This window comes from Mobula hypostoma, chromosome 10 (genome assembly GCF_963921235.1).
Source record: "Mobula hypostoma chromosome 10, sMobHyp1.1, whole genome shotgun sequence".
Lineage (NCBI taxonomy): Eukaryota > Metazoa > Chordata > Chondrichthyes > Myliobatiformes > Myliobatidae > Mobula > Mobula hypostoma.
Window position 1 is genome coordinate 94,519,609 of NC_086106.1, and position 121,896 is coordinate 94,641,504.

The 121,896-nt window shown below is 40.2% G+C and overlaps 3 protein-coding genes across 7 annotated transcripts; 2 read left to right on the forward strand and 1 right to left on the reverse strand.

The window, feature by feature from the left end:
* Nucleotides 1-28,487: 28,487 nt before the first annotated feature.
* On the forward strand, nt 28,488-63,572 carry LOC134353042 (cationic amino acid transporter 3-like). 3 transcript variants are annotated; one of them, XM_063060868.1, is made up of 12 exons: nt 28,488-28,586; nt 48,048-48,430; nt 49,991-50,149; nt 50,745-50,910; nt 52,505-52,629; nt 53,941-54,163; nt 54,887-55,026; nt 55,462-55,564; nt 55,920-56,113; nt 57,353-57,519; nt 58,878-58,986; nt 60,366-63,572. In XM_063060868.1, exons 2-12 carry the CDS (start codon nt 48,061-48,063, stop codon nt 60,524-60,526), a joined length of 1,917 nt encoding a protein of 638 aa, XP_062916938.1. In that variant the 5' UTR covers nt 28,488-28,586; nt 48,048-48,060; the 3' UTR covers nt 60,527-63,572. The 3 variants fall into 3 exon arrangements, with proteins under 3 accessions (XP_062916938.1, XP_062916939.1, XP_062916940.1); XM_063060869.1 differs by lacking the exon at nt 28,488-28,586 and adding an exon at nt 34,493-34,597; XM_063060870.1 differs by lacking the exon at nt 28,488-28,586 and adding an exon at nt 41,430-41,509.
* Nucleotides 63,573-64,992: 1,420 nt separating this feature from the next.
* snrnp35 (small nuclear ribonucleoprotein 35 (U11/U12)) lies at nt 64,993-68,609 on the reverse strand. Of its 2 annotated transcripts, none has more exons than XM_063061403.1 (2): nt 68,527-68,609; nt 64,993-67,156 (listed from the first exon to the last, which is right to left on the reverse strand). In XM_063061403.1, exons 1-2 carry the CDS (start codon nt 68,598-68,600, stop codon nt 66,391-66,393), a joined length of 840 nt encoding a protein of 279 aa, XP_062917473.1. In that variant the 5' UTR covers nt 68,601-68,609; the 3' UTR covers nt 64,993-66,390. The 2 variants fall into 2 exon arrangements, with proteins under 2 accessions (XP_062917473.1, XP_062917474.1); XM_063061404.1 differs by lacking the exon at nt 68,527-68,609 and adding an exon at nt 67,792-68,410.
* A 13,473-nt stretch (nt 68,610-82,082) lies between these two features.
* On the forward strand, nt 82,083-116,352 carry LOC134353044 (ubiquitin-like protein 3). Of its 2 annotated transcripts, none has more exons than XM_063060872.1 (5): nt 82,083-82,188; nt 101,417-101,525; nt 108,006-108,092; nt 110,216-110,293; nt 111,835-116,352. In XM_063060872.1, exons 1-5 carry the CDS (start codon nt 82,171-82,173, stop codon nt 111,885-111,887), a joined length of 345 nt encoding a protein of 114 aa, XP_062916942.1. In that variant the 5' UTR covers nt 82,083-82,170; the 3' UTR covers nt 111,888-116,352. The 2 variants fall into 2 exon arrangements, with proteins under 2 accessions (XP_062916942.1, XP_062916941.1); XM_063060871.1 differs by having other exon boundaries at nt 82,104-82,763; nt 111,835-116,351.
* The last annotated feature ends 5,544 nt before the right edge of the window (nt 116,353-121,896 follow it).

Here is a 121,896-nt window from a genome sequence, read left to right on the forward strand (position 1 = left end):
ATAGGATTGACTTCAGCACGAAACTATTGTGCTGTGCCAATGGCTTTTGGGACTGTCTGGTGAGGAAAACCATTGGAATTAAACTAGAGAAAAATAATTTTAACCAAGACCAAGGTCTCGCTTTAACTGGAATTCGATTCTAAACAAGGTGGACAGTGGAAACCTGATGAAGATGACAGAGTTTGTCATCGAAACTTTAGTTAAAATTGATACCTGTGCCTGGCTGGAAGCCCAAGAAGAGTCCATTTGTAATTCACTATTGTCTGTGGATCAAGAATGGGACCTTCTAGTACCTGGACAGTACCTTTATTGCCATCAACAGATAGCTGCTTTAAACTGATTATGTTTCAAGCCTACTTTCCTGATATATTTAACCTCTTGCTTCAGCTTTCTGAGGTACCCACCTTCTTCAAGCAGGCTTCAATTATACCGGTGCCTAAGAAGAATGGGATAGCCTGCCTCAATGACACTGTCCAGTAGATAGATAGATAGATAGATAGATAGAGAGATAGATAGATAGATAGATAGATAGATATACTTTATTGATCCCGAGGGAAATTGGGTTCTTAGTGCTTAGATCCACTGTGATGAAATGCTGTTGAAACATATAAACTCCTGCCTGAGAAGCGACTTGAATCTACTCCAATTTGCCTACCGTCACAGCACAGGAACAGCCAGGTGCCCCAATATCTTTATTAAATGTTGATTCTAAAGTTTTTTCTAAGTTATTAGCAAATAGACTAGAAAAAGTACTTCCTTCTATTATTTCGGAAGACCAAACGGGTTTTATTAAAGGTCGTTACTCTTTTTATAATATTCGTACATTGTTAAATATTGTTTATACTCCCTCACAAAATGTTCCTGAGTGTGTTATTTCTTTAGACGCCGAGAAAGCTTTTGATAGAGTAGAATGGCCTTATTTATTTAAGGTGCTTGAAATGTTTAATTTTAGCTTGAAATTTATATCCTGGATTAAATTGTTATATCATTCCCCTGTGGCCTCGGTCCGTACTAACTCTTTAAATTCACCTTTTTTTCCTCTCTTTCGAGGTACTCGACAAGGCTGTCCTCTTAGTCCCCTATTATTTGATATTGCATTAAAACCTCTTGCAATTGCCATTCGAGAATCTTCAAATATTACTGGGATAACTCGGGGATTAAAGTCCCATAAATTATCACTCTATGCTGATGATTTACTTTTATATATTTCTAATCCTGAGAAATCCATTCCTGCTGTTTTAGAGTTATTAGCACAATTTGGTTTTTTTTCAGGTTATAAATTAAATCTTAGTAAGAGTGAACTCTTTCCGATTAATAAACATCTTCCCTTATATTATAAATTTCCATTTAAATTGATTGATAATTATTTTTCTTATCTTGGGATTAAAATTACTTGTAAATATAAAGATTTATTTAAGATTAACTTTTTACCATTAATAGACCATATTACTCAACTTTCATCTAAATGGTTTCCCTTATATTTAACTTTGATTGGTCGTATTAATGCAGTTAAGATGTTTTTTTTGCCAAAATTTTTATATGTGTTTCAGGCATTACCAATTTTTGTTCCAAAATCTTTCTTTGATAAAGTTGACTCTAAAATTTCTTCATTTATTTGGCAGGATAAGAATCCGAGACTGGGTAAAATACATTTACAGAAAGCTAAGAGAGATGGAGGTTTAGCATTACCTAACTTTAGATTCTATTATTGGGCTATTAATATTCGACATATGAAATTTTGGTTACTTGATCAGGATATACTATCTATTCCTAAATGGGTAGCATTGGAACTACAATCTGTTCAGGGTTATACACTTGGCTCTATTTTAGGCTCCTCTCTCCCTTTTGATTCGAAACGCCTTAAGCAGGTCTCTAACCCGATAGTTAAATATGCTTTGCGCATTTGGTTTCAATTCAGAAAATTTTTTGATCTTAATCAATTCGGGTTAGCGATTCCTATTTTAGGTAACATATTTTTTCCTCCCTCTTTTACGGATCGCGCTTTTCAAACTTGGAAGACTAAGGGTATTTTACGGTTTTTGGATTTATTTTTAGATGGTTCCCTTATGTCTTTTGAACAATTATCTAATAAATATAATTTATCAAGAATACATTTTTTTAGATATTTACAAGTTAGAAATTTCCTAAGTACTATACTTTCTTCCTTTCCAATGCTTCCTCCTACATATATTTTAGATTCGATAATTAACCTCAATCCATGTCAGAAAGGTGCATCGGCTACGATTTATAATATTATTATGAAACTTAGGAAAGCTCCATTTGATAAGATTAGGGTAGATTGGGAACAGGAATTGGGGCTTACCATTTCTGTGGATGATTGGGGGCAGATTTTACAATTAGTTAATACTTCCTCTATTTGTGCTAAACATTCCCTAATTCAATTTAAAGTGGTTCATAGAGCACATATGTCCAAAGATAAGTTAGCGCGTTTTTACTCGCATATTAATCCTTTTTGTGATAGATGTTCGGGGCAGATAGCCTCTTTAACTCATATGTTTTGGTCTTGTCCTACTTTGGAAATTTTTTGGAGAGATATTTTTAATATTATTTCTAAGGTATTAAATATAGATATCTCTCCTCACCCTATTACTGCTATCTTTGGACTATCTAAAATTTCTAGTAATCTTTCCCCTTCAGCCCGTAGAATGATCGCATTTCTTACTTCAATGGCGAAAAGATGTATTTTACAACATTGGAAAGAGCTTAATGCTCCAACTACCTTTTTTTGGTTCTCTCAGACGATTTTATGTTTGAATCTGGAGAAAATTAGAAGTAACCTTTATGATTCTTCATTTAAATTTGAACAGATTTGGGGACCTTTTATTCGATATTTTCATTTAATGTAATATATACCCTTCTTGTTTTTTTTCACTGTTTTTAATGGAGGTCGGGATTGAGGACGTGATTTTAAGTTTAACTCTGTTTGGTTTCAAGTTAGCCCATTGCTTTGCTTTGCTTTTAGTTAGTTGCACGGTGGGTTTTTTTGGGGGTTTTTTTTTCTTTTTTTCCATTGATATATATAAAATTTAGTATACTATTATGTTATCTTGGTTTCTTATGTTTAAATTACATTGTTTGTAGTATTTTTTTTGGTATTGATACCTTTTGGAATTTTATTATATTTTAACATTGTATTAATGTTTATATGGCTTACCTTTTTGTATACTTATTCAATAAAAAGATTTAAAAAGAAAGGAACAGCCAGGTGCCATTTCATTGGCTCCTCGCTCAGTCCTGGAACATCTGGACAATGAAGGTGCATACATCAGGATGCTCTTCAGTGACTATGGCTCCGCATTCAACACTATCATCCCCTCAAAACAAATCAAAAAGCTCCAAGACCTAGACCTCAATGCCTCCTTATGCAGACTCCAGTCAGTTTGGATGGGCAACAACATCTCCTCCACAATCACCATCGGTGCAAGTGCACTGCAAGACTGTGTGCGTAGCCCCCTGCTCTGCTCACTTCATGCCTACAGCTGTGAGGTGAAGCACAGCTCTAATGCCATATTTAAGTTTGCTGATGACACCACAGTCGCCGGCTGAATCATAGGTGGTAACAAATCAGCATATAGGAGGGAGGTTGAAAATCTGGCTTAATGGTACCACAATGACAATGTTTCAGTCAATGTCAGCAAAACCAAAGAGCCTATCATTGACTACAGGAGTGAAAACTAGAGCCAATCATCATCAGGGGATCAGAGGTGGAGAGAGTCAGCAACTTTACGTCCTTCAGAGTTCTCATTTAAGAGGATCTGCCCTGTGTCCTGCATATACAGTAAGTGCCATCATAAAGAAAACACAGCAGCACATCTACTTTCTTAGAAGTTTGCAAAGATTCAGCATGTCATCTAAAGCCCTGACAGACTTGTATAGATACGTGGTGGAGGATATACTGAACGGTTGCATCATGGCCCAATATGGAAACACCAATGCCCTTGAACAGAAAAGCCTACAAAAAGTAGTGGATACAGCCCGGTCCATCACAGGTAAAACTCTCCCCATCACTGAGCATATCTACAAGCAGTGTTGTCGCAGGAAAGCAGCATCCATCATTGAGGACCTCCACCATCCAGGCCATGCTCTTTTCACGCTGCTACCATCAGGAAGGAGATACAGAGGCCTCAGAATCCACACCACCAGGCTCAGGAACAGTTACTACCCTCAACCATCATGCTCTTGAACTAGAGGACTTTACTTCACTCACCCCAACACTGAACTAACTTACAAAGTCCTTGAAAGTAAGTCCATAACTTATGGACTTACCTTCAAGGACTCCTCTTCTCGTGTTCTCAATATTTATTGCTTATTTATTTATTTATTTATATTTTGTTTGTTTTTATTTCTTCTTGTACTCGCACAGTTTGTTATCTTTTGCACCTTGACTGTTGTGTTGACTGCACATTTTGTGTGTGGTTTCTCATTGACTCTATTGTGTTCTTTGTATTTACTGTGAATGCTTTCAAAAAACGTGAATCTCAGGATAATATCTGGTGACACATATGCACTTCAATTTACTTCGAACTGAGAGAATTCAGTTGACTTTTCAGATCCTTAAGTAAAACTGGCAGCAGTAGTTGATTACGTAATGTTTATTCAACAAATTCTCAGAATTGTATATGACCATGAATTTTTCAGCATTATGAATGTGCTAGGAGAACAAGGAACCAAACAAAATAAGAATTCCAAGAAGTCAAATACTTCAAGATATGAGCATAGCTCTTGAGAATTCGCAATGTCAAGGGACATCAAATAGTACTCCGTTTGCATCTTTTTCTCCTGTCTCTCTACATTTTTTCAGGAATTGGTAAGTTACTGTTTTTTAAGAAAGGAGCCTTCTTTCAGTATGACTCACTGTATAAAAATTAAACAAGACTAAATAAAGAAGTGGATTAAATGGCAAATAAAAGGAAGCCAAATTTGGATATTAAATCTCACTTAAAAGAGAAGATTGGCGTTGACTCAGAGGAAAATAATAAAGGTCCAATCTGATTTCATGCACTGTAGAACTGAATATAGAGCTCATTGAAACATTCTCTAGTGTTTTGCTGACACTATTAACTCAGAAACATTTGCCATTTGTGATCCTGAAATCTCCAGCCTTGCCTAACTGCGACATCCAAGAAACATAATGTTCTAATTTTAAATGTTACAAGTTCCAGTGAAAAGCCAAAAGACTAGAGTTAGCCTTTGATTAAATTTTTATTGTGCTGGATGCAAATATATATATAATTTTAAATGGCAGAAATTTAGTGCAAATAATCTCAAAAGATGTAATTTGTTAAAAATAAGATACTTCGAAAACATAGTTACTTTACAATTTCCAGGAATACTGATACACAAATGGTGTATCACATTGGATCCAAAATGAATTTCATGCTTTATAATAAGTTTTATATAGAATACTGTCATTTTCCCTATCAGTTACCATTTCATCATTGATCACCTTTTACTTGTAAAGCCACTCAGGTGATCTGTTTTCCCATTATTGGAAAGTATTGATCCTCGGGATTCAACGACGAGAGACCTTTCCTCCACTGCCTCTGCACATGAAACTGTAAGAGCTCTTTTCCACTCATCTCTGTTGGAAAATCTGCCGGCAGTAGCTGTAAACAAGATCTAGTTTACCGGCAGTATCATTTGAGCAGATGATGAAATTCAACTGGTGACACTATCTGAGAAGGAGATCAGGCTCAGTTGCATTCTTCGCACAGTACTGATTATTTATTCTCTTAAGTAAACAATAGTTACCTGGAGGATTGCTGTACAGTGTTACCACCAGGTGATTTCTGCTATTCTTACGACATTCACTTCCTGGATTTACAAACCATGGCTCTGAATTTGAAGGCCGCAAATTAATCCCTGTATTTAATTTTATCAACATGAACTATTGAATGTGCAGCCTTATAAAACAATCTACCAAAATGATAACCCCACTCTTGTCAGACAAGTATATACGTGCAGCTAGATACTTGTCCTTATGATCAATTTTATCAGGGTTAATATAGGCATCACTGAACTAAGGAGGAAAACGAGTCCTGAAGAAGGGTTCTTAAGGAGAAAATGTATGGGCAGAGGGTGGGGCAAGAAAGCAAATATGCATGTACATTTTTATTTCTCTGTAATTTTAAAACATGTTGTACTTTCAGGAATGTAAACTAACTCTAACAAGGAAAATTCAGCACCACCTTAAACAAATAAAGCTGTGAAGTGTTAATGATGCAACTAAAGCTCAAATTTGTGAAAATGTAAACACAAGGTGTTAATAGGGTGTGGAGAACCAGTCATTCTGTATTAGTTCCCCTATCCAGAATCCTCCCTATGCCAAAATTAATTATTAACTAAATCGATCAAATCCACTCTGTCTGAGAGTTTTGATCTTTTTCTATTTAAGGTTTTTTTTCTTTTTGTGTGTTTAAATTTATATCTCTTTAACTTACACTCAGATTAAAAGCAGTTTGCTTTCCATGTAATTCACTGTTTTATACTACCTTCTAAGGTCACCTCTCAGACATCCTCTTTCTATTTGGGAGTTAGAAATTGAATCAATGCTGGGTAGAGTGGAGCGTGGTTTGCTGTGTTGTAGTCTGTTTAGGGACTGGAAGAGTGTGCTGAGAGTCTGAATGGGGGATAATTAAAATTTCAATCCCAGTCTGAGGTGTTCAGAAATCCAATTTAGGCTGGCAGGGATATGGCGGGTTTGAATGCAAAAGCATCTCTCTAAATGTGTACTTTCACTACTATATACCACTTTAGGCTGGGAGACCAGATCTGCATACAATATTACAGGTGTGGTTTCACCAGGGTTCAACTGGTCTTTAAACTCATGGCACCTCTGTATCCTGTGCTGTGCCTCAACCCACAGGAGGTGTTTCTCCCACATAGCCTTTAAACCCATTGATTTATACAGTGCAGGAAAGAGATGCTCCGTGAGTTTAGGGTTATAGTATATACAGAATGATAGCAATGACTGAAATGTTCCTGCACAGCACCACCACCCCCAACCAACCCCGCCAAATCCACCAATGTCAAAGCCTGAAGGTTGATCAGAAGTTCAGAAGCTGAAGCCTGAAGGCCGGAGCCTGGGTCTGCAAATTTCTACGAGTCCACCGGGGAAGTCAGGGTCCAGTGTTCATGAATCCATGAGTCTGCTGGAAGCTGGAGAAGGCAGCCTGTCTTGCGGTTAGTGGACTGTGCCTAGGGAGGGATAGATGGGCCTTATTTTGCTGCTGGTGCTTGTTGTATTCTGTTTTGTTGTGTTCTGTATTGTTCTGCCAGGCATTGTGGGTCTGCTATGTCGGTCTGGAATGTGGTGACGCTTAAAGGCTTCCCCCAGCCCATCCACGGCTGCGTTGGTTGTTAATGCAAATGACACATTTCATTGTGTGTTTCAATGTATATGTGATAATAAATAAATCTAAATCTAAATCAGCTTTCCTGCAGAACAGTGGGATACCATATTCTGCCTACATAAGGAAGGACTGGAGAAGCAGTTGAAAATTCTCCTAAGGTTTCTGGCAGAGGTTAGGAGCTTTTGGGCTAACTCCTGGGCTCTGGGCATTGTGGTTGCTGGGACACCCAGGGCAGTGTTCAATCAGTAATCAGGAGGGACTCTGAAAAGGCAAGCAGCTTAATTCTGGGAGACAATGAGCAGCTAGCAAAGGCAATGGTGAAAGTAGTGGGGCAGAGGGATGATAGAAAGCAGGAAAATTGAAAGGAAGGGGAATGCTCAGGATTGGTGCAGGGGTAGGAGCCAAGGAAATGGGTGTGGGCAATATCGTGTGTGTGTCCACATACATATTACACTTGAATTGCAACAGAGCTTTATCTCTGACTGTCATGTACCTTCTTGCCAAAGGACCAGGACCTCAAGTCCGTGAGTTAGCTGCTATGCATATCAAAAGTACTCCTGAAATACATGACTGGAAGTGCCCTGTCTAATTCCCAAATTGATACATTAAAAGAATTCACAAAACTTCAGAAATGGAAGGACTATTTATGAAATGAACATGCAGTATAATTGCAGTAAGTGATAGTTTATATTTGAATCCTCTTACAATAAAAGGCAACACACTAATTCATAAATTGTACTTACACATTGAAGTGTTTTATGTAAACTATCCACCTTGCTCTGCATGCCAGTACCTTTCAATACGTGCAGTATGCGTCCCAAGGAGAACCTGTCTTCAACCTGAAATGTTAAACCTGTTTCTTTTACCAAAAATACCACCGGACCTGCTGAGTGCTTCCAGCATTCTGTTTTTTATTTAATCAAGATAAACTTCATTCATAATTTTAAAAATTTACAAGAGGAAATGCCTCTTTGTTCGTTACATTCATAGTCAGTGCTTCCAATGCTATTCTTTAACATTAATTACATCAAGAGCACTGTTCCCACTCACTTGACCTTCTGGGGTGGTCTACTACTACAATAATTGAGGGGCTTCTTCCCGCTGCGGTAAGGCAAGGGTTAAAGACAACATCCAGGTAAGGATGAATGAGGGAGGTGGCGTATAGTCAAATCAAGACAAGGGAGACCTTTGAAGTGAGATGGCTGCAGCCAACCATGCCATTGCAGACAAATAGGTGAGAATGATAGTGGTGGTGTGCAATCGACCTAGAAGGACATAGCTTCCCTTTACACAGTAGGGAGTGCGAAAGACAGACAAGATTGGAATAATGGAAGGATGTGAAGTTAACTCAATAGCTAAGTAATAATTGCTTTACTTACTCCAAAATATCATCTGATGTCAGCCTGAAGTTTTGATTTTGTTTTTGAAGGTCTTGATATCTCTCCTTCCACCATACATATTAGAGTTCTATAACTTAATGAAAATGGGACCTTCACAAAAACATTTTGGGAAACTCAGACATGGACTTTGGAAAATGAACATGGATACTCAATAAATAAAATCTAACACAGAATCAGTAAGAACAATTGTTAGGAAATTCTTTGCAGCTTCCTACCTCGTACATTTGATGTTAACATCAAATCAACAAAAAGAACAAATTACATATAAAACAGAATTGGAAAAAGGATGATGTTGTAATTTTGTCTCATATTTTTTCATTGATCTCTCGTGACTCTGGTGATTCATGTTGAAACAAAGCTGCTGATGGATTCCTGCAACATGAGATATGTCTTTGACCCTGACAGAGGATCAGTGACGCCTTTGTCCTAAATCAATGCTAAATAAGAACTAAGGCAACTCCCAGTTAGAGAAGTGAAAAGGAACAGATGAATAATGCCTGCAGAAGCAATAGCTTGCAAGCTGATTTTCATTCAGCTTTCTGGTATGAGATCAGTCCAGAGCTGCTGGAAGTGTACAGCAGAGCAGGCCTGTAACTACCTGGCAGGGAATTACTGACTCAGAATCAAATCTAATATCACTGATTTATATGACATGTAATGTGTTGTTCAGCAGCAGCAGCAACAGTACAGTGCAAACATAAAGTTACTATAAATGACAAAGGTAAATAAACAGTGCAAAAAAAGGAGGATTTACAAGGTGGGGTTCATGGATTCATGGACCAATCACAGATGTGACAGCTTTGTGCTACTCCAAAAAAGGCAGCTAACAAAGACTTGTGGCAAAAATTCTCACACACACAGGGTGGAAGAGTTCTTCAAAGTGTTGTTGGGAAGGAGTCCTGAATGGACATTAGTAGTTTAGTCAAAATTAATGGGTGTGAAATACAAAGCCGAGACCAAGTTCCCAGATGTCCTGTTTGTGCGATGCTTCAAATTTCTAGTGCAGTGTAGGAAAGGTCAAAACCACCCATAACATTGCTGTCTGGTGCTTGGATCTACCATTAGTCTGCAGAATGACAATTGAACTGGCCTCAGGAATTAATGCGAATAACAGCTAAACTATGTTTTGTCAACTGGTTTCTAACCAATCCTTTGTTCTGATTACCTGAAGGATTTTAAATGATGTTTTAGACGAGCTGGAACATGTACCAAGAGCTAAAGGGAAAATGTAGTATGACGAAACATAAACTGGGCTGATGCTTGTTCTTGGTGTTGTTGTATGTTGCACAGGTGTGTCCCACATCTTCCTCCTCTGCTGCTGAAGTCTCTGAGCCACTTTATAATTTCATCTACATATTGAAAATGGATCATGTCCATAGAGATGTGATGCACAGATCTCCAAAGAGGAAGAAATGTACCCATTGTGTTGTGCATTTAATATTTCAGTAATATTTAAGTAATATTGTAAATATATTGTGTGATTCAGCATTGTTTGTTAATTATAGAATTCATTATGGGTTATATGTACAAAGTACATGAATGGCATACGTCATTACTTTGTATCTGTACTCAGCATAATGACAATAAAGTTGAATCTAATCTAATCTAATTACATCACCATGCCATATGTGCGCACCTTGCTTAAAGGAAGAACAAAACTATGATATGAATTCCCAGCTCCGTGTTTTTCCCCACAATTAATTTGATCTTTTAGAGTTACAAAACATAACAGTGGCAATGAGGAAGTTTTAAACAAGCCCAAGATGACTACCACAAGATGTTCGTGTTAAAGAAAAGCACAGCGAGACATTCAAGATAAAAGAATATGGCAGCTCCTGCTCTTGGAAGGGAAGAGACAATGGAGTTTTGAAAAAGGCAAAAACGGGTGAATGCATGGGTTCATAAACAGTGAGTTCCAGGGATAATAATAAATTTAAAAAAGAGCAGAAATGGCTGGCTATATTGGAAAGTTACATGCATTCAATTGCACTAGAGATAATTAGAATATGTATACTAAGTACAATCTATTGGAGTTTTTCGAGGAGGTTACCAGGAAAGTGGATGAAGGGAAGGCAGTGGATATTGTCTACATGGACTTCAGTAAGGCCTTTGATAAGGTACCGCATGGGAGGTTAGTTAGGAAAATTCAGTCGCTGGGTATACATGGAGAGGTAGTAAATTGGATTAGACATTGGCTCAATGGAAGAAGCCAAAGAGTGGTAGTAGAGAATAGCTTCTCCGAGTGGAGGCCTGTGACTAGTGGTGTGCCACAGGGATCAGTGCTGGGTCCATTGTTATTTGTCATCTATATCAATGATCTGGATGATAATGTGGTAAATTGGATCAGCAAATTTGCTGATGATACAAAGATTGGAGGTTTAGTAGACGGTGAGGAAGGTTTTCATAGCCTGCAGAGGGACTTGGACCAGCTGGAAAAATGGGCTGAAAAATGGCAGATGGAGTTTAATACAGACAAGTGTGAGGTATTGCACGTTGGAAGGACAAACCCAGGTAGAACATACAGAGTTAATGGTAAGGCACTGAGGAGTGCAGTAGAATAGAGGGATCTGGGAATACAGGTACAAAATTCCCTAAAAGTGGCCTCACAGGTAGATAGGGTCGTAAAGAGAGCTTTTGGTACATTGGCCAAAGTATTAAGTATAAGAGCTGGAATGTTATAATGAGGTTGTATAAGGCATTGGTGAGGCCGAACCTGGAGTATTGTGTTCAGTTTTGGTCACCAAATTACAGGAAGGATATAAATAAGGTTGAAAGAGTGCAGAGAAGGTTTACAAGGATGTTGCCAGGACTTGAGAAACTCAGTTACAGAGAAAGGTTGAATAGGTTAGGACTTTATTCCGTGGAGCGTAGAAGAATGAGGGGAGATTTGATAGAGGTATATAAAATTATGATGGGTATAGATAGAGTGAATGCAAGCAGGCTTTTTCCACTGAGGCAAGGGGAGAAAAAAACCAGAGGACATGGGTTAAGGGTGAGGGGGGAAAAGTTTAAAGGGAACATTAGGGGGGGCTTCTTCACACAGAGAGTGGTGGGAGTATGGAATGAGCTGCCAGAAGAGGTGGTAAATGCGGGTTCCTTTTTAACATTTAAGAATAAATTGGATAGATACATGGATGGGAGGTGTATGGAGGGATGTGGTCCGTGTGCAGGTCAGTGAGACTAGGCAGAAAATGGTTTGGCACAGCCAAGAAGGGCCAAGAGGCCTGTTTCTGTGCTGTAGTTTTTCTATGGTTTCTAAGGGAATTAAGCAGTATTTTAAAGCAGGCGGAATAGCAAATGCGAATTAAGTTTTGTTGAGTGCATTGGGTGGAAAAGCATACAGTTTGCTTAGAAGTTTGACTGCTCCAACCAAACCAGCTGAAAATCAGCTTAGCTGATGTTGCGGAAGTAATACAGGACCATTTAGAATCGAGATCATTGTTGATTGCAGAATGCTTTGGATTTCATAAATGGAATCAAAAAGAAGGGGAATCCATTTTAGTGTATGTGGCTGAATTGAAGAGATTGTCAGTTCATTAATGAGCTTAATGATGCACTGAGAGATCATTTAGTTTGTGCAATCTTACAAAAAAGCATCCAAAAATGGGTCCTAACTGAAGCATTTAAAAGAGTGGTTGAAATAGCTGTATTAATGGAAACAGCAGACAGAGTCGCAACTATATTGCAGTCAGAAATGAAAGCGAGCATGAACAAAGCTGCATTATCTAAACAGAAACCAGCCTGGCTGAACAAGTTGTGTAGTCATTGTGGCAGGGCTCAAATCCATCAGACCAACGGAGGGTTAAAGCCCAAAACTTGCAGAAAATGCAACAAAGTAGGAGGCATACAAAGGGCATGTGGGGTAGACATAAATAAATGGATTGCACAGGAAAGATAAAGATAAAAAGTCAAGTTGCAGTCTCAAAAAGAGCACTAATCTGCATGCTGTTGATTAGAAGTCTGATAATGATGAGTAACAGGATTAAGTAGACTTGAGATTTACAATGAGAAAACTAACGATAGACAAGCAATATGGCTTACAACAGAATTCAATGGCAGATTAATAAAAATAAAATTGGACACTGGCACAGCTGTTTTTCAGTCATTCCACAATATGCGTTTGAGCAGCATCTCAAAAATATTGAACTGATGCTTGCAAATACCCAACTAAGAACTTATACTTAAAAAAGATAACTCCTGTGAGAATGACATACATAACAGTGAAATACAACCACCAACAAGCCACATTGGGCTTGTATGTGGTAGAAGCAGGGGACAGCATTGTGCGAGCATGAGTAGCTAAGACAGCTACAATTTGATTGGAGATCCAGCCACAATTTGCATGCCACATCCCCTGCAAGAGTCAACTGAAAGCAAATTAAGAAGAGTACAGGATGATGCCACAGCATGTTCAAGGATGACATTGGAAAACACAAACATAACAAAGGTAAAATGGTGTTAAATGAAAATGCCACACTCAAGTTTTACAAAGCCCATCAGGGTTCCTTAGACCATCTGTGATAAAGTAGCCAGTGAGATAGATCACATGGAGGCTTAAGGGATTCTTTCAAGGTGAGTGGAGCCCACGGACAACACCAGTGGACTCAGTAGCCAAGAAGAAGCTGTGGTGATTTTAAAGTCACCATTAACACAGTATTGAAAGAAGATCAATACACTCTGCCCTAGATAGAAAATATCTTTGCAAATCTTTTTGGAGGAAAACACTTCAGTAATGTGGACTAGTTGCAGATGGAGTTGGAAGAAGAGTCTAAAGTGTTTCCCACCATATACACTCACAAAGGAGTTTATCCCTCTAATAGGTTCATTTATGGAGGAGCATCTGCACCTGCACTCTGGCAGATAGTGATGGACTAGGTGCTGCAAGGCTTCCCAGGCACTCGTTGCTATCTGGGTGGCAATGTTGTTACCGATAAGGATGACAAGGAGTATCTCCAAAATCTCTGAGAAAATTCAAGTTGTGGTGGATGCCCCAAGGCCAAAGGGTGTGTCGCAGTTGGAGTCCTATTGAGGATTTGTCAATTACTATAACAGGTTCCTGCCAAATCTGGCCACTGTGCTGCACCCCTTGAACTCATTACTACAGAGTCACAAGAAATGGCAATGGGCAAAGCAATGTGAGGTGGCTTTCCAAAAGGTAAAGGAAATAGTAATATTAGATACTGTACTCACACATTATGATACTGTACTCACACATTATGATCCACATCATCCGGTGAAGCTTGCCTGTGATGCCTTGCTTTATGGTGTAGGTGCAGTCATGTCACACGTTATGAGTGATGGAAGTGAATATCCTGTAGCCCCCCCCCCCCCTTTGTATCGCGTTTCCTTACCGCTGCAGAGAATAATTATACATGGATTGACAGAGAAGCTTCGAGTCTGGTTTGGGATGTAAAATATTTCAACAGTACTTGTATGGGAGAGAGTTTACCCCATTGCTGCTCATCAACCACTGGCATCCATTTTCAATCCACAAAAAGGTGTCCCACTAACAGCAACAGCGCAAATGCTCTGCTTCTTGGAGGGCACAATTACATGATCAAATTCAATCATGCAAATGCTGATGAATTGTCCCATTTACCTTTGGAAAACAAAATACCCGAAAAATTTACAAAAGATGTATTCCCCCTAATGCAAATTGAAAGACTCCCTATTATGCCAGAGATGATCCAAAGGAAAATTAGAAGGACCCCACACTGTCTCAGGTCTACATGGCAATGCAAAGTGGCTGGAACGTGCAGCAGAAATTCAAGTTTCCTATTTTTACCAGCACCAGTATGAACTTGCCCTTGACAAAGGTTGTGTTATGTGGGGATTATGAGTTGTTGTACCGTCCAAGCTGAGAGCTAAAGTCTCGGTGGAGCTACATGCCAGTCATCTAGGTATGGTCAAAATGAAAGTGTTGGCCTGAAGCGTTGTCTGGTGGCCTGGGATGGGATTGATCAGCAGATTAAGCAGCTCCCCATGCACATTTCAGGATGCCAACAAGTCCAGTAGAGGGATGTCCAGAACTGTCAGGACCACTTCCGGCACTCCCAGAGTCAAATTCTGAAACCACCATCAGGAGACCCCAGAACCTGAGAGTGTTCCACAGCCACAAGTCTCACCTGCCAAACAGAGTAACCTCACTTGTCAGGAAAGACTTTAACCCACCAGTGTAAGAAGTCCTCCAGTGATTTAATGTTCACACCTGAATGGGACAATTTAAAATTTATTACGCTGTTATGCTGTGGATATCTATATAGTAGGTGTATTATATAGTATATCTATATATATATATATATGTGTGTGTGTGTGTGTGTGTGTGTATACAAGTTGAAGTGCATTCTATATTGAGTTGTTTATATCTAAGCAGAGCGGAGTGGTGTGTAGTCAATATTTCAGTAATATTTGAGTAATAATGTAAATATATTTATTGAGCAGTCTTTGCTGTTTGCATAATTAATTACAGGTTATATGTATGAAGTATGTGAATGGCTCTCCACTTCCAATCATTCATGCACAGCTCGAGTGTCAGCTTCACTGCCTCGAAGCAGCTGCAGTGCGATGAGAGCATCATCCATTTACTGCTAGGAAGAGCCGGACTTTATTAGTGGTCTTTATCGAGGCTCAGCCAAACAGCTGAAGGACAAACTGAAGTCAGTTTCAACAGCTGCGAAGTTTCTATGGTGAAAAATAACATGTTTGGTCTGTCCCAACATTACACAATGAGTAACTGAATCCTATACAAAATCCTTGGACTTCATGCTCAGGGACCATATGTAAAAATGAAAACTGGAGCTGTGATATAATGTAAATCTTGTAAGAAAGTGGAACAATATGTCTGCAACTGAGATTGGCATTATATAAATATATTGTATATTTCATTTAAAATAAAATGAAACCTTATAAGTCAATGGAGCTTTGAAGAATGGGAAGTCATCTCTCTGAAGCCCAGCCATTTGAGAGGAAATGACAATGACGTATTGGAAAGCTATTTCCCCAATCAGTACAGAATAGAACAAGGGAGGACATCACCTGCATAAAGGGCTGATGTGAAATCTTTGGAATACATTGTCCTTTGAACTGTTCAACACATTTTGGATAAAATGGATAGAATTTGGCTCTTTGAGGCAACATAGGATCAAGTGGGGAAAAGAACAAGGCTGATACGGAATGACAGGGCACACCTGAGGGACATAGTGGCCTATTCCTGCTCCTATTGCTTCAGTGTTCCAGTTATAAAAATGAAAGGTGTTATGTAGATACGAACATCAACATGTCAGGTTGAGTGCTAAGTAGTTTCTTTACCTCAATTGCTATAATACTGATACAGTGCCTATAAAAAATATTCACCCCCTCCTTGGATGCTTCCATGTTATATTGTTTTACAACATTGAATCACAGTGGATTTAATTTTGCTTTCTTAACACTGATCAACAGAAAAGACTCCTTTGTGTCAAAGTGAAAACAAATTAGTCCAAATTTATCACAATTATTAAACACAATTTCCCCCATTATTCTTTACAAACTTCTCAAGCTCTGTCAGATTGCATGGGGACCAAGAGTAAAAAGCCCTTTTCAAGTCCAGCCACAGATTCTCATTTGGATTCTGACTTGGTCACTTCAGGACATTAACTTTGTTGTTTTTAAGCCATTCCTGTGTAGTTTTGGCTTTATACTGGAGATCATTGCCTTGCTGGAAAACAAATCTTCTTCCAAGTCGCAGTTCTCCTGCAGACTGCATCAGGTTTTCCTCCAGGATTTCCCTCTATTTTGCTGCATTCATTTTGCCCTCCACCTTCACAAGCCTTCCAGAGTCTGCTGCAGTAAAACATCCCAACAGCATGATGCAGCCACCACCATGCTTCACGGGAGGAATGGTTTGTTTTTGATGAGGTGCGGTGTTTGGTTTATGTCAAACATAGCGTTTAATCCGATGGCCAAAAAGCTCAATTTTGGTTTCACTAGGCCAGAGAACCTTTTTCCAGCAGACTTCAGAGTCTACCACATGCCTATTGGCAAACTCTAGCTGAGATTTCATGTGAGTTTTTTTCAACAGTGGCTTTCTCATTGCCACTGTCCTCTAAAGTTGCAACTGGTGAAGCACCCGAGCAACACCTGTTGTATGCACAGTCTCTCCCATCTCAGCCACTGAAGCTTGTAACTCCTCCAGAGTTGTCATGGGTCTCTTGGTGGCCTCCCTCACTAGTCCCCTCCTTGCATGGTCATTCAGTTTTTGAGTATGGCCTGCTCTAGGCAGATTTTCAGCTGTGCCATATTCTTTCCATTTCTAGATTATTGACTTAACTGTACTCCAAGGGATATTCAGTAACTTGGAAATTTTCGTGTATCCATCTCCTCACTTGTGTTTTTCAATAACCATTTCATGGAGTTGCTTGGATTGTTCCTTTGTCTTCATGGTGTAGTTTTTGCCAGGGCACTGACTCACCAGCAGCTGGATCTTCCAGACACAAGTGTATTTTTACTACAATCAATTGAAACACCTTGACTGTACACAAATCTCCAAAAACAGATCTCCATTTATGTGACATCCAAAGCCAATTGACTGTACCGATGATGATTTGGAGTGCCATATTAAAGGGGCGGGGGGGGGGGGGTTGAATACTTATCCAATCAATTATTTTGTGTTTTATATTTGTAGTTAATTTAGATCACTTTGTAGAGTTCTGATTTCACTTTGGCATGAAAGAGTCTTTTTCTGTTGATCAGTGTCAAAAAAAAAGCCAAATTAAATCCACTGTGATTCAATGTTGTAAAATAATAAAACATGAAAACTTCTGGGGGGGGGGTGGATACTTTTTATATACACTGTATGTTAGAACAAGTTCGGAAATTTAAAATTGAGTTACACAGCTGCCAATAAATCCAGATACTAGCACAAAGATTTGCAAGACATACACATCCAGAGCACCCTTATTTATTTCTACAATCTGTTTTATTAAGCCTGCAGTAATGCATTATATTGTTAACAGACCAATTTCTACCAGATACTAGAATATTAAAATCATTTCTTCCTAACATACAGTGAGTAATCACCATGAACAATGATAATTTCCTCTGCCTGTTACATAGATACTTACTCTTTCCATTCATTGCAAATGTCTGGAACACAAAGCAATCATTTGGAGAAACTTTGCAGCTTGAACACCATCTGTGGGAAGAAAGGAACTGGTAACTCTGGATTTCAGCATCTGTCGTCTCTTGTGCCTCTATATTAAGTTCATGTGCAGTTCCTGTACATTTTGTTAACTATTCTGCTGAATGTTTGAGTGATTTGGAATAACAAAAAGGAACTACAAGCAATACCTGTAATCATACAATGCTTTTCCATGCTCAGGATGTTTCAGTGTCCTATAGCAATTAAGCATTTTTAAGTGTTGTCAATGCTGTAAAGCAGTTAATATGCAGATTGCTCTATCAAAAGTCCATTTCACTGTTGTCAATTGTTTCTGATGATCAAAGGCATTTGAAAAAACAAATATAAAAATGTAAATTATTGCAAAAAAGATTCCTTGTAAATTGTTTTCAACCACATTAAAACAGTTAAAACACAAAATACAACACGATAAAGAAAAACAACACACATAAAAGTTGCTGGTGAACGCAGCAGGCCAGGCAGCATCTCTAGGAAGAGGTACAGTCGATGTTTCGGGCCGAGACCCTTCATCAGGCTAGCCCTTCTTTCAGTTAGTCCTGACGAAGGGTCTCGGCCCGAAATGTCGACTGTACCTCTTCCTATAGATGCCACCTGGCCTGCTGTATTCACCAGCAACTTTTAAGTGTGTTGCTTGAAATTCCAGCATTTGCAGATTTCCTTGTGTTTACGATAAAGAAAAATACATTAAAAAAATTAATTAATCTTTTAAAATAAAAAAATTGGTAACCCATTCAAATAATACACAAATTCAAGCCCACCCTGGAATCAATGTAGCCAACCACCAGTTCCAAAGGAAACTGTAGCCAACCAGCAGTTCCAAAAGAAACCATCAGCTGATGCCTTCCAGCACTATTGAGGGAAATATTTGGATACACCACTGTTGAGATCCTGCTATTGTTCAATGAAAGTATGTCAAGGGATATTTTGTTTCATCCTGAGCTGATAGATAGTTTAACATCCCAAAACACAAAATAACCAAGAAACCTGCGTGAAGAACTTAGTGGTTAACTCCTACACAGAGATCCCTAGTTACTGTGAATGCAGAGTGTTAGATTCCCACCATTCACTCCATTCAGTGGTCCTTTTCGAGAGTATTAAAAACTATTGATGATAGTATTTATTAAGGTAACCTAATACACCCATGAAAGTAGCAAAGGACAGTCATATGATCATATTAAATAATCTTCATAACATTGGCAATAACTCTTGTGACAGTACTCAACTTGGTCCCCATTAGTTCACGTCAGAGAGCTTTGGATATTCGATGCAGTATCAAATTACTGTAAATCCATTAAACTATGTTAACTTAATTACAGCCTGTTTGCTTGATGGTTTTACATTAAATGGAAGCATTGCTAAATTCTTTGAGATTACTATCAATAGTGATAACCAAATTAAATAGAATATCTGGGACAAATAAACTTCTTGAATACAAAAACAGAGATAATTTCTCACGACGTTTGATAACAGATAATGATAAATCCAATAAGATACAATCCTGCTAAAAAGTGTGGCAGTTATATCATATTTAACTGAGTATTGGAAAACCTTAAACCTCAGTATAAACTGTGTTTCATCTTTACAAATTTAATTATGCACAGTGTCAGATAATAAGGAACTGATTAAATACATTCATTTCCAAACATTTATTTGGATACATTGCAAAATAAAGACATTAACTGGATGTTAATCAAAGGTTTTACATTTCATTCATGTGAAAGATCAAATTAATGTTACAATAACCAGATTCTCCTTTTCTCCTTGTGAACAGGTCTCATGCCAGGCAGTTCCATCACTATCAGATTTTTAAAATATTAATTTTCAGAATTTGAGCATCACTGGCAAGACCAGAGTTTATTGCCCATCCCTAATTGCCCTTGAGAGGGTAATGGTGAACTCCTTTTACAAATATCTGCAGACCATCTGGTAAAGGTATTCTCATGGCACTGTTGGTCAGGGAGTTACAGTATTTAAATCCAGCAATAAGACCATAAGACCAAAAGACATAGGAGCAGAATTAGGCCATTCAGCCCATCAAATCAGCTCCACCATTTCATCATGGCTGATCCCAGATCCCATTTAACCTCATACAACCTACCCTCTCACCATATCCCTTGATGCCCTGACCAACTTCCACTGTAAATATACCCACGGACTTGTCCTTAACCACAGCCTGTAGCAGAGCATTCCACAAATTCACCACTCTTTGGCTAAAAAAATTCCGCCATACTCCTGTCCTCAAAGTTCGCCCTTCAATTATGAGGCTGTGCCCTCTAGTTCTGGATACCCCCCCCCCCCCAAAGGAAACATCTTCTCCACATCCAACCTATCTAGTCCTTTCAACTTTCAGTAGGTTTCAATGAGATTTCCATGCATCCTTCTAAATTCCAGTGAGCACAGGCGCAAAGCTGCCAAATGCTCCTCGTATGTTCACCCCTTCAGTCCTGCAATCATCCTCCTCCGGACTCTCTCCAATGATAATACATCCTTTCTGAGATACGGGGCCTAAAACTGTTGACAATACTCAAAGTGTGGCCTGTCCAGTGTGAGGGACTAACAATTTATCTCCACATTAAATGCAGTATGATGTGGAAACAAACACGTAGGCAGAGGTGTCCTGATCTACCTGATTCGTTTGTTCTTAATGATGGTAAAGGTCACAGACTTCCGAATACAGAAGGTGAGTAACACAGTGCATTTTGTAATTGCTGCATACTGTTGGCAGTGGAGGAGACAAAAATGAATGATGAGATACCAGTCAAGTAGGCTGTTTTGTCTTGGATCATATCAAGTATCTTTGGAGTAGTTTGTACTACCATCACCCAGGCAAGTGGAGAGTTTTCCATTATGTTACTGTTGTGCTTTATGAGTGATGGAAAGATCACAGGATATCAGAAATGAGTGGTTCACTTCAGAATGCTCAGCCACTGTCCGGTACATGTGGTTACTAAAGTTATGTTTCTGGTTGATGGCGCCTTTCAGAATATGGATGGTGGCAATGGTTATTCCTTTGAATGTCAAATGTTTGTAGTAAGAGCCTCTTTTATTAGAGATGGCCATTGCATGGTAAAATGTACACATCATTTATAAGATACCTAGGTCTTGCTGCATATATATATGGGTTTGTCCATCCTGCTCATTATTTCTTCAAAGAATTCCAACAGGTTTGCCAGGCAAGATTTTCCCTTAAGGAAATTATGTTTAGTTGGGCCTATTTTATCATGTGCTTCCAAGTACCCCCAAACCACATCCTTAACAACCGACTCCAACACCTTCCCAGCTACTGAGATCAGACCAACTGGCCTATAATTTCCTTTCTTCTGCCTTTCTCCCTTCTTGGAGAGTGGAGTGACATTTGCAATTTTTAGACATCCAGAACCATGCCAGAATTTATTGATTCTTGTTGCTAGTGCCTCCACAACCTCTTCAGCAACCTCTTTCAGAATCCTGAGGTGAAGGTAATTTGTTTACCTTCAGACTATTCAGTTTCCCAAGCATCTTCTCCCTAGTAATGCAGCTTCACTCAGTTCTATCCCCTGACACCCTCAAACTTCTGGTATACTGCTAGGGTCTTCCACAGTGAAGACTGATGCAAAATACTTATTCAGTTTGTCCACAATTTCCTTGTTCCCCATTACTAGCTCTCCAGCATCATTTTTCAGCAGTCCAATATCTACTCTCACTTTGTTTTTACTCCGTATATCTCTGAAGAAACTGTTGGTATGCTCTTTAATATTATTGGCTAGCTTACCTTCATATTCCATCTTTTCCCTTTTTATGACTTTCTTAGTTGCCTTCTGTTGGATTTTAAAAGCATCCCAATCCTCTAACTTCTCACTAATCTTTGCTCTATTATATGCGCTCTCTTTCTCTCATGTTGGCTTTATCTTCCCTTATCTGCCATGATCATATCATCCTGCCTTTAGAATACTTCTTCTTTGGGATGTATCTATCCTGCACCTTCTGAATTGCTCCCAGAACTTCCAAACATTGCTGTTCCACTGTCATCCCTGTTAGTGTCCCCTTTCAATCAATTTTGGCCAGCCTGGTGGGCTCAACTATGAGCTACTCTAAAAAGCCACCTTGCAGTTTTCCCTCTTGGGATTCTGCACAAAATTGATTTTCCCATTCTCCCTGCATATTGAAATCCCCAATGACTATCGTAACATTGCTCTTTTACATTGCAACTTATCCCATGGACTGAGAATTTGGCTGATCAACAGCTTGTCCTCGCTAACTGTCTCCCTACACATAGCTTCTGTTTGTAAACCAACTACCCCATCCTCAGCCCCATCACGCTGGATCCCATCCCCCTGCCAAATTAGTTTAAACCATCCCAAACAGCTCTAGCAACCCTGCCCATAAGGATATTGGCCCCCCTCGGGTTCAGGTGTAACCCATCCCTTTTGTACAGGTTGTACCTTTCCAGGAGAGATCCCAATGATCCAGAAATACGAAGATAGGTGGAGGGGCCGGTAGTGCTGAGGAAACAGAGAGTCTGCAGAGAGACTTGGATAGATTGGAAGAATGGGCAAAGAGGTGACAAATGAAATACAATGTTGGAAAGTGTATGGTTAGGCACTTTGGCAGAAGAAATAAACAGGCAGACTATTATTTAAATGGGGAAAGAATTCAAAGTTCTGAGATGCAACAGGACTTGGGAGTCCTCGTACAGGATACCCTTAAGGTTAACCTCCAGGTTGAGTCAGTAGTGAAGAAGGCGAATGCAATGTTGGCATTCATTTCTAGAGGAATAGAGTATAGGAGCAGGGATGTGATGTTGAGGCTCTATAAGGCACTGGTAAGACCTCACTTGGAGTACTGTGGGCAGTTTTGGTCTCCTTATTTAAGAAAGGATGTGCTGACGTTGGAAAGGGTACAGAGAAGATTCCAGGAATGAGAGGGTTAACATATGAGGAATGTTTGTCCGCTCTTGGACTGTATGCCTTGGAGTTTAGAATGAGGGGAGACCTCATAGAAACATTTCGAATGTTGAAAGGCATGGACAGAGTGGATGTGGCAAAGTTGTTTCCCATGGTGGGGGAGTCTAGTACGAGAGGGCATGACTTAAGGATTGAAGGGCGCCCATTCAGAACAGAAATGCGAAGAAATTTTTTTAGTCAGAGGGTGGTGAATCTATGGAATTTGTTACCACAGGCAGCAGTGGAGGCCAAGTCATTGGGTGTATTTAAGGCAGAGATTGATAGGTATCTGAGTAGCCAGGGCATCAAAGGTTATGGTGAGAAGGCGGGGGAGTGCGACTAAATGGAAGAATAGATCAGCTCACGATAAAATGGCGGAGTAGACGCGATGGGCCAAATGGCCGACTTCTGCTCCTTTGTCTTATGGTCTAAATCTGAAACCCTGCCAGCTGCACCAGTTGCTCAGCCATGCATTTACCCACCAAATCTTCCTATTCTTACCTTCACTGGCACATGGCACAGGGAGTAATCCAGAATGTACTATCCTGGAGGTCCTGCTTTTAAGCTTTCTACCTAGCTTCCTAAAGTTCCTTTGCAGGACTGCCCCTCCTATGTCATTGTTGGCAATGTGCCTCCCTCGTTCGAATACTGTGAACCTAATCCGAGACATCCATGACCCTGGCACCTGGGAGGCAACGTACTATCCGTGGGTATCGATCGCATCCAGAGAATCTCATCTCTATTCCTCTAACTATGGAATCTCCTATCACTGCTACAGTCCTCTTCAACTCTCTTCTCTTCTGATCCACAGCACCAGACTCAGTGCCAGAGACCTGGTCGCTGCTGCTCCCCCTCAACAGTATCCAAAATGGTATACGTATTATTGAGGGGAATGGCCACAGGGGTACTCTGCACTGGCTGTCCATTTCCCTTCCTTCTCCTGACAGTCACCCAGTTGCCTGCCTCTTGTAATCTAGGGATGGCTATCTCCTTCTAGCTCCTGTCTTCAGTCTATGTGCTGAAGATCATCAAACTGCAGCTCCAGTTCCTTAACACATTCTCTGAGGAGCTGCAGGTCAGTCCACCTGTTGTAGATGTGGTTATCTGTGAGCCTGGGTATCCACATCTCACACAAAGAACACAACACTGCCCCTGGAGCCATTTTCGCTGCACTAACTGTGACCTAACAGACTAGGAATGAAGGCTGAAGAAGAAGAAGAAGAAGAAACCTAACAGATACTTACCTAAGCCAGATCTCGACTAAGCCGGATGAGCTAAAGCCAATCTAACACTGCCCCACTCACAAAATGGCCACTCCATTTTCCCTTGCCTTATTTTTATTTGCCCTTGCTCATGAAGACTGTTCACTGATTGGGCACAGTTCAAATTCTGAAAACTGCTAAGAAGCACTTTTTTTTAACCTTGAATCACAAACCCGCGTGAAGTTGCCTCTTCTTCTCGCACTCCCGTTCCCTGATTGGGCACAATTCCAACTCCCAATTACCAATACCAATTCTCCTCAAACTCCTAATGAAATATAGCTGCTGTCATTCCTTTCTCTTAATTGCATTAATATGTTGGGCCCAGGATGGACCTTCAGTGTCACCCAGGAACTTAAAACTGCTCACCCTTTCCACTGCTGATCCATTGACTTCCCCTTCCTGAAGTCCACACTCAATTTCTTAGTTTTAATGACATTGAGTTCAAGGTTGTTGCTGCAATACTACTCAATCAGTTGATCTATCTCACTCCTGTACCCCTCCTCATCACCATCTGAAATTCTGAAACTATAGTCGTGTTGCCGCAAAGTTATAGATGGGGTTTAACCTATGCCTAGCCACATCATCATGTATGTGGAGAGAGTAGAGCAGTAGGATAAGCACAGATCCTCGATGTGCGCCAGTGTTGACTGTCAGCGAGGAGGAGATGTTTTTCCCGGTCCACACATTCTGTGATCTCCCAGTGAGGAAGTCAAGGATCCAGTTGCAGAGGGAGGTACAGCGGCCCAGGTTTTGAAGCTTGTTCGTTAGAACAGATAGTATGATTGTGTTGATGCCGAGCTGTAGTCAATAAGCATCAGTCTGACGTGCAAATGACTATTGTCCAGGTGATCCTAGGCTGAGTGGAGAGCCAGTGAGATTCCATCCATTGTAGACCCGTTGTGGCAATAGACAAATTACAGCGGGTGTAGGTCCTTGCTTAGGCAGGAGTTGATTCTAGCCATGACCAACCTCTCAAAGGACTTAATCACAGTAGACATGAGTGCCACTGGATGATAGTCATTGAGGCAGTTCACCCTGCTCTTCTTGGGCACAGGTATGATTGTCACCCTTTTGATGCAGGTGAGAACCTTTGGCTGCCGCAGTGGGAGATTGAAGATGTCCTTGAACAGTCCTGTCAGTTGGTTTGCACAAGTTTTCAGAGCCTCACTAGATATAACTTCAGGCCCTAACACCATGCAAATGTTCATCCTGTTGAAAGATAATCTGACATCAGCCTCTGAGACAGAGATCACAGGGTCACCAGATGCTGCAGGCATTTGCACAGGTGTAGTTTTATTCTCCCTTTCTCAGCAAGCATAAAAAGCGTTGAACCCATCTGGGGTGAAGCATCGCAGCCATTCATAAAGTTAGGTTTCACTTAACAGGAAGTGATGGCCTGCAAACTTTGCCAGGGCTGACATGCATGTGATTCCATCCCTAACCTCAATCGGAATTGTTTTTTCACCTTTAAAGTAGTCTTCTTTGGGTCTCTGGACTTCTTGTATAGTTCTGGATCACTGGTTTTGAATGCTACAGATCTAGCCCTTGGCAGACTATGAATCTTCTAGTTCATCTACGGCTTTTGGTTTGAATATCTCTGAATATTGTCCAGTCCAACTGACTCAAAGCAGTTCTGTAAGCATTCCTCTGCCTCACTTTCTTGGTCCTCACACTGATGCTGCGGTCTATCGTCTCTGCCTATACACTGGGTCTAGAAGTACAGCTAGGTGATCGGACATGCCAAAGCATGGGCATGGGATGCCACAGGAAGCATTCTTGATGGTGGTACAACAATGGTCAGGAGCGTTGGGTCCTCTGGTTTCACAACTGATATTTCCGTGGTAATTGTTTAGAGACTTTTTCAATCTGGCCTGGTTGAAATCTCCTGCAATGATAGGGAAGCCATCAGTGTGCATAGGTTCGTGCCTGCCTGACACTGGCCTGAGGTGCAATGCACACAATTATCAGGATGATGGCAGAAAACTCACCCAGCTGATAAAATAGATAAGATTTTGATTGATAGATGTTCCAGGTCAGGCGAGCAGGTCTGAGACAGAAATGTCATGTTTGTGCACCATGATGAGTTAATCATAAAATATACTCCACCTCCTCTGCCTTTAAAAGATTCTGCTGTCTTGTCTTTGTGGAGAATTGTGAAGCCATTGAGCTGCAGCACTGCAACTGAAATGACGGGGATAGCCATGTTTCCATGATGCAAAGCACATAGCTGTCCCTGATGTCCCTCTGGTTCAGCAATTTTCGTCTAAGATCTTCATTTTTATTTCCCAGACATTCCGGACCATACATTCGCCAGTAGGATAAGTTGGGAGTGGGGGTCTAAAGCCTCTGCATTTCAATCATACTTGCCAACTGGCGCAGCGTCCTCCCTTCCATTTTCTTAATGAACATTAAGGTCCCAGGGCCTCATAGGATATAAACCAGGTTATCGAGAGCGGCAAGCACTGAGATAGCTGGTGCTTCATGTCCTCTCTAGTCACAGGCAAGGCCCTGGAGAGATGTCTAGTAGCTAATGTTCCATTGTTTAGGAAGAGAGTAATCGTGGAGTCGTAGAATATACAGCACAGGCCCTTTGGCCCAAATGGTCCATACCAACCACAACATCCAAGCCCTTCCCCGTCATGTACCTATCCAAATACCCCTTAAATGTTGCAAATGTATCCATCTCGACTACTTCATCTTGTGGCTCATTCCATGTACTCACTACCCTCTGTATAAAGAAGTTACCTCTCAATTCTCTTTTAAATCTCTCCCCTCTTACTTTGTATCTGTGCCATCTAGTTTTGGACTCCCCAGTCCTAAGGAAAAAACTATGACCTCTACCTTATCCATGTTGCTCATGATCTTATAAGCTTTTATAAATCATCCCTCTTCTTCCTATACTCCAAGGAATAAATAGCCAGTGTGGCCAACATCTCCCTGTAACTCAAGCTTCCTGGACCTGGCAACATCCTTGCAAATCTCTCAGCACCCTCTCCAGTTTGACAACGTCTTTCCTCTACAGGGTGACCAAAACTGCATACAATATTCCGAGAGGTCTCAACAATGCCTTGTATCACTACCTCATAATGTCTCTGATCCTTACATTGCTGCCTTGAAATGAAATGAAAGCCAGCATGCTAAATGACTTCTTTACCATCCTGTCTACTTGTACAACCACTTTCAGTGAACTGTGCAGTTGTACTCCCAGGGCCCTCTGTTCCACAATACTTGGCAGTGCCCTGCCCTTCATTGTATAGTTCCTATCCTGGTTTGAATGTTCAAAATGCATCAACCATGGAAACGACAGACCAGTGAGTCTCATGACAACAGTAGAGAAGTTACTGGAGAGGATTCTTAGGGGTGGAATTATGAGCATTTGTAAAACCATGGCCTAATTAGGGACAGAGCATGACTTTGTGCGGCAAGTTATGTCGAGTTTTTTGAGGTTATGAAGGTAATTAATGAAGACAGAGTTGTGAATATTGTCCATATGAATTCTTACAGGGCACTTGACAAGATTCCTTATGGGAGTCTCTTCCAGAACATTAAGATGTTTAGAACATTAAGACATTTAAGGTAAGGGGGGTAAGTTCAAAGGGGATGTGCAAGACAAGTTTTTTTTCCACAGAGGGTGATGGGTGCCTGGAAGGTACTCCTAGGGGTGTTGGTAGAGGCAAATACAATAGAAACTTCTAAGAAGCTGTAAGATAGGCACATTAATGCGCAGAGCATACTGTGATATGGACACTGTGCAGGCATAAGAGTGGAGTTTAGTTAGGTATTTAATTAATAGCTTATTTAGATTGGCACAACATGTTCCTGTGCTGTCCTATTTCGTGTTCTATGTTCATTCAACCACCAAAAAGAAGCAATGTGCAAATAATTGCATCTTTGCTTTAAGATTCACCCATCCTTCACTTGTCCCCATATCTACCACCACTTCAACCTCTGCACACCGGCAATTTTGGATACGTGTGTTTCCTCCATTCCATCTCCAAGGACTCTGTGGAAATCAGTGGAATTCTTTCCTCAAGCCTCTTGGTCTCTGTTGTCTTCAGGGCGTTCATTGATACCTACTTATTTGACCTTTTTTTTGGTCACTTGACTGAACGTTTCTCTTTCTGTGACCTGCGACAAATTTTGTTCGATTCTGCCATTTCCCACCCGCACAAGCGTCTTGGGGAAATTCACTCGTTAAAGATTCTGCATTAATGTAAGCAAGCTGCGAGTGCCTGGTTGCTTGGTAGCCTGGTAGTGTTAGATACACAGACAAAAACCGACAGTTCGTAGTTCCACCACGCAGACCTGCTGTAAGTGTTCAGTGTCGACTCTCCGTGACGTAAAGCCTATGATCTTTACCAGTCTGTAGCTACCTATTCAGCTTCATTCAAGAGGACACGCGGCGAGCGGGACTGTACTCCCTGGCTACTTCATCCGAAAATATCTGAACAGTAAGTTCACGATTGTCTCAAGAATCATCCCGATTGACCCCGGGCCTATTATTATGCTTAATTTTATCCTAAAAATGTGGCGATCAAATGAGATTTCAAAATGCGCGGAAAGCGGGATTGAAACGCATCGTCGGTTGGGTCGTGGCAATTATTAATGAATTGGTTTATTGTAATTAAATATTTAAATCGGATCTCGATTAAAATATTACTGATTCATCCGCTTATGAAAACACATTCGTTTTGGGTCAGGCAAGAATGCAGTTTGGGAGGATGTTGTGCGTTTGGCGCCTAAATGACACCTGGCGATTTATTTATACTTCCATGATTATTTGCTAGTCGGGATAATTTAGCATTCATTTAGTGCAGACAAGTGCATTGATCGTCCGGGAGAATTAGAAATGTAAGCTAAATCGCGTTTTAATTGAAGTCGATGTCAGGATGCGAATAGAGCTAAAATTACTCTAGTCCATTTCCTAGTACTCACTCTTTATAGAGTATTTGAATCGACGGCGGGGTGGGGGGGGGGACATGTTCACCGTTTCAAGGGAAAAGAGAACTAGTTTTACATTATGGGGAAGCAGGCTGAATTGTGCTCTGGCAGCATGTTCATACACCGATTTGTTGCATCAGCCTGCCTGTCAAAGTCCGGGATTCGTTCCCCCCCCCCCCCCCCCGCTTTTGTGATTACAGTTTACAATTCGGATCAATTGTACTTACACATACAACTGAAAACAGGCCAGATAAATTAGCGCGGGACGGGATTTCTGTTCTATTGCTTGAGGTTTTACCTCCAAGGGAGCTTGGTGTCTGATGCAATAATTCAAACAATTGACAGCATTTGGGGCAGCAAATTCCGAGCCACTTAATCGGCGCCAGCGAAAGAAGTGTTTGAAAGGACAGATTCAAATAATCTTAAATGTTTATCAGAGCCAACACGAAAGCGTAGATTCATTTCCTACACAACTTGACGGTTTGATGAAGGGGAAGCGGTTGTTTTTCGGATAAAGATAACATCCCCGTGCGCTGTGAAATGAAGAGAAGGAAGAGGAAGTTGATGAAGGGTAGCGGGGGCGGTGGCCAAGTCGACTGTGAAACGAGACCTCGCCCGGGTTTTCCTGACGCAATCGGAAAAGTACATAAATGTACATTAAGTTGACAGCGCGGAAACGGAACAAAATAGCCTCACCTAGTAAAGTGGATGCAGTGTGAGTGGTAGTGTTTTGCCGTTTCCTTTGTAGGAAAACTGGGTAATAGTTATAATACAAAAAGAGCTGTAAGCCACCAGTGTCCGGGATTCATCAGACTTTTGTACAGAAGCCCTACATTAAAATCATTCAAACAGTACTGAATGGGCACACAGAGAGGTTGAAGGAAAGTTGGGCACAGTAGGGGTTGGGAAGAGTGGGATTCCTTTGCGCAAGTATCAGTAATGAATACCGTACAGTATTTAGTTTCTGATACTGGAGACGAGGACAAAGAGTAAGCTAAGATGGCAGGAAGTGAGCGTTGGGCTGGATCCAAGGTTAGCTTTGTTTCTGCGTGCTGATTTTACCTTTGCTGGATTTTTCACAGGTAATACATCCGGAATTCAATCCGGAGCCGTGTGAAGTGATACGTTTTGGATAGTTGAACTTGAAGGCAGAGAACAAGGTTAATGGCAGGATGCTTAGCGGTGTGAGGGAATAGCGGGATCTTGGGGTCCACGCCCGCCGATCCCTTGAAGTTGCTGCAGAAGATGACAGGGTGGTTAAGAAGGCATATGGTGTGTTCGTGTTCAGTAGTTGGGGGGTTGAATTCGACTCTCGAGGTATTTTTGCAGCTCGGTAAAATTCTGGTGAGACCACATTTGGTGTATTATTTATTGTTTAGTTCTGGCCACCTCTCTATAGGAAGGATTTAGAAGCTTTAGGGAAGATGCAAAGGAGATTTACCAGGATGCTGCCTGGATTAGAGAGATAATATTAGACAGGCTGCCTCACAGCCTCCAGTCCTTGGCTCCAGACTCATACTCGCTGACATTGGACTCCAACTTCCAGTTCCTGGTTTGGACTCACAGACACCAGGCCTCTGCCCTCCAGACAAGCCGGCCCAGGGGCTTTGACCTTCGGGTCTCTATGTCCAGACTCACCAGCTTCCGTCTTCGTCCTTCGGGCTTCTGCCTGTGTACTCAGTGGCCTCTGAGTATTGATCCCAGGACTCACCAATCAGGGGTTTGACTCAAGAAGGCCTCAACTTCTGGACTTGCATGGACCTTTGATCCCCATGACTTGGGGAGAGTTATTGGCTCTTGTAGCTCCCACCCCATCCAACTTCCGACCAGGGACCCTCCGGTCTCCTTACTGTCTGCCAACCTGATCTCCAGGGTTGCTGACCTTCGATTGTAGAGCACTCTGATCTGGGCTGCAAACATCAAATCCTGACCCTGAGTCTTCATTTATTGTCTATGACTTCTAAACCTCGCTCAATACTGTCCCTAAACCCGAACCCTAAAAGGGAAGTGTAAGCTTGAAGCAGGGTCTCAACTCAAAAACTTGACTACACCTTTGTCTCCACAAATGCTGCTTGACCCATTCCTCCAGTAATTTGTCTGGTTGCTCCAGATTCCAGCTGTTCTGTGTTTCTAGTGCTGGCTTGGAATGGGTGCTCAGATCTCATGAGTGAATATGAGAAAAAAAAATCCAGTCCTTTTTTAAAGATTTTTCTTCCTTTCTTTTATTTATTCACTTACGGGATGTGGGCGTTGCCGGCTAAGCCAGCATTTATTGCCCATCCCTAGTTGCCCTTGAGAAGGTGGTGATGAGCTGCCGCCTTGAACTTCTGCTGTCCCTGAGGTGTAGGTGCACCCACAGTGCTTATTTGTCACAAGTACTTCGAAACATACAGTGAAATGCATTGCTTTTGCATCGATGACCAACACAGGTGGAGGATTGTGCTGGGGACACACCACAAGTGTTGTCACGGTTTAGATGCCAACAAAGCAGGCCCACGATTCACTAACGTTAATTGTACGTCTTCAGAATGAGGGAGGAAACTGGTGCAGATAACCATTCCCCTCTGCAAATACATGGCTCCTCTAAGAAGAGAGTTAAGTGCACCAAATTCCTGGGAGGACACATAATGGATGACCTCACCTGCTTGCTAATATCACCGACTTGAGCAAAAAGGCTCAGCAGCGTGTCAGCTTCCTAATGGGAATATTTAATTTATGCACTTTAGTTTGTTTATTTATGTGTAATCCATCTGTAGAGTTCATCCTCTCTTTCATAAGTTATTGTGTGTTATGTGTACTACTGTGCTTTAAACCCTGGTTCACTGAAATGTTGTCTCATTTGACAGTATACAGGCATATAGTTAAATGACAATAAACTTGACGACTTTTGACTTGACAAAGCCAAAAAAAAGCTATGATTAAGAAATAATAGCATAGCCCAGACTTATTTGTGCAGACTTGTTGAGCTGCAGACATGTGCAGCTTGTTATAATATAATATTTTCCATCTCTTAAGAATATCCCCAGTGTTTGACTTGGTTTATTATTGCAAAACATGCGTTTACAATATTTAAGACAAATTAATTTTATCATTCATATGAATTCTATTTGTACATCTGGATACAGCAATTCATTTAGTGTAAATATTTGATCAGTTTGTTACATGAGAACTGTGGATTGTTGATACATTGGATATGCCAGGTTAGAAAATATCCAGGACGTTTCAAGTACCAAATCCAACTCCAGCTTTAGACAAAAACCTCATGCATAAGTTATACTTTGGTGCAGATTTTCAGGGCCTGTTTCTATAAAATACTTAACAGTGTAAAATTTCAGTTTGATGAACTTGAGGGCCGTTGGTGGAACAGGTGATGTTAATGGCTTTGGATCAAAGAAGAGAACAATGTGCTTGACTTCCGCAGCTTTTCAATGTCTCCAAGAAAAGAATGTGTTAGTTGACTTTGACACAGGAAGGAATTAGGAGCAGATTTGATGGTTTCCATTTGAATAGCCTGCAGCATTTAAGGGATAGGATAACTGCTAGATGTTTTGTTTGGTCCCGTTACCACACTTCTCAATGCTTTCCTGGTATGGGGATTTCCAAATTCAGCATCTCAAATGAGAACATTGCACAAAGATGAATGATTGTAAAGTGACCTGCTTTATGTGAAATGATATACATCAGGTTTCACTTAGAGGGGAAACAATGTAGTTTCATTATGCACAAGGACTACTATGTAAAGTTTTGGTCAGATTTGGAGTACTGGTTTTGGACACCACACCCAAGGAAGAATACACCTAGGAGTCAGCATAGTAACTAGATTCCCGTGATGAAGGATTCATCTTTGAGAAATTGACTGAGACTTATGAGATTGCAGAATGGTAATTGGTTTATTAATGACACACTGTGTGTACTGAGGTACAATGAAAGACTTTGTTTTGCTGGCAATCCACACAGATCATTTCATCACATCAGTGCATTGAGGTAGCATGAGGGAAAATGAGTAACAGAATGCAGAATGTGGTGTTCCCGTTTGAGGGAAAGTGTAGTACAGGCAGACAGTAAGGTGCAAGGCCATAACTGGAAGTTAAGAGTCTGTCTTTTTGTACAAAAGCTCTGTTCAGTGGTCTTACAACAGTTGGATAGAAGCTATCTTGGAGCCTGGTGGTAGGTGCTTTTAGGCTTTTGCACCTTCTGCCCAATAGAAGGGCGGGGGGGGTGAAGAGAGAATGTCTTGGTGGGTGGGATCTTTGAATATTTTGGCTGCTTTACTGAGGCATCAAGTGTAGACAGAGTTCATGGAGGGGAGGCTGGTTTCTGAGATGGGCTGAGCTGTGTGCACACTCTGCAGATTTGGAATCTGTGGCAAAAAAAAACAAACTGCTGGAAGGGACTCGGCAGGTCATGCATCTGTGGATAGGCTGAGATTGGCCTGTGTTTACTAGAGTTCAGCGGAATGAGAGATGATCTCATTGAGTCAGGCACGGTTCTGAGAGGGGTTCCTCAATTGAGAGAATCTGGAACCAAAACTGTAAGTGCTTGGCCACTTAGAACAGAGATGTTCACCCGGAAGGCTGCAAGTCTTTGGACTCCTCTGCCTTAGAGGAGTGCGGATGCTCAGAAGTTGAACATGGTCAGAGCTGAGGGTAAATTAATCAGGAAGTATCAGAATGAGATCATGGCTCATTGAATGTTGGAGAAGGCAGTGTGACTTCAGAATCAGAATCAGGTTTATTATCACCGGCATGTGACATGAAGTTTGTTAACTTAGCAGCAGCAGTTCAATGCAATACATAATCTAGCAGAGAGAGAGAGAGAAAAAAATAATAATAAATAAAATAAAACAGTAATAAATAAACAAGTAAATCAATTACATATATTGAACAGATTATTAAAAAAATGTGCAAAAACAGAAGTACTGTATATTAAAAAAAGTGAGGTAGTGTCCAAAGCTTCAGAGTCCATTCAGGAATCGGATGGCAGAGGGGAAAAAGCTGTTCCTGAACCGCTGAGTGTGTGTCTTCAGGCTTCTGTACCTCCTACCTGATGGTAACAGTGAGAAAAGGGCATGCCCTGGGTGCAGGAGGTCCTTAATAATGGATGCTGCCTTTCTGAGATACCGCTCCCTAAAAATGTCCTGGGTACTTTGTAGGCTAGTGCCCAACATGGAGCTGACTAGATTTACAACCTTCTGCAGCTTCTTTTGGTCCTGTGCAGTAGCCTCTCCATACCTGACAGTGATGAAGCCTGGAAGAATGCTTTCCACAGGTATGCTCATGAAAGGGTAAAGACAATGTAACTCTTTTTGGATGGAGGCTACTTTTTGGATTTAAAAGTTATATCTAAACAAAAATTACGAAGTGTTTTGGTCCATTAGAAATTGACATGGTCTCAGAATTATATTTTCTTCTGGTCTTCTCTCGCAGTTCTTTACTGAAGGCAAAAGAGATGGAATCTGGAATAACAGACAGGACACTGAAAGAACTCAGTGGATCAAGCAGCATCTATGGAGACAAATTATGCAAGTTGATGTTTGAGATTAAATGCAGTTTGAGATTAAATGCATATAAATAAGTAACAATAGAACATTAAATTAACAAGATAGGAGTCCTTAAATGAGTGTAGTATTCCCTTTTGTTCAAGACCTTGATGGCTGAGTGGTAGTAACTGTTTTTGAACCTGGTGGTGCAAGTCCTGAGACACCTGTACCTCACGAACACGGCCTGAGTGGTGAGGATCTTTGATGGATGCTGCTTTTCTACTGCAACGTTTCGTGTAGATGTGCTCAATGGCTGGTAGGGTTTTACCTATGATGTACTGGGCTGAATCCACTACCTTTTGTAGGATTTTCTGCTCAAAGGCATTGGTGCTCCCATATCAGGCTGTAACGTAACCAGTAAACACACTTTCCATCACACACCTGTAGAAGTTTGCCAAGGTTTTTGATGACATGCTGAATCTTCACAGACTCCTGAGGAAGTAGAGGCGCTGTCATGCTTTCTTTGCAATTGTATTTATATGATGCGTGCAAGACAGGTCTTCTGACACATTCACATTCAGATGAACACATTCCCTGTGTTCTCCACATACTTACTGGTCCATCTGGTTTTCTTCTCCATTTGTTCATCTTTCTCATCTCCTCATCCCACCTGGTGCATTTACCCATCATCTCTTCCCCATCTCACTTGCAAGTGTCTATCCCACCCCACTGCCTTCATATTGCTATTGTTACGTACCCCGTAACTGGGTTGCCAAACCAGCAGAAATGGATCACTCAGTTGGAGTCTGGAGTACTAGAACTAAGAAAGTTTTATTAAAGAAACAAGCAACACATTTAATCGAAAGGATAATAAATGCAACAGTTCAGCGATGATAAACGCACATGTGCACAGAATTAAGATAACAGCATCAATCAAGCTCTATCGTTGTCTAGGGGTAAATGACCAATTTCAAAATGACTCAAAGTTCAGTCCAGTTTAGTAGTTCAGTTCGCAGTAATCGTTGCCATGGCGGTGGACAATGTGGGGGAAGAGAGAGATAGAATAGGAACAACTCATCATTCAGAACGGCTTCACTCACAGACCAGCGAGATGGCTCACAAACAGCTTTTTGGGCGGGTCCTTGGTGATGTCACCTGAGGTCACCGACTGTGACCCCTCCTCCAGATGCGGTCGATCCTCTGCAGTGAACCCGGCACCCAGGCAAGGGCGGACACACACCGGGTTCCCGCTGATCGTACCTTTCCACCCTTGTCGTTGTCTGGGACTTCTCACCCACTCGTGAGAAGCGCACCGCTTCCAGGGTCTCGTTACCTCGGGTGGCGTGTGTGTCTGTCTTAGCGAACCTGTCCCTTTTTATCCTCCTGCTGGGGTATCGCCTGTCCATCACTTCAAACAGTTCAGGGCTCAAAGGGGGGAGCCGCTCCAGACAGCTCTTCCTCCCACATCCCTTCATTACACATCTCCAGACGCTGCTCCATTGTTCCTTATCTCTCCTTCCCCTGAGGGCAGGTGGCAGACCAACTGCTGATGCCACTGATGCTAGCCCAGGCCAGCAAACATCTTAATTTTATGTGTATTCTCGTAACACTATATACTAACAAACATATCTGTTCCCTCTCAGTCCAGATGCAGGGTCTCAACCCTTATATATTTCATCTTCGCTGATGTCGCTTGACTCACTGAGTTCTTCCAGCGAGCTGTTTGATCTCCTTTCTTGAAGGCAGTGGCTCATGCTGAAGATTAGTCTCTGGTACTTCAGCTAATTGGCTGTTCCGCGAGAGAGCACTCAGTTGCTGTCAATCACACAGTCTACATGTTACTGCTTTCTATTAAGATATTAGCTGCACCCAGATAATAAAGTATTCTTCATGTTCTGGCAGAGAGCTGCTGTGGTTTAGGAGCTTATGAATACTTCTAAAAGTAAAAAGATCACTTAGATCTTATTCAGAGTCACGAACCGAAAATGGGCAACACAGCTGGCATTCAAGTTAATTTTGGTATTGTCTCTCACTGGATTTGAATATTAGTCACACTGTTTCCTGTGTAACTATCCAGGGCTGGAGTTTAATCAGCATGGTGACCTTGTATTATGTTTCAAATCAAATTTATCTTGACAATTTACATCACAAAAACATTACATCTGAGGTTTGACTTTATTTACCCTGCCAAACCATAGCCACATCAGTCATGCATTATGTTGAAATTAATTTACCGTCCCTCTGCAGACATTCTTGGCTCAAAAACTGGAACATTCCTGTTTAAGTAAAATTAGATTTGCCAGTGGCACTCACAGTTGAGTTGGCTGAAGATTCCTAGAACTGAAACGCAGATGCAGAACTGCTCCTTGTCTGGAACATCTCAGCACTGTCTGGACTTGTATGATGGCCGTACAGCAGGAAAATTAACAAACCGGAAATCCGGAAATCTACATTGCAATCCAAAATACGAGAAAATCTGCAGATGCTGCAAGTCCAAAGCAACACACGCAAATTGCTGGAGGAAGTCAGCAGGTCAGACAGCATCCTTGGAAAAGTCCACATTTCAGGCTGAGACCCTTCATCAGAATCCTGACCCTGAGTTCCTCCAGCATTTTGTGTGTGTTGCCTTGCAATCCAGAAGCTGGCATGCAAATCCCACTTTGGCAGTTGTGATTTTAATTAATAATGTAGAAAAGTATGCATTAGTAATAATGACCACAAAACTACTAGATTGTTGTAAAATCTACCAGATGATTGATTTAGAATTGTTAATAATCTTCCAGGAATGAAAACTGTCCTTCCTGTCTTGGATATTGCATGGCTCCAAATACATTTGTGTGCTTTGACTCTAAAATGCCTTGAAAAGCTCCAAGTAATTGCTCAGCTGGGTGGGAATGAGCAATAGGTTTTCAATGCATGCTTTGCCAGTGAGATCCTTATTCTGAAAATTACTAAATGAAAAACAGATTACAAAAGCTACCACATTTTGAACATCACACACACATCTCAGTTTAGGGTCATTTATTGTCCGTGTGATGAAGTGGGCCATTGAAATGTAGCATTTTGTCAAGTTTGTTCTCCCACTGATTGTTGTTTTTGTTGTCACTGAATTTTTTATTGTCTGTCTCTTGTAGAGATTCAAATTAGGATAATCAAAAAACTCAAACATATATTTCTATTTTAGTAGTAGAGTCAAAATAAACTATTTGAGATGGTCAGTTTGTTCAAATAAGACATAACCTGTATATGGATTAGTTGCTGAAAAGGTGCTAGCTGTACTGCTTTCAATACTGGGATCTCTGACAGTCATATATATTTATTTGTGGTCGGAAATGATTCAGAAGGTTTAATTATAAACACAAGAGATTCTACAGATGCTGGAAATCCAGAGTAACATGCAGAATGGTAGGGGAACCCCACAGGTCTGGCAGCATCTATGGAGAGGAATAAATAGTCAACGTATTTGTCCTGGCCCAAAACGTCGACTTTTTTCCCCCTGCATAGATGCTGACTGACCTGCCAAGTTCCTCCAGCATTTTATGTGTTACTACAGAAGGATAAATTGTTCTGGGTAGTGTAAACTGCAGCAATGGTCTTAGATCCTGTTGCATAATTAGGAAGAATTTTAAATATCTTTACAATAATACTGTGTCATTTTGTAAACAAAAGTCAGCTGGATCAATCCACCCATTCTTAACCCAGCTGCAGCATATATGCCCAAGTGCAACTCATGTTTCTGAAGGAAAGCAAATGACATTTCCAGACTGCAGGGAGTAGTGTGGCTATTGATAAAACCATTCTCTTGATGTCAGAACTTCTGCACAAACCAGTTATTCATAAGTATATAAGTGCTTGTAATGCAACATTATGGGGAGATTTTGAGCTGAAATGACACCGAGTAGGACAGCGGTTAGCAGGGCTATCAGAGGAAGAAAGAGGATCAGAGGAACGGTATTCTGGGAGCAATTTCTCCACCTGAACCTCGGTGGGAAACAGTGAGAGAGCCTCACCTCAGTGAAGAAACCTACTGAAATCTGCTGTTCCTGTTTCCACTACAACTGTAACACTATAGAGTAGTAGAAGTACTGCATAATTGCATCATGGCTATCAAGGTTGAAAGTCAATAATCTCCATTTTCAGCTCCTTCAACAATCTTTCCTTCCCTCACAAAACAGCATTAAGGATGTTTGCCAATGATGTAAAATATTCATTCCTATTTACTAGTCTAATAACTCTTAAAAGCTCAACACTGTCCTGATCCTGTCAGTTTAAATTGTGCCCGCCACCACCTTCACTCAAACCTTTATTTCCTCCAGCACCAGTGGTTGCAGTGTGCACCACCTACAAATACTCAGCATTTGTTCACCTATGCACCTTTCTAACCCTTGACCTCTACCACCAAGAAGGATGTGGATTTCAGGTTTATTGGAATAGTTGCATACTCCTCCATGCTTCCTCTCTCCTTCCCAAGTCTCATGTCATCCTGACTTAGAAATGTTTCACCATTCCTTGATAATGGCTGGAACTTCTAACCCAACAGCATCATGAGATTACCTTCACCAGCAGGACTTGATTTGTTCAAGAAGGCAACAGGCTGCCTCTTTCTCAATTAACGGTGGGAATAAAAGCTTTGCCAACAATGCCTAGATCTGAAAAAAAAATTATCTTAGAATGCACTGTGATACCCTTGTGACTGCAGAGCTGTTGGTTGGAAGTTGGCACTGTAAGTAGCTTTTGCACATTCTCTCAGTTCAGCCTTAATCCCTCCAACTGAATGAAGCTAGTCAAACGCTCACAAACTGAGTAAGCACTACAAATGTAGTTACCGGCCGATAACCTGTTGACCAGTGATACACAAATTTAATTTCTAAGAAGTAGTAGGAAGATTAAGCTGTAAAAGTTGCCACTATTGGCACACCTAGAATTATAAATGGACCTTGGTGCTCAAAGTCTGGCAAACTGACCCAAACCCAAAGGAACTTACGGTTTGGAGCTGGCTCAGATTTAAAACAATTTTCTGTCCATCTGATATGGTCAGTTGGATTAAGTAGGTTTGGATCAGGTTTCAATATTGCACCCAAGATCACCTTTACTCAGAGGTTGTGACATCCCAGCATCAGCAGATCTGGAAATAAGTACCAAATTGATTCTTCATTCTGTTGATATGAGAGTCTCTAATCTGGTGCTTTTTACTAGTAATTAATGAGTAATGAAAAAGAAATCCACATAGTTCACTTACTGGTGAGACCCTGTTTTTAATATTGTCAGATAGTGGATTGCATTGTCTTTTGTGAGAATGCAAAGTAATGTACCTTCCTTTTGTTTTGATTTAGAATAATAGAAAATTAGATAATCGAAAGAAGCAATTTGACTCAGTGAGACCACACTAGCCAAAGAAGAGCCCATTTAACCGGCATTTGGTGGCGCTGGGCCTGTATCCACTGGAGTTTAGAGGAAACCTACCGAATACTGAAAGGCATGGAGAGGATGTGGAGAGGAGTAGTTGGAGAGTCTAGGATTAGCAGGCATATCCTTGGAATAAAAAATATGTCCCTTTACAACAGGGATGAGGAGGAAATTCTTTAGCCAGGGTGGTGAAACTGAAATTAATTGATACAAGTCATTGTGTATATTTAAAGCAGAGGTAGATAGGCTCTTAATTAGTCAGGGTGTCGATAGTTATGGGAAGATGATAGGAGAATGGAATGAGAGAGAAAAATAAATCATCCATGATCGAATGGCAGAGGAGACTTGGGCCAAAATGACCTAATTCTGCTCCTATGTCTTATGGTCAAGTCCCACACGCCCACTTTCAATGAGTGCCCTTGCAACTTACAGTCGGTCAAGTGTTCACCTGAGTTTTTAAATGGGATGAATGTTCAATAACTAGTGGAATATCCTTAAATAAGGAACGAAACGTGCCAGAAATAAACGACGATTTCTCTAATTTTTTTCATCAGTTAAGTGAAGTACACAAACTAATAATGGGTTTCTTTGGTTAGAGAATGGGGATGTAGTGGCATGCTAGACAGGGGATCTTGCTCACCGTGAAGAGATAGGATAAATATTAAAGGAAAGAATATAGTGCTCTCTCTAGTGTTCCTCAAGTAGCTAGACATTATTCTGGATACCTGCTTTCTGTGGTATCTAATGACCCCCCCCCCTACAAATGGTGGTTTATATGTGAATAGAAAATCAAAGCAGGATTAGAAATTAGCTATGGTTTGGGGTTGTAGAAGACCTGTGGCATTGTATCCCCAGTAGTCATTTCAGCTTGAGTCAACATGCAAACCTGGTGTTATGTTGGGGAGGGGTGATTTTGCTTTCCTAAAAAAGTTGTTCATATCATAATCTTCTGTAATGAAAGGCCACATCATATGCACACACATCAAGGAGCATGATTTGAAAGAAAAATTGTGCTTATTTATCCTTTTCACAAATTCTATAGCAGCAAGTTCTATTCCCTGGCTCTAATATTTAGGTCATGATTTATGAGGGCGACTTTCCGTCGACCTAATGGCTGCAGTGCAAGGATTACCAGTGTTCACACTGCAATGTTTATTTTTAATTCAGGGAATAAAATCAAATGCTTATATGTAAAACAGTTACAAGTATCATCTCCATTTTTTTAGATGAGTGTTCATCCAAAATTCTTTGAATGTCTTTTTTGATCAGAAGGTACTTATGATAAATCAGTACACTCTATGCAATTAAATCTTAAGGAAGTACAAATCAAGGAAGAACAAAAATACTAGCTAAGCAAGCTTTACTGTAATTGAAAAACCCATATTGCACAAGCTTGTCTTTAATGGACTTCCTCATTGCAGAGAATTAAAACTTCATTCATCATTATTGTTGAGTATCAGTCGGTTAGGAGAAGGATTTTGGTGCGCAGTTTGATCCGTGACTATTGAAGTACAGAATTCTTTTCAGTACCTGATTTTGCCATTTCTGGTAAGTGACAGCTATAATATTGTACCTGGTGAAAAGGTAAAGAGGAAATTTTTGGGGGGAAATTCCATATATGTTTAGACAGAGACAGGGCGTTTGTGATGGAGTGATAAATGGTTTTTAATGTGCGCAGGTTATTAATTTAGGCCTGGATATTCCTATGTGAAGTATACAATAGACAATAGGTGCAGAAGTAGACCATTTGGCCCTTCGAGCCTGCACCGCCATTCTGAGATCATGGCTGATCATCTACTATCATCTATCAATACCCGGTTCCTATACAATTATAACAATGTTTAAATGCTGTTCTGCAGCCTGTACTCCTGAGCTGAATGTCTATGGGACCATAATTCAGCTTGGTTATAATGGGTCCTATATCTTAAATGGCCCATTAGCAAATAAAAACTTTGGTTAATGTGGCAGAGGCCCACATAGATCTGATATAGCCACTGGTTTCACTGGAGAAATAGAGATATTTCAGACAAGGAGCTAAAAAGCTGACTTTTTATTGTGTTTGTGAGCCTTATTCAGAGTTTGTGATTGTTCAGGGGACTCAAGAATAATTTTGACACCAGCATGTGCTTCAGATCACACTGAAAGTTTCATCAAAACTGAAAAATACTTCTGATGGAAGGTCATTGGGCTGAAACATTAAACCTATTACGCTTGTTGCAGAAGCTTGTGTCCAGCATTTTCTGTTCTTCTTTTAGATCTCCACTCTTGTGATTTTTGATTCCTGGACTTTATGATCTTAACACAGAGGACAGGTTAGCGAAAGCATTCATAAAAGCAGGTATATGCAAAGACAAAGCTCTGGATTCTAGCATTTCCGTCCTTCAACTCAAAACTGTATTCTTGCAAGGCTTTTAGTTTTTACCTCTAATAACAACTCACATGGCTTGCTGTCAGATGGATGTAGTTTGATTTGGTTCCCTTCAAGCGCTGTTGGATGCTTTACAAAATTAAAAGATATGTATGTATACAAGCTGACATTATTAAATTAAATTTACAAGACTGTAGTTGAATGTGCATTCATTTTGCATGGGTTTCTCTAACTCATTGCTCAGCAATCATTTTCTGTAAGAAATAGTTACCGCATTAAGCAACGATATGTATCTGTGGGGCAGAAGGGGAGTTACAATTTTGTTGCAGAAACACAGATTCTTGGCTAAACTTCTCTGATGTTATTTTAGTGTGGAAAAAAGTGAATCGTGCTTGAATGGTTTGTTGCGATACTGGGGAAAGCTACAGCTTGCTCAGGCTATTGGGCAAGACTCAAAGCCTCAACCAAATCAAGAGAGAGATGTGTCAGAGAGCTTCTGTATGCAGATAACTCAGCCCTGGTTGCTACTGATGTTAATGTGATTCCAGAAATTGTAGACCGCTTCTTGTTTGCTGCCAGTCTTTTTGGCCTAAGAATCAATGTCTGCAAAACCCAACTTCTGTACCAGCCTCCTCTGTGTAGTCCCAGTGAGACCCAACCACCAGTCGTATCAGTCAATGGGGTAGTGTTGAAATGTTCTGACTCTTTCACATACTTAGGAAGTGCTGTGACCAACGCCAACTCATCAGATCTGGAAGTTGAGAGGAGAATTCAATCAGCTACAAAAGTCTTTGGTGCTTTGCAGAGGCGACTTTGGTCTCGCTACGACATTAAAATGGCAACCAAGGTCAAAGTGTCAAGTGGCAAGAGAGGGTACCAGATGTGGAGATGCTCAAACGTGCTGGGACAGTCAGCGTAGAATCGCTCATTACAGCTTCTCAGCTGTGTCGGACTGGTCATGTCACAAGAATGAGCGATGATCGTTTACCCAAAGGTGTTTTCTATGGCGAGCTATATGAAGGAAAGAGGAAGCACGGTGGTCAGATGCTGTGCTACAAAAATGTGCTCAAGCGCCATATGAAGAACACTGACATGAACGTCAACACCTGGGAGAAAGACGCTTTGGACAGAAGAAGTTGGCACTGCATTGTCAAGAAGTCAATCCTAGCTATCGAGGAGAAAAGGCAGAATAAATACGAAGCTGGTCATGAACGCAGACATTCAATGCTAGACCAGTCAAATCACAAGTGCAACCGATGTGGGAGACAGTGCCGATCCAATGCTGGTCTTGTGGCCCATAAACGTGCCTGCAGAGACTAAACTCTCAGCACAGTCAACATCGAAATCGATGGACAGCCGAAGAAGAAGAAGAAGATGATTTGGAATTGATGAAGGAGAGATAATACACTTACAAGTGAGGCAGCCATTTCCTGTGTGGGTGTTAATAGTGCACTAGAGGGTTGTGGCACCAAGATGGAGACTGTCAATCGTAAATAAATAGTCAAGGTAGTTCATGTATGCTGCTTTGTTTAGAGCCGTGGTTCCCAAAGTAGGTTATGTCACCCCTTCTCGTAATAGTTGTTGAGAAGCAATGTGACACTTCTCTTTGTGGCATATGATGAGAAATCTGGACTGAAGGAATAGTGTTATTTCTGGGCCCACTCTGTGCATTATTGCCATTCACTGCTGTAGTACAATGTTGGCTAGTACGATTCCTAAACTCTAATCACACAGTGACGCATTCCTATGAGTTAGGGTATGACATCCATAGGGTAAAGGTCAGAATCTGCCCTTTCGAATGGTCTTGACCTTATTTTTCTAACCCATGGCCCAACCAAGATCTTGCTGCCCCACTTGTATGTACCTTCAGACAAAGAGTCAGGTTTGCCTGAGCTAAGATGATGTCATAACTTTCCCCTTTATTGATCGCAGTGCTTGAGGTTGGACTTAAACAATAAGTGCTTGATTGTGGTCATTAATCCATGACAAAAATGGCAGAGCAGACTAAAGGAACAAGAAGTGTAGACAGTATAGTGTGGAGTACCTGAAATCTGGATTTATACCAGCCCCAAGCAACCAGTAGCAGCCAATGTGTCTGTTGTGTGAAAAAGTTATTTCAAATGAGACAATGAAACCGTCCAGGCTCCTTGAACATTTGAAGAGAATACACTCTGGTAAAGCAAACAGGAATTTAGCTTAATTCCAGCTACTTCTTGAAAACTTACGGAAATGGAATACACTTCAAAACATGTTTTCCAGCACTTCATGACAAAACAGTGATGGGTTGAGTGCTTCATACAACATTTCATTGCTCATTGCTGAATCTGGAAAGCTCCATACAATTGGATAAGAACTGATTCTGCTAGCAGTTAGGGAGGTTCTAAGTACAGTCTTGCATAAGTCTAGTCAGGATTAGTTCAGAGAGGAGCATTATTCATTATTTCTTTTTTCAAGTTTTTTTTAGCTCCTGCTCCAAAAGTGAGGCAATACAAATTACAGTAAAAACACTTCCTTTATAAAAGTTGTTTCCTGCAGTAACTATTTGGAAACTTGCTTGCCCAATTGGCAGTTAAAGGTTTCTGTTTTCATTTTTCTAACTTCCTCATAGACCTTACACCGACCCAAGGTGTTAGTTCTTTGGTGAATTCTGCCAAACAAAATAGAAACTTTTTGATGCAGAAATGTTCAGAAAAAATATTTCCTGCTTATTTTTCAGAAATTTCTATATAGGCTGATATGTTTTCTCTTTTAAAATTATTGTTACTGTGGAACAGCATATCCTTTTAAGAAGAGAAATGCATTTTCCAGGATTGGCCAATATTGGAAACCATGCTGTTGAAAACAAATGCTGATTCACAATGACCGTAGGATTTATCTTTCCTTAATTCCGACAGTGAAGGGTCTGTCACAGAATGCCATTGATTGCAGCTCTGGGTTCCAGCCCTGTCAAGCTGCCTCATCAAACAGGTAGCAATTGTCTACCTGTTGAAGATTGTGTAATTGCAGGCCAAAAATATTTGACTAACAATATCTTTGTAATGATATCCAAAATGGATTTTTCCACACTCGGGCTAACATTGACAAGTCTGTTGGAATGAAACATAAACAACTGCCTTTTATCCCATTTACAATCTAGCATCCTCCCATCCTTATTGATTTGTATTAAGCCAGTGTAAGTAAAAGAGAACCTAAAATAGATTGTCTGGCACACCGTGATTTGTCACAATAATGGGGTTAAATGGCTGTGGAGCGACCAGTCATGCTTTGTTGTCATGCATTCAGAAACACTGTTTTCTTTGTGGAGGACTGATGGTAAAACAGCTTCAGTGTAATCGGATCAACGTAAAAGTAGTGCACTGATAAAGATTAAGAAAGTTTTGAAATATTTCTCAATCATGTGTCCTCGTGGATTGCAAACAGCTTTCCTCATAGAGAGGTGGACTTAGTCACTCAGTACTCACTTCCTTATACTGGAAATATAAACTGAAGCATCTAACTTCACAATTATTTGGAACATCAAGGTAAGGTCAAGACAGCGGTGGAATCCGTGGACTCATTCTGTATGAGCTGCTAAAAACAGTGGTTTGAATACTGCAAGAAAACTGTGCAACATTTGACAAGAAAGTTGGTCAGGATGTGCTCTACAAATTTATTGTGAATTTAAATCTTTTGGAGAGTTACAGGGTGGTTAGCAGGATCAAATTAACAGTGACACAAGAGATTCTCCAGATACTGGAAATCCAGAGCAACACACACAAATTGCTAGAGCATCTCAGCAGGTCAGACAGCACCTACAGAAGTGGATGAAGAGTTGACGTTTGGTGCCGAGACTTCATCGTGAGTGGCTTAACAACTAACAGTGGAAGCTTCACTGATGCCCTAAATATTGTGAGGAAACCAAAATGCTCAATGCTCGTTTTTAGATGTGACTCAGGATTTTACTAACCCAACTAGAAGAGGATCTCCTAAATCAGTATTTGTAGACAAGTCAGATACTCTTGGCGTATATTGGAGAGTCAGTCACCTCAAAACATGGGTAATAATATCAAATTGAAAGAAATTGTTGAGAAATTTGAAAACTCATTAAGCAAATAGTCTTACTTTGCTTCGTATGTGTAACCTCTGTATTTCTTGGAGTAGCAGTAAAACAATGTGTGAGAAACTGCTTATGTATAAAGATTGTACCATAAAATATGTTACTGAAAGTGCATCATATAGACAGTCTTGAATGGTATAATTGCTGAAACTCGTTTTCGGGGAAGGAATTTTGGGTGTTTGGTGTTGGGAGGACTCTATACAAACATTGCATGTTTCTAGTCACTACTCAAAAGTTCAGAAAGAGGAAGATTTATTTTTATAATTGTTATTGTTACTTGGGTTAGTTTGACTTGGAAACACTATACTCCTGCATTCATGACCTTCATATTTAGAAAGAAAGATGACATAATGGCTTGGATGTAAATCTGAAACCCGGATTGGTTTTATTGGAAAGGTGCCCGTGAAGACTGTTCATGTAGAAGTTCCTTGGGCTTATTAATTGTACAGCTGGAAACCTGTCTACCTTTGGCAGACAGGGAAAAGGGTAAAATCAAATTCGTTTGTTATTTAGGAATTTTCATTTTGAAAATAAATTAACCATGGTTGCTGGTAGCATTAAAATATGTGGTTACTTACTCTAGTATTTACTAGATGTTAACGATTAAACAGAATCCTCCCAATTCCAACCGTTGCCTGGTAACGTAGACATGTTTGTCCTTAGTATTTGTAGTTATAACACTGCATATCTTGTGTTAACAGTAAACATTATCAATATTAAAATAGCATGAATTTTAATTTATCTGAACTTTTTAGAACAGGCCAGCCCTGAACAATGGAATTTAGAAGAAGTGGACACTGTCAGACAAGAAAGATCCTATTTGCCGTATTAAACCGTAGTGTTTCTTGTCTCTCCTTGCTTCCTCCTATCACCTCTTCCAACTTCAGACTTTGTAAACATCTAAATTCTAGTTGCTCACTCTTTCAACTTTGGCCATTGGTGGCACTACTCATTCTGAATATAGACTCCTCAATGCAAAAAAAAAGTTCAATCATCTGATGTTTTTACGAGGGGTGATTGATAAGTTCGTGGCCTAAGGTAGAAGGAGTTAATTTTAGAAAACCTAGCACATTTATTTTTCAACACAGTCCCCTCCTACATGTACACACTTAGCCCAGCGGTCGTGGTGCATACGGATCCTTCTTTGTAGAAGTGGTCCACAGCAGGGGTGATTGATAAGTTCATGGCCTAAGGTAGAAAGAGATGAGTTATACCGCTCTTGTTACATGCACGTGCAGTTCAACTCTTTGAGTGAAAATGCAGAAAGTTTGAAGTTAATAACTCGTCTCCTACTGTAGGTCACAAACTTATCAATCAGCCCTTGTATATCAACTCCTTCCTAGGTACATTGTTCTCAATCCATCTGTAACACTTTTGCACTGCCCGTCTTTATCTGTCATGTCTTATTTTAGAATTCTTGACTTTACCCTCGTGTTTTGGGTGTTCAGCACAAAAAGAACCTCGATAAATGTCAATTGCCACCTTTTGATTAAAGTCATCTATTAATTTTCCTAATCCTGCTTAGTCCATGAACAGAATCTTTCTGAAGTGTTTTGAGAAATTTTATGTGCTGTGGAAACTGCAGAAGTATTAAATATAACAGACTTTTTTTTAAAATACAGCACACCCATCAAAATGGCAAACAAGATCTTGGAAAATTTTGGAAAGAAGTTGATTCGTAGAAGAAATGTTGATTGCAGCACAGACGAAACTCGTTTTGTCAGGTGCCTGACGACGTTGGACCTCGTTGCTCTGGGGGTTGGCAGTACTCTCGGGGCAGGTGTGTACATTTTAGCAGGTGAAGTAGCCAGGGACAAAGCAGGTCCTGCTATTGTCCTTTGCTTCTTGATCTCTGCTCTTGCCTCTGTACTTGCTGGCCTCTGCTATGCTGAATTTGGAGCTCGAGTCCCCAAGACTGGATCTGCATACCTCTACAGCTACGTCACTGTGGGTGAAATATGGGCATTTATAACGGGATGGAATTTAATCCTATCATATGTACTAGGTAAGTTTAAGTTTATTTTTGACTTCCTCTTCAAACCAAAATAGGGCGTAAAGCTGAGATTTAGTGTTTAGCTCATGCTTTATTTTGCGCCCCCATCTCCTATAATCTGTGAAAGATAAAAGTTCTGATGGGGATTTTCCTGCCATCCATTGTAAATTGAACTGAGGTGGTATAAATAACTATAAAATGTTACTGGTAATCAGGGAACTCGCACGGAGAATGAAGATGCATTCTTTCCAAAAAAGACCTAAAACAGATTTGTCTGCCCTCCTGGATGAATCAAGATGCCTGTGTAAAAGCAGAAAGTTCTCCCAAGTTTCTTGCCAGCAGGGTTCAGTTAACAAGCTCCACAAAATTAGATTAGATTATATAATGGTCTTTGTGGACTTTGCAGTATGCACATTTGTTGCATTGTTTGCCTTTGATATGATGGCAATTACATGTAAAATGTGTGTAATTGGTTGTGAACTGTTTGAGATATCCAGGAAAATTGAAGTGGGTTTTCTATAATGAAATCATGGGAGAGCTGGATGATGTAGTGGAGTGGATGCTTAGTGTGTACATTACAAGGGGTAATAATGAGCTTACACTAAACACTAAGTTGCTTTCTTTGGTGCACTGTTTATAGTAATACTCAAACAGGGTTCATTTTACTGTCAAAGTATGCAACTCTGATAATTGTCCTCTCCAGATAGCCACAAAATACACATGAAAAAGTAATTAAACAAAACTCATTGACCCCCTGAATCCCCCACCCAGCTCCCAGCATTAAAAAAACAATGACAATAAAAATCCCTGACTCCCTCCTCTGCAGGAAAAAAACCCTGACCCCTCCCCGCAGAAAAAATAAGCAACAATAACAATCCCTGACCCCTTCTCCCACACAAGAAAAACAGTAATAATAACAATCTCCGACCCCCCCCCCACAGAAAAAAACAGCAACGAAACAATCCCCGGACCTCCTTCAATGAGGAGGAAGGTAAGCTGATGGAAGATGGTAATATCCATACTCTTAGAAAATAGATCTAGAGAGGTCTTACTGTTTTTTTTTCCTGATTTGGTGGGATTTACTTCCTAAGGTACAGGGAAAGTGTTTAGTAAGTCTCAAGAATTATGATACTCAAAGTTAGAAGAGGAAAAGTGTGTAGCTGGTTTAGATTTAAATATTTCATATAGAGCTAATTGACCAGACAAGCAGTTGAAGTGAGTGTTGAAATATGCTACAGTAAACTGGGTGGTTAGTTTTCTTTAATAACAAAATGATTGAAGAGACAGAATTTTTGACTCTGGGTCTTGGGAATGGCATGTCACATTATAACCTGAATACAATATTTTCATACACTTTCAGTTTGGTACAATTAATGACATTGTGTGCATTGGAGATGAACTTTGTGTCATTCACACAGAGGAAGATCACTGCTGTAGAATGGAACACTTTTCATTTCCGCCACCCACTGCTTTAGTGTGGTATTACTAAGAAAAGCAAAGGGAAAAAAAACAAAGAGTTTTCGAATCTGTGCTGACTGGAATCTGCACTGACGTTGCCTCTTGTCTTCTCAGGTACAGCAAGTGTTGCTCGAGCATGGAGTTACACTTTTGACAACCTCATTGACAATAAAATTTCATTTTTCTTTGGAAAATACCTGAAAATGAACTATCCTGGCGTGCTTGCTAATTATCCAGATATATTTGCCGTCATCTTAATTTTGCTTCTCACAGGTAAGACACCAGTCAAAATAAGTAGAAGTGCAGTAGTCAGTGAATGCTCTTGTGAGTTGAATGGGTGGAAGCAATAAACGTTTGGGCACTGCAGAGGTCTGTACCCAAACCAAACAAACTGTGAAATTTGCTTGAATCTTGAATGATGCAAGATTCGTCTCAGTATTAAAGTAGGACTAGAGTTACGTCATAGATGTTTAAAATTTATTTTCTCTAACCACCCGTGTTTTGCATGTCTTTAGTGACCTAAACTGCAGTCTTCAGGGCGGGACTGGAGCCAACTCAAAGAAAGGCTTCATAATTTGGAATTCAATTTGCATTTTTTGGAATCAAAAGGTATTAGAGTCTCCCCTTCTAGCCCTGCCCAACCAAACCGCACTGCAGAAAACAAACACTAATATGGACCAGCCCTTTCTTTGTGTTGTTCTTCTCTCGTATGAGCTCCCTAATCATATCTCTCGGTTTGTGTACAGAGTGAATTTCTTAACTATTTCAAAAATAACAAAATTCTTTAATTTTAAAATAATCATGTTGGTAAATGTTATTCAGTGAATGGAAAACTGAAACGCCTGTTTTGTGCTTTCATTTTTAAAAGGTCTTTTGGCATTTGGGGTGAGCGAGTCAGCAATAGTGAACAAAGTATTTACTGTCATAAACTTAGCTGTTCTGGGCTTTGTTATCATCTCTGGATTTGTGAAAGGAGACATCAAGAACTGGCAGTTAACCGAGGCTGACTACAATGAAACCTGCCTCAAAAACAGGTGTGTGCGTAGGATACTTCTCTGTCGACACTCTTTTGTCACATGCCGGTAATAATAAACCTGATTCTGATTTTGGTTTTCACTCCCCCTTTTCCTTCTCTACAAAGTGTTGATTTACTTTGGGAGAGTCATAAAGGCATAGGGGTTCCCACAAACAACAGTCAATTGATACTTTAATCCTGTCCTTAATATGTTGATTGTAAATGTGTTAAAACCCAATGTAAACCTAATATTAGTGCTTTTGAGGAGTATCATGTTTCTCGGGATCCATTCAGATATATTCTCTCCAGCGGGACTCACAAGCTAGCCCTCAGGAATTCCCCCCTCTTCATTATTCGGGTACATTCCCAATATCAGATACGCATTAGAGGTGCGTGGTAGCCAAGCAAATGAAAAACATACTTCTATACTTTAGTAAGGTTTAACAGTATTGTTGCTATAGCTACGTATGAAAGTTTTCTGCAACTGAGTTTCAATTTTCTAAATGTGGTAATGATGAAAATACTTGTATTAAAATATAATGGTATAAGGTTGCTTTCAGTCACTAGGCCCTGTGTGCAATATACGTGCATTGTGTTTCAGAATCAGGTTTACTGTCACAGACATTAGTCATGAAATTTGTTGTTTTGTGGCAGGAATACAGTGCAGGTATAACAAATAACTAAGTTACAATAAAACCAACTAACTAAATTAATATTGCGAAGGAAGGATTACCAGGTAGTACTCATGGATTGGGCTGTTTAGAAATCTTATGGCAGAGGCGAAGAAGCTGTTCCCAAAATATTGTATGTGGGTCTACAGGCTCCTGTATGTCCTCCCAGACAGTAGTAATAAGAAGAGAGTATACCCTGGATAGTAGGATCCTTAATATTGAATGTCACCTTCTTGAGTCTCCACTTTTTGAAGATGTCCTCATTGGTGGGGAGGCTTGAGAACGTTCCTAAAATCAGTGAAATTTATTTGGATGCCTTTTAACATTTTCCACTTGGTTCCTGTCTGACTCTGGGAGAAATGGTAATGAGGAGAGATGTTGCACAGACTTTTGGTCCATTACAAAGAGAAGTAAGTTGACAGGTCAGAACTGGAGATTATATTCCTGATTTTCCATGAATGCAAGCAGTGCTACGAAGGCAATAATTGGATTCATCCTGCTGACCACAGCTGATTTTAATTAAAAATCATGTTAATACAATGAATGCAACCCCCTTTAATAATATTAATAACCAGCTCCCCACCTGAGAGGTGACAAGTCATCCCTTACTAGCTCTTCTTTCAGTTAGTCCTGATGAAGGGTCTTGGCCCGAAACGTCGACTGTACCTCTTCCTATTGATGCTGCTTGGCCTGCTGCGTTCACCAGCAACTTTGATGTGTGTGGTTAGTCATCCACTATCTCTATTAGAAACAAAAATGGGATTGAGTTTTAACCGTTTTATTATCTTCCCACCCAATTCAAGCTAACCTCTTTCTGGTGGTTCAAATATATTTATGTGAAGGAAAGATACTTACGGACTTCTGTATTTGTTTAATTATCCAGTTTGTTTCAAAGGTTTCTGGACATTATTAATAGAAATATTTTGTTTGTCTGTTTCTCAGTACCTATTGTGAAGCAGCAAACTTTGGCTCTGGAGGATTTGCCCCTTTTGGACTTTTTGGAATTTTCTCAGGAGCTGCAACGTGCTTCTATGCCTTTGTAGGATTTGACTGTATTGCAGCTACAGGTACAGACCAAAGTTTATGCAAATAACATTCAAATTTCAGAAGGTGATAATGATGAAAGTTTTCAATGCCTGTTTCGCAGGAGCTTTAATTGTCTTTTATATAGCCAAAGTAATGCCCATGCATTCCATGTATCTAGCCCAAAGCATTTCTGGTGCCACCTTGATAAGGAATTTCAATTCTGAAAATAAGTGCCCAAGTGTGCAGAGAGGCTTGGTTGGCAATAATATGTATTATTGAACATGTATCAGCACAATTTACCTTCCTCACAAATGTGCAACTGTACTCAGATTTCAAGCTCCTACATGGAACTGTGTGACTACCTTTGTTTCTGTTTTGCTAGCCAACACCATAGAAAATAGTGGATTGGCTTGTTCTACAGTAGAAGTGGAAATGTTGCTGCATTATGATTAGGTCTATCAGTATTGGACTTCCTAAAACACCGAGAATTTCCATTTCCCCTGCCCCAGCATGCTCTATATGCATGCCCCTCTCAGTGCCAGTTTCTCAGTAGGCGATGTTGACAGATCGTTCTTCATCTGCTTCCAGTGTCTGTAGAGGTTGAATATACTGAGCATTTAAAATAACACAAGGAGAGGATAGAGAGGAAAGTTGGCAATGCATATTTACCCCATATGCACCTTCAGAAATGAGCGGTGAGATGGAAGTGAAAAGCAATAGGACTGAATAAGGACTTTTAGATCAACCCCAAAGCAAGTCGACAACCTTAGCAAATTCCTTCCTCACCGTTTCCCCACTGTGACTAGATCATGTTGAGCCCCTCCCCACCTTCATTTCTGCTGCATCTAGTTGTGTACCACCTTCTGCAAGACAGATCGCAATGTGTGAGTGAGCATTACTGGGGTGAGCTGACAGCTGATTTTACCAGGTTATAGTAAAGTCAGCTGTCAGTTCAATTTTGGAAGGTTAGGAAGAGCAAGAGGAGCATTAGTCATTGAGGATGAAATTACTCCTATAATGAGATAATACAAGAGATAAGTAAACGATAAAGACTTTTCATATAGAATTAAATAGAATAGGAATTAAGATCTGTAGGGAATGAACATGATCTCGGGAGTATCAACTGTAAAGTGCTAGAATATATCAATACCAGACCTAGGAAAGCATGTGACGGCTTTTGTAGCAAGATTTTAACTTCCATATAGATTGGATCAAGCAGATAAGCTTCTGTCTGAAAGATGGTAAGATTGGCCCAGCTCTGTATTTTCATCACGTCTTGATTTTGTGCCAGATTTTCAACGCTTTATGGTTCTGCCACTTTACATCTCTCCCTTGTTTATTGTTGTTTCCAGGCGAAGAAGCAAAAAATCCTCAGAAGTCAATTCCTATTGGGATTGTTGTTTCCCTGTTGATCTGCTTTGTGGCATACTTTGGAGTGTCCGCTGCTCTCACGCTCATGATGCCATACTACATCCTGGACGATGAAAGCCCGTTGCCAAAGGCCTTCCAGTATGTTGGCTGGGACCATGCACGATACCTTGTGGCAGTTGGCTCTCTCTGTGCCCTCTCCACCAGGTAACAGAACTTTTATTCAGGGTAACTACTCGGATCCACTAGGCTTTAGATAATGTCTCCGATATAGTTCAGTGAGTCTAATCAGCCACAGATCAGGAATAAAATAAAAAGAACTGCAGAGCTGGGAAAGTAAAAAAAAAAGTCAGAAGAACTGATCAGAGTTCTGATAGGTCATTAGTCTGAGCTGTTAATTTCTCTTTCCACAAGTGCTGGCTAATCTGATGAGTACATCCAGCAATTTTAGGTCTGATTAAGTGTTCGGACCCTAGAATGTGCTAGTTAGGGCGTCTAGAGTGTTACATTAGGCGCAACAATGCCTTTGGTCTATGAAGGAATCTCTGGGAGTTTCTTCTCCTCAGTCCTAACCAGGGGTTTGCACACTGTTTCGCCTCTTGCCACTGCTCATTGTTAGAAAAGTGCCCTATCATTACTGCTAATGATATAAATGAGATGAGCATTCCAGTTGCGCAGCTTGTCAGCAGTCACTGTCAGGAATAATGACCACCAGGCCTGTCATTGGAAGTTGGTTTTATATAGTGAAATAAAGATTTGCATTTTCAAGAGGTGGCATGGGAGAAAGAGAATGACTTAAATAATAATTAATCTCTAAATAATGCCAGTAGCTCTGATTGCAAAACTTCTTAAGGCATGTAGCGCAAATTATAAGAGAGGTGAAGTAAGTTAAGCAGTTCTTGATCTCATTTCCACTGTCTTCTTCTCTAGTCTGTTAGGCTCCATGTTCCCTATGCCACGTGTCATATATGCTATGGCTGAGGATGGATTGCTCTTCCGCTTCCTAGGGAATATGAACAAAAAAACCAAGACACCGGTACATGCAACCATTGTTTCTGGCATTGTGGCTGGTGAGTAATGGAGTTGGAAGTAATCATTTTCCAGTGAAATACTGCTCTCCTGGGAGTTTTGTCAATTAATTCCTTGTTCAGTGAATAAAGATACAAATATGTATAATAGTCAAGTGAAGAAAGCTTGTGTTATGCTTTCAGGGTATTTCCACTCAATGGCCTGCTTAATATCAAACTCCCTCTCATTCCTGAATGAACAATTAGATGACTTAAAAAATAAACTTCCTCTAGATCTTAATCTTATCACACACAAGTAACTTGCAGAACTAACAGAGTACTTAAATGCTTATAATGACTTAATCCCCTTTTAAGAAAGATACATTTGGATTTTTTTTTACTTGGTGGAAGGTGTGACCATATAAGTGAAGAGTGTATGAGGTTGACAGTGTAAACTACCTTATGAATATACTCAAATTTGTTTCTGTTTTGTTCTAGCTATCATGGCACTGTTCTTTGATCTAGACGTCCTAGTCGACCTCATGTCTATTGGTACATTGCTTGCCTATTCTTTGGTGGCAGTTTGTGTTCTTATCCTCAGGTGAGTTAGTTGGTAGTTTCTGGTGCCATTCTTCTCCAGCCAACGATTAGCAGTTTATTGCAAGATTTCAGCAACTGTGAAACGTGGTTGATATGCAGAGGATCCTTATAAACAAAGGTTTTATTGTTATTCACTTGTGTGATCAAGATCAGCATTTATTGAAAACCTTGCTTTTAAGAAGCTGGCAATTCCATCTTGATTATTGTAAAGCTATTCCTGAAGGTAGTTGAAATATAGGCTCCATTGTTTATACCCGGCAAAGTTGAAGCAACAGTAATACATTTACAGATCACAGCAGTGTTCAACTTCCAAGTGGAGACACAAAGGGTTAATCTTGGCTTTATTCTGTTTGCAGATATCAGCCTTCTCAGCTTGTTAAATGTGATATGTACGAAATGACTCCATTTGGAGAAAACAAAGGCAACCTGGAAAACCAAATCAACAATGAGGACAAGACTTCATTGACCATAAAGCTGCTATTTAACCCAAAGGAAAATCACCCCACTAAAAATTCTGGATTAATTATTTACATAAGTGCTGGAATTTTGTGTAAGTTTCTTTGTGACATTTTTGTGGAACATTCTGTGTGAATGATCATTTGACTGGTTGTGATATCACTGAATGCGGTTATAGAAACATAGAAACATAGAAAATAGGTGCAGGAGTAGGCTATTTGGCCCTTCGAGCCAGCACCGCCATTTATTATGATCATGGCTGATCATCCAACTCAGAACCCAGCCTTCCCTCCATACCCCCTGACCCCTGCAGCCACAAGGGCCATATCTAACTCCCTCTTAAACATAGCCAATGAACTGGCCTCAACAGTTTGCTGTGGCAGAGAATTCCACAGATTCACCACTCTCTGTGTGAAGAAGTTTTTCCTAATCTCGGTCCTAAAAGGCTTCCCCTCTATCCTCAAACTGTGACCCCTCGTTCTGGACCTCCCCAACATCGGGAACAATCTTCCCGCATCTAGCCTGTCCAATCCCTTTGGGATCTTATACGTTTCAATCAGATCCCCCCTCAATCTTCTAAATTCCAACGAGTACAAGCCCAGTTCATCCAGTCTTTCTTCATATGAAAGTCCTCCCATCCCAGGAATCAATCTGGTGAACCTTCTTTGTACTCCCTCTATGGCAAAGATGTCTTTCCTCAGATTAGGGGACCAAAACTGCACACAATACTCCAGGTGTGGTCTCACCAAGGCCTTGTACAACTGCAGTAGTACCTCCCTGCTCCTGTACTCGAATCCTCTCGCTATAAATGCCAGCATAGCATTCGCCTTTTTCACCGCCTGCTGTGCCTGCATGCCCACTTTCAATGACTGGTGTATAATGACACCCAGGTCTCGTTGCACCTCCCCTTTTCCTAATCGGCCACCATTCAGATAATGACGAGTTTACACTCATTATGCCTATGAACATAATAGAAATTGTAATTTATGATCCATACACGGATATGGTGGATTTAGGATCCAATAAAGAAAGAGATATGATCATGTTATTTCACATGGGGTTTGGTGAGCAGCCAGGACACATTTTTCTTAATGATGAACTTTTATTCCAAAGTTATTACTACTGGTGGGGGGGAAGAAACAATCTTATGTGATTGGTGTAAAATGTTGGTTGAGTCTAAACAGTTATTTTCTGTATCTAATGTGCACCCACAGAGAGAGATTTTAATTTAGTCAGCCCTGGCTCATTAAACACTAGCCCATTTTTTTCATTGAATAACAAAATTTGTGTCATACCTTGCATCTTTAAAAATTCCTGTCTTATTCCATTCCAGCATTTGTCTTGACTTGTATTTCCATTATTATTGCCAAATATCATGTGGAAATACTGAACGCACACGTCTTCTGGGTAATGCTGCTTGGGGCTCTCTGTCTGGTGGTTGTAGTCATTACATTCGTGATGTGGAAACAGCCACAAAGTAAAGTGCCACTTACTTTTAAGGTAAATCTTTCAATCTCCTTTTTCTATCGGAAAAGTAGCAGTGATTCCTATCTTCCTTGGTTATATTTCCAGTTATTTACTTCCACTATTTGAATTAAGACACACCGCAGTGAAATACAATAATATCTAGGTTGCCTTTTGCTTATCTTAATCACTGCCAAAGTTTGGAATGCATGTGTATCATCCCCCAAGATCTGTTGTCATAGAAACATAGAAACATAGAAAATAGGTGAAGGAGTAGGCCATTCACCCCTTCGAGCCTACACGGCCATTCAGTACGATCATGGCTGATCATCCAACTCAGAACCCTGTACCAGCCTTCCCCCCATACCCCCTGATACCTTTAGCCACAAGGGCCATATCTAACTCCCTCTTAAATATAGCCAATGAACTGGCCTCAACTGTTTCCTGTGGCAGAGAATTCCACAGATTCACCACTCTGTGTGAAGAAATTTTTCCTAATCTCGGACCTAAAAGGCTTCCCCTTTATCCTCAAACTGTGACCCCTCGTTCTGGACTTCCCCAACATCAGGAACAATCTTCCCGCATCTAACCTGTCCAATCCCTTTAGGATTTTATATGTTTCAATAAGATCCCCCCTCAATCTTCTAAATTCCAACGAGTACAAGCCCAGTTCATCCAGTCTTTCTTCATATGAAAGTCCTCCCATCCCAGGAATCAATCTGGTGAACCTTCTTTGTACTCCCTCTATGGCAAGGATGTCTTTCCTCAGATTAGGGGACCTTTCCTCAGATTAGGGGACCAAAACTGCACACAATACTCCAGGTGTGGTCTCACCAAGGCCTTGTACAACTGCAGTAGTACCTCCTTGCTCCTGTACTCGAATCCTCTTGCTATGAATGCCAGCATAGCATTCGCCTTTTTCACCGCCTGCTGTACCTGCATGCCCACTTTCAATGACTGGTGTATAATGACACCCAGGTCTCGTTGCACCTCCCCTTTTCCTAATCGGCCACCATTCATATAATAATCTGTTTTCCTGTTTTTGCCACCAAAGTGGATAACCTCACATTTATCCACATTAAATTGCATCTGCCATGAATTTGCCCACTCATCTACCTTGAGAATACACAATTGAGGTGACTTTGCACCATGTTTCAATCAGTAAGGAAGAAAAACTGATCTCTCCTTGAGTATTAGAACAAAAAGCTGTGATAAGATAGAAAATTATGTAAATTCTCGGTAAAGCAGGCAGTATATAGAGAGAACAAAATATTATTTGCTCCACAGCTGCTATCTGACCTAAGTATTTCCATCATGTACAGTACTTAGATTTTGTGAAATATGCTATCTTCATAGTTTAAGCAAATACTGATCACTGCCCTTTGTCTTTCTAGGTACCACTCCTCCCCTTTATACCTATCGCCAGTGTCTTCATAAATGTTTACTTAATGGTGATGATGAGTTTGAACACATGGGCAATGTTTGGAATTTGGATGCTTATCGGTAACTATAAACAAACTTGTACTTCTTATAAACTCACTGTCTGATAAGCAAACCATTAATATCCTTAAAAGCACTAGATCCTTTTTCATTAATACCCCTGTTAAAATAGTATAGAAATTCATTGTGACCAGCTTTTGCTTTTGAAGTTGAATAAAAATTGCAGATGCTGGAAATGTGAGATAAAAACAGAGAAATTGCTACAAATACTCAACAGGCCAGGCAGCATCTGTGAAAGGAGAAATAAAGTTTATGATCAATATTTTTTGTCAGAACCAGGAAAGAGAGAAAACAAGCTAGTTTTAAGACAGTAAGTGGGAGGCAGGATGGGTTTGACAGAGGGGCAATCTCTGATAGGGTGAGACCATGATTGCCATGGGATATGTTGTTGAGGTCATGTAGTCAATGGGTTTTTGGAGCCTTTTAGTGATGGGGTGGGGGGAAGAACAGGTTTATTCAAAACTAGTAATTACAGCAATTAAGGAATGAGGATGCAGACAAGGGAATGTAAAAGAATGTAATGCAGGGCTGTAGGATGTACCAAGCAGTTGAAGCTGTACTCATGGACAGAGGAATAAAAAGCTAAACTTGGAAAATCTTTTTTTTTGCTGTAAATCATCTGTATGTGATATTATCTTGTAATAAGCCCAGGAAAAAAAAAGATTTTGCCCTTTATTCTGCTAAATATGCACTCAGATCAATCACCTACCTTTTGAAGATTTAAGATAACAATGGATATCTACAGCACGGAAACTGGTTATTCATCCCAAACACTCTATTCCAGCATTTATCTTCAGTCAACACTTTGCCCATCATTCTTCATTTAAGTCTGTCAATGTAATATTTTATTCCCTTTTCCCTTGCATGCTTGCCCAGTCTCCACTTAACTCTGTCTATGCTCACCTCACTTCTCTGTGGTTGCAAGTTCTATCCTCTCATCACTCTTTGGGTAATGAAATTCCCTCTAAATTACCTTGCTTATTTTTGGTGACTGTCTTACAATGATGGCTTCTAGATGTGCTTATTCCCACAGTGAAAATGTTCTCTACATCCTCTCTTATCAAAACTGTTAATAATTCCTTCTTGCTGTGATGTGTTACCACAGTATTATCAGGAGCTCTATCTCAATGCGTGACTTTGACTATAGCTTAGACGATTGAAGTTGTTGGTATACATGTCTAGACTGAAAAGGATTTTTTTTTTGGCTCATATTAATATATCTATTTTGTATATAAGTACAATAACTATATCTTGGCTTTCTTTTTCTATTTTATAAAATATGAGTTATTTTCTGATGAGGATAAATCATTTTGGGGCATTTTCTATGAAAACTATGAAATATATGTTGCTATAAACTTGCACTTATCTTTTAATTTCTCTAGGATTTTTGATCTACTTTGGGTATGGAATACGGAACAGCTCTGAGGGTCGTAGTCCCTATGATACACCTATTGACTCCAGAAGCCAAGAGAAAATGGACACAATGCTAGAATGCAACACTTTAATTGGTGTTGAAAAATTTAAAGAAGTGGAAACTGCGTGAATACAGAAAGATCTCTGAGAGGAAGTTCACTGAAATGCAAACTTCATTCCTAGTTACATTTAATGGTGCATAGTTATTTCTTGTGTGGAAGCAGTTATGTCTGCTGTCCATTCAGGCTAGTACCGGCTCTTAGTAGCACACTTAAGTGTACTTGGGAATAGCCTTTCAAGAGTCTCTTGTCAAGTGTTCAAGTACACGCTTCAGTTATCATAATCTATTAAAAAAAGATTTTTAGCTTCTTCTACAATTCTGATCATCAGTGTACTCTGTATCGAATGCATAACATATTTTGCACAGTGTTGAAAGAGACTGAAATGTCATTTTAGTTTCTACGTATAATACAGTTTCCTGAAATATGTCATATTAAATGAATTGGCATTCAGACCACTATAATAAGGATCAATGGTTTGTTTAGGTCTAGGGCCACAACACCAGTGGTGAAAATGATAAATATCCCAGGCAATGTCTCAGACATTCGAACTAGTATTCTCCTATGACAAGACCCTCATTTTTGAACAGGTGGGACATCATCAGTACAACCAACTTGGATCTTCTACTTTATTTTGGGAAAAGTCAATGGCCAGATTGTGAAATTCAATAAATACACACATTATTAATACGGTGCCTTGAAAAAGTATTCAGTCCGCACAAATATTTTCACATTTAACTCTCATTTTCTAAATTTAAAATATATTGAAGTCTTACTTTCTTGAGGTAATCTACAAAACATTGTGCATCATGTAATATCAAAAACAAAAATCCAAAACCTGTCAACAATTTGCTAAAAGTTAAAAACTAAAATTGTGAGAAAATTACTACGCTAACTTTCCTCAGGTGCAATATACATATTACTTTACCAACTCACCCAAATTTGTTGATGTAGAAAATTAGAAATTACTTGTTTTCAATGAATTCATAAGAATAAATACCCCATCTCTGTAAAGTCCAGCAGTATGGTAGATTTCCAACAAACCGACCAAAATTAAGACAAAAGAGTATTCAAGACGAGTAAATCATAATAAAGAAGCTCAAATCTGGGGGAGGGTATCAGACTACCTCAAAGGCACTGAACATACCTCGGAGCTCAGTGCAGTCCATTGTGAAAAGGCGAGAAAAAATATGAAACTAGAGCCACATTGCCTAGGTCAGGCCATCCCAAAACTTAGTTGATGGAGAAGAATGGCAATTGTAGGAGAGGCTGCCAACAGTCACTCGTGAGTGAGCAGCCAAAGTCAGTGGCTGCAACTGAGGATAAAGTTCATGGCTCCACAATCTCTTGCGGTCTTGTACAAAAAGGGTATTTATGGAAGAGAGGCAAGGAAGAAGCCCTGTTTTTTTTTAAAAGCACATTCTTACCTGTCAAGACTTTGGAAAATACTGTAAAGATGTGGAAAAAGGTCTTGTGGTAAGATGAGACTAAAATGAAACCTTTTGGCCATGATACTAAGCAGTACATGTGGCATAAATCTATTTCTGCACATCAGTCTGGTAACACATTTTTAGCTTTTCATGCTTTATCATTTCCCCTGATTTTTTGGGCTCTACTGCAGGGGGAAGAAATAAGCGTGTGATTCACAAATAAAAATTCTCAGTTAAATTGATTAAAATCCCAGGTTGTAATACTCATTTCTGTGAACAAGGAGTTGGGGGCTGAATACTTTTTCAAGGCACTGTATATCCTGTGCCTATGCAATGGATCTGGGCTTGCTACATTAGCTTAGCACCACATATTATCTCAGTCCATTGGAGTGTTTTTGAATCCCATTAGTCTGTGCTTTAGAGGGGATTTATTAGCTCGTGTTTTAACTGGCACAGATATTACATCATTGCTAATTATCATTGAGAACTACCAGAGTTATTTTTTGATGTAATATGTGAATGTCTTTGTGATACAAAGTTACTGTTAATAAGTTTTAACTGCCAGAGTTTAGATGTAGTTATTGCAGATGTATGTACCCTCTGCCATTATTGTGCTTTAAGAAATGTACTTGTATATATTTAATGTAGATTTTACAATATATATCAGATAACATATGTTGCAATTCATTCAAACGTCATGATATGGAGAGATGTCATGGGGAAGTAATGGACACCAGTGGAATGACTACAAAGGTTTATAAGTAAAGGTTTATACTTTGAAGTACAAGGTTGGAAATTAAGATTAAGAGCGTGACAGATTTTTGAATTTGCCAAAAGGGAGTGTAAGTTCTGGTTGATCCTTACAAATTATTCTTTTTTAACTTGCATTCAAATACACTTGTAATGACAATTAAGAATTTCTAGCGGACGGCTAATCTGCAATGCTTGTTTTATATCCTCCCCACCAAGGCATCAAAACAAAAATCTACTTGAATAACACTCAAGGGAAATGAACCCTTTTAGTTTTATTTCAAAATGGCTGAGGTGATTACAGAGGGGTATCCCATGAGAAGCTGTATTTAAATTAGCACTGGCAAGCCAGGATTTAAAAATGCATAATAATGCTTATCACTGTGAAATTTTATTTATTTCACTTCAGCTAATCATCTTGCAGAGCAATTTTATCTGAACAAATCATACAAGATGAGTTGCTTTCATTTTGAAACAGTTATTTAAGTATTTTTGTATTTTAAAAGATGAAAAGTAGATTTAAAAGTTGAACAGTGCTAACCATTTGTTAAATTAGCACTTGCTACAATTGTGCTAATTAAATATTTTCAATATTAATCCAGATCATGACCAAAGAAAATATTCTCAAAACATGATTTTGTTTGCAAGCTGTATTTTCCACAATCCTATGTTTATGTTACAAAACTAATTATTTTCAAATGTATTTGAAATAAAAGATTACTGATTACCTTGAGGCAATTACTCAAACATTTGCAGGTAATTTTAAAATCTGTTTAAGGTTTGTATATATTTCATGCTTGAGTGTTTATATTTATCAAGTATATAAATCTGAAAATACTGATTGTGTTTAGTTTACTTTGTAAATATTTTTGTAGTGGATTTGTTTGTCTAAAATAATGGATACCTTTAATGTCAGGATTTATTAAAATGACTTAAAAACTGCTTAATTTTCTTTCATGTGCCTGATTTATTCTATTTAGTCTGGAAGCAGAGCCTACCTCAAAAGATGTAGTTTCACATCACCAGGAGAAAACTAGGCTAGTTATACCAAGTAGTTTTTATATATTCAGTCAATTTTTTGCCACTTATAGTGCTGGTAAGACATTACAAGCATGGCCTTTAACCCATAACAGCAAATTTGCCAGTAGTATAACATGTAAAATTATGTTAAGCTTTGCTGTACAGGGTGTCACCAAGAAGAATCAAAAATGAGTACTAATATCCTGCTACAAGGAACTGTAGCTCATCTGCTGTTGCATTTTGTTCTCCAATAATGATTTAGGTTATTCTTGTCCTTGGCTCAATTGGTAGGCTTTCTTTTATCAAGCAGACCATAAACATTAGATGTTAAAGATGAAAGTCCTTTGTAGAAATTTTTCAATCAACCCCCTATTTGCAGAATTTTGCATATTTCTCCTTTATTTCTATTTTGATAATAACCCCATTAAGGTACCTTGGCATGTTTTGCCACATAAAATAAGAAAGAGCTTGTTGAAGTATGTTACAGAAGTAATGGCTTGCTTGTTACACTGCACCTTGATGCAAGTTTCTTTTTGATAACATAAGTAAATAGATGAACTTGGGTTTCTACTATTGTTCTGGTATCAAACCCAGTCCCTATTTCCCCCCTCAAAATCCTGCTGCTTTCTGGTTAAACAAATCCAAATGCAGTTAAACACATTGTGTAGTTCATTCCCATGGCACTGCTACATCAGATTTTTATCTCTCCTGTGGGCAAAAGAAATTCCATTGGAATACCTCCAACTAAGGACAATTCTACATAATCAACTGGGTTACCCTCATCAAAACATATTGGGTGAACCACCTGAGAGCAGTGCTCTCTACATAAAAATACACAATATCTGACAAAAGTTTTTCTTATTGGTTAGGGTTAATTCTAAGTTTACCGACTTAAGATGATTTGAGCAAATGCATTACTTGGTCCTTCCATTTGGTTTTGGCACACCAAGGCAAGAGATAGTAGGAAAAATCATGGAACTTTGGCTCACTTTTTCATTAGCCAGAGACGATACCAATGATGCTGTGAATTAGTCTTGGTTTTGCTGAACCGCAGGCTGAACAACGCACAATCTAACTTTGTGGCACCTTGGACAACATGGAAATGAGTAATTAAATAAAATCATATCCCGTTTACATTCAGTAATGTTTACAAACTAAAATGATGGAAAAGGAAATTCCTAGAATACTAATGGATAAGGCTTCTAGCCTATACAATGGTCAGTAATAAAATATGTTTAATGTATCCAAAAGATAAGACAGAAAACCCTACTTTAAAAAATTAAATATTACAAAATTTGAACACCATTATTCAACATTAACAAAAGTAGTATATTTTATTATATTGTGCATTTAAACCAATAGGTCTGAGTAAATAAAATCAGCAAATCACCATTTAAAACAAGTATAAAAGCTACTAATTTGTTTCCTTGAAAACTGCAAGCAACCAAGTTATTAAAAAAATACGGATTTATGCAACTAAATTAAATACTAAATAATACATTCTCTAAAACTGAATTAAGGCCAGAAAGTGCTGGTTCAGCAGCATCTATGGAAAGTGAAACAGAATTTACTTTTTTAGCTAGAAGATTGTCAAAAATTGGTTGTTGACAAATGTTTTCTGACCTGAAATGTTAATTTCTCTTTCTACAGGAGCTTTAGGACATTTAGTATGTCACCAAAGACACTTGCAACATGGACAGCAATCTACCTGACTGCATTACCTTCTGGTATGGTGAGGCCACTGCACAGGATAGAAATAAGCTAAAGTTAGTTGTAAACTCAGTCAGCTCCAACATGGACACTAGTCTCCCCAGCAGCCAGGGCATCCTCAAGGAGCGATGCCTCAGAAAGGCAGCAACCATCATTAGGGGCCCACAACACCCAGGGCCTAACCTCTTCTCATTGTTACCATCAGGGTGGAGTTAGAGGAGCCTGAAGGCACGCACTCAATGATTGAGGAATAACTTCTTCCCCTCTGCCATCAATTTTTCTGAATGGACATTGAAAACATGAATGCTACATTATTACTCATTTAAAATGTTTAATACACATACATACTTAATGTAATTTACTGTTGTTTATGTATTGCAATGTACTGTTGTCAACAAATTTCATGACATATGCCAATGATATTAAACCTGATTTTGATTCTGATTTGTCAGTGTTTCCAGCATTTTCTGCTTTTATTTCAGTTTTCCAGCAGCCACAGTTCTTTGATTTACACACAAGTCAAGCTTGATCCAAATTTCTTTACCCAGGGACAGTCTATAATTGCAGATAAGAGAACTGGGAAGTTATTTATTCACTTGGAGAAATAATTGCAGAACTACATTGGATTTATATCAGTAAAGTTTATGATGGGCAGAATTCCTTTTTATTATTATCCCTATCCATTAATACATACATAGTTGCTAGGATCATTATCACATTTGCTATAATCTTATTAAAGCAGATAGCTAAGCAAAATGCAACAGGATCATCTGTATCCAAATACAATGTTGAAAACTTGAGGGAAATGTGTTATATATGTGTGTGCGTATATAGATAAATATAAATAAGATAATGATATAGCACTGAGAAACTTTCCTCGCCAGTAACATCTGTTCATACAAATAAACAATGATAAAATATTTCATTCCACAATGCACATTTAAATTAAACAATAAAAAGGTTAGGTAGACTGTTTGTTAGGAGTTTTTATATTTCCCTAGTGGTAGAAGAAAGAAAATAGCCTTCTACCGTCGACTTTTATGCCTCTCCCTGCGTTGGTGTCTGTCTTCATCTTTGTATCGATCTTCATCCCTTTGGCGTTTATGATCCCGTTCTCTGCTTCTGTATCGCTCTCTATCTCCATCATGCTTTTCTCTTTCCTCGCCCCTCTCTTCTCTTCTCCTTTCTCGATCTCGACTTCTCTCCCACTGCCGGTTATCCCGTGTTCTATCCATTTTGTCAACTGGTCCCTCCGTGTACAGTTCTGCTTTCAGTGCTGGCAGGCTGAAAGGCTTCCTAAACGGTCGATCCCGCCCACCAAATCGAAGCTGGCCAGATTCTTTTTTACCTCCTAATCCTCCACCAAATCTCCGTGGGACCCATCCTTTTAAAGTCCGTTCCAACTCAAAATCAACAAATATTTCATTTTGGTCCACCACTAATTTATTGCTATCCCGATGTGCCTTTAATAGTGAGCGTTCATCCTTATATTCAATGAAAGCATAGCATTTGGAAAACCCAGTGACAATATCCCTCACGAGCCTCAATCTACGGATGTCTCCGAATCTGGAGAATGTGTCTTTTAACTTTTCCTCTGTTGTCTGAGGATTCAACCTGGCAACAAAGAGTGTCAGGTGGGGATCTCCTATAACACCCTTATTGGGTCTGTATTTGGCTGCAATTGCTCTTGAGACAGCTCGGTCGTGGGGTTCCTCATCTGTCCCATCAATGCTTCCAGCTTTTAATGGGTTGTATTGTTTTGCAATTGGAGTCCACAGTTCATTCATCATGCTGAAACACAAACAAGTATGGAATTAAACCAGTGAAAGACAGTTTAAAAAAATCAGCATCACACTCAACTACAACTGTAGTACCCACGCCTCGGTCCCAGAAACCTGGCACAAATGGATACAATAAACACCAAGGTGGGCATTAATTGGATTCTGCTTTGACCAGCTAGCACATAAATGATGACAAACCTATATTGATGCATGGTATTAATATCACGGCTCAAAATGACCTTTCTCACACACAATATTGACATCTGATCACTGCAATAAACAGTCAGCAAAATCCATGAGCACTTTCCACTCCAAATAAAATTATCAAACACAACTTCTAATTATTTCCCAACAAAACAAGGAACTCCAAGATTGCCCAGTTCAATTCTGACAAGTCCTTGCCTTGAGCCTTTGCACTGAGCTTGAAAATTATGGATTTTGTGGACTACTGTATCTCGGACTGCTTTCTGGTCATTTCAAGTTCACATGTCACTGAATTCATACAAATGAAAGAAAGAGATCACACACATTATTTACAGAGTGATATACAGTCTGAACAAATGTATTGAAAAACATGTCCAATGACGTGCTACAAACTCAACTTTTTAAATATATATTGACATTCTAATTACCATATTTACTCACCAGTTCTAATCTTCGGTCTTGCATTTTTAGTTTCAAGATGTGAATCAAACTGTATTTGCTCTGTATTAACAACTTACATTAGGTGGCGGTGCAGCTCAAATGACAACAAAAAGTACCTATATATGTCCACTACCAAATAATTTCCTGCAATATTCCAACAATTGCTTATACCAAAGCAACACACACAAAATGATGGAGGAAATCAGCAGGTCAGGTTGCTTTCATAGGAGAGAATAAACAATCGAGACCCTTCTTCAGGACTGAGAAGGAAGGAGGAAGGTGCCTCCCCTCTGATGATGCAGAAGTGGGAGTCTATTTCCATAAAAGTAAAACAACTCGTGGTCAACAATTCTGGTCAACTGAAATCCCCAGTCCTGCACTCTACGACAACAAAAACAACCAATGACTCCCAGGAAGTGTACACATTGATAGCAGAAGGCGATGCAGGAGGCAGCTGTGGCCATCTGGGAACTCAACACAAAGACTCAGGCCCGGAGTGTTCTGCCTTGTGCATTTATCCGCTGAATTTTGGGAAAGTTTCTTTACAAATAAACCCCCGCCTACATTTTTAACAAGTGTGACAATAATTTAAAATTAGATGCAAAATAATTTTCTGCGGAGTAGCCCTCCTGTGATGTTGGGCCTCAGGCCGAGCGCGGGAATGTTATGATAGAAGCCAGGGGAAGCAGACAAGCTCTGCACACTTCCTCAGAAGAAACGACACGAAAAACTTACCTGCTGAAGACCAGTGCAGTGAATGAATGAGCTACCAGTCCGGAAGCGGGATTCACCCAAACGCCCATCGGCATTTCCGGTCCGACTGTTCTGCGCTCCGACTCATTCGTTTGCGACTGGAGACAGAACATGGTTCCGGCTGGGTGCTGGGACTTGGAAGTGAAGGCAGAATAAATTCGTTTCTGGAGATCAGAAACATTCTATTGCTTCCTAAGTTTTCTTTACTTGAGTGTCAATTTCTAAATAGCACATAAACTTGTCCAGGATAATTTTCTGTTTAAATTATTGCCGTTGCACGCGGCAGGCCAGGCAGCATCTCTAGGAAGAGGTACAGTCGACGCTTCGGGCCGAGACCCTTCGTCAGGACTAACTGAAGGAATAGCTAGTAAGAGATTCCAGTGTCTTTTTGTGTCAGTCTATGTATGACACAAGGAACTTCAGAGGATGGATCAAACAATCTTGTTGGAGGAATTCAGCAGGTCGAACAACATCTGTGGAGGGAAGGGAATTGACGTTTTGGGTTAAAAATCTGCATCAGGATTTGATAGCTCTTCCAGCTGTTTGTCTGTTTTTGCAAGAAGCTGAACCAACCCCGAACCCATGAGAAATACATTACGGTTGCCAGTTGAAAACATGGCTGGTTACGTCAAAGTGAAATTCCTTTCCTGGAGTAATGTAAAAAGAAAAAAAATGAGGTAGTGTAGTCATTATAAGAGTTGTAGATCTGGAGAAGGTTACTGTGACCGAGACCTTGCAAAGAGAATAGAGAAGTCATGTAGGAATTCAGGAATATGGATAAGAATTTTAAAACTGAGGTATTACTGGACTTGAAGCAATTGTAGCAGAAACTGTTGGATGGGATGCAATACAGAATGTAAATCACACACACTAGATTGGTTGCCTTCTGAATTTAACTGCATGAAACCCAAATAATTATAGGATGGTCATGGCTCAATGAGATTTAAAACCTATTATCTCGATAGAGCTGCCTCCCAAGAGTCATGATCTGCTCAGACTCTGCCTAGGTACTGCAGAGATCGGAATTGGCTTAATGCACAACCCGTGTATGTGGATGACGTACATGCAATGAAAACCAGCCTGCCAGGTGAAATAATGCTAGAGCAGACCATTGGCGTGCTGAAATAGTATATACTGAACTGCTCTGGGGAAATCCATCAGTATTCTGGAGAGAAAGAACAAGATTTGTAATGGTCTGCTACATGCCACCCAGCCTTAAAATCATGAGGGGTGATCCATGCTTCCAATTTCATTGTGAAGAGCACGAGTGTGAAAGGAGGAGGAAAGCAGGCGGAGGAAAAGAAAAGGAGGTGGTGATGTCCACCAGTCCTTTCTTCCCTGCCTATCTTGAAGAATTTCTGCATCACCAACTGTCCCTCACTTAGAAGAATGAGGGGTGATCCCATTGAAACCTATTGAATACTGAAAGGCCTAGATAGTGGAGAGGATGTTTCCTATAGTGGGGAGTCTAGGACCGGAGGACACAGCTTCAGAATAGGGGAATGTCAGTTTAGAGCGGAGATGAGGAATTTCTTTAGCCAGGGAGAATTCGTTGCCACAGACGGTTGTGGAGGCCAAGTCATTGGGTATATCTAAAGTGAAGGTTGATAAGTTCTTGATTAGTCAGGGTGTCAGAGGTTACAGGGAGAAGGCAGGAGAATGAAGATGAAAGGGATAACACATCAGCTATTATGGGACGGTGGAGCAAATGTGATGGGCTGAATGCCCTAATTATGCTCCTATGTTTTATGGTGTTAATGTTACTGACCATCAGAGAATGTGCATGGTTATATGGCAAAAATAACAGACACCACAAAATAAACATTTCAAGCAAGCTTTATCCACTGAGATTGGGTGAGACTAAAACGAGAGGTCATGAGTTAAGGGTGTTACGAGAATACACATAAAATTAAGATGTTTGCTGGCCTGGGCTAGCATCAGTGGCATCAGCAGTTGGTCTGCCACCTGCCCTCAGGGGAAGGAGAGATAAGGAACAATGGAGCAGCGTCTGGAGATGTGTAATGAAGGGATGTGGGAGGAAGAGCTGTCTGGAGCGGCTCCCCCCTTTGAACCCTGAACTGTTTGAAGTGATGGACAGGCGATACCCCAGCAGGGGGATAAAAAGGGACAGGTTCGCTAAGACAGACACACACGCCACCCGAGGTAACGAGACCCTGGAAGCGGTGCGCCTCTCACGAGTGGTGAGAAGTACCGGACAACGCACAGGGTGGAAAGGTACGATCAGCGGGAACCCGGTGTGTGTCCACCCTTGCCTGGGTGCCGGGTTCACTGCAGAGGATCGACCGCATCTGGAGGAGTGGTCACAGTCGGTGACCTCAGGTGACATCACCAAGGACCCGCCCAAAAGCTGGTCTGTGAGCCATCTTGCTGGTCTGTGAGTGAAGCCGTTCTGAATGATGAGTTGTTCCTATTCTATCTCTCTCTTCCCCCACGTTGTCCACCGCCATGGCAACGATTACTGCGAACTGAACTACAAACTGGACTGAACTTTGAGTCATTTTGAAATTGGTCATTTACCCCTAGACAACGATAGAGCTTGATTGATGCTGTTATCTCAATTCTGTGCACATGTGTGGTTATCATTGTTGAATTGTTGCATTTATTATCCTTTCGATTACTGTGTTGCTTGTTTCTTTAATAAAACTTTCTTAGTTCTAGTACTCCAGACTCCAACTGAGTGATCCATTTCTGCTGGTTTGGCAACCCAGTTACGGGGTACGTAACAAGGGTGAAAGGTGACACATTTAAGGGGAGCATGGGGGAAACGTCTCCAATCAGATGACGGTGAGAATGTGGAACAAGCTGTCAGCACAAGTGGTGGATGTGGGTTCAATTTCAGCATTTAAGAGAGATTTGGATAAGTACATGGGAGAGCGATGAAGGGTGTAGAATAATAGCTCAGCATAAACTAGATGGGCCAAAAGGTCTGTTTCTGTGCTGTAGTATTCAATGGCTGTATTAAATTATAAACCAAATAACAATACATTGGGCTTAACCTTCTATTCTTCAAGCTGCTAGGGTATCTTCTCTATGTCACTGTCATTATCTAAGTACTCCTGTCAAATGCTATTACAGTGCTTCAAGCAAAGCTGATAAATAACTGCTGATGACCAGTGGAGGAGACTATAACTGGTCTTAAAGGACGATCTTAGAGTCTAGATACTGTGCCATCTAGGCTGGGAAGGACAATAGTCCAGAGCTGCCTGCTAGATGCCAAGCTACAGCAAGGTACTAGAAGAATTTCAGGAGGAGCACAAAAACTTCCTTTCTGAAAGGAATGCCAGATTTGTGCTTTATTAAGCTATTTCTCATGACAGAACTTTGGCAATTCCAGTACCTTACATTAAAGTACAGTTTGCTGGTCATGCTACAATAATAATGATAATAGTAATTTATTTGTAGAACATTTTTCATACAAAGTGGTTCAAAGTTCTCTACAATGGGATAAAGTGGAAACATAAAAATAAAAGTCAAAATGTCAGTTAAAAACAAGGTTAAATAAATAGTCTTCGAGCTGGCGTTTAGAAGTGTCAGCTAGGCCTCCATCCCTTATAATTTTACAGCTTGAGTTCCATAGTTTGGGAGCATGGTTCAAAATAGCTGACCTGTCAATTATCTTTTGAGGGAGATGGTTTAAATTTAAGAGACCGGCAGAAGAAGACCTGAGAGCTGGAGCAGGATTATAAAACAAAACCAATTCTGTGATGTACTCCGGTCCCTGATCATCGAGAGCTTTAAAAACAAGTAAGAGACGAGTAAAATCAATTCTAAAAGATCCAGGAAGCCAATGTAGACTAGAAAGGATGGGAGTGATAAGTTCCCTCATCCTGGTTTTAGTTCAAACTTTGGTAGTGGCATTCTGAATGAGTTGAAGTTTATCAATAGATTGCTTTGGAAGGCCAGTAAAAGGTGCATTGTAGTAATCCTGTCTGTTCAATATAAAGGTGTGAATTAGTTTTTCAGCATCATTACATGACAGAAATAGACTTACCTCTGCAATATTTCTTAAGTGTAGAAATGCTGCTCAAGTTACTTTCTTTATATGGGATTTAAAGTTCAAATCTGTTCAAGGAAAACACCCAGGCTTGTTCCTGCTGATTTTACAAAGGGAGCCAAATTCCCAAGTTTATCAAGAAGTTTATCTCTTTTGGCTTTGGGATCATCTAAAAGTTTTTCACTTTTATCTTCACACACAAAATGCTGGTGGAATGCAGCAGGCCAGGCAGCATCTCTAGGAAGAGGTACAGTCGACGTTTCGGGCCAAGGCCCTTTGTCAGGACTAAGTGAAAGAAGAGATAGTAAGAAATTTGGAAGTGGGAGGTGGAGGGGGAGATCCAAAATGATAGGAGAAGACAGGAGGGGGAGAGATAGAGCTAAGTGCTGGAAAGTTGATTGACAAAAGGGATACAAGGCTGGAGAAGGGAGAGGATCATGGCCTAGGGAGAAAGAAAGGGGGAGGGGAGCGCCAGAGGAAGATGGAGAGCAGGCAAGGAGTAATTGTGAGAGGGACAGAGAGAAAAAAAAGGAAAAAAATTTTTAAAAGCAAATAAATAAATAAATAAGGGATGGGGTGAGAACCGGAGGAGGTGCATTAACGGAAGTTAGAGAAGTCAATGTTCATGCCATCAGGTTGGAGGCTACCCAGACGGAATATAAGATGTTGTTCCTCCAACCTGAGTTTGGCTCCCCTCCCCTTTTCTTTCTCCCTAGTCAAGTGAAGTCAAGTCACTTTTTATTGTCATTTCGACCGTAACTGCTGGTACAGTACACAGTAAAAACGAGACGATGTTTTTCAGGACCATGGTGCTACATGAACAATACAAAAACTACACTGAACTACATAAAACAACACAAAACTACACTAGACTACAGACCTACCCAGGACTGCATAAAGTGCACAAAACAGTGCAGGCATTACAATAAATAATAAACAAGACAATAGGCACAGTAGAGGGCAGTAGCTTTGTGTCAGTCCAGGCTCTGGGTATTGAGGAGTCTGATGACTTGGGGGAAGAAACTGCTACATAGTTTGGTCGTGAGGTCCCAAAGGCTTCGGTGCCTTCTGCCAGATGGCAGGAGGGAGAAGAGTTTGTATGAAGGGTGCGTGGGATCCTTCATAATGCTGTTTGTTTTGCGGATGCAGCGTGTGGTGTAAATGTCTCTAATGGCGGGAAGAGAGACCCCGATGATCTCAGCTGACCTCACTATCCACTGCAGGGTCTTGCGATTCGAGATGGTGCAATTTCCGAACCAGGCAGTGATGCAGCTGCTCAGGATGCTCTCAATACAACCTCTGTAGAATGTGGTGAGGATGTGGGGTGGGAGATGGACTTTTCTCAGCCTCCACAGAAAGTAGGGCTTTCTTGGCTATGGAGCTGGTGTTGAGGGACCAGGTGAGATTCTCTGCCAGGTGAACACCAAGAAATTTGGTGCTCTTAACGATCTCTACGGAGGAGCCATTGATGTTCAGCGGAGAGTGGTCGTTCCATGTCCTCCTGAAGTCAACAACCATCTCTTTTGTTTTGTTCACATTCAGAGACAGGTTGTTGGCTCTGCACCAGTCCGTTAGGCGCTGCACCTCCTCTCTGTATGCTGACTCATCATTCTTGCTGATGAGACTCACCACGGTCGTGTCATCGGCGAACTTGATGATGCGGTTTGAGCTGTGTGTTGCAGCACAGTCATGGGTCAGCAGAGTGAACAGCAGTGGACTGAGCACACAGTCCTGGGGGGCCCCCATGCTCACTGTGATTGTGTTAGAGATGCTGCTCCCAATTTGGACTGACTGAGGTCCCATGATCCTCTCCCTTCTCCAGCCTTGTATCCCTCCCCCTCCTGTTTTCTCCTATCATTTCGGATCTCCCCCTCCCCCTCCCACTTTCAAATCTCTTACCATCTCTTCTTTCAGTTAGTCCTGATGAAGGGTCTTGGCCTGAAATGTCGACTGTGCTTCTTCTTATGGATGCTGCCTGGCCTGCTGTGTTCCACCAGCATTTTGTGTGTGTTGCTTGAATTTCCAGCATCTGCAAATTTCCTTGTGTTCACTTTTATCTTCATTTAGTTTTAGGAAATTATTGCCCATCTCTTTGTTTATTGCAAACATGCCTGAAGTTAAAGAAGATAGGATGTTATCATCAGGCCCAACCGAGATGTAAAATTGTGTGTCATCTGCATTACCGTGGAAATCAGGTTTATGCATGTATAAGGAGAAGAGTAGGGGATCAAGACAGCTTCCCTGAACAACATCTAAAGGTACGTCAAATCTCTTAGAAAAATGATATCCAAGACAGACAAAAAATGTTCTCTCTGAGTGAAACCTGTTAGAAAGGGCAACTCAGATCTCGAGTCAATCTTGCAGAATGTTGTGGTCAATTGTGTCAAAGGCAGCACTAAGATCGAGGAGAATTAAAACCGAGACGCTGTCGCAATCAGTGTTGAGCCTAAGGTCACTGACAATTTTTTCTTGAAAATATTAAGGTGGACTTCTAGCCCAACCTTCATCCATTTTCTTTCAGCTACTCTGCATGATCTCGTGAGTTCACAGGCAGAATTGTCCAGGCATGGTGACATTTTACTCAGTGATTTCTTTTTAACACTGAAGTCGGGCCTTTGTGCTTAATAAATTAGTCAAGTTATTGTTGAAAGAATCATTTACTGAGCAGTTTAAGTCACATGGATCAGATAATCTAACCAGCTCAGAGAGTTTAAGTTGTGTTGCAGCATCAAGAAACCGTTTTTTAACTGTAATTTCGCTTGTGGTCTTGATTCTAGCCAGGAGGGCATCAGGGATAGTAGTATCAGACCAAGAGACATTAACAATATTTAACCCTTTTGTCATTACTCAGTCAAGTGTATTTGGGCTCAGAGACTCAATGCTGGGTAAGATCTTGGCTGTCTTGTAAGTTCATGAACTACAAGGCCTGGTGCATCAGTAGTCCAGAGGAATTATGCTAGTAGTCTGAGCCTGTACTGAAATACCCAAAAGCTTGGGGTCTGCTGCTTCTGCTTTAATGGAACCTCTATCTTTGATAGCCTCTAAAGTGCTCAAATGGAGATGGCCAACAGTTCTATACTGGAATGGATGGGCTCTGAGTTCCACACAAATATCTCCTGAGCACTAAATCGCTGTTAAGCATCTCCATGCCCCTTGATAATGACACCAGCTCTCTCGCAGGCTTCTCATTGCATTTAATTCTGCATGCCTTCTATGCAATCAGTCCCACCAACTCCTCGTCAGACTCCCCTGCAGCAGGGCTCAAAGTGAATTCACTCTCGAACATTGTTTTGATTTTTACCAATAAAAGCGATTGTTTGAATGAGGTACAGGAGTCTGAAGATGCACAACGAATTAGGAACATCTTCTTCCCCTTCTCCATCAGATTTCTGAATGGTGCATGAGCAATACATCACTATTCCTCTTTTACATTATTTATTTATTTAAATTCATATTGTAACTTATAGTCATCTTTATGTATTGCACTGCATTGCTGCCACAAAACAACAGATTTCATAACATGCCGGTGAACCGGATTCTGATTCAGTATTCACAGATCCAATACCAATATCTTCATTACAAAACAGGAGCCAAACTGGGAGATAGGAGAAACTTTAAAAAACATCAAATAGCTGTATAAATAAATGGAATTAATCTTACATTCAATATAATAGAAATGCCTTTAATAAGACATCCTCATTACCTCCATGTAGAAATCCGATATTTAATGGATAATGGGCATTGTATTAAGTGTTTAATGGGTTTCCTGGCTCCTTTCCTGCTATCAATATTTGCTCCAGAAGAAAGCGAACAAAGTGCAGACAGCTCTCAGCAAGTGACAAGCATGACCTTTAGAGACACACAGTCACATAAATGATTTTCCTTAAAGTATCATAATTAAAAACATAGTTCGATCAAGTCTTATTGTGCTTGGTATTATAAGAGTGGAAGTTTATAGCTGATCCTGCTCACAGTATTCTTCACAATGTTAATTCACTTTTTGAATTGCCCTTTAACAGAGTAATAAAATCAGTATTAACATTTGCCTGAACTAATGAATATCGCATATGATCTTTATATAACTGTTCACACTGTAATGATTTGATTCAGACTTAGCATTTTAACAGATGATATTCACTCCAAGGGTTCATGCTTACTCAGGTATCATTCTTCCCAAGACCGGACAAGGCGTATGAGTATTCTTAGAATTCTACCGTGGAGAGCATCTCATGCAATACTCAATCTGATACATCCTGGTGCTTTTCAGTTGGTGGGTGCATGTGCATTATGAACACCAAATCAATGAAAGAAAGCAGGAAAAAATATGGGAAAACAAAAAGCAGAAGCAATCAGATGCAGATGATTTTACTTTTTATGGATAGACCAAGGAAAAGTAACACTAATGGCAAAGGAGAGCAGCATCCAAAATATATCCAGAGCCCGCTTCTAAATCTGTACAAATTGAATAAGCACAGGGTTTAGGAGATGCATCATTTATAAAGATGGATGTGGAAACGTGGTAGCTTCCATATTTAAATTGGTATGAGAAAAGGCAATGTGCTTTTGATCATGTCCTGTCACCTGCCCCACATGACCATGACCACCTATACCCTTCCCAGCTTGTTTTTAGGGGTAAGGCCTCATTGTACCACAATTTCAACTTGTCCCAACCAATTTCGTTACCTTGAGCAAACAAGAGTTGCCTGAGTACACAGATGAATTCTAGGTGCAGACAGGTACTGAAAACTGAATGTCTGGGAACAAAAAAGCAGTTCATGCTTCCAAAGCTCAAACTGTGATCATGTGTAACAAGGACTCTTTTTTTCATTTTTCCTGAGGTTAATGAACTCCCAGCTGTGTATAGGTCTCTGGCAAATGGAAGGAAGGTACAAAAGTCATGATGTGACCTCTAGTAGATTTTCATACTGCCTGCCCAAATTTTTAAAAAAGTAATTGGACAGTAATGGGTGGTGGAAGAGAACCAAAGCTGATGCTTGAATGTTCAAACAGAAATTGTGATAAAACAGGATCCTTTATTGTTTTGGAAACACAGACATAATAATTGATAGTATGGAGACTATAAATGATGCAAAGTTATTTGAGCCCAAGTCATTTATATAGTAAAAATCATGAATGTTGTCTTGAGAGACTTCCTCATGATTTGCTGGTGTCTCATAACCATTATCCAAAACCCGATAAGATGGCAGCATGCTCAGACACAGTGGCCACTCCAATCAAAAGCGTATTTGTTCATCCTGTACGTTTTTTTATGATACAAATCACAGCTGGATACTAAGAACATCAAATACTGCATGACTATCCCATCAGCTAGTTGCTCAGTAGTGATGGAGTTGGACTTGTTGAGTACCATTGTTGTGTTGTTGCCTAGACTTGGTGCGTATCATTGTGCTGTGATGGTGTGTGATGTGATTGATTGTCTTCAGTGTTTTTATTAGATTGCAAGACCCTGTTGGACATTGGTAATGTACTATACCAGAAGTCTGGTCGGTGCAGTCCTCCAGTGTTCACTCAGTGCTGCCCTCTGGAGCTCATTCAGTGAAGGGTAAACTGAACCAGGACTACAGTCATGCCACTCAGAGACTTGGGCTATATTATTTTTATCTTTTGTTTTTTCTATGACCGTATCTTTTTGGCAGGAGGCAAAGAGTGGGAATAAAGGGAGCCTTTTCTGATTGGCTGCCAGTGACTAGTGCCAGTGTTTCACAGGGGTCTGTGTTGGGACCAATACTTTTTACATTATATGTCAATGATTTGGATAACAGAACTGATGGCTTTGTTGCAAAGTTTACAGATGATATGAAGATAGGTGGAGGGGCAGGTAATTTGAGGAAAGAAAGAGGCTACAGAAGGACTTAGACAGATTTGGAGAATTGGGAAAGAAATGGCAGATGAAATATTGTGGTGGAAGTGTATGGTCATGCACTTTAGTAGAAGAAATGAGGGGTAGACTATTTTCTAAATGGAGAGAAAATACAAAAAAACTAAGGATTCCCTAAAGGTTCAAGCAACACACATCAAAGTTGCCGTGAATGCAGCAGGCCAGGCAGCATCTCTAGGAAGAGGTACAGTCAACATTTCAGGCCGAGACCCTTTGTCAGGACTAACTGAAGGAAGAGTTAGTAAGAGATATGAAATTCCCTAAAGGTTAATTTGCAGGTTGAGTCTGTGGTGAGGAAACCAAATGCAATGTTAGCATTCGTTTCAAGAGGACTCACTAGAATATAAAAGCAAGTATGTACTGTTGAAACTTTATAAAGCACTGGTGAAGCCTCACTTGGAGTATTGTGAGTAGGTATGGGCCCTCTATCTTGGAAAGGATGTGCTGAAACTGGAGAAGGGTTCAAAGGACAGTAACGAAAATGATTCCAGGATTGAATGGCTTGTCATATGAAGAGCATTTGGTGGCTTTGGGCTGGTATTCACCAGCCCAAATTCATGTATGGTTGGATGTCACCAGAATTCAGGAGAATGAGGGGTGACCTAATTCAAACTTATCGTATGGTGGAAGGCCTTAATAGAGTGGATGTGGAGAGGATGTTTCCTATGGTGGGAGAGTCTAAGACTCGAGGACACAGCCTCGGTATAGAGTGGTGTTCTTTTAGAGCGGAGAAGAGGAAATTCTTTAGCCAGAGAATGGTGAATCTGTGGCACTTGTTGCCACAGGCAGCTGTGGAGGTCAAGTCTTGATGTATACTTAAGGCAGAGGTTGATAGACTCTTGATTAGCCAGGGCATGAAGGGATACGGGAGGGAAGGAAGGAGATTGGGGTGAGAGGAAAAATGGATCAGCTACGAAGAAATGGCAGAGCAGACTAGATGGGCCAAATGGCCTAATTCTGCTCCTATGTCTTATGGTCTTATGAAATCACTATTCGTGCTATGTGCTGTTGGTAAAGCGTGTTGCACCTTGGCACAAAAAGAAGGCTGGCTAGGTTCATGTACGGGTGGATGTTAATTCAATTTCAGCTTGAAACTTTCAGCAGTTTCAGGAAAAAAAAGAAAGAAAGAGAGAGGTAAAATTTTGCAAATGTTATGAAATCAAAAATGAAAATCTAAGTTCTACCACATAGAAACTTATGTCTCCAAAAGATTAATATGATATATTATGCGTGCAAAATGAATGAGCATTGCTTTTGAAATGAAAGGTTGATTTATCTGGGTTGAATCAATGACACCTCTGTCCAAGATGTAATGAATGAACAATACTTTTGCACACAGGATCATCTTTGTTCAGTCACTTTTACGTTCAAATCATGAATTACTTATATAATTTAAATGTATAGTAGTTAACATAATTTTGTGATATTTTTGTTAGCTGCTGTTTTAATACTGTGTTCTCAGATTATTTGAATCTGCTAAAAGGGCTTATATTCAGGATAATTATATTATAAAATGATCATCTGTAATTAATAATATTATTCAGATAATTGAGTTGAAATTTGCCTTGTCAAAAATATAATCCAGAATATATAAAGATATGTTTTGAGTCCCTGCAGTTGAAAAGGAATGTAATGTTTATTGGTTGGATTCCATTAAAATACAAATACAGTAAATTATCCGGCTTTAAGATGTTTTATCTATTCATTTGAATACTGCATTTGTCAGCAAGAAGATTTGGAAAGCTGCATCATTTCTCCACCTCTGCTGAAAGCAGCAACTGAGCTAGTTAGCCTCACTACACATATCGGGGTTACTGTTTGTTTTCTGATATTTCATTCAAGCAATTCTTCATCTGTTAACTAGGTCATGCCTTTTCATTATGTGTGATACACAGGCAAACCCACACCTGGGAAAGAGACAGAAATGTGAAAGGAGGCTGGCCAGGGTGACCAGCGCTTGAGTGTAAGATGTGTTTGCTGTAAAGTCATTAATGCTCAAAATGCAATAAACAATGCTAAAATATATCATTGAACAGAAAAACTATTGATAAACTAGATACTGTACTGAAAGAAAACAATACCTTTTTTTTCAGTTTCCATCTTTGAAATTTCTAGGCAGTTAATACTTAAGACTTTCTTTTTGTTAGCTGTTCACCACTGACCTTTGTCCTCAGCCACACAGCCTCACTGTTTTTCTGAATACGAATGGAGAATACATTTTCCAGTACAAGTGGCCATTTATAAAGCACAAGGACAATTCTTTCCACACTTCTTGTAGCAAGGATCACAATCAGTGAGGTGAATTCTAGCCAATTACACTCTTTCTGTCCCTGGTCAACTGAAGTGCTCTTCCTGTTCTATCTACTCATTGCATCAGTTGTAATACATCCTGGGAATTGTACCAGGGCAGGACATACACACTGAATGGTAGGACCCTGGGGACTATTGTAGAACAGAGAGACTTAGAGACAAATAAATAGTTCCCAGAAAATAGTGGCACAGTTAGAGAGTGTGGTAAAGGCAGCGTATGGCACATAGGGGCACTGAATACAAGAGCTGGGATGGGATGTCATTTTGTAGCTGGCATTGGTGAGACTGCAGTTCTGATCACCATATAATAGGAATGAAGCAATTAAACCAGAGGGAATGATGTGGGTGCAGTAAAGTACTAGAAAGATGTTGCTGGGACTGGAGGGCTTGAGTTATGAGGGGAAATGGATGGTTTTGGATTGTTTTCTGTGGAGTGAAGGAGACCGACTGGTGACCTTGTAGAGGTTTATAAAATTCTGAAGGGCATAGATAAGGTAGGTAGTCAGCAGGGCAGTCTAATTTTAGAGGGCACAGGTTTAAGGCGAGACAGGAAAGACTATTTTCAAATGAAGAGGGGCAAGTTTTTCCACACAGAAGGTGGTGACTATATAGGTTACAATACAGATGGGTATAATTATAATGTTTAAACACGATTTAGACAGGTCCATAGAAAAGAAGGGTTTTAGATGGGTCAGAAGTAGACAAATCAGATTAGCTTAGCCAAACACCTTGGTCAGCATGGACAACACTGAGCTGAAGGGCCCGTTTCTGTGTTCTATGTGTTATCTATTTGATCTGAACATCTTGGCAAATACACTTGCTTCCAATCCTATAATATCATCTTGGAGCCAACTAGGTCAGTTACCGGAGGAAATTATTATTGGTTAGTAGATGAGTGCTCATTTGAATCCTTGCTGGATGAATTAACAAATAGTTGTATTATGTCAGGAACAAAGGAATTGGTCGTAACCTTCCTGACCAGAGCGTGGTAACGAACATGAACGGTAAAACAGCCGTGATCGAATGGTGGAGCAGAATCGATGGACCGAATGGCCTAATCTGCTTCTAAATTTTATGGCCATTGACCTGAAAACTGAACTCTTTCTCTTTTCGCGAACGTTGCCTATGTGCTGAGTTGGTTTAGCATTTTCTGTGTTTATTTCTAGTTTTCAACATCTACATTATTCCTGTAGAAAGTCACGTAACTGTATTCCCCCGAGATTCGGATGTTATCTTAACTAAGATAGCAACGTTATCACTCAGTTCCTCTAATAACACAACTACATTTCCCAGTAATCATGCGTACTTGACCGGAAAAGAAGCAAATTTCCGGAGTCGGCGACTGCTAGGTCGCTAGGAAGCCGACTCCGGCTATAAACAGAACGGGAAGGCAGTGGGTGAAATGGAAGCGATCAGGAGGGTGAATATGTAGTTTATTCCCTATGAAGTTCAACAGCCGTTGGTTATACTTAGTGTTCTGTGAGAGAGGAGACAGTTATTGACAGGGTTTGGTGTCAGGATGACTAGGGCCTGCTGAGAGGGAAGGAATCACCCAGGCGGTGCTCGGGGCGGGGGGCAGTGACCGGGCTGGCTCGGGAAGGCTAGAACAAGGAGTTGCTGTATCATTTCTGTTAAGGTATATTACATAACCACTGCAAGCGCTTTTGCAGCGCAAAAAAAAAGCACGACCGATTAAGATCTAGCGTTGGCTGCGTTTCCAACGTTAGTGCATAACATCTGCCCATAAGCCTATCTTCAGTGTGTGCGTCTACAGTCAGAGCCTTGCAGACTGCTGAGTAGGTTCCTTTATTCAAAATCAAGGGCTTTCGCAGATCGAATTCGGGCCCGAGACTCGTCTCCCATCCTACCCCCCACGCCCCCACCCGGTCTCCAACACCGCAATCAATCCTCTTTCCTCCGTCTCCAGTCTATATTAATTGCAGCATTTTAAAAGAACACAGCTGCTGCAAGATGTCATCTGCACCTATTGATAAGGTACGTTTCTGATTATGATTATTATATGGTTGGCTAAGTTGGCAGTTTTATTTTCACCGATTTGACAGCCCCCGTTTCTTGGGCGGGGTGCGTTGCTGGTGGTTAATTGAATTTATTTTACTTTGGAATTATTCGATTGCAGTGAAAGAAGATGTAGACTGTCGAGGGTTGTGTTGCTTTGGTTTAGCAAGTGAGAATGAAGCGAAGAATAAGATTGTTCTGTTTATAACAGAAGACAGAAAGAATCCATTGGTAGATCCGATGTTTAACTGAAATTCGGAAATTACACTGAGTTAGCGTTGCAGTTTTATTGCTACAGTGACCTGGATTTGATCCTGACCTTGGTTACAGTCTATGTGGAGTTTGCGTGTTCTCCCAGTAAATTTATTGCTTTCCTTTGGGTACTGAATTTCCTTTTGATTCTTAAAGATATGCAGTTTATTAGGCCTATTGGCTCTTGTAAATTGCCCATTGTTTAAAAAAATCGGTGGAGCTAATAAGCATATGTGAAAATTAGTTGGGGAGTGAGAATAGGCGAGAGGAATAAATGTGGATTGAGACTGATGGATTGCTTTGAGAGCTGGTGCAGATTTAATAAGCAGAATGGTAGTCTGCTGCACCTTAAAATACAAAGAAACCAGATTCAATGTCAAATAAGTATTCTGGAAGCAGAAAGTAGAGGTTGGGGAATGGTTAATGTAGAAATGGTAGAATAAATGTGAAGATAGTGAAAAGATGTATTTGTTTCTGTTTATTGTGTTGCAGAAGTTTGTGCTGGGATTGAAAGAGGGAAGAAATTCCCAAGTAGAGGGTGCAAACTGTTGGTCAAAGGGTGTCAATATAGGAATGATGGCAAAGGGTTTATTCCGAGAACAAATTTTCTGCATCAACATTCAAGTGATGGAGCATCTTTTGCCTTTGGGAGCGGTGGTTGCTTTAGGAAGCAGGGTGGATAGGAGGCTGTGTCCTGATAAATATGCAAAGCAGAAAGGAAATAAATGAGAAAATGTTAGTGGTTTACTTGGCATGAGGCAATGATAATCATCTTGATAACCCTTTGGAAATTAGCAGATGCCATATTACAAAGTTTTCTCTTCCCTAAGAAGAGTTTGCTGTTGAGGGAATAAATTGGCAAGGAACAGCAATGTTCCTATCTACTTGTTGGTAGATATGGAAAACATTTGAACAAGAAGAATGTAACTGGTTTGGGCTCTTCAAGCAGGTGTTCTATTCATGCAAATAGACACGCTGGGGATTTCTGCTATGTATTGGGTACAATGTTTCATTGTTAAAATCTGACGTCTATTAACGGAAGGACATTTAATCATATGACATCAGCCTAGTGTCCATAAGTTCTGTCATAGAACTTGATTGAATTCAAAGCATTTTTGACCCATGGGGAGGCTGTGCATGGAATTAGAGCAGAAAGCTATGAGCCAGTGGAAGTCAAACGTGTGGTTTTATATGGGTTGAAGAGCATATCTTTGGAGCCCTTTAAGCTCTTCCACAGGATGTGGGTTTAATCTGGAGAGGGACAGAATTTTCCAGCAGGTTTCCAGTTGAGAATACTTTGGTCTAGTTCAGTTTATTCATGGCAAGATTCGTGATGCCTTAGGCATACTTGCTGCACTATTATTTTGTATTCTGGGACAGAATGCATCATGTTGGTCAAACCTCATTTTGGGTGAAGGTATAGGAAAGATGTGATGGTGCTGGAGAAGGGTACATGGGATATTCACCTTGGGATGTTGCCTAGGATGGAGCAGTTCAGTTATGAGGAGAAGCTAGGTCTTTTCTTCCTGGAGTGGAATAAATTAGAGGGAATGAGATTGAGATGTATACAGTTGTAAAGAATGTAGATAAGATAGACTACAGGAATCTTATCAGTAGTAAATAAAAAGAGAGGACATGAGTTTGAGGGAACAGGGAATACATTCAGAGAGAATATAAGGAGGCCGACCTTCACCCAGAGAGTGGTAAATATGTGGAATGAATTGCCTGAGAGTGGTTCACTATAGCATTTAAGAAGTGTCTGGATGAACACTAGAATGAACAGATGATCACATTTGGACATTTGAGAAAGACCTTTTGTGATAGTACTGAGAATATCTAGATCCATTCATTAGGGGCAAAGAAGTTCAGCATGAATGGCAAAGGAGAGCCCTTTTTCCCCACTAACCCAAACATTGGCCTTGTTCAACATCTGTCCCACCTCTAGGTCTCCCGTTGGGCTGATCAGTCACCTTAAAAATCCACAGTGGAGTGGAAGCAAATCATCCCTGACCCAACGCTCTGTCCCAAGATTGGTTTTCTCTTTCTTCACTAGCTTTGGTGTTGGTCATTGGTGAAGTGGTATCTTGTAAACTTGTGTCGGCACAACCACAACACTCCACGTGCGTTGACTGCTGGTCTGTAGTTGCCACAGAGATTAAACACGTGAAGCTAAATGTTGCGATGTGCACAAAAGCCTTTAAGTCCTTTCTAGCCAGCTGAAAGCACTGGCCTGCATTTGCAGGAGATAGCAGTTGCCATTCCAGTCTCCTCCCTGACATGTGCCATGTCAATCTTTCCTATGATTTGATTTTCATCATTCTCTTTCTGTAAACACTGTCCGTTCTAGGGAAACGGGAATCCACATCCACACCTTGAGTACAGACCCATTGTCTGGATGGAAGAGACTAAAGCTTTCAGTGCAAGCAGTAACTATTCTGCAGGGGTTTGGGTGACTCCTGGTTCGATTATGTCGTTACTGTGGGTTACAGTTTCCCACTTGTTCTGAAAGTTATCTCTATATGTGATATTTTTTTCCCTTGGGGAAAAGATGCATCATGGTGATGGAAAAAGATTAGGTCCAATTTTTTTTCATCAACATCTGTCTAACTGGCTCAAAACTTATGATCTCTGCCCTATGTTTCTGAGGTCTGGATTATTCACAGCAAACATCTCAAGAAATATTTGATCAAAGCTCTCCAAAATGTTCCTAGCTCTGTGGGAGGATGAGCAAATCAACGCCAGCATCCTTTCTCAGGCCAACATCCCCAGCATTAAAGTCCAGGATTTTCTGCCAGCTACATTGGGCCAACCGTGTTGCTCAGCTGTCCAACGCAAGAATATTAAAACATACTTCTTTTCTGAGCTCTGTCATAAAAGATGTGCAGGTCGTTAAAGAGGAAAATATCAGGATGTTTTCAAAGCTTATTGCATCATCTGCACTAACTCCTGGCTCATGACTTCTCAAGTGAAGAAGTAGCTTTTAAGATGGGCTACTGAGCACCTTGATCATCAGGAACACTCAGAAGGCCTTTGTGAGTCATGGAAGGAGAGAGCACCTCACAAGATACCCAGTTGCCTGTCCAGTCAGTCCCGCAATAATAATGAAGTCATTACCGACTTCAGGATTTACAAAACTGGAGTGGAAGTAAATCTCCTTTGATTCCTGAAAGACTACTTAAGGACAAGAAGATGAAGGGACTAAATTAGTGCTAGTTGTGTGGAGCATGCAGAGGGGCTGCAACAAAAATATTTGTTTGGCTTTGTGAAACATTGAATTATAATCTAACCTTTTTAAAGTTTGATCCTTTACATTTTGTGCATCGTGGCAGCACCTTTCCAGAACGGCTAATTGTGTGGCCAAAGCATTCTAAGGTTTGCTGATTCCACTTGATGTAATTGCATACATTTGTCAATTAGTCACAGATGAAAGATGGCATCACATCTTGTAAGATTATAAACTCCAAGCTGACCAATTGCACCATAGGTCTACCACGTCAGCATTGACACCACATATTAGTGTTGCATAAAGCAAAGAGAAAATACAATTTATGGCTCATACCTGCCTGACCTACTGAGTTCCTCCAGCGTTTTGTGTATGTTGCATTGAAAAGGTGTTCAGTTTTGCTTGATTTCAACTTTTGAGTTAACTATGCAAAATCTGGCAACATTTTTTAAAAAACTTTACTCCTGAATTAGTTCCTGCTTAAAACCAAAACTAGTGTTCAGTGATTTTTGAAGTTTTTAGGAGTAGTAATCTTTGGAATTATTAAGAGGGTTGAAGTTCCCAAGTATTCTGTATTCACTGTACTTTAAAGCACACCTGCGAGGAACAGCATTTCACCTAGGAATTTGAAATGCTTACACAATTTACTGTACAATGTTTTTTACACTTATAAGAACTAATTAGCAGGAAGGAATTGCAGACCCTGACAAGATTAAAATTAACAGCAGAAATAGTAAAATAAGTTATTTTACAATTTTTGCTTCTGCACTTTGAGAACAATAACATTCCTTACCTTGTTTGGTTCCCATTTCAAAAGTATTCTCGTTTAGTTTGATGAAGTACAAGATCAAGGAGCCACTTAAGTGTAATTGTAAACAAAACTAGTTTTTCTAAAGCCCAGAAGGCAAAACAGCAGAAAAGTGAATATTTTAATGCACCTGGACGAAACCAGTTATATTTCATTACTCAGTCTAGAATTTTATCTACCTGATTGTTATGTGATTATTTTTTTATTACATTGAATGATGTTTAGTTAGAATTGTACTCATTATTAAATACAATCCCATACCAGTGCTGGAAACTAATAGGTATAGGAAGTCTTGAGTGATAAAACCTCATTTAAGGTGTCATTTCAGCCATGAGTTTAACAAAATGATACTTAATCCACTGTTGAAGTATGATTGGTTGTAAAATAATGTGTTTCTTTCCATAAGCTATTGAAAACACTGAACCATTTTCTGATTTAATGCATGATATGTAAACTACTTGACATGCAGGAAAGATATGTGCTCCATATTGTTGTTTGCCAAAGGACCAACAATGCTTAATATGCTATGCAGTAATGCATAGTTTATGTAATTGTTGAAGCAAGATGTCAGGTGAAGTGGTTAAACCTGGTAATCTGGTTAGACCACATTCTATATATAACTGCATCTTAGGCTGCTGAGTAATCGTTAGAAGATGGTGGCTAAAAGTGCCATAACCTAATTTCTGGAATCAAGAAAACTCTCGTATAGATTGAGCATTTCAAGAAGTCATTTTTTTTTTCCGGAGAGAACCTTTTCCTGCATATCATTAAATTTCTGTTGCATGTTTAAAATTAAATTTGGGAATAGTACAGTGATGTCAAATTGACTGATGGTAAAGTATTTTTCTTCCCTGGAAATGACAGCGGGTGGCATGGTGCTGCAAGTACGTATTGTCACTGTCTTTCAGCTCCTGTAATCTGGTTCTGCCCTCTGAAGCTTCCTATGTTGAGTTCGCATGTTCATCCTGTGACCCTGAAGATGTGCTGGTTCTTTTGCTAACTGTAAATTGCTCCTTTGAAGGTAGTTGGTCGCAAAATTTGATGTTATTTATTAATGGCCATGGTTTCTAGGGAAACTAATGAGGGATTGGAATTGTTCTGAGGGAACATAAAATTGATAGGTTAAATGGTCATCTCAAGGCAAACCCCATACTCATTTTTAAGATAAGCTTGTTGAGGGGGAAAACTTTGGAATCATTTGGAAAGGATTTGACATACAGTGCTGGAATGTTAGGATCTTTCTCTATGCAAGTTATTCCGGGGCAAAGCAGTCTGATTGCAGTAGATTGCTACTTAGAACGTTTACTGCTTCCATCGTCTTAACAGGTCGCCTTTGATAGTTTGCATCTCAATGCTAACTTTGACCTTTTTTTCTGGAAGGATATGCCATGAGGTTTTTTTCATTTTCTTTCTTTTTAAATCTTTTTATTAAATAAGTATACAAAAAGGTAAGCCATATAGACACTAATACATTGTTAGAATATAATAAAATTACAGAAGATATTAATACAAAAAAATACTACAAACAATGTAATTTAAACATAACATACCAAGGTAACATAATAGTATACTAATTTTATATATATATCAATGGAGAAAAAGAAAAAAAAAACCCAAAAAAAAACCCACCGTGCAACTAACTGAAAGCAACGCAAAGCAATGGGCTAACTTGAAACCAAACAGAGTTAAACTTAAAATCACGTCCTCAATCCCGACCTCCATTAAAAACAGTGAAAAAAACAAGAAGGGTATATATTACACTAAATGAAAATATTGAATAAAAGATCTCCAGGTCTGTTCAAATTTAAATGAGGAGTCATAAAGATTGCTTCTAATTTTCTCCAAATTCAAGCATAATATCGTCTGAGAAAACCAAAAAAAGGTAGTTGGAGCATTAAGCTCTTTCCAATGTTGTAAGATACATCTTTTCGCCATTAAAGTAAGAAATGCAATCATTCTACGGGCTGAAGGGGAGAGATTACTGGAAATTTTAGGTAGTCCAAAGATATCAGTAATAGGGTGAGGAGAGATATCTATATTCAATACCTTGGAGATAATATTAAAAATGTCTCTCCAAAAAGTTTCCAAAGTAGGGCAAGACCAAAACATATGAGTTAAAGAGGCTATCTGCCCCGGACATCTATCACAAAAAGGATAAATATGAGAATAAAAGCGCGCTAACTTATCTTTGGACAAATGTGCTCTATGAACAACTTTAAATTGAATTAGGGAATGTTTAGCACAGATAGAGGAAGTATTGACTAATTGTAAAATCTGCCCCCAGTCATCCACAGAAATGGTAAACCCCAATTCCTGTTCCCAATCTACCCTAATCCTATCAAATGGAGCTTTCCTAAGTTTCATAATAATATTATAAATCATAGCCGATGCACCTTTCTGACATGGATTAAGGTTGATTATAGTATCTAAAATGTATGTAGGAGGAAGCATTGGAAAGGAAGAAAGTATAGTACTTAGAAAATTTCTAACTTGTAAATATCTAAAAAAATGTATTCTTGATAAGTTATATTTATTAGATAATTGTTCAAAAGACATAAGGGAACCATCTAAAAATAAATCCAAAAACCGTGAAATACCCTTAGTCTTCCAAATTTGAAAAACACGATCTGTAAAAGAGGGAGGAAAAAATATGTTACCTAAAATAGGAATCGCTAACCCAAATTGATTAAGATCAAAAAATTTTCTGAATTGAAACCAAATACGCAAGGTATATTTAACTATCGGGTTAGACACCTGTTTAAGGCGTTTCCAATCAAAAGGAAGAGAGGAACCTAAAATAGAGCCAAGTGTAAAACCCTGAACAGATTGTAATTCCAATACTACCCATTTAGGAATGGATAGTATATCCTGGTCCAGTAACCAGAATTTCATATGTCGAATATTAATTGCCCAATAATAAAATCTAAAGTTAGGTAATGCTAAGCCTCCATCTCTCTTAGCTTTCTGTAAATGTATTTTACCCAGTCTCGGGTTTTTATTCTGCCAAATAAATGAAGAAATTTTAGAGTCAACTTTGTCAAAAAAAGATTTTGGAACAAAGATTGATAATGCCTGAAATATATATAAAAATTTTGGCAAAAAAAAACATCTTAACTGCATTAATACGACCAATCAAAGTTAAATATAAAGGAAGCCATTTAGATGAAAGTTAAGTAATATGGTCTATTAATGGTAAAAAGTTAGTCTTAAATAAATCTTTGTATTTACAAGTAATTTTAATCCCAATATATGAAAAATAATTATTAATCAATTTAAATGGAAATTTATAATATAAGGGAAGTTGTTTATTAATCGGAAAGAGTTCACTCTTACTAAGATTTAATTTATAACCTGAAAAAAGACCAAATTGTGCTAATAACTCTAAAACAGCCGGGATGGATTTTTGAGGATTAGAAATATATAAAAGTAAATCATCAGCATAGAGTGATAATTTATGGGACTTTAAGCCCCGAGTTATCCCAGTAATATTTGGAGATTCTCAAATGGCAATTGCAAGAGGTTCTAATGCAATATCAAATAATAAGGGGCTAAGAGGACAGCCTTGTCGAGTACCTCGAAAAAGAGGGAAAAAAGGTGAACTTAAAGAGTTAGTACGGACCGAGGCCACAGGAGAATAATATAAGAGTTTAATCCAGGATATAAATTTCAAGCTGAAATTAAACCTTTCAAGCACCTTAAATAAATAAGGCCATTCTACTCTATCAAAAGCTTTCTCGGCATCTAAAGAGATAACACACTCAGGAACATGTTGTGAGGGAGTATAAACGATATTTAACAGTGTACGAATATTATAAAAAGAGTAACGACCTTTAATAAAACCCGTTTCGTCTTCCGAAATAATAGAGGGAAGTACTTTTTCTAATCTATTTGCTAATAACTTAGAAAAAACTTTAGAATCAACATTTAATAAAGATATTGGTCTATAAGATGCACATTGAGCAGGATCTTTATCCTTCTTTAATATTAAAGAGATTGACGCTCTATTAAAAGATTCAGGAAGTTTACCAAGTTTCAATGAAGCCTCAAAAACCCTACAGAGCCAAGGGATTAATGAAGGAGCAAAACATTTATAAAATTCTACGGTAAACCCATCAGGGCCAGGAGCTTTCCCCAAATTCATAGAGAAAATAACATTCTTAATCTCATCCATGGTAATAGGAGTATGTAACATAGAAGCCATATCCTGTGAAATCTCAGGGAAGTCTAAATTATCTAAAAAATCATTCATATATTTAGAATCTCGAGGAGACTCTGATTGATATAAGGAAGAGTAAAAATCACAGAAGGTTTGATTAATCCCCACATGATCAAGTATTAGTCGATCATTTTGGTTATAAATCTGATTAATTTGAGATTTAGCATAATTAGACTTCAATTGATTAGCCAACAGTTTACCAATTTTGTCACTGTGTACATAAAATTCACTTCTTGTTTTCTTTAATTGGTTTACAATCGAGGACGAGAGTAATAAACTGTGTTCCATTTGAAGTTCAGTTCTTTGTTTATGTAACTCCTCAGAAGGAGCTATAACATATTTCTTATCAATTTCCTTAATCTTGTCCACAATTACCAACTCCTCCTGCTTCTGCTTCTTCCTCAAAGCAGCAGAATACGGGATAATCTGACCACGAGGTTTTTTTCATTTTCAATTGTGAATATTAAGCAATAAATCAACATTGTATTCATGTTCATATAGGAGAAAATGGCAATTAGGCTTTATAATAGCAGTGAAAGTATAGGGGTTCCCTGAATTATAAATGACCCGATTTATGAAATCTGACTGCAAATTCTCCCATATAATTTTTCAAGCTAGTAATGCCTTGTGTTGTTCATTTTGACTGGGCACAATATACACTCAGTGGCCACTTTATTAGATACACCTTTCAACCCATTGTGGTCTTCTACTGTAGCCCACCCACTTAAAGGTTTGATGTGTTGTGCGATCGGAGATGCTCTTCCGCACACGGTTATTTGAGTTACTCTCTCTTCCTGACAGCTTGAACCAGTCTGACCATTCTCTTCTCTTCTGCCACAATCTACACTGAAAGTCACTTAGATCACATTTCTTCCCTATTCTGATGTGTGGTCTGAACAACTAAAACCCCTTGACCACGTCTACATGCTTTTATGCATTGAGTTACGACCACATAATTGGCTGAATAGATATTTGCATTAATAAGCAGATGCCATAGAGGGAGTACAAAGAAGGTTCACCAGATTGATTCCTGGGATGGCAGGACTTTCATATGATGAAAGACTGGATCGACTAGGCTTATACTCTCTGGAATTTAGAAGATTGAGGGGGGATCTTATTGAAACATATAAAATTCTAAAGGGATTGGACAGGCTAGATGCAGGAAGATTGTTCCCGATGTTGGCGAAGTCCAGAACGAGGGGTCACGGTTTGAGGATAAAGGGGAAGCCTTTTAGGACCGAGATGAGGAAAAACTTCTTCACACAGAGAGTGGTGAATCTGTGGAATTCTGTGCCACAGGAAACAGTTGAGGCCAGTTCATTGGCTATATTTAAGAGGGAGTTAGATATGGCCCTTGTGGCTAAAGGGATCAGGGGGTGTGGAGAGAAGGCAGGTACAGAGTTCTGAGTTGGACGATCAGCCATGATCATACTGAATGGCGGTGCAGGCTCGAAGGGCCGAATGGCCTACTCCTGCACCTATTTTCTATGTTTCTATGTACCTAATAAAGTGGCTGCTGAGTATATTTTCTACTAGTTTAATTAATGTTAGGATTATTCAATGACATGAAAGAATTTAAAGCAAATGTATATAGAGTGATTCAGGTTGATTACTATAGAAAAATGGACATTTCTGATTTGCAGAGAAATTGGCTTATGAACAGTGCTCAAGATGTTGAAGGGCAGGAGTTGTTTAAACAGACAGCCATGGCTAAAACTAGGAAATTAGCTCCATGCACACAGGAGTGATATGTATATTTGCAGTATTGGGGTTCATTACTTCAGTGAAGAAGTGCATTACTTTATTGTTATCTTATTGACGACAGAGTTACAGAGCTAATAAGCTGCAAAAGTGTTTTTCTGATGTTTCAGGAAGTTGGATTCTTAGGCAATATATACAGTGGTTAACTGTAACATTCTGTTAAGTAATTCTGAGTCAATTTTATGGACTTGGTATGTGTTTCTTGCCAGTTTTCCTGAGCGGTTGATTACTTTAAAAGGCTGTGGTGTAATTGTAAATAGCTTTTTGTTAATATGCTTAGGGTTGCAAAACTATTAAAAGAAAAGTTAATCTCATGGTTTTGGCCATGGCTCTGTGTTTAAGTCAACCTCCCCCTATAATGAGGCAACCAAAGTTGAATGCAATACTCCAGATATGACCAAACTATACTTTATACAGCTGCAACATAACTTCCCAATTCTTATAGTTCCTGAACTAATAAAGACAAGCCTGCCTTTACCACCCTATCAGCCTGTGTAGGAACTTTCAGGGAGCTGAGGATTTGGATTCCAAGGTCCCTCTGTACATCAACACTTGCATCATACAGCAGGTGCTCTCTACAGTTACCCAGTGAGGTAACTGTAGCCTGTGACCAGGAGCAGATATCATCAGGTGGTGCCCAACTGTCATAGAGTGTTTCAACTCTTAACCGCTACACTCTCCAGCTGACAGGTCAGCAGTGGTGGCCAAGCCACTGCCCATCTGTTCCTGATTTCCAGCTCAACTCTAACCTGCTCCATATCCAGCAAGAGGCTCTTTCTACTTTCTCCCCCATCCTGTGAGCTGCTTGGTTCTTACTCTTTTCATCAAGGCCCAGCACAGACAGCAACCTCCATGCCGACCTTGCGGGGAACCCCCTACAGCCAATCTCCATGGGAATAGCCACATCTGCCATCCTTTGTCCCTGCTGTCCTTGACTAAGGACTGGTACTTCAGGGCCTTCCCCTCATGAGCCTCCCTGCGTCCTTCCTCTCGTGGTACTGTGAGCTCCACTAGGATGATTTTCTTGTCTTTGAAGGACCATAGTATGATGTCTAGTCGAAGTGTGGTTTGCAGCTTCTGTCCCACATTGACCGTCATCTCCCTTGATTTGGCAGTTTGCAGCAGATTGGATTTAGGTCTCTTTGATATGACTGGCATGATGAAAATGACGGCCCTGTTTGCCTCTCTGCCAGCTGGTCTCTTTTAACACCTCTCCTGATCTAGTGTGTCAGCAAGGGACAGCAGGACCTTGTCAAAGGGCCATCTATACCATCCTTGTGTTAAAGCTGTTTTGCATCCTGACAGTATGTGTGCCAGTGAACCCCACTGACCCTTTACATTTGATCTTCCAAAGTGCAACATTCCTCATTTTCACTCGCGATCCTGAAGATCTTGGAAATGTTGAGCAACACACACAAAATGCTCCAGTGTGCTTTAGGGATGTTGAAGTCATCCACGACAACAATGCTATTGTTTTTACACCTTTCCCTAATCTGTATGCATATCTCTTCCTCAATGTCCAGCTGGATTAGGGGGTTTGTAGTATAATCCCATAGGCTACTTACACCTCCTACTAGCTCTTCTTTCAGTTAGTCCTGACGAAGGGTCTTGGCCCGAAACGTCATCTCTTCCTATAGATGCTGCCTGGCCTGCTGCGTTCACCAGCAACTTTGTGTGTTGCTTGGATATCCAGCATCTGCAGAATTCCTCGTGTTTACTTACACCTTTCTTATTTTTGGGTTCTACCCATGTAGACTCAGTGATGAGCCTTCCATTATGCCCTTCCTGATAGAAGTTATGACATTGTTTGTAATCAGTAGCGCGACTGCACACACCCCTACCCACCATCCCACCTCCTTCTCTATTTATTTTTGAAAGATCGAAAGGCTGGGACAATAAGCATCCACTCTCAACTAAGTCACTGTTATAACATAACATTATAGTTCCACATGCTGATCCATGTTCTCAGTTCATCACCCGTACTCACAATACCCCTAGTGTTAAAACACACAGACTTCAACCCATCTGTCCCATTCTACCCAACTCCTGCCTGTTCTTACTGGTCGCGACATTCACCAACTGTGCCTCCATAAGAGAGAAAATTTCCAAAAGTAGAGAGAGGGAGGAGACTCCTCATTCATGAGGATGAATGTATGTGCATATGTCAGACTTTTGTATTTATAGTTTTATGGAAGCTCACTCATATGTAGGGATGCCCATAAATTGGGGATTTGTAACTCAGGGATGGCCTGTACTTTGCGGTTTAAGGAAATGTGCTGTGCTCGATTTCTATGAAGAATTTAAAAAAAAGTCCAGTTATGACTGTTTTGAGTCAAGTCGAGCCACTTATTTTGGCCTTGTTTTGCCCAAAGAAGAACTGAAGGGCTCTTTCTGGCACTGTGTTCTTATTGTGGTGGATCATTTATCCAGTTTAGTTTGAAACCTCAGCAGGTTGATTGACCATGGAGCTGGATATTGTTGATCAGGACAGAACCTAATGCCTATTTTATCTGATGAAAGGTCTCGGCCTGAAACGTCGACTGCACCTCTTCCTAGAGATGCTGCCTGGCCTGCTGCGTTCACCAGCAACTTTGATGTGTGTTGCCTATTTTAATCTGATTTGGTCTAAGTAAGAGGAAATTTATACTGTCACTTTCTGGGTGGAAAAGATGGTTCAGATATTTAATAATTTTTTTAATTTTAAAAATGAGGGGAGACCTTCATGAGTTTTTTTAGCCTCACACTCAGCAGGTTGCTGGGTGGTCTCCTGCGTACTCGACCAACTGCTCCCTAAGGTGCAAGATTATTCACCTGTCACTCCTGGCTCTTGCAGAATCAAAAAAATTGTGCTCAGTATATAGCATCTACCTTCCATGAGTGCTAATTGATACTTTAGAAATGAGGGAAGTGTCTTGGATTAGTGAGTATTCACAATTGGACTTCGAATGTCCTAGCTCTCTTCGGTTTGGATACTTTGTCAAGTCTTTTGCATGTGATTGGGTGTGTAGGACATGGACCCTAATTAAAATGCTAGCTGCATTTCCTCATTTACTGCTGCTGAAATATTTCAGAATGTGTCATTGTGTTTCAGTTTGAGACAATTACTTGTCTGGCTGTAACAGATGGTACTGCAAGGACCAGTGAAATAGGCTCCAGCTTCGCTAGAACCTATTGTTCCCAGATGTTTTGCTGATTTTGCTGTCTGTAGTCAGTGGCACCAGTTAGTTGCTTGGCAATGTAGCTTTCTTTTTTGTTTTAGTCATCTGCTTTTGCATAATTTTTAATACGTTAATTCTAAACCCTAAAGCAGGAGAAATTGAATGCCTGTTTAAATTTGGAAAATTCTTCCCTTTTGGATCCCATCTTTGTACTAGAATTGTGCGATGCAAAGGCAGCCATTCAGCCGATCATGACTGTAGTGTCCTGAAAGGAGGAGAGAGATTTATGTAGGGAATTCCAGCCTTTGCCCTTTTTTTCCTGCAGAGCCTAGGATGTTTCTTCCAATTCTCTTTTTGCCCTGTGTAATCAAATGTGCTGCTTGTGTTTTTCATATCATGCATTATAGATCATGTTGGAAAGCTACCACATTCTTTGCATCCTGTACTAATCATAAGCTAAGGTCTCAGAATGCAGAGCCACTAACAGTGTGACAATTGATTACTAAACCTTTTTCTCTCCTTGGATTAATAGGAGACCTGAGCAGACCACATTTGGAGTATTGTGAGCAGCTTTAAGACCATTCAGCTTGTCAAGACCGCTCCATCTTTCCATCACGATTAGTTTATTATCCCTTTCAACCACACTGTCCTGCCTTCTCCCCGTAACCTTTGACACCCTAATCAAAACCCATCAACTTCTGCTTTAAATATACCCAGTGACTTGGACTCCACAGCTGTCTGTAGCAATGAATTCCACAGATTCACAACCCGCTGGCTAAAGAAATTTTTCCTCATCTGTTCTAAATGGATGCCCTTCTATTCTGAAGTTATACCCTGTGGTCCTAGACTCCCCTGCTATCGGAAAACCCATCTCCACATCCATTCTATCTATCTATTGAATCAGTTTCAGTGAGTAGAAGCTCAGGGCCATAAAGTGCTCCTCATTTGCTAACCCTTTCATTCTCAGAGTAATTTTTGTGAACCTCCTCTGGACCCTCTCCAATGCCAGCACATTTTTTCTTGATAAGAGCCCAAAACTCCAAGTCTGGTCTGGCCAATGCATTATAAAGCCTCAGCATTATATCCTTATTTTTATATGCTAGTCCTCTTGAAATGAATGCTGATATTGCAGTTGCCTTCCTTACCACGAACTCAACCTTGCAAGTTAATCTTAAGGAATCCTGCATGAGGTCTCCTAAGTTCTTGGACATCTAATTTTTCAATGTTCTCCCCATTTAGAAAATAGTCTATGCCTTTATTCCTCTTACAAAATGCATGACCATATACTTCGTTCCACTATATTCTATCTGCCACTTCTTTGCTCATTTTCTCAATCTACGCCCTTCTGCAGACATTCTGCTTCCTCAACATTATCTGCCCTTCCATCTATCTTCAGAAAGCCATCAATTCCTTCATCTGAATAGAATAGACATGGAGGGATGTTTCTATTAGTGGGAGAGTCTAGGAACAAAGGGCGCAGCTTATTTCTTCAGCCAAATGTTGGTGAATATGTGGAATCCATTGCTGCAAGTGACTGTGGAGACCAAATTATTGGGTGCATTTAAAGTGGAAGTTGGTGTGTTCTGGATTAGTAAGGGCATCAAGGGTTAGAGGGAGAAGTCAGGAGAATGGGGGAATGGAGTTGAGAGGGAAGTATAAATCAGCCATCATCAAATAGGGAGAAGATGATGGGCCGAGCGGCCTAATTCTGCTCCTATGCCTTACAGTCTTCATGATAAATGTTTACTCTATTCACTAGGAGAATCCTGGCTTGCTAAAGGCCTCTGGTGGCATCTCAGAATACTGCAACACCAAAATGTTGACATGCTCTGAACTTGAAATTACACAATGAAGGTCCTGAAATTTTGGCTGTATCTTGTTAGTTAATATGAACCAGTGTAAAACGCACCTCTTGATTTCTCTTGATGGATGCTGCCTGCCTCACTGAGTTTCTTCAGCTCTTTCCTGGGTTGCTCTCAAAGAAAATCACATGAGTGTAACCTTTAAGGTCGGTTGATTTTGCTGACCAATGTCTTGCCATCAATACAGAGCTTCACAGCAATCTGCACTCAATACGTCCCGAGGAAGCTGAGTCAAACTGTAGTGCTGGTGGCAGTACGGAGAAGGGGCTTGAGATTACTTTAACAAAGAACTCAATCTTGAATGCATGACACTTTAAACGAACACTTCATGCCTTCACAGATACAAGAAAGAATGCTTTGAAGATTTAGCATTAAAAAGAATTGGGAATATTGGTTGAGTTTACAAAGTGTTCCAGGGGATGAGCCTAAATTGGGGGATTATATTCTGTCTGGTGTGATTCTGAGAGTAAGATCAACATCCTCCCTTGCCCCCCTGCCTCACAGGCAGGTCAAACTCACCCAAGGTGATACTATAGTATGTGGAGAGGGGGGAAGCCCTTAACATTTATTTTAATCTCATTGAAGTTTCGTGGTATTGGGTCAAACATAAGCAAGCTCACCAGCTTCTGATTGCTATCCATCAGTTGATACACTGGTACTCTTTCATGGAAGCAACACCGATGGTGGCCAAGGCACAAAGTGGGGACTTCATTGTCTGTCTACAAAGCAGCTTGGTAACAGTCAGTATGTCTGCAAGTGTATTGTCTGTAGAAAGTAGTGAGGTAGGAGGGGCACCATGTGTACTTAAAACCAAATTGTCAGCCTGGAGAGGCAGAAATGTAGGATGATGTACAGTGGGTAGAGTCAAGCAATCTCCTGTTCAACCGGCCATATGTTGATACTGGTGATTTAACTAGCTCACAGGAGCAGGCATCAAGAATATTTCTATCAGGGTTTGAGATGGGAATAAAATATTTGTGATCATAACCATCCAGAAGTTGCAGAGTGGGTGATTTATCTTGACTTCCTCCTGAGGTGCCCATCATCTCTAAAAGTCAATCTTCTGCCAGTTCTCTCTGTCATAAGAGTTTGACCAAGCTAGTTTCTATTCTCTGGAGTTTTGAATGAGAAGCAACCTCGTTGAAACGTACAGTATCAAACCCTCTTTTAAAAAAAGAGATTTGCTTTTTTAAATTCTGGCAAAAAAAGGAAACGTTTTCCCTGACTGATATGGTCTGAAACTAAGAGGCTATTTGGGACTAAAACAAGGAGAAATGGCTGCAATCAAATGAATCTGTGGCATTCTCTATACTGGAGGACTGAGGCAACAAACTTTTTTCATGTGTGAGGGAGTGTGCCACTTCACAAAGAAGCTGATGGGAAATATTGCCTGATTTTTTTTAGCGGGGGAGGGAGACGAGGGGCATGTTTCTGAGCACTAGTTTCAAATTTGCCTTCGTGCCACAGTCAAGCGGTGACTTCACATTGTCAGGGTGCTCAAGGAGCTTCACTCACAGCTGGAAAAGGGCACTTCAAGCTAGAATGCAAGGATATGATGATCTGTAGATGTCCCCTAATCAAGTAAGGAAACTTAACATTTGGGTTTGGTCAATCTGGAATCAGCTGTGGCTGTGTATTACCTGAGTAGACCTTTTAAAATGATCCTTCCCATACCACAGATTTCAGTATGGCTACCCATAGGCCGATGCCGGCCGATGGTGTGGTGGCTTCCGCACCAGACTTCATGGCGAGTGGTATCAGGTTTGAGTCCAGCCAGCTGCTTGCACGCTTTCCATCTGTGCGGGTTGAGTATCAAGCGAGCAACTCAGCCTTGTAAAAAAAAACAGACAAATTCTAAAGGAGCAGCAAGGTTGCTGCCCAGTGTGCCTCAAGGTATGGAAAGGAACATCAACTCATAGGCTGAAGCAGATGGTTTGAAGACTTTGTTACCCTACAGTACAACTCACTCTGCCCATAAACGTCTTCAAATTATCCATTGTCTTTCTATATGACATATAATGAAATCTAATTAATGTTGAAAAATTTTCATTGTTATTTGGAATACATTTCAGATCACTGTGTCCTTATGTAGTGTGTTCAGCAGGTACATTGAATGTCAGAGAGATGTTTACAATATACATCCTGAAACTCTTTTTCTTCGCAAACATCCATGAACAGAGGAGTGCCCCAAAGAATGAATGACAATTAAATGTTAGAACCCCAAAGCCCCCGCAACTCCCCCGCCCACGCCTAAGTAGCAGTAAAGTGACGACTCCCCCTCCCCCACCAGCAAAAAAGCACCTGCACCCTCCACCGAGCACTCAAGCGTGCAGCAAAGCATCAATAATGACGCAGACTTGCAGTTACTCCAAAGACTACTTGTTCACCTGGTAATTCAAATACCACAGGCTCTGTCCCTTCCTAATAAGGGAAATGAGGTGTCCCCATTTCACAGTGAGAGGAGAGACATAACAAAACAACTTGCTGATTTACGCTGTTAAAAGTCTGTTGCGTCACCTTTTCCGAGCTCTGTGTCCAAAGAACTCGGATCTCCGGGCACACAGCCAGCAGCCAGCTCGCTGCTTTCGATCTTCTGTGTACTCCCATGACACATCAGGGGGCACATCGACCTCGAATCCGCCTGATTCCAGAGCCACAAAATAAGGCGCACTAGTCTTCCAGGCCGCGTGCTTGGCATATTGAAAAGTGGCTGGTCGTGAGGCCCTGAGAGCGGGTCCCATTTCCGCAAAGAACTGAAGTCAGCGTGTGACTCCAGGTCAGGGTCTTCAAAAGAACCCTGAAAAGGAAAGGATTGGGTTCAAGTGCACTTTCATAAGTCTTTTGATGGCAAGTTCAGAATTCACTCCTAAACTGCTTCATCTTTCCAAAGATCAAGAGCTTTCTTGTCAGTGCTTATAGTATTCTTTTACTCATTAAACTCTCTTCGCAGGGTTCTGAAAACACCATTAATCTTTAATACCTGAGTCATAAGAGATTCTGCTGATGCTTGAAATTTTGAGCAACGCTCGCAAAATGCTGGAGAAATTCAGCACGCCAGACAACATCTATGGAAGGGAATAAATAGTTGATATTTCAGGCTGTGATCCTTCATCAGGAATGGAGAGTAATCGGGCTTCTGCCCCCTTTCTTTCCAGTCCTGAGAGTAATCGGGCTTCTGTCCCCTTTCTGAAAAGGGCATCGGCCTGAAGCATTAACAAAAATAATCATTAATATGCAACAATGTTTACTGAGAGTTGTACACTTGTGGTCAATGTGGATTATTGGTTTTGAGCAATCTTAATTTGCTTTATTTAGTGAACAGTTCATTTCTATTTCTTTCTCTGATCCACAGGTAAATCTGCGCCTTATTTTAGTTAGTGGGAAGACGCAAGAATTTGTGTTTTCACCAAATGACTCTGCTTCAGATATTGCCAAACATGTCTATGAAAACTGGCCTGTGGGTAAGTATCCTAAATACTGTTGTAACAAATGTACCAGGCGTGGAGTTAACTGGAACAAAAAAAAAATTAGTTGAAAGGGGACACTAGGGATGATGGCAGAAGGCTGGAATTTCTGGGAGCAATTTGGAAGGTGCAGGATGAATGCATCACAAAGACGAAGTATTCTAAAGGGAGGATGATGCAACTGTAGCTGACAAGGGAAGTCAAAGACAGCATAAAAGCAAAAGAGAGGGCATATAATATAACAAAATTACTGGGAAGTTAGAGGATTGGAAAGCTTTTAAAAACCAGCAGTATTACATGCAAGATACTAGCATGGATACAAGATTGGCTGAGGAGCAGGAGGCAAAGGAGTGGGAATAAAGGGAGCCTATTTTGGTTGGCTTCAGGTGGTGTTCTGCAGGAGTTGCTGTTGGACCGCTTCTTTTCACGTTATATGTCAAAGATTTGGATGATGGCATTGATGGCTTTGTGGCCAAGTTTGTGGACGATATAAAAGTAGGTGGTGTGGCAGGTAGTGTTGAAGAAGCAGGGAGTCTGTAGAAGGATATAGACAGATTGGGAGACTGGGCAAAGAAGTGGCAGAAATATAGTGTAGGGAAGTGCCCTTTGGTAGAACGAATAAAAGCATAGACTATTTTCTAAGCAAGGAAAAAATTCAACTTGAGAGTCCTTCTGCAGGATTCCCTGAAGGTTAACTTGTAGGTTGAGTCAGTCGTAAGGAAGACAAATGCAATGTTAGCGTTCATTTCAAGAGGACTAGAATATAAATGCATGGATGTAATCCTGAGGCTTTATAAAGTACTGGTTAAACTGCACTTGGAGTATTGTGAGCAGTTTAAGGTCCTTATTTAAGGAAAAGATATGCTGGCATTGGAGAGGGTCCAGAGGAGGTTCATGAGAATGATTGTGGGAGTGAAAGGGTTAATGTATGAGGAACATTTGATAGCTCTAGCTTGTACTCGCTGGAGTTTAGAACGATGAGAAGGGATCTCACTGAAACCTATTGTATATTGAAAGCCCTAGAGTGGAAGTGGAAAGGATATTTCCTGTAGTGGGTTAGTCTACGACCAAAGGGCACAGCCTCAAAATAGAGTGATGTCCATTTAGAACAAAGATGAGGAGGAGTTTCTTTAGCTAGAGAGGAATGAAATGATGGAAACTATGGCCACAGAAGTCATTAAGCATATTTAAAGTGGAGGTTGATAGGTTCCTGGTTAGTTAGGGCATCAAAGTTTATGGAGAGAAGGCAGGAGAATAAAGTTGAAAGGGAGAATAAGTCAGCCATGATGGAACAGTGGAGCAGACTCAATGGGCTGAATGGCCTAATTATGCTCCTATGTCTTATGGTCATATGGAAAACTGAAGGTATTAGTAGAGAAATGTGAAGTTAATCGAGAAATCAGAAATGTGCCACCATATTTTGCTTTGCAGCAAAGGGGAAAACATGATCATGTTGAGAAGTGCCTTGGTTTTATAATCCATGAGTTTAAAATCAGTGACTGGTGAAGCTTTTCTATCTATTGATGCAGAGCGAAGGAGAGATCTATAGAAATATTTAAGTTAAGAATAGAGGGAAAGTGCTAACTTCCCATCATAAAACTAGGTGATGAAACATTTATTAAATGGCTTCTACTGAAAACTCTGTTTAAAGGTTTTGTTTGTACAATAGAAAACTGTTAACATCTAAGCTGGGCATATTCACACGATTAACACACTGTTGGTGAATGATCAACCAGCTTTCTTATTGAAAGAACTGAGAGACTTTGGCCTGTTAGTGGGTCTGAGAGTCTTCACCAAAATTGGCAAATCACCGATTTGTAGTTTTAGAATTATCCGGCGGGCAAAGCCAGTATTGATTGCCTGTGACTTTTTTCACTTGACAAACTGATGGTCAGGAGTTACCTTGACCTGCTGAAATCCTTTTGATTGAGGTACTCCCATTGCGCAGTGGGAAAATAAGAATGACATTTGTTGAGAGAGGTATTCTTTCTCTTAGGGGAAGTTGATGATGTTGTGTGACATCATGATACTATGACACTAAAAGCATTACTGTAGTGACTGTTCTTTATGTGAATTCAACAGAGGTTATGAGATTACCAGAGGACATAATGAAATTGTTATCTATCCCATCTGACAAGAGCTGCTTAATAGCAGTGATCTGTGAGTGGAGGGAATGGAAGGGATACCGAACTTGCAGTGTCCATCGCTCAGAATTGTATCCTTGTCAGAAGAGTTCATCCAGGAATTTTTTTATACATATTATTCAACCTTTTAAAAGACCCATACTTTTATTATTTTTGCCTTAAACGAAGGCATCCAGCTTCCTCCAAACCAGTTGCAGTTGGCAGATCAATATTTGTTCTACATTTTTTTTCCATAAAACCTGTCCTTCAATGTGTTTGTACATGGTGTAACTACATTCACCATTTTGAAGCAGTCAATAATGGTCTGCAGTATTAAAGAGAGAATGGAAGTGCTTTTGTGCAGTTGCCTAAATTTTTGTTTCCTTTTTGGATATTGCAGGTTAGAGTCACAGAGTACGACTGTACAGAAACAGGTCCTTTGGCCCATCTAATCTGCGCCGATCTATTAATTTGCTTAGTCCCATTGACCCTGCACCCAGACCTAACACCTCCATAACCCTCCCATCCATGTGCCTATTCAAGTTTCTCTTAAATGTTAAAATGGACCCCACATCCACTAGTTACACACAAAAGTGACACTAATGAACATTATATTGTTATTTGATTTACGATTTAATAGAGTCATACAGCTCAGAAACAGGCTCTTTGGCCCATCTAGTCCATTCTGAACTTCTATTGTGCACCCGGATCATAGTCCTGCATACCCCTCCTATCCACGTACCTAGCTAAATCTCGCTTAAATACTGAAATTGAACCCTATCCACCACTTGCACTGGCCACTCATTCCACACTATCACCACCCTCTGAGTGAAGAAGTTCCCCCTCATGTTCCCCTGAAACATTTCACCTTTCACCCTTAACCCATGACCTTTAGGTCTCAACCAAGCTCACGGAGCTTGCATTTACCCTCCCTATGCCCCTCCTAATTTTGTATATCTCTATCAAATTTCCCCTAGCCTCTAGGGAATGAAGTTCTAACCTATTCGACCCTTTCCTATAACTCAAGTCCTGGCAATACCCTTGTAAATTTTCTCTGCTCTCTTTCAATCTTATTGATATTTTTCCTGTAGGTATGTAGGTGACCAGAAGTGCACACAAAATTCCAAATTACGACTTACCAACATCATATACACCTTCAACATAACATCCCAGCTGCTGTACTCAGTACCTTGATTTATGAAAGCCATTGTGCCAAAGACATTCTTATGGCCCCATCTACCTCTAACACCACTTTGAAGCAATTAAGGATCTGTATTCCTGGATCCCTCTGTTCTACCGCACCCCTCAGTGCCCTACCCCTCATCGTGTAAGTCCTACCCTCGTTTGTCCGCACAAAGACAACATTGCACACTTGTCTGCATTAAATTCCATCTGCCACTTTTCAGCCCATTTTCTCCAGTTGGTTCAGATCCCGCTGCAAGCTTTGATCGCATTCCTTGCTGTACTCTGTACCTCCAATTCTGATGTCATCTGCAAATCTGCTCATCCAATTTACCATATTGTCATCCAGATCATTGATTTGGATGACAAACTACAATGGCCGCAGCACCAGTTCCTGCAGCACACCACTAGTCACAGATTTCCAGTTAAAGGGACAACCATGTATTGCCACTTTCTGACTTGTGTACGAAGCCAATGTTTAACCCAATTTACAACCTCATCCTGAATGCCAAGTGACTAAACCTTCTTGATCAACCTCCCATGTGGAACCTTATCAAAAGCTTTGCTGAAGTCCATGAATACAGTATCCACTGCCTTGCCTTCCTGATAACTTTTTTGAAAAAATTCTATAAGAGTGGTTAGATATGACCTACCATTTACAAAGCGATGTGACTATCCCTAATCAGTCCCTGTCTATCCAAATACTTTTATATCTGTTCCCTTAGAATACTTCCCATAACTTTCCCACTACTGATGTCAGGCTCACCAGCCTGTAATTACCTGGCTTATTCTTAGAGACTTTCTCAAACAATGGAATAACGTTAGTAATCCTCCAATCCTCTGGCACCTCACCTGTTGCTAAGGATATTTTAAGTATCTCTGCTAGGACCCCTGCAGTTTCTACACTAGTCTCCCACAGGCTCTAAGGAACACCTTGTCAGGCCTTGTGGATTTATCCACCTAATTTGCCTCAAGACTGCAAACACCTCGTCTTCTGTAATCTGTATACAGTCCATAACCTCAGTGCTGTTTTGTCTCACTTTTACAGACCCTACAACATCTCCTAAGTAAATACAGATGCAAAAAATCTGTTTAAGCTCTACCGCATCTCTTTCGGCTCCATGCATAGATGACCACTGTGATATTCAAGAGGACCAATGTTTGTCCCATGCTATCCTTTTGTTCTTAATATATCTGTACGCAGCTCTTGAGATTCTCCTTTATCTTGTCTGCTAACCTCATGCCTTCTTTTAGCCACCTTGATTTTCTTCTTAATTGTTCTCTTGCATTTTTTGTATTCCTCAAGAATCTCATTTGTTCCTACCTGCATATACCTGTTATGCACCTCCTTTTTCTTCTTAATCAGAGCCTCAATATTTCTCAGAAGCCAACATTCATTCCTTAAACCTGTTGTCCTTGCCTTTTATTCTCACAGGAATATGCAAACTCTGTACTCTCACCTTTGAAGTCCTCACTAATCATACCTTTTCCAGAAAACACCCTGCCCCAGTCCACATTTGACAGATCCTTTCTGATACCATCAAAATTGTTGTTCTCCAATTTAGAATCTCAACCAGAGGACCAGACCTATCTTCTGAAACAATGGCATTATGATCACTGGATACAAAGTGTTCCCCTACACAAACATCTGTCAGCTGTTCTGTCTCATTCCCTATCACGCTGTCTCTACTTGTGACCTCTATGTATTTCTTGATTAAGGAAACTTTCCTGAACACATTTGACAAATTGTATCCCATCCAGCCCATCACCTACTATCACAAGTTTATGTTTCTTGCAGCAGTCTGCAATCTCTGCAAATTTGCTCCTCTAAATCCCAGACTATTAGGTGGTCTGTAACATAATCCCATTAATGTGGTCATTCCCTTCTTATCCCACCACGCACAACCTTTCGATTCCTGACTTTCCATGTAGGCTTGACGATTTTCTGTCCCACAACCATTCCACTATCTACTCTGGTGTTCTGGTTCCCTTCCCCCTACAACTCTAGTTTACCAACCCCCCCCCCCCCGTGGAGCCCAATAATCCAAAAATTTGAAGCCCTCCCTCCCTCCTGCACTATCTCCTTAGCCACGTATTAACTTGTATATAGGTATATGATAGCAATCCTGAGATCACAACCCAGGAGGACCTGCCCTTTAATTTAGCATCTAACAACCTGAATTCACTTTGCAGGATCTCATCACCCAGTTTACCCATGTCATTTGTACCGACGTGGATGACGACCTCTGACCACTCACCTTCCCACTTAAAAATGCAACAACATACCACCAGGGAATCTCATTCTTGTCCATAGAACCTCCCATTTGTTCCCCTAACCATTGAGTCACCTATCACTACAACATGCCATTCTCCTTCCTTACCTCTCTGCCGCAGACATGACTGTTGTGACTTTCCTCTGCTAGGTCATCTTCCCCCCCAAACAGCATCCAAAGAGTGCCTGTCATTGAGAGGAACAACCACAGAGGTACTCTGCATTGGCGGCCTATCCCCTTTCTCTTTCATGACGGTCATACAGTTGCCCATGTCCTGATTCTTGTGTGTGTGTAACCTGTTGATTAACCCCTCAGCCTTCCAAATGATCCAGAGTTCATCCAGCTCCACCTCCTATTCTAACGTGGGTTGTAAGAAGCTGCAGCTGGATGCAGTTATTGCAGGTGTAGTCATAAGGGACACTGAAGGTCTTCCTGCCTTGTCACAGCCTGTAAGAAGAGCATTTCACTATTCTGCCTGGAATCCCCACTGCTTTAACCGTGCAATAAGAAAGAAAGAAAATTAAATTTAAAAATCCGCAAGAAAATATGCCTCTCCTCGTTGAAGCCTCACTGAGCCAAAGCCTTAATTCCCCACTCTTAACACTGGCCCACTCCTTCAATGGCTACCACTTAAATCTAACTTCTTTTTATTGGTCCTTGCCAAATGCTTAATTATGCGCAATCCAACGTCTCCTAGCGATGTTTGGCTCATAGAGTGTCCTGACTGCCCCTGTTCAATTATTTTGAAATCTCTCCTGCTAAGTGCAATCCAGCATTTCCTAGTGCTGTGTGGCATGCAGTTTATAATTTGCAATGGCACTGCTCTCCTAATAAACATTGGATATGATACTCATATTTGTTTTGTGGTCTGATTTTATTTGCTCTTTTTGTTTTTGCAGATTGGGATGATGAACGAGTCAGTAGCCCCAATATTCTTCGGCTTATTTACCAAGGAAGGTTTTTGCATGGAAATGTCACGTTGGGAGGTAAGTTTATAAACCTAGCACTTCTTGAAATTTAAAAGACTCTGTGGATTAGGCTATATTGGTACAGCATTTTCTGCAATTGAAATGAAAATTTAAAATATGAAAGTATGGAAGTGTGTTACTATCTCAAGACTATCAGGATCTTGAAAGTTTCTTATCTGGCAAGGGTGGCTATGGATAGAAACGTGTCATGGAGGAATGACTGGGTGGACAATGTATCCTGGTCTTGCCATGACGTTCATAATCAAAAAGTGAATTTAAAAAATCATTCAGAATGACATGGAGTGATTTTTTTTATTAAGTGCAATCGTGAACAATAGCCAGATCAGAAATGCTGATCAAGTCAACTAGTTCCCAAAGAGAGCTAGTACACATTGACAGCCATTTCTGTTTCCAGTCCCTACTTGCATCTAGCATATGTGGACTTGCCCATACCCACAAATTTTTGGGGGTTTTTTGCTTTTGTCCATTTAGGTAGGTTGCCCTTGTCTCATTTCTCTGCTCCCAGCAATACAGTATGTCAATGTGCAATACTCAATTTTTTAAAGTATAAGATAGATGTGGCAGTTTCCCGGAGCAAATAGCTTCCACAACATCGCGTCCAGATATAATCGTATGGTCTGATACCAGTAGAGAAGTGGTTATTGGTGAACTCACAGTCCTCTGGGAAGACAACATCGATGAAGCCCATGAGCGCAAGTTAACCAAGTATGTAGAATTAAGATCAGAGTGCAGAGACAGAGGGTGGAAGGTCTCATGCTATCTATTTGAAGTAGGCTGCCGTGGGTTTATTGCATTCACTCTCCAGAAGTGGTTGCATGACCTTGGCTTCACTAGAAGAGAGATCAAGTCAACCAGCAGGGCTGTAGCTGAGGCAGCAGAGAAAGGATCAGCATGGGTGTGGACCAAGTATGTCCAGAGGGGCAGATAGTCAGACAGTGTATACATATCTTGCAAACCCTTCAGTAGTTGCATAGACACCTGAAGAGCAGGCTACCTGTTGGATGGAAGTGACCGACAACTCTGATAGAGGCAGATGCCAAGTTTTTAAGCTCACCAGTGGGAGGTGGTGCTTTAGCACTGCTGGCCCACCACTTCAAGGGAGTCTTGATCATAAGCGGGCCGAAACTCCTGAAGACAGGTGGCAGATCAACTGATGATCCCACTGGTGATAGCACAGGACAGTTAACATCTTAGTCCACGTGTATTTTGTAATTGTAAATCTGAACCCTCAGATTTCTGGGAGCACTGTGTATGGCTTTAGTCTCCATACCCAAAGAAGGATATTTGTGCCTTGGAAGTTCATTAGATTTATTCATGGGTTCAGGTTATTGTCCTGCAAGAAAAGATCAAGGACGATGGGCCTTGCACTCTCTGGAGCTTAAGAGTGAGTTTTGTTTCATTGCAGCAGAGCGCTGAGACCTTGACTGCTAACTGTCCGCATGAAGCTGTTTTCTCTGACTGCAGAGTCTAGAATAATGGGTATGGTGTCTGGAGAACAGTTAGGCTACTTGGGATTAGACTGAGATTTCTGCAGAATTATGAATATTGTAAACTGTCTATCTGCTTGTTCAGAAATCCCGATGGTTTGGCATCTGGTTCCTGTGCTCTCTCCAAAAGTTCCCATACTCCCTTCAAATACCTGGGTTCACTGGAAAATTTATTATACTATAATATTTAACATAAGTGCTGGAGTAGTAATTGGAATAATATTCAATGATCTTAATCCAACGGGTTTGGGTGGTGCCAGTCCAATGCCACCCAAGGGCTAAGCCTACTGAATTGAGGTTTACTATAATTGTTATCTGTACCTTGGAACTGTTGATCATATTTAGAATTGAAATTGGTACATTTTTAGACATTAAAGGGGAAGCAGATCAAGCAGAAAAAATGGAGTTGAGTTTATGAATCAACTATGATCTTACCAAATCAAGGGCAACTCAGATTTTATAACCTGCTATTATGTTCTTGCCAATTGTCATAGCTTCCAATCTTTTATCATGCTGTTCTCCTTCCTTTCAAGTCATTTTCAACCTCCACTAGAAGATTGTGCATGCATTTGATAGCTTTTTGGTATAAAATGCCTATAATGTTATTGTATTCTGTAAAACCCTCTTTCACAGCCCTTAAGCTTCCTCCTGGAAGGATGACAGTCATGCATTTAGTTGCCAGAGAAACATTGCCAGAACCTAATTCGCAAGGTAAAGTTGTCACTTCATCTGTACTTTCAATTGAAGTTATTGGACTGGACTTCTAGTTATTCGTTTATTGAGAACTTATTTGTTATTTAGCAATTTCATCTCTTGGAAGCAATAACTCTTACTGTGGTATGATTCTAGGATCCTGACAATTTCATTGGAGGTTTTGAGTGAGTCTTGTAATGAAGTCCTTGTTTTTTTGATCTTTGATACCCCATGGAAATCTGATTCTTATAATCTGTGTCATCTAATGACCAAATTTATCAATTTACCATCTGTCAGTGAATAATGGAGTAGAATAATACTAGCTAATTGGTAGCCATTATCAACTGGCACATCTCTGGCTAGGGTTCGAACCAAAGACAACGTGGTCTTACTGGCTCACACCATATGATGCAATTGTCTGCTAACCTTTCTAAGAGGGAGCTACGATTAGATGGCCATTCATAACTGATGTTGAGGGCTGGAGGGTGTTGAATGGTCAGTTCATCTGAAGTTTCAGAACAATCTCTGTGTTGAAATTATTAGGTTTACAGCTCTGGTCCGAACAGTTGGTTAAAAAAAATCCTTAATTAAAATTACTGAAAAATGTTTAAATGGTTTCCCTGTCCCACAATTGTAAGGTCTCTAAATGGGGGAAAATCTCATCATTTAGTGGAGCATGGTCAGGGTTTAGTATTTGGCAATATAAATCATAACTTTGCTATTTTCTTTTCAGAATATGTATTATTGATATTTGATTCTAACTTTGATAGGCATTGTATCGAAATTAAAATAAAGAGCTTGCCAAATTTTCCCTAAATTTTCCCCTAGGTTGAAACCTCTGCTTGCTATTTTTCCAAAATTTTGGGGTTTCATTCAGTTTAGTGTTTGAAATTGCAATGTGATAGACATTAACATGGATACTATACATAATTAGACAAATTACGGTAGAATTCCAGAATCTAGCTAGTGTAGAATTAGCATCTTTACCTGATAATTGATTGGATATTACTCTGTTAAATCCCAAACACCTGTTTCAATTTTTAAAAAATGTTCTGCAATAGTCTTGAGTTTACAGTGAACAGGAAATGTACAGGCACTCTGAAACCTGGCTACATCTGTGAACCCACACACATTCGTGACTGTTGGTGTTACAAACCTTATCACTGGCCCCAGTCACCTCCAGACCCCAGGATCTCGTGGCACACTCCACTTGCACTTGGGATCCCACACGTTCCTGACTGACAAGCAAGCCAGATCTGAACCATTAGGATTTCCATTTTTTCGGTATTGGATTATTGGAGTTTTACTATCGATATTTGGAATCATCAGTTCCATGAGGCGTTTCAGTTTTCATCCTCTCACTTAACCGTTTTGTCATTAGAGGGTAAAGGAGCAAAGAAAGAATTAACTTTTATTAATTTGTGAATTTTGCAAAGTATTACCTGGCTAAAATAATTACAAAAAAACCCCTGAAATTATTAAATGGGGCTTTAAATAGCTCAGTCATGATTATAGAAGAGTGACAAGTGTACTGAAATCTGTTTTCTTTTATTGTACAGGTCAAAGAAATCGGGAGAAAACTGGAGAGAGTAACTGCTGTATGATCTTATGAAAACGACCTGCCTTGTCCTTTGCAAAGGCCAGTCAAAGAGCTGGTTTTTAAAGGAACTATTAAGAATTTTGAGTCTTTACATCCAAGTGATTGGTATTGACTTGATTGATGACACCTCCTAACTTGTGTATTCCTCATCAATCCATAGAATATTAAGGATTTATCCTATTGAAGATGAACTACTGCAGAACTTTCAGCATCAACATCTGTACAAAAGAGAATGTTCCTGCTTTGCAGAAGCAGCAATAACTTTGGAGCCAAATCTCTCCATATTTACTTTTCCTAATAACCTTAAAGTGTAGTTATTCAGTTTTCTTCACTTCCATTTTGGAAGCATTGATTTAATGGATGCAACCCCTTCTTGTATATTATCCAGGTGACTTCATTGTGTACAGGTCTGGGCATTCACTTTTAATGGGCTGTTTGATCACCATGGAAACGTAGCTCAGCCTGATGCTATTGTCCCCTAATGTCCAATTATAAATCTTGCAGCAAAATCACTAGAAAATGATCAGGAGCGGGAACCCTGCTGCTAACATTTCCCCTATTGATTTTGGAATGGTGAGGCCAATTGTAGAAATTCCTACTCAGTGGTATGAAGTGTCCATGGTGCTCAAATTTGGATTGCTCAGACGAAGATGTTCCAACTGTGATTTTTGAATAGGAGGTTTTTAAATCTAACTTCCTCCAACAGTTACCTCAGATGGAGAACTTGGGATACTGTTCTTATTCGGTATAGTAATGGTAAAAGTATAGTTTAACAAACATTGCAGCTATTTCAGCATGTGCTCTAGGTAATGGATCAAGTTTCTGAACAAAAGAAACTAAAATGGTTGTGACTGTGGTTGGGTATTGTTCAACCTTGTTTAGAAAAATGCCAAGAAGATACTGGATGCTGGTGGAGAAATGCTGCATTTTAATACCTGTTTGTGATGTGCTGGTGCTTTGCAATATTCAGTTTAGTTTTGTCAGAGTCGAGTAATCCATGCTTTTCTTGTTTATGGTTTGCATGCCTAAAGTTTTTCGAAAGAAAAATTGTTAATTCTTATAGAATGGGATTACTACTGTGCTAAATCTCAAAGATTTGCCCCACCCTTTCCCTCCACTCATATAGTTTAGAGTAGAAATGTGAATGGTTTGGATTCTGCATCACTGCATTCCAGCTGAACTGCATGAATGTCTTACTAGGTTCTTGGATTACTTAAGATAAGAAAATAATCGTGTAGCTCATATTTCAGTGGTTTGATATTCTTAAACAAATGATTAATCCACGCTGCAGGGTGACAAAACCCCAAACTGGTGTGGTCTGAACTGTATAGTTCATGGCCCATTACATTCCTTCAACATTCAGTTTGATCATGGTTGATTTGGACTTCAACTTCATTTATATAATCTAGTTACCGCTAATACCTCAAAGAGCTATCAGTTTTAGTTTTAAAGTTTCAGCTGACCCAGCAATGACAGCTAACTTGATTCCATTGCTCTGTTTGGTTATCACTTTTAAAGGGCCTGCCACTTATTATTTAAAATTGGATCTAGATTCCTCAAAAAGGACAGAGCTTATCTCAATCTACATTGCCAATTCTTTTTTTTCAAACATGTCAGATAATTTGCCTTTGCTCTTTCTAAAAGCACTGAATAGAAATCAAACTTATGAAACCTATGTTTATAATTTAATCCATAAAACCCAGTATCATTATAATAAACCTACATAGTGCCACTTCCAAAAACAATAGCTCAGTTGAAGTCCGATCAAGACAATGTACTGCTAGCTATTGCCTTGGCTTCTAGCTATGGGTTTGGAAGATGCTGCATCCTTCTGAATGTGCTTAGCCCAATGCTCTATACTCTCTGCACCCATGACTACGTGCCTAAGCACAGCTCAAATGTGATCTTTAAATTTGCTGAGGATACCACTGTTGTTCATAGAATCTCAGATAGTGGTGAGCAGGCTTAGAGGAGTGAGATCGATCGGCTGGTTAAATGTTGTCGCAGCAACAACAACCTTACACTCAACTTCAGCCTCTGAAGGACATCCATTTAGAACAGAGATGAGAAGGAATTTCTTTAGCCAGATGATGGTGGATCTGTGAGACTCATTGCCAAGATGCCTGTGGAGCCCAGGACATTGGCTGTGTTTAAAGCAGAGGTCAAGATGTTCTTGATTAGTAAGCACAACAAAGTTATTGGCAGAAGGCAAGAGAATGGGATTGAAAGGGGTAATAAATCAGCTGTAATGGAATGGCAAAGCTGATGGGCCAAATGGCCTATGTCTTATAGTCTTATAACATGTGCTTTCAAAGTCCAGTCCCCCTGAGATAAAGGGCAGTTTTCCATTAGCCACTTTGTATTGGCTTTTGTGCTTATGAGGACTAGAGACCAGTTCTTGCTCAACTGGTCTTTCTGTTCAGAATCAAAATCTTGGTCTTCCATCACCTGCATTTGCTTGAAACGGGATGCAGTAGGTCTAATTTGCTGACCTAAAGTATCGTGCACTCGTACAGTGTGGTCTAATTAGCAACAAGGCATCCATTGGCTTCAAAATACATCTAAGATTATAAAATATTAAAATTAAGGCAATTTAATATTCTTCAAATTATATGGAATCATCAAGAAAGATGAGAGAGGCAGTTGCAAATCCTGACATGGAAATGCCTGACTGTGCCTTTATTGTTAGTGGGCTTTACTCCTGTAGCTGCCTTCAGAGGGATTAAGTAGTTCAAGGAAGTGGCTCACCATCAGCACCTTGAGAGCAGTTGGAGTTAGCCAATAAATGCTGGACTATCATAATGCCTGTTTTTTAAAAAAAAACTATAGAATTATTATATTCTGAAATTAAACATATATAATTATTTTGCTTTATACTTATTCGCTCCCCCTTTGTTTCATAATTGAAATTGTGCCTGATTAAGCCTGTGCAAAATTTAAGGTAATTTTCTCTCCTAACTTCCGTCACATTTTATAGTGAGTTTCTTGTGCCTCCAAAGCCTTGTGTTGTTTATACTAAAATTTTACAGAGTGAAATAGTTTCACCTGTTTTGGTGCAAATGAGGCTTAAATACAAAGTCAAAGCTTGCTTAACTCTAAATGACTCTAATCCTAACTAATATTTATAAACCATCTTTATCATTAGTAAGAGGCAAAAGACAGTTTGAACCAGTACCAAACTGTAGCAAAATTAAGCGTCAGTGATCCTCCAAGTTGGCATTAAATTCACCTTGATTAAAAATGATTTTTCTTTCTGGAATATTGCAATGGCTAATGGCCAAATTGAAGTTTCAACACTGAGTTTTATATCTGGTCTGTGAGTCTGCAGCGTGGATCATAGTAGAGATGATGCAGTTGGTCTTGGTTGCTTTTTTTAAGAAATGATAGAAGGGAACTTCAGCGGACTTCTCACACCTGATCTTTCTGCAGCACGAGGACACTGTTTATGTCCATTTCAAATAGGCCCACTGGTCAAATTTTGGGATTGATTTGTGTATTTACAATAAACAACACTTTTATAGCAAGTGTTAAAATTTGGAAGTGATATGAATACTTCACCAGAAACCATGGGGTGGGGGAGGAATGAAAGAGCAGTTGCTGTAACTTTTACTCTTCATGCATCTGCATTTAATTGATCTATGCATTTTCATTACTTCCATTTTTAGGATTTTGTTCACATTTCTCTCTAATTCCCCACTTGAAGCCTGCCCTGCAGGTGGCCCTCTAATGAAATTCTTGCTGCATAATGAGCAAATGGAAAGTAGCTCATAAAGAGATTGCTTGCTGGAATTCAGAACAAGTTTTTCATGAGATAAGCGCTCAAAACCCTGAAGGAATTGAAATATTGAAGTGTTTCCACTTTTCTGTCATTCAGAATTCCTGAAGTAGAAGTATTATTTAACTAAAGAAGGAACTACTCTTTAATTACATGATGAATAATGTATGACATTTTAGTAATTGATTCAATTTAACGGGTATGTGTTGGTACAACACTTATTTCTGTAGTTGGATATGCCTGCTTTTGAACTCTTGATTAAAGAATTTTTGGAGTTATTAAATGTATAAAAGCTTAAAAATATAACCAATGTAAAACTTGCTCTAAGGCTCTGAATTGTCTGTACTGTAGTGTATGCTAAAGGTTCAAGCATATTTACTGTGATAAAAGTTTGGATTTTTCCTCCCAACCAAATAACTATTTGTGACTAATGGGTTCTGCTAATTTATAAAAGCCATTTATCATTAAGGACAAGGTTGTCCTCATACTGATCCACCTGGGCCACGTGCAGCTCAACTGAACTACATGGAGGGTATTTATTGCACTGCACATGTTGCCAGCCAAAATGACACAAGTCAAAAATGGAGTTTTGGTCTGTATACAGATCCATCTTCACTTTGGTTTCAAGTTCAAGTCTATTGTTATTCAACCTTGTACATGTGTACTGCCAAATGAAGCAACGTTTCTCTGGACTGAGGTGCACAACACCGTACATATAATTCACTCACAACACACAAAGTAATATTACCATAAATAAATTTAACAAATAATAAAATGTATTCCAGAAGATTGACATTTAGCATAAGGTGCATTCACAACACAGGTTTGAGAAGTAGATATTATAATGCTACGGGTGCTTCGTATGTGATGAGACCTGGGTTGTGGCAGGGAATTCAGTAGTCTCAAGCTTGGGGAAAGGAGCTGTTTCCCACCCTACCAGTTCCTGTGCTATTACTACATACCTCCTGCCTGATGGTGGGGGGGGGGGGGAGCTGGTCAAAGGATTTGTGGGACAAATGGGAGAGATCCTGACAGGGCTCAGGCCCTGCTTGGCAGTGATCCTGATGATCCTCTCAGTAGTCCTCGCAATCCTTTGTAGGGTCTTGTGGTCCGTATACCTTGAAAATGGAGACACCTCTTTCTCCCTTATTAGGGGGAGAGAGAGAGAGCCTGTGGTATGTCGTATATTGGGTGAAATGCGAAGTCTTTGGGGGAACTGCAAGTCAGTGTCTGAGCTGTTGCTTTGCAGCACGCCTGAGTGCTCAGTAGAGGGTGCTGATGCTTTTCTTTTGCCAGTGCAGAGAGGGGGGATCGTTGGTTGCTGTTGCTTACACGTGGGAGGGAGGGGAGCTGGGGTGGGGGGACTTCGGGGCTCTAACATTTCACTGTCGTTCATTCTTTGGGGCACTCTTCTGTTTTTGTGGATGTTTTACGAAGAAAAAGCATTTGAAGATGTACGTTGTATATATTTCTCTGACATTAAATTGGACCTTTGAACGTTTAAAAAAAAAATTCCCATACCATTCAACTATTCAGAACACTCTCAATGATGCTTCTGTAAACATCTTAACCTCCTCAGGAAGTGGAGACACTGCCTTACTTTCTTGATTAAAGAGGTGGTATTGAGAGATCAAGTGAGATCACCAGTAATGTGCACTCTGAGAAACTTGGTGTTCCCAACTCTCCATGGTAGAGCTGTGCATGTGTAGTGAGGAGTGGTCAGCCTGCACCTTCCTCTTGTCTTGTCCATGTGGAGACTCAGGCTGTTGTGCTCGCACTATTCTATAAGCTGCTCTACGCCATCTTGTGGTCATTGTTTGTGAGGCCAGCCACTGCTGTGTCATCAGTGAACTTGCCGATTCGGTTTGAGCTGGATCTAGCACTACAGTTTCGGAACTTGATGGTTTTCAAGTTACTTTATTATCCCTGGTTGTTTGATTGGCATAAATTTGCCAAGGAATGGGATTCTCCATGTAAAAAGTGTCCTTGAGATGAAAACCAAGTTTGAATTCCTTTCAAGTACGAAGGAAATATTGAGAAGATGGAAGCCAATCCTTCAGAAGAACCTGATGTTTTAAACTGGATCTTATGAAGGACAGTTGACTGGTTTAGTTTATAATGGGTGCCATTTTAATTGGGGAGTTGTATTTTAAATAAAAATTCCAACAAAACAGTTACATGAAGTGAAAGTGATTGAAATATTGACAGAAAACATTACAGAAGTAGTACCAAACTGCATTGAGCATAATGCATGCCTTTCTAGAAAGGGAACCTATACAGGACCTACTGGATACTTTAAATAATATTGAGTTAATTCACAACACAAAATCTGCTTATAATTTGGGCTTCTACTTGATAGATATGTGCTGGGAATAGTAAATATTAGGGTAGTATAAAGGCAAAATCAATGTTCTGTTGAAATTGACTTTTGAAGGAAAGTGAAAGTCAATGCCAGTTTGACATTTACATTGGGCAAATATGGTTATTCAAGGAGATTTAATGTGAGGAATTGTGTGAAGTTGTCTTTTGAAAGTATATGAACACAAAGGAATGTAAATCAAGAATTGTTTGCAACAGATGGATAATAAGACTGCTCATGTTTGGGCTAGAAGATCTGTTCTGCAGTTTTTATGTAGCTAAGGTCAAAACTGATGGATTTTAATAAATCATTCAATAGATATGAAAACAGCTGGCTGTCACTCCAGGAAAAAAGTGATTGTGGTGAATACAGTGCAGGAGGAATTTGTCAAAATGATACCTGGATTGAAGGATTTTTATTCGTCATGGGGAGAGATTAGCTAGATTTAATTGAAGGAATCCGAATCAACTTGATTACCACTGACGTATGTGTTTTGCAGCATATAAATACTATAAATTACAATGAGAAATAGATATTTAATAAGTAGTGCAAAAGAGAGCAAAAATAGTGAGGTAGTGTTCATGTGTTGGTTCATTGTCCGTTCATAAACCTGAAGATGGGAGGAAGAAACTGCCCCTAAGATGTTGTATGTGTTTACAGGCTCCTTTGCCTCTTCTCTGGTAGTAATAAGAAGAGAGCATATCCTGTTGGTGGTGGGGGTCCTTAATGATGGATACTTCCTTTTTGATATGCCTTTTGAAGATGTCCCTAATGGAGGGTAGGCAAGTGCCCATGATGGATCTGGCTGAGTTTACAATCCTGCGCAGCGACCCCTTCATGCCAGACAGTGATGCAGCCAGTTAGAATGCTCTCCATAGTACCTCGGTAGAAATTTGCTTCAATATTTGGTGACATTCCAAACCTCCCCAAACTCCTAATGAAATATAGCTGCGGACGTGTCTTCTTCATAATTGTATCGATACGTTGGGCGAGAATAGACCCTTGTAGATGTTGACGCCCTTTTGAAGTGGGTGGAAACCTTCAACTGCAGCAGTGAGAGATTTATGTCCTTGAGCACTCCCACCAGCTGGTGCTGTCAAAAGGAGGCCGAAGGGTGGCCTGATAGAGGTATAGCAGGTTTGAGAGGAATTGAAAGTCAAAGCTCTTTGTCCCCCTCCCCCGCCATGGCATGGGTGTCGAAAACAAGAAGGCATAATTTTGAGGTGAGAGCTAGGAGTTTTGAGGGGAAAACTAAGGGGTAAGATTTTTTTCTAGAGAGGTTGATATCCAGAACATGCTGCCCGAAGAAGTGGTGGAATCAGACACAATCTCTGTGTTGAAGAGACATTTAAATAGAAAGGTGTAAGATAGTGGTCCTCAACCTTTTTTATGCTATGGACCCTTACCATTAACTGAGGGGTCTGTGGAGAAGAGCTGGTGTAGAAGAATATGCCTAGTGGAGGCAAGTGGCATTAGTAGCAGGTGAGCAAAAAGACCAACAAACCAGTAGAATGTTTCTGTGCTACACAATAGCATGACTAATAAACTAATTAATAAACTGGTTTATTATTGTCATATTTGCGGAAGTACAGTGAAAAACATGTTTTGCTTGCTGTCCATTTGGGTCATTTCATCACCATGTCAAGGCAGTTCAAGGGAATCAATAGCAGAATGAAGAATGAAGTGTTACAGTTAGAGTGAAAGTGCAGTGCAGGCCGACAATGAGGTGCAAAGCCATAATGAGGGAGGCTGTGAGGTCAAGAGTCTATCTTATCATACTGGAAAACTGTTCAACAGTGTTATAGCGGCAGATAGAAGCTGCCTGGTGGTATGTGCTTTCAGGCATTTGAATCTTCCACTTAATGGGACCGGGGGGGTGGTGGCAAAGGGGGAATGCCTGAGGTGTGGGGTCTTTGATTATGCTGGCTGTTGTATGAACACAACAAGAAGTGCAGCCAGTCCATGGAGGGAATGATGCTTTCCATGATGTGTGTCCACAACTCTCTGCTGTTTCTCGTGGTCACGCGCAGAGCAGTTGCCATTCCAAGTTGTAATGTGTCCGGATAGGGTGGTTTTTGTAGTGTAGCATAAAAACTGGCGAGGGTCTAAGGGGGACATGCCAGCTTTATTTATTTGGACTCCTGAAGAAGTAGAGGCACTGGTGTGTTTTCTTGGTCATGATGTCTACATGGTTGAATCAGGACAGGCTGTTGGTGATGTTCAATCCTAGGAACGTAAAGCTCTGAAACCCTCTCAACTTCAGCACTATTGCTGCAAGCAGGAGCATGTGCACTCCCCCCTCCCCCCAACCACCTGAAGCAAGTGGCCACTTCTTGTGTTTTGGTGACAGAGGGAAAGACTGGTGACATGACTCCATGTCACTGGTTCCCTGTCTCTTTTCCTTTACTCCAACATGTTACTTGAGATTGAATCCACTACAGTAGAGTCGTCTGCAACCACGTAGATGGTGTGGGAGCAGAAAGCGGTCATGAGAATAGGGGGCTGAGGAAACAGCCTTGTGGGGCACCTGTGTTGAGGATAATAGTGGTGGGGGTGTTGTGGACTATCTCCAAAGCTACAGATCACTAGCAAGCTTGCTCACCACGGCATCTGACTGGCAACTGAAAGCCAATCTTGACAAGTAATTAAAATTCCCGGTCTTCATCACATCATCGTCCCCGAGGCCTGACGAGGTCATTCTGTCAGAAACCTGAAGGCGGATGCTCATGGTAAAACTGACAGTTTGAGAAAGCATTTAAAGATAAGAAAGCCACATTCCAGGAGCTGGTAGGGCAGTGCCAGAGACGGGGGTGGAGGACACGACGTGAGCCTGTAGAGGTGGGGTGTAGAGGCTTTGCTGGCCGCTCACTGTGCAGAACCTACTCTATCCTTGGCATTACAGGGGCTGTAAAGAAACGAGCCCTCAGGACTGTCACAGAGGCTGCTGAATGAGCCTCTAGGTGGCTGTGGATCAAGAGATGTGACCCATGGACCAGTGCTGCTGGGACACAAGCCAGGGCCTGATCAACCTTGGATGGGTTGCCTGGACGAAAGTGCCTGATGTCGAAAGACTGGAAATACCCGATAACCCCAGGTTACATCACTGATGGCGTGTCCCAGTACATCACAGGATGCATCTCAACAACAGTTAATCTGAAGCAGGTACTGAATCAGAATCAGGTTTAATATTACTGGCATAGAATATGTCTTAATATATGTTGTTTTGTGGCAGTAGTGCATTGCAATAAATACTATAAACTACAATAAGAAATACATACTTATTATTAAATATGTAGTGCAAAAAGAGGGCAAAAATAGTGAGGTAGTGTACATGGGTTCATTGTCCATTCAGACGTCTGAGGTCGGTGGGGAAGTAAGTTGTTCCTAAAACATCGAGTATGTGTTGTCAGGCTCCTGTGCCTCCTCCTTGATGGTAGCAATGAAAAGAGGGCATGTTGTGGGTGATGGGGTCCCTAATGATGGACGCCACCTTTTAGAGGTGTCACCCTTTGAATATGTCCTTGATATTGGAGAGGCTGGTGCCCATGATGGAGCTGGCTGAGTTTGCAACCTTCTGCAGCTTTTTCCATCCCGTGCTGTGGCCCTTTCATGCCAGACAGTGAGGCAGCCGGGTAGAATGCTCTCCACTGTACATCTGTAGAAATGCACAAGGGTCTTTGGTGACATACCAGGTCTCCTCAAATTCCTAATGAAATATAGTCACTATCATGCCTTCTTTGTAAATATATCAACATGCTGGGCCCAGGAAAGGTCTTCAGAGGTCTTGACACCCAGGAACTTGAATTGCTCACCCTTTCTACCACTGATCCCTCAATGAGGATTGGTCTGTGTTCCACCGACTTCCCCTTCCTGAAGTTCACACTCAA

Bases quoted from the DNA above. Each gene is read 5' to 3' on its own strand.
- LOC134353042 (XM_063060868.1), top strand. From the start codon at position 48,061: ATGGCAAACAAGATCTTGGAAAATTTTGGAAAGAAGTTGATTCGTAGA. The intron at 54,164-54,886 runs GTAACAGAACTT...CTTCTTCTCTAG, and splicing joins CTCTGTGCCCTCTCCACCAG to TCTGTTAGGCTCCATGTTCC. The intron at 55,027-55,461 runs GTGAGTAATGGA...GTTTTGTTCTAG, and splicing joins TGTTTCTGGCATTGTGGCTG to CTATCATGGCACTGTTCTTT.
- snrnp35 (XM_063061403.1), bottom strand. From the start codon at position 68,600: ATGCCGATGGGCGTTTGGGTGAATCCCGCTTCCGGACTGGTAGCTCAT. The intron at 67,157-68,526 runs GTAAGTTTTTCG...TTTGTGTTTCAG, and splicing joins ACTGCACTGGTCTTCAGCAG to CATGATGAATGAACTGTGGA.
- LOC134353044 (XM_063060871.1), top strand. From the start codon at position 82,740: ATGTCATCTGCACCTATTGATAAG. The intron at 108,093-110,215 runs GTAAGTTTATAA...CCTCTTTCACAG, and splicing joins TGGAAATGTCACGTTGGGAG to CCCTTAAGCTTCCTCCTGGA. The intron at 110,294-111,834 runs GTAAAGTTGTCA...TTTATTGTACAG, and splicing joins GCCAGAACCTAATTCGCAAG to GTCAAAGAAATCGGGAGAAA.